General features: G+C 31.3%; 7 protein-coding genes across 7 annotated transcripts; 5 read left to right on the forward strand and 2 right to left on the reverse strand.

Annotated features, from left to right (window-relative positions):
* Positions 1-41,358: 41,358 nt before the first annotated feature.
* On the forward strand, positions 41,359-42,975 carry LOC130902934 (uncharacterized). The gene is made up of 5 exons (XM_057815223.1): positions 41,359-41,633; positions 41,815-41,989; positions 42,045-42,113; positions 42,210-42,516; positions 42,578-42,975. Exons 1-5 carry the CDS (start codon positions 41,557-41,559, stop codon positions 42,973-42,975), a joined length of 1,026 nt encoding a protein of 341 aa, XP_057671206.1. The 5' UTR covers positions 41,359-41,556.
* Positions 42,936-44,487, forward strand: LOC130902990 (uncharacterized). Its single transcript, XM_057815276.1, has 2 exons — positions 42,936-43,404; positions 43,460-44,487. The coding sequence occupies exons 1-2, from the start codon at positions 43,035-43,037 to the stop codon at positions 43,636-43,638; spliced, it is 549 nt and encodes a 182-aa protein (XP_057671259.1). The 5' UTR covers positions 42,936-43,034; the 3' UTR covers positions 43,639-44,487.
* Positions 44,488-56,307: 11,820 nt separating this feature from the next.
* LOC130902935 (craniofacial development protein 2-like) lies at positions 56,308-57,677 on the forward strand. Its single transcript, XM_057815224.1, has 2 exons — positions 56,308-56,341; positions 56,410-57,677. Exons 1-2 carry the CDS (start codon positions 56,308-56,310, stop codon positions 57,675-57,677), a joined length of 1,302 nt encoding a protein of 433 aa, XP_057671207.1.
* A 159-nt stretch (positions 57,678-57,836) lies between these two features.
* Positions 57,837-81,389, reverse strand: LOC130902936 (uncharacterized). The gene is made up of 4 exons (XM_057815225.1): positions 80,401-81,389; positions 80,133-80,334; positions 70,848-71,090; positions 57,837-57,941 (listed from the first exon to the last, which is right to left on the reverse strand). The coding sequence occupies exons 1-4, from the start codon at positions 81,387-81,389 to the stop codon at positions 57,837-57,839; spliced, it is 1,539 nt and encodes a 512-aa protein (XP_057671208.1).
* A 602-nt stretch (positions 81,390-81,991) lies between these two features.
* On the reverse strand, positions 81,992-82,453 carry LOC130902937 (uncharacterized). Its single transcript, XM_057815227.1, has one exon. It carries the CDS (start codon positions 82,451-82,453, stop codon positions 81,992-81,994), a length of 462 nt encoding a protein of 153 aa, XP_057671210.1.
* Positions 82,454-82,771: 318 nt separating this feature from the next.
* Positions 82,772-83,704, forward strand: LOC130902938 (uncharacterized). Its single transcript, XM_057815228.1, has one exon. It carries the CDS (start codon positions 82,772-82,774, stop codon positions 83,702-83,704), a length of 933 nt encoding a protein of 310 aa, XP_057671211.1.
* A 602-nt stretch (positions 83,705-84,306) lies between these two features.
* LOC130902939 (uncharacterized) lies at positions 84,307-111,702 on the forward strand. The gene is made up of 4 exons (XM_057815229.1): positions 84,307-85,295; positions 85,362-85,563; positions 110,445-110,738; positions 111,619-111,702. Exons 1-4 carry the CDS (start codon positions 84,307-84,309, stop codon positions 111,700-111,702), a joined length of 1,569 nt encoding a protein of 522 aa, XP_057671212.1.
* Positions 111,703-144,179: the final 32,477 nt, after the last annotated feature.

Genomic DNA, 144,179 nt, shown 5'->3' on the forward strand with positions numbered 1-144,179 from the left:
TAACGATCGAGAAATCATAATACTGGGAGACCTAAATGCTAGAACTGGCAAAGAAACGAAGCATGAGATAATAGGGCCCTACGGTGAAAATACCAGGAATGATAATGGCTCCAGGTTGATAGATGTCTGTCAACATAACTTACTAAGAATAATGAATGGGTATTTTAAACATAAGGAAATACACACATATACATGGACGCAAATAACTAGAAATCTAAGATCAATAATCGACTATCTTATAATGAAACAAAAAACGAAGATAAAAGTGCACAATGTCAGAGTATATCGATCCGCAGAATGTGGAAGTGACCATCATCTGATAAAAGCTAAGTTAATAATGCCAATAATCAAAGACAACAAACAAAAGAATCAACTGCAAAACAGTAAAGATTTAACAGATATAGATATACCAAACTATAATATAGAAAGCCTTATGAACGAGAGCACAAAATTATTATACCAACAAAGACTGGACCAAAACCTCCCACAGGAGTACGAACAAGAACCAACAGACAATATTACCAAAGTAGTAATTGACAGCATACACAAAGCAGCCAAAGAAGCCTTAGGATATAAAGAAATGAGAAAGAGAACACGAAATTATTGGTGGACTGAACAACTGCAAAATTTAAAAGAACAAAAACAACGATTGTATCATACCTGGCTAAGCACTAAAAAAGCAGAACATAGGGAACAATATAGTGAAGCTGTATCAAAATTTAAAACCGCTGCGATAGAGGCCAAAAACCTCAGCTGGGAAAATAAATGCAAGGAATTGGATACCTATTTAGGAGGACGCCAATCCAGGGAATCGTGGAGATTTATAGATAATGTTAGATCTGGCAGAAAAGAAAATATCCCAATAGGCACCATATCACCAAATAAATGGCAAGACTATTACCGCTCATTACTCAGAGAACAGAGATCTGAATATAGTAACATGCCGGCTGAAGACATACGGATTACAGGTGAACCAATAAAAATCAACGTAGAAAAAACAAAGAAAGCTATAACACTACTTAAAAATGGGCGCGCTCCTGGTCCAGAGGGAATACCTGCAGAATTAATAAAAGCAGGAACAAATAGGCTGTTTAATATCCTAACAGAAATTATCAATAGACATTTAAATGGAGAACCAATACCGCAAACGTGGAAAGAAGGATGGATCACGTCCATATACAAGAAAGGAAATAAGGAAGACTGCAATAATTATAGGGGCATTACAGTGACTAGTACGCTCAGTAGGTTATACGGAAAAATAATAAAGGAGATCATTTGTGAAGAATATCACCCATACGAATCCGAGGAACAAAACGGCTTCAGAGCAGGTCGATCGACGATAGATAGTATTTTCTGTCTATCACAAATAATCGAAAAGAGAACCGTAAGATCACAAGAAGTGCACCTACTATTGGTAGACTTGAAGAAAGCGTATGACACAGTACCTGTCTCAAAATTATGGGAGGTTCTGGAAAGAACGAGCATAAATACCACTCTAATAAAGGCTATAAAAGAACTATACAGAGACACAACAGCAAAAATAAAAATAGGTAACAAGGTGACAGACGGCTTCAAAACAACCAAAGGCTTGCGACAAGGGTGTTGTTTATCCCCAACTCTGTTCAACATATACATAGATGAAGCCCTAAGAGTTTGGAAGAAAAAATGTAAAGGAATGGGACTAACTATTGGGGAGAGCACCTTGTATACACTGCACTATGCCGATGACCAGGTAGTGGTAGCACAGGAAAAAGAAGATCTGGAGTACATGTCTAGAAAACTTATAGAAGAATACCAAAAATGGGGTCTACAGGTTAGCACGGAGAAGACACAATACATATGTATAGGATCAGAAGATTCACCTGGGGATTTAGATCTAGAGGGAAAAATAATTAAAAACTGTAAGGAATGCATATACCTAGGTGTAAAACTAACAACAACAGGACGAAACGAGGAAACAATTAGGGACAGAATAACCAAAGGAAGAAAAGTAATAAGAGCCCTGAACTCAGTGCTGTGGCAAAAGAATATTAGACCAGAAACAAAAAAGAGAATATACAACGCCATTTTACAACCAATAATTACATATAGCTCCGAGGTTTGGCAACTTACAGAAAAGCAAAAAAATAACTTAAATGCAGTGGAAATGGATTTCTGGAGGAGAGCAGCAAGAATATCTAGAACGGAACATATAAGAAACGAGGAAATAAGAAGACAATTGAAAGTAGAAAGAACTTTAGTAGAAGATATAGAAAAGAAACAGTTGATTTGGTACGGACACGTTAAGAGAATGGGAAGAGAACGACTACCAAGAATAATATTAGAATGGACCCCCACAGAAAAAAGAAAGAGGGGAAGACCACCTAGAACATGGCTACAAGGAATCACTAGAGCAATGTCCGAAAGGAACCTAGCAGTCGACGACTGGCAAGATAGACAGGCCTGGAGATTAGGAACCCAAAGGCGTATAACGCTATAAAAGGGGATATATATATATTTGTAAACCATATCTAGAAATAATCTTTTCCTATTGCAGCATATCTCGATGTAGAACGTGGCTGCGTTGTTTGTTGTCTAGCCAGTACGATTTCCCACCATAGGGAACGCGGTAGTAGAATTATTAAGACATTTGACAAAAATTCATAATAACGTTTCTGTAAATAAATATAGTAAAGAATTCTTTAAATGGTTCATATACAAATTTTTAGTTCTATTTCATTAATTTTAATACAATATTTCTTTTTTGATTTTTTTATTTTGATATTCTTGATGTAGGTGATCTATTGATCAATATAATTATGCAAATTGGCGGAAGTAACATGTTATTACAAACAAAAATAAAAAAAATATCACGAAAGACATATAAGAAGTTGGATGATATAATATATAATATAAATAAAACAATCAATTAATAATTTAAATCTCTTAATTTGAAAATGTAGAAGAATCATTTTTTTCTTGTGCTACTCACACGTGCTTCTTTTCTTTCCATAATTTAAGTTTCCTCTTCCATTAATATTTTTTCATATTTTTTTTACTTCTATCAGTGGCTTGGAGTTTTTGAATCTTTCCCAAAATTGGTACTGAGAACTCTTTTTGTTATCATTATCAAGAATCAACCAGAATAAGAAAAATATTACAATTGTAAATAATAAATGTCACCGATTAAAAATAATAAAAATAATTGTTGAATTGAATAATTGAAATAAAAATTCTATAAATGATCTAATTTATTTGTTGTGCAATTAGGGGTTGATAACTTTTTCTTCTAATATGTATTGAAGTGATCTACTGCTATTTCCAATGCAACAGCTATTTGTTTCTATTTTACTTCAACCCTAAACTTCCAATTATTGAAGTTTTCTTAGGGTAACTCAACCACGTGTTCATAATTTTTAAAATATTGTTGAATTAAAGTTACTGTTCTTTTTTCTTCTTTACAATTGTGAATATTCACTAACAACTTAAACTTCTCATTAGCTGGAATTTGGTGTAGTACAACCTGTATTATGATAGATCGTATATGTGTCCATTTCATATATGTAAAACTCCTATATGGACAATATTCATTTTTACTCTCGTTCGCGACACTTTGTCTACAGTACGCATGCTTAAGAATGCGCAAAATCGAGCTGGAACCCCGGATGATAGAGAAATCGTTGCCATTCTTCTTTATTTAGAACAACTTCCACTTATCGAAACTGTCAATACAGAAATATTACACATATGAGTCATTTATAACTCCAAAAAATTATTTTTCGTTAAGTCATAATCTTTTATGTATAATCTTATGCTAGAAACAAATCTGGACCTGTATCGAAAAAATGTTATACCTAGTAATTTAGTAAAAAGTACAAAATTAGAATAATACATTTCCAGTACTTCATGTTTTTTCTTAGTCAAAAATTTTTTTTAGTTACCTACAATCAGACTTTTTTGTTACGTTGTTTGAATGAAAACATTAAATGTCACAGTAACTTTATTAAGAATTTGTTTATAATAAGAAAAACTAAAAGTATGAATAACATTAATCCAAGTTTAAATGGAACAAAAGCAACAATTTTGTATTTCTACATCATTGATTTTTCGTTCTGTATCTTTGTTATAACTTGTGTCCTTAATCCTTGTATCTTAATTTTGCATAATCGCAAATGTGTTTCATGAGTCTCGCAACCTTCTTAATCGCTTGTAGATTGTCTGGATCTACCTCATCATCTGCGTGATTATATGATTTTCCAGTTTCGTTTTCCATTTGTTCCGTCTTATTAATTTTGTTTTCTTGAGGAATAATTTGTTCATTCGATCTATTTATTTTTTTACCAATCTCTACATTTTGTTGAGAAAATTCAGCTGAAACATTGTAACTGGTGGTATTCATCTTTGTTGAAATGTCAGATTCAACGTTTGGAAGTAACTTTGCTTTTTTTGGCATATGTATACTGTTTATGATTTGTAAATTCATAATAACGTTAGTACAGTAATATTTGGCCGGACGGAGAACTAAAAATTGATATAATAGTGTACGTTCCAACAAGTCAGTGTAATTTGATTATCGAACAAACAATGAATTCAAATATTCAATATTCCAAGAAGCATTTGATCTAATTTCGGATTGTTTTTAGATCCAAATTGATTAATTTCACTATAATTATAAAAATTATCATAGTTTTAATCCCAATTGTAAGTGCAAGGGAAAATGTTGGTGTAGCGTGAGACTATAAAGTGTGTTCATTTTGACAATAGTTTAGTAATTCATCATTTGAGTAAATCAGTAGAAATTTATTTTAAACAGACTTATTAGGTATCCAGTAAATCCAATATGTAAAGTTAAGTTTCAAATATAAGGGATTTGAGATAATATTCAAGTAATATTTTCAAGTTCTAAAACAGTCTCAAACATCGATGTCATAATTCGATGGAAATGCTAAATAGACTACATACACTGCAAAATCCAGCTATGTCGCTATGCGTTTGCGTGCTTTTAAACGTATTTTTAAATTAATGTTAATAATGAGATGTTTTCCTTATCTGTCAGTTGATAAATTAGAAGATAAAAAATATAAGAAAAATCCGTAGATGTGTGACTAACTAAGAAAAACACATTTTTTGCCAAAAATCCATATTATTCAAATATGTAATCTTCTTCAAGAGCAAAACAATAATTCCAACGCTTCTCTAACTTCTTGGTGCCGTTCTTGTAAAAAGCTTTCTCATGCTTAAATGCTCATGCATAATTATAAACATATTGCCTTCTAATATGTTTAAGGCATCGGTTATCTCACGCACTTTCACTTTACGATTAGATAGAACCAACTTTTTTGATGTTTTCTGGAGTAACCATCTCAATTGGACGACCACAACGTTCACCACGATCGGTGTCTGAACGACCAAGTTTAAATTCAGCAAACCAATAACAAATGGCTCTTTTATAGGTATATTTGGAAGAAGACAAAATATAAAAAGAGCAAAGGTTGTGGCGTTTTTTCCGGGAGATCTATGTTCATCAATCAGCATCTGTGGACTGAAGAAACTATGGCAAATTTGTTAGCTTATTTTCCTTTATATATGATTGTTGTTGATTAGTGTCCAAGAAACCCTTTTCAGAGGACAAAGAAACCTTGATAAACAACATTTGTGGTGAGAAGGGTTAATTGCTTTTTATACCTTGAAGCATCGTTAGCTACAAATAATGGTAAATAATGTTCCAATCTTTCAGATTTCTCGAAACTATAACTCGAAGAAGATCACCATCAGTTGATTGAGAATCCTAGCCTACAACGAGATTTAGATCAAAGTTACCGAGCACCCATTCTTAGAATTTTGCAATAAAACTGTTTCTTCCATTTTTTTTCCAGTCAAAGTGAAATTAGAAAAATTTTAGCTATTTTCTATTCAAGTGCGAAGTTGATAAACGAAAAATACATAGAAACTATTTGAAGGATAATTTGTTTAGGAATTTTTGTTTTTTTATTTCTATTAATTTTTCAAAGTTTTGGATTTGTTTTCGTTGCTAACGCCCATAGTTTTTTTTGTTTCATAATTGAAACATGAACATCAAATAAAAACAAATGGAATGTAACAGGAATTATAATTACATTTTGATTACAATAGAAAAAACTAGCAATAGGAATTATTCTGATATAGACTTTTTTAATAAACTCAATATGGAACAATAAAAATAAGTTGAATATTGATATGATATGAGTATTAACAACAACATCATTTAATTTTTATGTTATGTTTATGTGACATCTTGTTGTGAAGTTCATCTTTGCATCTAGCTAGTAAAATTAGCAAAGGTGAGATATGAGTCTTGCAACCTTCTGTATCTCTCGATAATTGTCTTCGAGTAACTAATTCCTTGCGGGATTATCATACGTTTGTCCAATTTTGCCATCCTTCTGGTCGATAATATCTAGTTTTTCTATTTGTTTCGTCATCTCAATTTTTTTTTCGATCCATTTATTTCTTTACCAAACTCTGCCTTTATTGAATTGCTAGATTTAGCGTTTGAACGTGAAATTTCTACTATTTTTGGCATATTGATGTTGACTATGATTTCATGTTCACAATAACGTAAACAGATGTAGTGCTCAAAGTAAAAGACTGTTGCGCTCCCATGCATGCAATCCGATGTATCATAAAGGAACAAAGCATATAGATGTACGACATCATCTTTTGTAAGGAAAACAATATTAAATAAGGTTATAAAGATGAAGTATTTATCAACTGATGTAATGCCATTAGATGTTTTAACGAAGAGTCTATTTTCTGAAAAGCATTTCAGGCTGATAAATTTACTTGAATTTTGTTGATTAGTGAGGATATTAGTATATGTTTATGTTTGGATATCAAACAAAAGTTTGGTATTAATAAATAATGTTTTTATTTTATTAGCTGGTATCACTGTTAAAAAAAATGTGAAGTAATGTCATGTTGTGTTAATAAAAAGTTGTATCAGTCTTTTGATGATTACCTGAAAGGAAAACACGTCGCCTTTTATTCCACTAAAATATTAAATTATTTTAATTAATATAAGAGTAAACTTAATGGAAAAGTGGATTGAGGGTAAACCACCGAAACTAAGTGTATTTGGCTCATAAGCTTATGCCAAAAAATTTAAAAAATACCTCAGAATTTGACTAGAGAAATAAAAAACTTCAGGTGATAGGATACTCGAATAGATATCGGCTCTGGAATAAAATTGAAATACTCCAATAAACATTTTCTGTAACTTATGGTGATTTCTAGTTATATAAATACTATATAAAAGTAATGAAATTATATAAAAAGGTTACGAAGTTTTGTAAGATCACCTTTTAGTAACACAGTTATATTACGGTTTTATAAAATTTCTGTAACTTGTGGGTATATAAAGAAGTGGTATAACTGTTTCCATCACCATTTAATAAAACATGTAGTAACTGTTACCAATGTGTTTATAACAAATTTATATAAGGTTTTCCGTTACCTAGATTATATAACTATATAGGCTCTGAGTTATATAATAGTGTTTCTAAACACAATTTAAAAAATTGGGGATTATTAGTGTTTGTATATCCTATTAAAAAACTTTTGGTAACCAAGTTAGGGACAACAATTTCTTTTATATACATCGGTTACCTTAAGTAAAATAAATTGCCCTTATATATCTATATAAACTTATTACAGATGACTATTGACAAAATGGTTGCCGGTGTCGATTGTCGAATAAGAATATATTATTAAGATACAAAGTTAATACTAACAGTACTAACACCAGCTGTTTGTGAGTAGTGAGCAGCAGCAGTGTAATAAACATTAATTTATTATTGTAAAATATCGCTATGTTACAATATTGGAAAAAAATAAAGCACAGCTCTGCGTTTCGGCGGAAAGTGACAAAAAATTTTAAACGAATCGTAAATTGTGTACCGGTTACTGCTACTGTTAGACAGATAAATAATGAATTTTTTCCGCCACCAGATATTCCTCAAATTACAGAACAAAATTATAGCAGTCCAACGCCAACGACGGCAGAAAATGATCTTACTACTACTACTACATTAAGGCTGCTTCTCAACTATTACTTTTAGATCATTATTATTTTCATTTCTTTGCTGTGTTTGTTGACCAAAAACTGCCTCTGTGGCCTTCTGTAAAAATATTGGTATATATTGAGCCCTAAGTGTAGGTAACTTGTTTTAGTAAACATCTAAGAAATTTAAATATTTGGTAGGTTTAGAAATCCGCACATGCATGTAACCACTTTTAAGTAGGTAATAGATTAAAGCTCTGATGTACACCCTCATACATCTTCATTTTTAACACCGAAAAGCACTGATTGTTTTTAGTATGCAGTGGGATCAGGTTTGGATAAAAACCTGCATAATACATAATACATAAGACATTTGAATGTCTTTTTAAATATTTAAAACTTATACTTAATACAAACGTTTTATTCTTAGTTAAATTAAGGTTATGTTTTATATCAAACATGTGTTAACCATTGTCAAACTTGAAATGTTCTTTAAAACTCAGCTGCTCTCGCGTCAGTTATTGAAAACGCGATGCGCGGGTTGCCTAACTTTAAGTATATAACAACACTTTCAGTAACGTGTGTTACTTTTAATTATATACGAGATCCTTGGAGGCTTTAAGTTTTATTTTAACACTACTAGTAACTCTAAACACTACTATATAACCCACAAAGTTATATATCATTACTATCAGTTATATAAGATCACAAGTGATTTTTAGGTTTCCATTATTTGTAAAATTACTATACAATGATTCCGCCATGATTGTTTATTCAAATTAAAAAGGACGATTCATTATGCCTTCAAAAAACGAAAATTAACTTTATTTGAACCAAAATTAATATCACCCTGTTAAATAGTGGTTATACGAATATCTTTGGCCACATTATTTAGCATCTATGTTGAAAATAAAATAAAAAATAATTTTTTTTATGAAAAAAATTATTTATCGTTGGATATTTGAAAGGCCCGTGCGTTTTTTCAAGGCATCTTGTCCATGTTAGCAGTAAAAACCGTTTCCCTCGTGAAATTTAAGTCACTGCAATGCTAAAAACGCCTATAGGTAACGTGTATATAATATATATTTATCTGCCATCTTATAAATTTTTATTTTGCTGATAATAACCCAATGAGAAAAAGAGCGATGTAATAAAGTTAACAAGTCCAAGTGAGAGAAAACATATATTTCACAGGGAGAACAGTAACAGAAATTGGTAACAGAAATATTATCAAAACCATTGTAGGCAATGTTTATAAAGGTAACAGTAACATATATAAAGCTACATTTGACCACTAAAAGGCTCCGTGGATTTTTAAGTAGTTATATAGTGGTTGCCAAAATGTTTTCGTTACTTTTGGTTAAAACACCTAAGTTTATATAGCGTTACTAACCTAAGTTTTCCGTAACCTTTATATACTTCCCATTTAAGCTCTTTAAGGGGCTTATACGAGTAACAGAAATATCACGGTTATTATCATATATACTGTTATGGTATGAATATATCCAAAATAAATTATTAAATAATAATAAGATATAAATAAAGCAATAAGTTCAGTTCTGTTATTCGGTTACTTAGAGCAGTTTATCACAATAAAATAAATAACATTCTTTATATTAAGTTTTGGCCAACACTATATTCTAAATTATTATTTAATTTTGACAAATCCTGTATAATCAAAGAATTTAATCCATAAATTGACAGATAAAAACAGGAGCACCAACTTCAAAAATTTGTGTGACATACCAACATAAATTTTAAGGTTATAAATGATAAAATATAAAAATTTTGACAACTGCAATGATAAAATTAATAACATAGGAATGAAATAAATACAACAAAGAAATTATAGAATAATATTATTTGAATAAAGTCACAATAATTTAAAAATTTAGAAATGACAATTTAGTAACTATATATATATAGTAAATAAATATCATTGGTTAAAAAAAAAATGAAGAAGAGAATCAACAACGAGAAATTTTTTTTTTGCAAGAGAAAAAAGAGTAAAATAATTTTAATTGAAATTTAAAAAAAATTAAAATCTTGATAAAAAAGGCATAAAATATTCAAAGGATTGATAATTAATAATTGTATAAGTGTAGTAATAAGAAATTAGTGAAAACAATTAAATAAAGTGAAATAAGTGAGAATACTCACAAAGGGACAATTTCCAAGATAAAGAAGTTGTGAAAAGGAAAAGAACAGGAGTGGAACTACAGCGGAGTATCTGTTTATTCTGCAAGGCCGTAACAATTTCCAATTTAAAAAAAAAAAATTAAAAATACAACATAACAAACACTTAAGGTACTGTTCTATTAAGTTTAAGTATTTCTTTTAGTATATAATATTTGAGTTCACATTTCCATATAATTTAGTTTTATGAGTGTAATTATGAGTATGAATGAATGAATGAATGTTTGTAAAATAAAATAATTGTAATAGCTAGTTAAGAAATTGTATATTTTGAATATTTTATTCATTATAAAGAACAGACCCGGTCTTAAAACTATTATAATCTGACCTTATAACCATAACAATTTATCGCAATAAAATTTTTTAATTTGACCTCACAATATAATACCCTGAGAATAAAAAAAATAATAATAACATAATAAAATAAAGAAATTCAAATAATTATTAATGGCGCCCAAATTAAAATCTGATTTTATTTAAAATAAAATTTATAAAAATAAACATTACACACTATAATACCATAACAATACATTTATGTTGAGTTGATATAATATTTACGGCAACTGTTATATAACAAAAAATGTTTATTGGGACATAATATAAAAATAATAACTCGGATATTAAAAGATAATGAAGAAAGCAGAAGTCAAAAACAAGATGAAGATAATATGAAAAAGAGCCACGCTGAGGAAAATGATGTTGAAAACAAAGAACAAGAAACAATAAAGTGAAAAGTGTAAAATAATGTTGAAGACAACAAGGAACAGGAAATAAGGAAATCGAAAACAAAAAAATTCTGACCTATTGTGATTTTCCAACAAAAACAATCTCAACTCATCAAGAAGCTTGAACAATCTTGACTACACTTTACTTCTTCAGAGCCACCGTACTTCACAATGGCGAAAGTCGGGATCGCTTAAGCCGTGACTTAATGAAATTTACAACCTTCACTTGATAGCACGCGCACCCTCAGACGTCAGTCCCATACTAACAAAGGCTAATAGATTAGCTTAGCAAGCAACTTCGGTAATTTCATCAAGTTGATGTGAAAAGTTTTTTTTAAAACTGTAACTGTGAATTTGACCGTATTTTTTTTATTTCCTTTTCAGTGAATAAAAATTCAGATATTATTTGGGCTGATGGTAAAATATAATTCTACCCTACAGAGTGAGTTGTTCCATTTTTAGCTATCAAAAAGAATAGTCGATAAGATGCAATTGAAGCTTATCTATTTTGCTCACCAGAAATTGATGTTTTCATTACTGAGTGTGACTTTAAGAATAAGTTCGAATAAGAGGTGTGAATGCTTATCATTTGAACTGAACTTGAATGTTACAATCATACATAATTTCGAATTGTATAGGTATGAAGAAATGGAAAATGGAACCGAAGATATCTACAATATTAAACTCAAACCTGAATGGATGCAATTATGAAATGAACGTAATATATTACTAATGAATGAATCACCTCTTCCCAAATAGTATTTACAAAGCCGGATCGATAAGTCCATCACTTTTTGAATTTCTCGCCTTCCAACTGAAACGGCAACACTGCACATGTCAATATACAAAGTTGTTATATTACTATATCTATACACCAAAAAATTCCGAACAATAATTTACTCAAATTGCTTAAGTTATGTAAATTATTAGTTTTGGAGCTCAACAAGATTAGAAATTTTTATAAAAAAATCAAGTATATCTTATATGAAAGAATAATCTAAAAACAGATTCATAATGATTTTAATTATATTACGATTTATAAATAAATATTTGTGAAACGTAACATGCGTCCAGATAATAAACATTAATTGTAAAATTTGACAACATTGAGGTTTACTGTCAGACCACAAGTTTACTAAAATCGAGTAAAAATGAGACGGCAACTGAAATAAATGAAGAAAGACCATTTCGATTCCATGCTAACAGTCTAACAACATTCATAGACTATTGTGAAGTAAAGACTATTGTGCAGATTGGCAAATATAACGATAAACTTCAACGAGGAACATCAATCCAATTTAATACCAATCCAATTTTGACATGTGCAGTGTTGCCGTTTCCGTTGGGAGGCGGGAAATTCGAAAAGTGATGGACTTATCGATCTGGCTTTGTAATTACTATTTGGGAAGAGGTGATTCATTCATTAGTATTAGATATTGTCAACCTCTTAAAAGCATTTAGCTTGTGTAAATCATACTCATCAATATGCATATTTATTGCATATGCTGTATTTTACATCAGTCTGAATGAATTATTACACTCATCTGAAACTTTAAGTGCTTTTAAGAGTAAGACTCTCTTATAACCAATAAGAAAAATGTTCTAATAATGTCACTGATATTGAGGTTCCAAGGGACCTATTGGATATATCATTTTGCAAGGACAAGGAAAAATTAATTTACAAAATCACACGTTAAAAACTGAACATTTGATTAAGAAAATTATCGAATTAATATCGCGTTGTTAATAATCATCCGATTTATCGCTTAGTGACTTTTTTTGCCAAACAAGAGATGCGAGATCACCAAAAAAAGCTTTCAAAGACTTTCGAAACTGTAGTTTTGGAATATTTGCTTCAGATAAGCTATAAAAAATTTTGATTAGATTGTCACGAAATAATCGAAAAGTTACTTTACATATCCACACTGTAGTGAATTTTATATTCGAATTTTTGTCATTTTCCAAGGTTTTACACTAATATTTATTCGTTTCCTAAAAATAATTCTTAACGTCAAAGCAAAGTGATTTCGAAATCTAAATTTGTATTTACATTAGTTATCTCGATATCCGGAAAGCCACCATCCGGACTCCGAGAGTCCGTGGAGGATTTCAATATATTTATATGGCCTGTAGACTTTTATTCCATTTTTGGGGGAATCCATTTATTTTTATTAACATTTTTAGACCGCGCAATTCGATTCAAACAGTGTCTAATTGAATCTGACACCGCTCAGACGTATAAAAAAGAAGGATATCTCGAGGTTATAATATGTATGTTGGATACAAATAATCAATTGTAAAAAACGAAATGTTTTTTTGAGGTTATGTTAGTTAAATTTGACATTAACGTCATTCGTTTGTCAAATATTGATATAAATTGAAAACCGATATGTCTAGGTTGAGAAAAGAGAAGCGTTGCTTTTGCGATGCAATTAAACCGGGTCCTTTGAGTTATAAAAGCAAAATTATGGAAAATTTGAGAAATAAGACACCCGCTACGGATAGTAATACCGATTGTAGTAGCGTCCTAACGAGTTCGAGCGCTCGAGATAATTCCAAACCAACACCCGAAGCTACCAAAGAAGAAAACTTTGAACAACGAAGAATGAAGAAATTTAAAATGCAATCTGACGGTGTTATTACATCTATTAATTGCGATACGTCCGAAGATGATTGAATTTTCTTATAAAAAAGACAATGTTACGGATAAAACTAAGAATAGCGAAAGAGTTTTGTTAATTGAAGCACAAAATGTAGATATTCAGAATCATTATTATACAATTTCTTAAACTATTACGATTATTTGTATTTACTACCAACTCCTGGAGTTTCTTTTCAAGCCCTTTTCAAGGTAAGTTCATCCTCAAACTTAAGCTTATTTACCAATACCTTCCATTTGTACCTATCCTTAGTTATTAGCCCCTAGTTTCTCATCCCTTTTCTTTCCGAATCCATCTTCACATCATCTAATATCTTTAGATCATTATTGTCGATCATCCAACTTTTATTTTCATTCTTTTTTTTTTGATTGTTTACAGCCCATCAAAAAAAAATTCACATCAGTTAAATTTGATGACATAACCTATTTCGTATTTTCCAAAATTTGAAAAAAACTCGAGGGGGTACATGATAGATTTTTGTTAAAAATGGTTGAAATATTGCTAATATCTTTTTGTTAAGAAATGTTTAAACAATGCGCTGGCTTGAACTACAACTTTTCTTGTACAGATTTACATCTTGTACTATAATCATTTAATTCCACTTAGAAAATCGATTACTTAAGTAGAACGCTACTCACGTGTATTTTCTAGTTGTAAGGTATGGCGCGATGCAGATTGAAAAAGTATATGTCATTGCAACTAGTGTATATCGTCTTTTGCTGACTGAAAAGGCGGTTCGAAAACGTGATAAAACTCTATGTTTATATATCAACGTCCTTGAATTTCTTTTCTAAACTTTAGAAGAAAATATTCTTAAATATAACATCCTAAGAATTGAATTACAACGTTAGATAGTCAACCAGAACGTTCATAGACGGATTTAGCAAAAAAAAATTACCAAACCTGAAATATAACTTTAAGGAAACCATTAATGTATCAAATACCCTGGAAATCTGGGCAAAACATCAAGCATTTCTCAATCAAGCAGCGATTAGAGCTCTAATATCTAAACTACTACCCTGCGATGGATTATTATTATTATTATTATTATTATTATTATTATTATTATTATTATTATTATTATTCCCTATTAGAGGGTAACGAAATAGCTAACAGGATATATATATATATATATATATATATATATATATATATATATATATATATACTTATATATACATACATATACACAGGTAGTAGTAGAAGCTAACATCGCTATTCAAAGAATAGCTGAATAGATGCATTTGAAAAAACTTGATCTTGCACCTGAAAAAACAGAGGCGGTACTTTTGGGTGATCGAAAGGAAGCAAGAAGACTCACCATCGAAGTCTTGAATAACGAAATCACTACAAAACCGCAAATTAAATATTTGGGTGTAACCCTAGACACAGGTGCTACAATGAAAAAACATATCGAAATCGTCTGCAAGAAAGCAGAAGCATCTGCTTTGTCTCTAAGTAGAATAATGCCGCAAAAAAATGGGCCTACAGCAAGTAAAAGAAAAATGTTATGTGCAGTAACTCACTCTATTTTGTTATATGCGTCTCCCGTATGGTATGAAACGCTGAAATATGCCAAATACAGGGATATTTGCCAAAAAGTGCAAAGAAAGTTAGCTTTGAGAGTATGTAGTGCTTTCCGCACAGTCTCCACAAACGCGCTGTTAGTGATTTCAGAAATAATACCTATAGAACTGCAGGCTGAGGAACGATACAAAACAAAAGGCAAACAAAGAAATGAGAAGATAGAGATACGTACTGAAATATTAAATCGGTGGCAGGACAAATGGGAACAAGCAGTAACTGGACAATGGACTAGAAGACTGATTCCAAATATTAGAACGTGGGTAAACAGAAAACATGGAGAGGTGAAATACTATCTTAGTCAAATGTTAACAGGACATGGCTGTTTTGAAGCATACTTCCACAGGTTTAAAATCAGTAATACAACGGAATGCACGTACTATAGCCAAATGGATGACGCGGAACACACATTTTTCGTATGTGCAAAATGGAACCCACAGCGAATTGAAGTTGAACAATGTGTAGGAGAAACACTTACTCCAGATAATATTTTACACCATATGTTACAGGATGAAAAAAAATGGAACATAGTATCGGTTATGATCCAGAAAATAATAGAGACAAAAGAAGAAGATAGAAGTAAGCACAGATTAAAATAAGTGTAAAGCAACGCTCGGAATGCTGAAGTAATACTTAACGGTAGTTCCAGCACTCTTCTCAGCAGGTGAATCCACGTATGAGTGGGAAGAGTTTAGTCGGTCGGCAGTAAAACAGCCAATAGCCAACCCGACACTATCTAGGCACAATATTGATCAGCCTAGATGTCTGAGAGCAGATTCGTAATCCCCTCCTTTAAAATATATATATATATATATATATATATATATATATATATATATATATATATATATATATATATATATTATTGGGATGAATTTTACATTTTACGAATAGCATTTGTCAAATCGTTAAGTAAACAAAGCGGCATTTCAATTCGCTAAAGCTGACTATATATATATATATATATATATATATATATATATATATATATATATATATATATATATATATATCCATACGGGGTATAATATTGATTTGCATATAACATTCGGAGCTGAAACGAAACACGAAAATTTTAAAACAATCACCATGTTATTCAAAAATTCGTTCGTACCTTCGTAATATTTGGAAAATGAACGTAAACCACTGAAGAGTCACGCAAAGCGACTCAATTAGTTATTTCTCTTATCAAAAAGTGAAAAGCAATCTACTCACCAATTGGTTTCAAAGAAGAATCTATCAAAATTGTTACAAAACCAAAGGAAAACCACCTCTACATCGATGGAATGAAAGTCTTAACTTCAAAACAGAACCATGTTTTAAATAAAACTGTTTACTAAATTGCGAGAAGAAAAGATGAACCCTTTTTGATCTTGAAGTTCTGTTCGGGAAAGGCGTGCCTTGGTAGCTGATTCCTCGGAATTGCACTTCTCCATTAATAGTAATATACCTGTCGAATAAGTCTTGGAACATCTGCTCTAGGTAGGGATTTTGTTGAATAAAGTTGTTCGAATCTGGACCTCGTAGAATCAATATGGATTTTTGATCTTGAAGAAGACTTTGTAAAGCTTCCTCAGCTAAATCGACAACATTCACAAATACACTGATTGATTCGCGTTTCTATAACCATGTTGTCTTCAAAAACTGCATGTAAACATTTCAGTGGATTATCATTATAACAATCGTCGTTTTATATAAATTCCTTTCATACAATATATTTATTTTCGTAATCACATCGTCAATTGTTTTTTTGGTAACATATTCTGCGAGTCCAGATTGAAAGGGTTAAAAAAAAGTTATTTTCTGACGTATATTCCATATATCTTACGATAAAACGGAAATGGTCTGGAAGGTGATACGAGACTTCGTTGTAATGCGGCCATTTTACGGGTTTCCGATGACGATGATCCCCTTAAACGGCCGTGGCGACGGGAATAACTCCTAACCTACGTAATCTTCTGGTAGAACTGGGACAGTGTTTAGTTGAAATTGCAATGAAAAAATATACACATGACCCATTTCGTTGAACTACAAACTGAAAACGCGCGAGAAAGACTCTTTAAGTAAATAAAAAAGAAATAAAAAACTTTAAACCAAAGAAAAAAAATTACGAAAGTATGGTCAAATCGTTTGACATAGATAAATCAACAACAACCAAAGAAAATAAAACATTTTGGATGGGCTATACCCCCCACTAAAATCCTCCAATCATATTAGAATAAAACACTACATTATGTTATGCGTAGTGAATAACTCTCAAAACAAACTTTATTAAAAACGTCAGCCCAACTTTATTGGGATACATAAATGATAATTATACGTTAGCCCAACTTTCTGGGGATACATAAATGATAGTTATACTTTAGCCCAACTTTATTGGGATACATAAATGATAGTTTTACTTTAGCCCAACTTTATTGGGATACTTAAATGATAGTTATACTTTAGCCCAACTATATTGGGATACATAAATGATAGTTATACGTTAGCCCAACTTTCTGGGGATACATAAATGATAGTTATACTTTAGCCCAACTTTATTGGGATACATAAATGATAGTTATACTTTAGCCCAACTTTATTGGGATACATAAATGATAGTTATACGTTAGCCCAACTAGGTTTGAATCACAGTCCCACAAAGTTTAGGACACTTGGTCCAAGTCTGGGCCTATACTGGACCCATCTTAAAATCCCAGATGGGAAACAATAAGATGCTTTGAATATGGAGCTCCTCGAGGAAGTCTTGAAATTAAAATTTGTTATAATACACGTATATAGAAACGAAATTTTATAATAAAACTGAATTTGCTTTACAAACAATTTCGTATTGAAACACGAGAGAATTCTCTTACGAATTTATCCTTGGAGAAACGGGAAACTACACACAAACTCGATATTCCTTGGGGATAAACAAAATTTTCGCAAGTTATTATGAAATGTTAAATTTCTGTTACAAAGCTTTAGCGAATGCCACTTTGTTTGCTTAACGATTTGACAAGTGCTATTCGTAAAATAAATGTAAAATTCATTCCATTAATATATATATATATATATATATATATATATATATATATATATATATATATATATATATATATATATATATATATATATATATATATATATATATATATATATATATATATATATATATATATATATATATATATATATATATATATATATATATATTTTCGTTTACCATACTTTAGAATAATCAACTGATTCTGAGAATTAAATATTTCGATGTTTACCTGGACAAGTTGTTTACTATTTAGTTCGAAGTGAAGCGTTAAATATCTTTTGAGATTTTCGTTATTGCACGAACAGTTTTATAAATTCAAAACCCAGTTTGTTTTTTCTTAATTCTTTTTCGCACGATTTATAAGTTATTTTATCACAATTCTGTATCTCATTCTAACCAATGATAAGTATTTTCCCCATAAAATCCTCAGATTTCGTTAAAACTACGCGTCGATGAACCACAAATACACAATCTGATGATGAATTGTTCCTAACATCCATTATACATCTATCAGCATTGATTATTTCGTCAATAATCTCAAATTTATATATTCTCAACCGGATTTATTTCAAAAAAGAATGTCCACTTCGGATAAGATCTCAGAAAAAATATAAAAGCTCCTTAATAATATTTTTTATCGTGAAACAAGTTAATTAAAGATCAAACAACTTGAGGTAGACAATCCAATCAACAAGTTTTTTACCCGTTTATTGTATTTATTTTTGTAAAAAACTCACATGCGCAGATATTCATTTATTCATTCCCCTTTTCTAATTATGGTAAACGAAGCTGTGTTTAAGAAAACTTTCTGAAAGGATGAGATCTGATATCATTCTCTCTAATTAATTAAAAGTCCAATTTCAAGCATTAATTCGAGATAAATTGTACAGTCCAATAGCTCAACTGTCCTCATTATCAAAAATAAAGATTAATAACGTCATAAGCCCGAATTCAGTATCAAAACGGATCGTGTTGAACAACGCGGGGTGATTTAATTATTGAGTTAACCTCAAATCAAAAGTTCGTAGGTTTAGATAAGTCCCGCAGATTTTTTTACAAATAGAGTTTATTCTACCAAACATCCCAAACATCCGTACGAAAAATATTTTTTTAATCTGTATATATATATATATATATATATATATATATATATATATCCTGTTAGCTATTTCGTTACCCTCTAATAGGGAATAATAATAATAATAATAATAATAATAATCCATCGCAGGGTAGTAGTTTAGATATTAGAGCTCTAATCGCTGCTTGATTGAGAAATGCTTGATGTTTTGCCCAGATTTCCATAGTATTTGATACATTAATGGTTTCCTTAAAGTTATATTTCAGGTTTGGTAATTTTTTTTTGCTAAATCCGTCTATGAACGTTCTGGTTGACTATCTAACGTTGTAATTCAATTCTTAGGATGTTGTATTTAAGAATATTTTCTTCAAAAGTTTAGTAAAGAAATTCAAGACGTTGATATATAAACATAGAGTTTTATCACGTTTTCGAACCGCCTTTTCAGTCAGCAAAAGACGATATACACTAGTTGCAATGACATATACTTTTTCAATCTGCATCGCGCCATACCTTACAACTAGAAAATACACGTGAGTAGCGTTCAACTTAAGTAATCGATTTTCTAAGTGGAATTAAATGATTATAGTACAAGATGTAAATCTGTACAAGAAAAGTTGTAGTTCAAGCCAGCGCATTGTTTAAACATTTCTTAACAAAAAGATATTAGCAATATTTCAACCATTTTTCATACTTATTTGATGCAGTTTAAGCAAAATTTTTGATGTCGATTCCCACTTAGTCCACTACTAAACTTCTAATACGAAAAAATAATCAAGACAGTGGGCTTTAAACAACAGAAATGCCCAAGAAGGCGGTTTAGTTAGCTGGAAAAGTGATAAAATAAATCATTAAAAATTAGAAGAAATTCAGCTGTAGCACCTGCATTATGAAAATATGTATTAATATCTGTTCTCGATAAATGAAGATCTGTTGTACTTAAAATTTGGGTTGTCAATTTAACTTCCATAGCTATTATGGTTGAGCGAGATTGAAAAAAAAATTAGCTGCTCAGTAACCATCACCTTTGCATTGATAAATTTCGCAAATCATGCAACTTGGAATTTCGTCGAAATGGTCCAATTACAACTCTGGTTAGCAGAAAGATATCGAAACAAATTATATATCGTTAGCTCTAGCGATGTTTATAAAAAAACAAAAGCTTCCTATCACCTTTACTTTTTTTTAACGCATGAATTGTTGTAATAATTTGAATATTTAAGATACATTACATACTGTAAAAGTTATCAAGTTATAACTTCTTGCATAAGTTAAAATAGGAAGAGACATGAAAATCAGGAAAATTGAAGAAAATAAAGTGAATTATTGAAGAAATATGTTAAGGAATCAATCCAATGAGTTTCAAACACAAAAAAAAAGGATAATGAAGTGATAAACTCCATTCTAGTAATGAAAATAATGAATTTTGATCTTATTCTCTCTGCATTAAAAAATAATCTATAAAAAATACATCGAGGGAAAAAGAAGACATGTACAAACAAAATTAAAAGGAGTAACAGAAAGAGGCATATTCAAAATTATACTTATCTACTATTATTGTATATATTTCATAACAGTAAAGGGTGACACAGAGTTGAAAAGCTAAGAACAAATGTGCGAAAACATTTAGAAATAAGGTCCCCTCAAAATTTTTTATACATATAATCAATATCAAATAGATACCTTCCATACAACAGCTGTAAGCCTACACTTCGATGTTTAGGACTTTTTTGAAAAGAATACTGTTCCCTTTGATTTGATAACAATATACTTTCAACTGGTTATTGAGAAGCTAAAAAAATAAAACAAAAGTGTGTGGATATTTGTCAGTAGAAACGGCATTACCTCACCCAATTCAAACAAACATGTTTCTTGAATATTCAACAACTCTAAAATACCTTTGACATGGAGTACAATAAACCATTAAGTTGCATTACAATGTATTCGCTAAGCTAAATTTACACTCAACCAAGTCATATGCATACAGGACTTTCCAGGAAAATTCTTCATTACTCATTCAGTTTCATTGGCAGTTATAGTGTTGTTTGTACAAAGTGATGAAATGGCAAGTGACTTAAAAGTTCTTATTCAAAAACTGGTTAGACAATAATTTGAAATAATGATGGAAACATGACATTACTAAAGTTATTTTTTTCAGACTAGTTTGAGATTTTCAAAGGAAGTCACCTAAAATACTTGGGAAACTATATGATTTAATATCAAATATTAATAATTAATATCAAATTATTAATATTTAGAGAATTAACAACTAATTGGCAACATTTTTCATCAATTCATTGTAAACTACAAGTTACTTATACTTCACAATTGGGGTAGAGTTTCTTTAAAGAATTTAACCAAACAAAAATTACTCAATATTTTATTTTCTTGCCTCAGAAATATGAATAAAACAAGTAAGATGGGTCAGAACAATACGAGGATCTTTTCTATCTCATATTTATTGTGCAGAAATACCACAGTTCATTTGAATGAATTTTATCTTGCAATTCCATAAGGTAGGTTCTCCAAAGCTACCAAAGGTCCCAATGTGAATCCATCCAAACGGTCCTATTATATCAATCATTATATATAGGTAAATATTTAAAAAAAGTGTTGTTGGGGATTGTTTTATCAAATTTCCAAAAATATTACCTAAATGATAGAATCACTGCAAAAATCTTCAAAGCCGTGTGGATGCGATTCTCTTGTTGCTACTTCAGTAATCTAATTCTTTTTTTGTAACTGGACATTCACAGACATTACAATAAAAACTTCCAGGCCCAGTTCAGATCAAGCTACCATAGTGAAATTGGTGAATATGTGAATTCACGCTCCTTTACCTAAAAATAAATTATTTGTAAAGTACTTCCAGTATTGGTGTAGTGCCTATACTTGTTTTTAAAAAAGATATTCAAATACTTGCCAACATCTTAAAAGTATTTAGCTTGTTTAAATCATATTCATCACCATAAAACATTGTGGTGTGTACGTGAGCATTTTCAAATACACAAGTAAGTATAGGTATATTAAGTTCAAAACTCTGACATCAATAAGATGATGATTATGAAGGCAAAATCAGATGAAAGAATACGACATGCAATATCAAATTACTTAGTTAAAGGTGTAGAAAATGTGAGAAATAATTGTACATACCTACTACAAAAATCAAAATTTAAAAAATATATACCTTTTCATTCAAAATTTACTTCATTACTTAAACTGTATTCACCTAATCTTCAAGTATAAAACTTAAACATAAGTTTTCCAACTAGATACCAATTCCGTTCCTATCATTATAATGAATTCCGAAGTTCCTTTGTTTGAAACTTTGGTTTACTTTGACCTTGGACGAATGAAAATGGTAAACCCAGCTGGCATGTTTGAATATAATTGAACCCAACTTACAGAAAACCTCAATGTTGTCAAATTTTACAATTTATTTCTTCATCATCTGGATGCATGTTACGTTCCAAAAATATTTATTTATACATCGTAATATTATTAAAAATCATTAAGAATCTGGCTCTAGTTCTCACTAAATTTAGTTAATTGATAATATTTTCCACATTTGATCTAAACAAAGATCAAGAAAATAATTTTGGCGAGAATGTTTATGAAAAAATATAAGCTATCCAAATAATAATTTTTTATAGCCGTTTATTGTATTTATTTTTGGAAAAAACTCACATGGGCAGATATTCATTCATTCATTCCCCTTTTCTAATTATGGTAAACGAAGCTGTATTTGAGATAGCTTTCTGAAAGGATGAGATTTGATATCAGCTCTTTTGGATTCTCTCTAATTAATTAAAAGATCAATTTCAAGCATTATTTCGAGATAAATTGTACAGTCCAAAACCTCAACTGTCCTCATTATAAAAAATAAAGATTAATAACGTCATAAGCTCGAGTTCAGTATCAAAATGGATCGTGTTGAACAACGCGCGGTGATTTAATTATTGAGTTAACCTCAAACCCCTTGGTAATGGTAATGGTAATGACTGCGCGTCGTCATTTTATATCCCAATGGCTTTTGGGGTGCTATTAAGTTTAAACGAATGCCAATTTAAAACTCAAAATTTAACTTATGGATAGGTACAAATGGAAGGTATTGGTAAATAAGCTTAAGTTTGAAGATGAACTTACCTTGGAAAGGGCTTGAAAAGAAACTACCGGAGTTGGTAGTAAATACAAATAATCGTAGTGGTTTAAGAAATTGTATAATAATGATTATGAATATCTACATTTTGTGCTTCAATTAACAAAACTCTTTCGCTATTCTTAGTTTTATCCGTAACATTGTCTTTTTTATAAGAAAATTCATTATCTTCGGACGTATCGCAATTAATAGATGTAATACCACCGTCAGATTGCATTTTAAATCTCTTCATTCTTCGTTGTTTGAAGTTTTCTTCTTTGGTAGCTTCGGGTGTTGGTTTGGAATTATCTCGAGCGCTCGAACTCGTTAGGACGCTACTACAATCGGTATTACTATCCGTAGCGGGTGTCTTATTTCTCAAATTTTCCATAATTTTGCTTTTATAACTCAAAGGACCCGGTTTAATTGCATCGCAAAAGCAACGCTTCTCTTTTCTCAACCTAGACATATCGGTTTTCAATTTATATCAATATTTGACAAACGAACGACGTTAATGTCAAATTTAACTAACATAACCTCAAGAAAACATTTTGTTATTTACAATTGATTATTTGTATCCAACATACTTATTATAACGTCAGATTCAATTAGACATTGTTTGAATTGGATTCCGCGGTCTAAAAATGTTAATAAAAATAAATGGATTCCCCCAAAAATGGAATAAAAGTCTACAGGCCATATAAATATATTGAAATCCTCCACGGACTCCCGGAGTCCGGATGGTGGCTTTCCGGATATCGAGATAACTAATGTAAATACAAATTTAGATTTCGAAATCACTTTGCTTTAACGTTAAGAATTATTTTTAGGAAACGAATAAATATTAGTGTAAAACCTTGGAAAATGACAAAAATTCGAATATAAAATTCACTACAGTGTGGATATGTAAAGTAACTTTTCGATTATTTCGTGACAATCTAATCAAAATTTTTTATAGCTTATCTGAAGCAAATATTCCAAAACTACAGTTTCGAAAGTCTTCGAAAGCTTTTTTTGGTGATCTCGCATCTCTCGTTTGGCAAAAAAAGTCACTAAGCGATGATTATTAACAACGCGATATTAATTCGATAATTTTCTTATTCAAATGTCCAGTTTTTAACGTGTGATCTATTGAGCCCCTCTTCAACGGTTTCTCTATTGTTCTGTAGCTGATACCACAGACGGATTCAGGTTCTATAAAGGGTATGCCTGCCACTATTTTAGATATTCTGTCATCTATATCGTTACCCTCTAATACAGTGTGTCCCGGAATCTATTGCAGGGTAGTAGTAGATATTAGAGCTCTAGTCGCTGCTTGATTGAAAAATGCTTGATGTTTTGCCCAGATTTCCAGAGTATTTGATACATTAATAGTTTCCTAAAAGTCATATTTCAGGTTTGTTTATTTTTTTTGCTAAATCCGTCTCTGAACTTTCTGGTTGACTATCTAACGTTGTAATTCAATCCTTATGATGTTTTATTTAAGAATATTTTCTTCTAAAGTTTAGTAAAGAAATTCAAGGGCGTTGATATATAAACATAAAGTTTTATAACGTTTTCGAACCGCCTTTTCAGTGAGCAAAAGACGATGTAGACTAGCTTCAATTTTACATCATGACATATACTTTTACAATTTGCATCGTGCTATACCATACTACTACTACTACTTCTAGAAAATACACGTGAGTAGCGTTCAACTTAGATAATCGATTTTCTAAATGGAATTGAATGATTATAGTACAAGGTTTAAATCTGTACAAGAAAAGTTGTAGTTCAAGCAAGAGCATTGTTTGAACATTTCTCAACAAAAATATATTAGTAATATTTCAACCATTTTTCATACTTATTTGATGCAGTTTAAGCAAAATTTTTATGTCGATTCGCACTTAGTCAATTACTAAACTTCTAATATGAAAAAATAATCAAGACAGTGGGTTTTAAACAACAGAAATGCTCAAGAAGGCGGTTTACCAATCACCTTATTAATCAGATTTAGCCTTCGGCGACATAAACTATATTAAAATTTGGATCTAAAACGACGTATTAGTTGATAAACAAATAATAAATGATTGTGTTGTTTGTTGTTGGAGACGTTGATGGATTTTGATAGGAAAATAATAATTAGAGTAGAGGATAGAAGTTTTAGTATGATTTGAAGTAAAGCAGATGTTTATAGAAAAACGTCCGTGGAACTGATCAAATTAAATACGTATATGTTTTAATCATCAGTTGTAGTAATTACAGAAAAATAAAAACTATAAGAGCCTCTGCATTGATTTAGAGATGTAATGTTTGTAAATTTATTAAAATATTACAAATTATTTTCAAAAAAAAATTGAAACAACTTAAACGATATTGAAGAAAAATGAAAATAAAAAAGTTGAGAGTGTTTTTATGTGAAAAACTAATTTGATTTACATACATATATGAAAAAGTCTAAACAAACATGTTTTTTTGATATTGAAATTACATAAATACTTCTATAAATTAATTGTTTCTCATTGTAATTAAATTAAATTAAATTAAAAATCCCTTTTTCAGATGAGAAAAATACTGAAACCATCTGTTCAAATTTCACTTGTAAAATATTTGTTTGTAGTGACTTTGATTCAACAATTTTACCAAGTCTTTACGATCCCAAAACGAAATAGAATTTATTCAGGGTCTTATTCGGCAAGTGGTAGCTTTTATACTTTAGATTCCTCCGCCAGGATCTCAGCACTTCTTTTTTTCTATTTGTATATTTACATTTACCATATTCGAGTTTATTTGTTCAGCTGCGAAATTGAGATGTACTTGTACAGAATATAATTTTTTTTCCTTTACAGAACGGTAAAAAAATGAAAAGATATAACTAAATAACGAACATTTTAGACTATGATATGAAGTTGGAAACAAGTTTATAATTGCCCTGAAAACATACTTCGTTCCTTAAACTTAATTTTAGGTCTAACTATTTACCTATGTTTTACCCCAAACGTCTCTTAACCACGTCAATTAGTAAGTTTTCACACCAAATAGTTTCCAAAAAAACCAACAAAACTAGTTGAGTTCCAACTAAAAATTCCAAGTTCATCTACGATTTTTTTCTTAGGATTCTGGTCTGAATAATTACATCAAAAAAAATTTAAGATAATTCTTATAAACTCTTTGTATAGATACATGTTTGAATGAGTGACTTTTGAAGTATATTTTAAAAATTTTCGAACCCCAACAAATCAATTTTTACCTCACATTATTAATTATTGGAAAACAAATTTCAAACACCTGTTCCCTGTAAAATTAGCCGTCTAGATGTGAAATAAAAATGTACGGCCGGATTCATTGTATTTGTGAATGTGTATGAGCAATTCTAAAACATTGCGGTGGCCTTTGAATTTTTTTTTTATTTCAAGGGTACTTCTGAATAGAAGAGAGCAAATTTAATGCATAAATTTACCGTATTTGCACAATGCAAATGTAAAAAAGGGGTATTATCATGTCCATTATATTAACATACGCGATTCCAGGTAATTGAAAGTCAAAAAAAAATACAAATTTGAATCGAAATCCACACATGAACGTCGAATCTAACTTCAATATTATAATTACATTAAAATCCTCGATCATTTCTTTCAACAACTTCGGGTTTTTCGTTTTTTCCCGCTAGTTTATAACTCCTACTTTCCTAAAGACTTCTTGCTTAATCATTTCTTCCAAGAACTGCAGTTTCAGTTTCTCTGATTGCATCATATCGTACTGTATATTGTATAAGGACACAGAAATACGCATTTGAAATTTTAGATGGAGAAATCAAGATCAAATGGTTCGAAAAGTATTTGTCAATGTTTGCAAACATAAATCTAAATCTCCACGTCTGAATAGGATTCATGGAATGTTATTTGTGGTCAGTACTGCTGTAGAAAGTGGAAATTTGGATCTGGATTGCTCAAACGATCAAAAAATTTGAGACGCGGCTCTATAGACGCATCTTGAAGACACCTTGGACTGACTAGATCACCAACGACGAAGTGCTAAGACGCATTAGTCGCAACAGAAAGCTGTTGACAATTATTAAGATTGCGTACGCCATTGAAACAACTGTCATACATAAAAAAGAAGAAGAAGATTGCAGAAAAATAAAGAAATAGAAGAAAAACTGGGAGGAGGAAATGTGAGGTATGCAAAAGACTAAAATAGGCAGGACACATAACGAGAATTTGTAAGTAGGATAATGGATACCTCTATGGACAAGAAACATAGGCAGATGAGGAAATACCTAGAGAAATCGAATTGAGGGAGAAGACAGGACCAAAAAAAACTGTAGCAAAAGCCACAAGGGGAGTAAACCACCCCAATAAAAAGATAGATAAGTATTGTTCCTTTTATAGACAAGGAGTTTGTGGACGTTGTTAGGATTTGACGAGATTGGTTTATAGCTTGGAAACCTCATACATGTCCTAACCTAACATTTTCTTTACTTATTTTTTGATGAAAGAAATTCAAAATTTTTTATCTCCAAGTAGTAATAGTTTTAGAAAAATTCGTTAAAGAAATTTTACGTAATCTAATAGATCATCTTGTATCGTAAAAAACAACCAAAAAAAAATAATTCATCTATTCCGAAATGGAAAATTTATGTCCAAGCTCAAAATACGGAAAAATAGGCAAAATGATGACAAAAAGAAAAAGTATAAAAAACGGCCGACGGTCGTTGTTAAATATAGAAAAGCAGTTGTAGACTCGAGCTGGGTATTTCTGACCGGAATGGACATATATTACGAGACCTTAGTTTATTCTACAGAATTAAGCTTCCAAGTGCTTTTTACTAGTCGCACAATAAAATAAGAAAATTGTAAAATAATTCAATCTCCGAGTTTAATGTTTAACCTCCGATTCTCCAAATATCTTTGAGAACTTTTGTAAGAAACGGGCGGCGTCGAGGACGTCATTAGACTATGCGAATGTCTTTTAATCTCAAATTCGGCATGACACCATTTTTAATTAATAACGACTGCTTTATTCGATATTATTCCAAAGAGCAGACGGATGTAAAAGCAGACATAATTTATTAGATGTATATGCAGCAAATGTCGCTATTAGTTTTCTTTGTTTATCACATGAAAACAACTCAAATTTTAAAACTACTCGGACCACCAAACGTCTTTTTTCGTAAATACAAACATTAGCTATTATAGAATAGATTTCATTAATATTTGGCTTTTGAAAGACCTTCAATAATATTGATAATGATTATCCATTGAGGAAAAGTCTTCTCGCCATACTAAGAAAGCAAGAAGACTTAAACATTATCCTAATTGATACTATTAACTCCCAGGATACTTCCCAGGAGCTTGCCTGTATTTTATAGACACTGGATTATAGCTCTAAACGAATTATCCTTTTTTGAACGAAAACAGATTTGTTTTATTCGATGATTTTTCCAAAAACGTCTCTCCATACTAAAGAGGAACAGTCTTTTTTGGGTACATATAGCATTTGGTAGGACAAACAAGATTGTTCTTCATAAACAGACACTAAGAACACAAGACGACTTAAATATTGTCTATTTTTAGGTGAATATATGAAAATAAGTGTTCGGAATATCTATTTTTAAGAAGGAAATGTCTTGGTTGCGAAATATCAAACAACGGACATACCTACACGATATAAAGTTTTTAATACAGACGAAATAATTGAAAAATATCATCGCAAACATCCCTTAATGGATAGTATTACAAAAATAATGATCCAAATCGCTAAAACCTGCTGGAACCGATGTAAGACACCATCAAATATACCCAGGATACTTCTCAGAAGCTTGGCTATAGAACACAGACACCAGATTTTAGATCTAAACTAATTATCTCTTTTTAGATGAAACCAGATTTGTTTTATTCGATGATAGTAGTTTGAAGTGGTCTAAGGCATTCAGAAAGACTAGATTTTTTTAGTTCCATACTAAAGAGGAACAGTCTTTTTTGGGTACATATAGGATTTGGTGAGACAAACAAGTTTGTTTTCCATAAACAGACACTAAGAACACAAGAAGATTTAAATACTATCCTAATTGATACAATTAACTATCTGGTGTTCCAGATCGACCATTTTTGTCCATATTAAAAAGGAACAGACTTAAACATTATCCTAATTGATACCGTTCACTACTCGTTGATCCAGATCATCCATTTCTACAATTTTTTTGTCGCTGAAATTCGCTGTCGCGAGAAATTTCTCGAAAACAATTTAAGGTAATAGACGAATATTTATCAGTTATCGTACTTTATACAAAATGATTTTTTCTAAACATATAACCGAGCTAGAAGTTTCACCACAACAAAGTACAATCAGTATATTTACCTTATAACGACTACAACAACAAGTTAATAAAGATTAAGACGAAGGAAGGCACCTTCATGTTGCACGCTGCTGTAAACGCAGAAAGCAATACGTCCCTCTATTCATACAAATTCATTCGTCTGTGATATCAACAATGCAAATGGCAGAGTGGTTCTCCGTCAACCGGAAAATACACAACACGTGAATGAGAAATGAAAAAATTATTGATAATAAAACTTCGTATACGAAAAAAATCTACATATGATATCAATTGTATTAAAATATTTCGATTGAGTATTGAAATTCTGGTAATACTTGAAGAAATTAACACTAAAGACTTTAATTAGGTGCTAATATAAAGGATGTACATCGCATTTTATAATTTTAACCCAAAGTTCGTTACGACAAGTCCTTTAAGACATTTGTCTTTGGATTTAGATACAAGAAACTGTCGCACTGTATTTCTGGATTGTCAATTACTAATTTAGAAACCTCATCTATCATTAATATTTTTTCAAGTTCATTTCTTCATTTTGTTAAGTATAGTATCAATTAATTCATCATAATTTTTATTTTAATCTTAATTTGCGTCCTATATTTCCTTTACTGGCTTTGTTAATTTCTTAATTTGTAAATACTTACTTATTTATATATATTTATACTCTTTTAGCTATAGTTCTATAATTATTATCTGTTTTACTTTTTATCAGCAGTAATTTATATAACAAAATATACTTATTCTAGCAGAATATAAACTAAATGCAGTCTTCTTAAATATTAAACAACAAAACAGAACATTTTTAAAGTTTAGACCTACATCAATGTAAGTTACATTAATAAAATTTTAAATCAAAATAATCAATCCAATACTTATTTTCATCAACTTAAAGTTTTGATCAACAACCTACTCAATGAAAACAATCATAACTTCAACTACAAAAATAAAAAGCAATTATTGCACTCACAACACGATTTGTCTATCTAGCTATTAAAGCGTTTTCCTCAGCCTCTTGCCTTTTTACTTATCAGTTTTTTTGTATTTATCATTTTTTCCGATAGCTTTTAGAATATCTTCCCTTTTTAAAAGTAATTTATAAAAATCAGTGCAACTGTATTCTTGGAAATTGAATTTAATTTTAATTATTGAAGAAACTTGTTTGTACGCTTAGTAAATTTCTTTCTTTAGTCCATTGTAGTGTAATTAATGAGAATACCCTCTCCACGTTGGCATTATGCGCCGGAATGCAAAAAAAATATTGCGAAATTTCCAGCAATTCCGAATATAAATTCGCATTTGGCGTTTTAAAAAATTTTACCCAAAGTTGATTGGATTTTAAAAGCTTATCTTGTTCAGTTAAGTTTTTGCAAAAATCCTTTAAATCCACCCATTCATCAATTAATTTTGCGTCGTCAATGTCTATATTTTTATCTTTTAAATAGAGGACAGTGTCTTCAATAAGAGTCCACTCTGTGTTGTTATTAATTTTCGGCAAAACATCCAATCAAATTTCTCAAATTGTTTTAAAGGTTTCATCCATTCTTCAATATATCTTTTAATTTCATTGTAGAAGTCATGTGTGCATTTTTTAAACTCTTGTTTCCTGTTTTCATCTTCTTTATAATATTTATAATACTCTGAACGTTCAGCGGCACAAAATTTTCCTTAACTCGGTCTTCTAAACTTTTTGTTATGGAAGAAAGTATGCTTTTTGTTTCAAGAATTGAATTATCGCCTTTTTCTCTAATGTTTAATTAAAACAGGTGGCCTTTCTATGCTTTCAAAATAATTAAGTAAAGGACGGTAGAGCTTCAGAATTCGCTCGATAGCTGGAAACAGGAAACGCGTTTTGGAATGATACAGAAGCTGTTTATATTCGACCTCAGCGGTTTCGCATAATTCTTTAAGAGCTTCGGTTCGTACTGTGTAAATGGAAAAAAAATTATAAATTTTTAAGACGATGGATTCAATGTCTACTGCCAGTAAATCACATCCGTGGTACACTGCGTTGTTAATGACATGTCCAGAGCAACCCACACCAACCAAGTTTGGGTTTAGATTTTCCTTCAGCTTGTGGAAAACATTATTTGTTCCAAATCTATCTATCCCACCGAAGTTTGTATTGCAATTATCTCCACCAAAAGCAATACATTTAGACAAGAGATCATGCCGGCGAAGCTGTGTTATTATCAGTTCGGTAATAGTGTCAGATGTCTCGTTTTTAGTGTTTTCAATTTCAAGCACCTTAGTAGTGATTCCATTTTTTTTACATCAAAATATTGAATAACCAGCGGGAATAATTTTGTGCTTCCGTGATTACTAGCATCAGTAGCCACACTTATGAATGGTACATCTTGTAAATCAGTCTTAAATTGTTTAACCGACAAAGGGCTCAGCCCTCCGGTGGCAATCGCAGTTGCTTTTGTTCGATTGCACGTAACTTTTTTTGCAGTATCTGACGTCGAAAATAATTCGCGGTTGAGAGCACAAGTGCAGTCCAATGAATTAAAAGACATATGATGACATATGATTACTTACTGATAGACGAGAGCGCCTTCCGCTGCTGAAATAAGGAGGTCTTCCGATGTCGATCTCACAAAATATGTTGCAATATTTTTAAATTTTTAAATTTGTTTTGTGTTTCAGCGTACTTAAATGCTCATTTAGGGCTGTAACGCCTTTGTTTGCGATTGAAATACTCGTAGAACAAACGACACAAAACGCTTCCAAGTCATATCTTCCTTTTTTAAACATCGGGAACTTACTTTCCAAATCACTGTTAAATAGGCATTTACGCTTAGGCATTTTGATGTACCACATGTACCTACGTAAGTTCACCCGCTTAACTGGAACGACGCGATATCTGCATTCGTCAAACCGTTGTTGCGGAGTGCGGGACGCGCGTCGTGAATTCGAACGAACGAACGGTGGACCGCGGCTACCACGACGGGAGGGGTGGGGGAACGGTGAATACACATGGTTCGTCGGTTGATCGTGGTGTGCGAGCATAGATAGTGCGTAACTCGCGGGCGACACAATTTTCTTTAAATTTTCTTATTTAAAAACCCGGTCTACAAATGAAACCTTCCCCGGACGGTCCCCGGATGCCCTCTAAACTAGGACAAATCCGGGGAAACCCGGACGGATGGCAACCCTGGGCCAACATATAGGTTTTTAATGAGGATATGCTTATTTATTATAATTAATAGTCAATTTATGTCAAAAACAAGAAGAATGAAATATGAAAAAGAGCCATGATGAGGAACATTATGCTGAAAACAAAAAACGTGAAACAGAAAAGTCAAAAGTGTAAAATGAAGAAAGAAAGAACAAGAAATAAGGAAATCAAAAAGATAAAATTATGCCCCATCGCGTCATTTTACAACAAAAACAATAATAATTCATTAACAAGCTCAAAAAATTCATTTCATTTTATCAATATCAATACGTTAGATTTGTGGTATCAACACATCAAAAAATACAGAATGATTTCCAAATGATGGGCCCTCTTGGACCTGGGGCCCGAGGCTATTGCCCCCCCAAGCCCCTGGCTTAATCCGGTACTGGTCCAATCCTTTTTGTCCGTTTTATTTCGTTATCTGTAATTAAATCTTCGAGATATTTAAAAGTCTTTTCTCCTGTTGGTTTAGACGATAAAGACTTGCAACAAAGCAGTTCTTTTATGCTTTCATTGGGATCGAACCTAACAAAGGCTAATAGATTAGCCTGGCCAGCAACTTCAGTACTTTCATCAAGTTGATGTGAAAAGTTTCTTTTAAAACTGTAACCGTGAGTTTGACCGATTTTTTTGTTTCCTTTTCAGCGAATGAATCGTCAGATTCTACCCTACAGGGTGTTTTGTTCCTTTTTTAGCTATCAATAAGGATAGGCGATATGATGCAATTGTAGTTTGTCTATTTTTCTCACCAGAAATTGATGTTTTCATTATTGAGTTTGACTTTAAGAAATCTTTTCCTTCATACTGAAAAAAATACATATGTTTTTTTTGTGATTATCTTTGCAGTTTTTAAGGTTTCATACTCTCATCAGCAAATACTTCGAAACATAAAACACACTAAAGTAGCAGGTCGTCATCTGTGTCAGTAACCACAAAAACCATATTTCAAATAATCAGCAATGTACTTACGGGACTTACTTCTTAAGGATTTCTTTTAAAAAATTCTAAAATAGGCTAATAAAAATAAGTTAGGCATTGAGATGTTTATTATTATAAATTATTAATAAATGAATTTTGACTTATCACCTGGTTTGAAATAAGAACTTTCAAGGCACTTACCATTTAACCAATCAAATCATCTATTTGTTTTTCAACTAGAAATATTCAGGCAATTTAAAACAAAATTTGCTCCAGTCTCAACAACTAGGCCCCGTAAGGGTTCGTATTTCTATATCAAAATGTCCGTCGATGATGGACAATGCCATATTAGTCACACAGAGTGACTAATTCCATAGATCGAAATATATTACGAAAAAAAGTCGATTAATCACCCTGTATATGGCCATCAAAATTTACAAACTTAATATAAAAAATAATCAAACCTGTATATGAGTTTACAAATTTCCCACTCTCCACATTCAATTGATAAAAAAATCGCACTCTTTTTAAGGTAACTTGAAATTTATTTCGATTTTCACTCCAAATGAAATATTGGAATAAGTAAAATCATCCTGTATGTAAGGTAACTTAATAATTTCGATATTAAAACAAAATCATCTTGTACGTGACATGAACTAAAAAAATGGTATGGTACAACACTAATCTAATGAAAGTGACCAAGAGAAATATTAGACTTACCGGTACTAAGGAATCTTTCAAGCAAAAATAATTCTCGATATCAGGATCATCTTCCACCATAGCCGGCCACCATGGATAACCTTCGATTTTCGCCCAGACGATGCTACCCGCGTTATATTTATTAAATATCATCAGCTCCTTTTCTTTATCGTCGATCGATTCTTCTTTGATTTAGCATCTATTATACCTCCCATCTGGATTCATCCAACAATACCATTTGTCAGATAGATCCAGGGGATCTCTCACGTCGGGCAGGTATCTATACTTGTCGCAAGAGTCGCAATACACATAGAGACCGACGTTTCTGAATTCTTGAAGTGATCTCATTTTCTCGTAGAAGCATTCGTTCGAAAAGTTCATATGTTCCTCCTCTTTCACATCTTTTCTGTTTAGAACTTCCTTGGAATTGGCGTCGCTACAGTTCATTGGTGGTGACGAATCGAACTTATTTGCAGGAGTCACTATGATCTTCTCACCGTTAGCATATTTTTCCTCCTTTGGAGCTTGGAACGATGCCGTTGAGTTTTGGTCTTGATAAGTTTGTTTTTTCTTCTCCTTAACCAACTTCAACCAGTTATTGAATTTTGTCACTACCAAATTTTTGTAATACAAATTGTTTTCTTTACTCAAAGACGACGGCATTTTAAAACTTCTATAATTTTAATATACATATAACACTTATTAACCGTCTTACTTTCATTCACTTAAAAAAATATTTCTGACAATTGTTGCTATAGATACGATGATTTAACTATCTGAAACAAATAAAATGAAAATATGTAGACATATATGTAATACCAACTGTCCATATAGGAGTCTTACTTATATGAGTAATAATAGTATTACCATTCTATAAAGAATATTCTTTATACAATGGTATTACAGTATATGTTAGACAATGTATTATAACCAAAATAATATTATACAACGTTGACTACAATATTTTTTGTATTGAAAGGGAAAACGACAACATACTAGTACGTTGTGAAGTGGATTAGACAGTTTAGGTTATTGCGTATCTGTCATTATATTAAGTTATAACAATAAAAAGGATATTTTTATTCTAATAATACTAAAAACAACAAGTTATGGGTCCGAGACTTTTCACTGTATAAATAAATAATTCGAATTACGAAACTAAAAACGAAAATTCATTAGAACAAAAAACTCTTTTCTGGAAACTGTAAAATAAGTGGAATAACTTTAAAAGCATATAGAATTATGGACTTGGTTATAAATCGCATACCGAGTATTATTTATGATTATGATATAAACATACATTTGTCAACACATATAAGCTGTACTGGTAAATGATACGGAAATATTTGAAAAATTGTCTAAGCTGTATGAAGGAGATACAGAACAATTAAAAGGTAAGGTCACTCAAAAATTTTTCAGCTATACCTATAAGAGAAATGACAATCAATATATCTGTATTTATGATAATAACCACAATGAGAGGCGATGAGTATACATATTTAAAAAACTAGAAGATCAAAGCATGATGAAATCTGCAAAACCTGACATAAGCGTAAAAGGTATTGGAAACACACATTTTGAAGAATGCTTTCTTCAGAATGTTATAATATTTTCACTGGAACACAAAAGTTAAGTGTCAGACTGGATAATAGAATACATAAAAATGTTTGAAACTAAATTTGATAAAATGTAAACGAGTTTTGTTATTACATTTTTAATTATTCAAAATTACGATGACCAATTTGCAAAAAATGCATTCCTCTCGCTATAAAAAGATGGATACATAAACACGAATCAATCAAATCTACAAAAATCAATACTAAAAAAATATTTAATGACAGAAAAAAACATACAAAGCAAATTGATGTGAATCGGAGCGTGACTATTTAACCGATAAACGTGTTTGGTTTTCTATATTTTTCTAAAAATTTGTTCTCTCTATTATGAGCAATTGTTTTTGATTCTTTTATCGTTTTTAACATATACAGGGTGATGAATGTTAGGTTGGAACTCAACAACAACGAAACTACCATTTTTTAAAATAAATTTTACACTGTTAAATATTTTTCTTTCACTTTGTTTAATGAAAGACTCACACGTTACTTTTATTTTTGTTTTTGTATATTTTTGTACGTTTTTAGACGTTCTTTTATTAAATTTTTACTACTAACTACATATTTAGTATCATTTTTGTCTATTTTTCGACATTATTTCATTGAATTTTCTTCTTCTTCTTGATTCTAGGCCTATTCCGGTTTTTTCCGTAATTTTTGAAATACAATAAATTTTGACTTTTTTTAAAACGAAAGACTCCAAAAATCAAGAAAATTTAGAAGTAAAAACATATTAAAAGGTCTAAAAAATTAGAAATTAAATAAACATATACAAAAGTCAGACAAAGCTTTCGAAAAATCAGATATCTATGCGAAAGGTTTCGAGGGCCTAAATGCTCTTAGAATAAACAGCTTATTACTTGGTTATCGAAACGCGCGTCAACTATATCGGCGTGAACAATGTATTCAGTCTGTTTGGTTATATAGCCACTGCTTTTTATAAATAAATCCCAAGCAGTACGCTGCATCACAAAATAAACTTCTACATTTCGTATAAATAGTATGTAATGAATTAAAAACCGAAATTGCAGGATATGTTGTGATGTCTACTAGTCGAAATCGGATATTTTAAATTTCAAAAAGTCATAAAAAAAACATCACGAACCCCTGTTAGAATATATGGAACGCAACCAATTTTTAGTTAACTGTCAAATGTTGCTAATGTAAGTTGACGTCTGTCAATTGATCTTATCAATCTTGCTCTTTTATGTGTAAGACTAAAATTACAATAAATTGTTTGTACTGAAAATCATATCAGTTATTATTTTCAAACCACGTAACTTTCCTTTATGGTAGCAGAGCGTGGTTCCGTGGAAATAACAGAAGACTGAAGAAAGTGATTATACAAGTGTTAAAATTAAGTTTAGTAATATGGAGGTTATAATTACAACGTACTTCTCGTCAAACTTCATCTTCAAAATGGGTTCAAATTTGTTTGATTTGGAAAAACTAGTCGGAAGAGAAAATTTTACCACTTGGAAAACATTTACAGCATGAGGATTTGTGGTGTTGTATCGAACCGTCTGATAACAAACCAATTAAAGCAAGTAAGGTTGTAAATGCCAAAGCCAAGTTGATTTTACTTCTGGACCCTCAAAATTATGTTCATGTTCAAGATTGTTCAACTGCAAAAGAGGTATGGGAATGTTTACAACAAGCTTTTGATGATAAAGGGTTCACGCGAAGAGTTGGCTTACTAAAAGACTTAATAAATATTAAATTGGAATCTAGTAATAGTGTTGAAGAATATGTGAGCAAGATCATCAATACTGCTCATAACCTGCGTAACATTGATTTTGACGTAAACAATGAATGGCTTGGTACTTTGATGCTGACAGGCTTACCAGATGAATACAAGCCCATGATTATGTTGCTTGAGAGCTCAGGCAGCAAGTTAAAAACAGAGGACCAAGATGCTATAATTGCAATAAATAAGGTCATTTTGCTAAACTATGTAAACAACCAAAGAAGTTAGCGAATAAAGGAGAAGGTTTCCCAGTAACTGTTAAACAAAATGTGAGTGATAAATAGCTAATAGACTCAGGAGCATCTTTGCACATGACTTGCAAGATGACTGGTTGTATAATGTCACTGAGCCAACTGTGAAAAGTGTTACTGTGGCAAACAGAGAGCCATTAACTGTAAAAGGAGTTGGATGTGTGGACATTCAAATAAATCAGAAAGATAAAATACAAGTTAAAAATGTACTGTTTGTTCCTGGTTTAGCTGCCAATCTCCTTTCAGTCAGCACAATCGTGAAGAATGGGCATAATGTTATATTTTATGACAAGGGATGTGACATTCAGAATGCTAAAGGAGAGGTTATCTGTAATGCAGTATTGAAAAATAACCTATATGTTATGAACATAAGTGGAGAAGAGGTTCATCTGACTTCAAGTGCTGTGAATTCTAATGACACTTATATGTGGCATCTGCGAATGGGACACTTGAATTTTTCAGACATTAAGAAAGTGCCAAATTGTGTTGAAGGTTTGTCTTTGACTTTAGACAAAGGTAATGTGATCACATGTATTCATTGTTGCTCGGTTGCCATTTAAAAATGTAGGTTTAAGAGTAGTAAGACCACTTGAACTAATACATTCTGATTTATGTGACCCTATGAAAAATATTTCATATGCAGGTAAGAAATATTTTATAACTTTCATTGATGACTACACATGAATGGTACATGTGTACTTTCTTAAAGATAAAATGAGTGTACTTGATACGTTCAAAGATTTCAAGTCAAAAGTAGAGAATGAATTGAATTGTAAAATTAAAAAGTTACGCACAGATAATGGTAAAGAGTACTGTAATAACAATTTTGAGAAATTTTTAACTAATCATGGTATAATTCATCAGACATCTACTCCGAACACTCCAGAGCACAATGGCTTGGCAGAACGAATGAACAGAACACTAGTAGAGAGAGCAAGGTGTATGTTGTTTTATGCCAACCTGGAGAAGAAACTATGGGCTGAAGCTTTGGCAACTGCTACGTATATTGTAAATAGATCTCCTACAAAGGCTTTGGAAGGTAAAACACCGAATGAACTGTGGAAAGGTAAAAAACCCAATTTATCTCATTTAAAGATTTTTGGCTCTGTTGCTATGGTACATGTACCAAAAGAAAAACGTCAAAAATGGGATAGACAGGTCTATGATAGTAATGTAACTGTTCGATCACTCCATACACGTGACAAACAGCACAGTGATAATAATGAAAATCATATGTGTTTCTCTACTGAACTGACCGACCCACAGACAGTTGAGGAAGCTTTGACTTCACTACTGGCTAACAAATGGAAAAAGGCTATGGATGAGGAATATACTTCTCTGATGAAAAACAATACGTGGAATTTAACAGATCTTTGTCCAGGAAAAAAGGGCTTTACCTAGCAAATGGATATTTAAAACAAAAACAAACCAGAGTGGAAATGTTGTACGTTACAAAGCAAGACTTGTTATAAAAGGCTATGAACAGAAAAAGGGCATTGACTACGAAGAAACATACTCACCAGTTGTCAGGTACACAACAATTCGTTTTATATTTGCCTTAGCAGCTAAATATCAGCTACAGATTGATCAGATGGATGAAGTGTCAGCCTTTCTTCAAGGAGAATTGAAGGCGCTTTTTGATATGAAAGATATTGGTCCAGCAAGTCAATGTGTGGGTTTACACATTAAGAGAGAAAAAGAAAAAGTAATTATTGATCAAGAAAAATATATAACTGAAATTTTGACTCATTTCAGAATGTCAGACTGCAAACCTGTGAAAACTCCATTTGAAATTGGTATGAAATTCATGAATTTTGGTTTCTAATTGCAAAAGAGAGTCTCTTGTGATAATATTTTTTTTTTGTTTTCGAAAAAAAAGTCTATAGTAAATTTGTATTCAAATAAAACTAGTATTTGATATTATTTCATTCAAACATTCTATGTTAGATAAATCAAAAGCAAAAACGAATACAGTTACATAGCAATGTTGCCTAGCTTATATTTTTTCATTAACATTCTCGCCAAAATTATATTCTTCATCTTTGTTTAGATCAATTGTGGAGAATATTGTCAATTAACCAAATTGAGTGAGAACTAGAGCCAGATTCTCATTTGTTTTTAATAATATTACGATATATAAATAAATATTTTTGAAACGTAACATGCATCCAGATAATAAACAAATAAATTGTAAAATTTGACAACATTAAGGTTTACTATAAGTTGGCTTCAATTATATTCAAACATGTCATCTGGGTTCATCTTATTTATTCGTCCAAGGTCAAAGTAAACCAAAGTTCCAAACAAAAGAAATTCGGAATTCATTATAATGACAGGAACGGAATTTGTATCTAGTTGTAAAACTTACTTATGTTTAAGTTTTATACGTGAAGATTATGTGAATACAGTTTAAGTAATGAAGTAAATATTGATTGAAAATGTATATATTTTTTAAATTTGGATTCTTATAGTAGGTATGTACAATTATTTCTCACATTTTCTACACCTTTAACTAAGTAATTTGATATTGCATGTCGTATTCTTCCATCTGATTTTGCCATCATAATCATCATCTTATTGATGTCAGAGTTTTGAACTTAATATACCTATACTTACTTGTGTATTTGAAAATGCTCACGTACACACCACAATGTTTTATGTTGATGAATATGACTTAAACAAGCTAAATGCTTTTAAGATGTTTGCAAGTATTTGAATATCTTTTTTATTAAGAAGTATATGCACTACACCAATATTGGAAGTAGTTTACTAATAATTTATTTTTAGGTAAAGGAGCGTGATTTCTAATTTACAAAAATGGCCTCTAATAAAAAAGAATTGTACATACTCTTAACATATTCACCAATTCCACTATGGTAGCTTGATCTGAACTGGGCCTGGAAGTTTGTATTGTAATGTCTGTTAATGTCCAGTTACAACAAAAGAATTAGATTATTGAAGTAGCAACTAGAGAACCGCATCCACCCGGTTTTGAAGATTTTTGCAGTGATTTTATCATTTAGGTAAAATTTTTTGAAATTTGATAAAACAATCCCCAACAACACTTTTTTTTTAAATATTTACCTATATATAATGATTGATTTAATAGAAGCGTTTGGATGGATTCACATGGGGACCTTTAGTAGCTTTGGAGTACTTAACTTATGGAATTGCAAGATAAAGATCATTCAAATCACAGACCACACCAGGCGGGAAAGTAGATCCAAAAAGAAGGCAGTTTTTTTCATCATTGTTCAGTACATTACAAATCGTAGTTATCTGTCTTTATCACACTTACTACAAAACGTTTGTAGAGGCCCTTTTGTATTTACAGAAATCTTTCGAAAGTTACATGCACTTGGATTCTATTTGTGGGTTTGTGTGGTTTCAATAATCATCATTCACCGGAAAATGAGATTTTGTATTGTGTGCGGTAATTCTGAAGACGACGTAAAGCATTTATTTTGCTTTCCCCGTAGCACAGACAGGTAAACAGAAAATTTATTATCTTGTTGTGTAAGTACCCATACGTTTATGCATGTTAGATGAATGTTTGGTTTTTTATTACTGAGGTTTCCTTACTGCAAAGATTAAAATCGAGCTGTACCAGATGAAACTAAAAAACAGGTTGCTATTTTACAATGTACAATAATTACATGTGTGTTACAGGTCGCAAATATGGCAGGAAGCTATGGGAATGAAATATAGACCACTATGTGGCCATGTTAGAATCTGCAATGAGCATTTCACAAAAGATAGATTTGTGCCGTGTACCTCAGTTTTACGTTTGAAAGCTGATGCAGTGCCCACAATTCTGGAAGTCCAGAAGGACCATGTTATGAAGGTTGTATTTTAATATTAATTAGGTTTGTATTTTACAATGAAAATAATAATTTTAGGGACTCGACCAGATAGCAAATAAAAAAGTAAACATTATATCCCAATATATAATAAAGCCAGAACCACAGGTACTGAATTATACATATTATTCTAGATGATTTGCTTTTATCTTGCTTTATGCAATAAAACATAACTTAGGTGTTAATTGAAATTCAATTTCTTAGACTCTTTTGGATACCAAATCATTAAGTAATGCAAACAGTGAAGTTACTGAACATGAGAAAACAAATTCCTCGCAGTCACCATCCCAACGGACTGTCACACCAATTTCAAGTACAGTTAGATGTAGAAGGACTCTTTTTAAGGACGTTGAAGGCTTGTGTTCAACACAGATAACACCAAGAAAGCAAAAGTTGATGGTTATTGTGAAGAGGAAGCAGGGTCGCATAAGAAAATTACAAAAAGTTTGCAAACAAAAAGGGAAAAGGATTAAAACTTTGGAAAATATAGCAATGAATAATTGTTTCAAAGGTAAACAACAAGTAATTATAATTTGTATTTACTTCTAAACTAATAATTTTTTTCCTTGCAGGCATGCCATCTACCATATCTAACTTTATGATGTCTCGGATTCGTTGTGCCAAGCGCTCGCCACATGGAAGACGGTGGACACTGGATGACAAAATAATGTCTTTAGCGATTTATAAACGAAGCCCAAAATGCTATGCTTTATTAGAACGTCTCTTAGTACTTCCATCAAGAAGAACACTTTTTTCATTACTGCAGAGCATTCCTTTCGATGTGGGAATTAATGAACGCCTTTTCCTTCATCTAGGGCACTGCCTTCAACGATTTGATGAAAAGGATCGTTTTTGCACGCTGGCCTTTGATGAGATGGCAATAAGGGAATTTGCCGAGCATGGAAACAACCTCTTGCCTATTACTTTACAGCCAACGGCGTTTCTGCACAGAAATTGCAGTGTGTACTGAGAGAGGTGTTAGATGCTGCGAGTAAGGCTCACATTCCCATAGTGGCCACCATTTGTGACATGGGCACTGCTAACGTGAGAGCTATAAAAGACATGGGATCAGACATTAATAATCCTTACTTTGTGCACAATGAATTGAAAATATTTACCATATTTGATGTGCCACATCTATTGAAATGTTTTCGGAAATATAATATTTTGCTTCCCACTGTAACCTTTGCTACTCAACAACAATTAATGCAAGCCAGGTGGTCAGATATAAAAATTGCTTATGAGCAAGACAAGAAAAATCCACTGATCTTTCGCAGTCTACATAAGTTGAAAGATTTTTATTTATATCCAGTAGGCCAAACAGCTATGAAAGTTAAAGTTGCTGCACAAACCTTGAGCCGAACAGTGTCTGTATATTTATATAATTTAGTGCAACAAAGTAAGTGGCTCTTTCATAATTATTAATAACTAATTAATTATTTTTATTGTTTTAGACATTTTGCCACCACGATCATTAGCTACTGCAACCTTTATTCAAGAAATGGATGAGTTATTTGACAGCCTAAATGCTTCAGCTAGAGTTGCACCTGATGGCAAGCCGTTTAAATGCATCGTTTCCGAAGAATCAGGCCACACTTCGTTTTGGGAAGATGCATTCAGATACATACCTTGAGAGCCACCACTGAACTGTGGAAATTTCTAAAAAGGCAAGGGTTCAAAACTTTGAAAACAAAATGTATAAATCAGGATGGACTTGAAAACCTTTTTGGAAATATTCGTGCAGGCTGTGGTTCTAATGAAAATCCTACTGTGACACAGTTTATCGGGTCTCTGAAAACACAAATTATTAATGGACTCACAAATCAGGATTTGAAGGGAACAAATTGCGAGGAAGATGAATTAACTCTTTTAAGTAATTTACGTTCCTTGTTAGAACCTGCTGCTGGTGTTTCAGAATCCGTTGAAAGTATGAACGAATCAAGTATTGAAATTGCAGGCACTTCACTAAGTAATTACAGCAACTCTAGTGCATTTGCTGTTGACATTGCAAATGCTGTAGAAATTGGTTCTCTTCAGACATTATCGGTTGCTTATGTCCGCGGTTTTATAATTAAAAAACTATTTTCAAACTTTGTTTGCGATAGATGCAGTTACATCTTGAGCTCAGATGACACTGAGCCATGTAATCAATTTATTTCCAGTAAGGAATTCTCAAATTCTAAGAATAAATTGTTTTATCCTTCTAAACAGTTTGTTATTGCGGTTGGTATTGGTATTACAGTTTTAGAGAATAAGCTACCGATTATTTGTGAAAAGAATAACCTACAAGATGTAGCAACAAATTTGCTTAACCAAGAAATTGATTTCTCATTTATTACTTGTGAGGAACATTTTTATTTTTTGAAAGATTTTTTACTTAAAAGTATATGTAGAATCGGAATCCCATGGTACTGTACAAGACTTGTCCGAAATTTAAGATCTGAAGCCAGCCGGCAAATGTCAGCACGCACAAAAAGAAAAATTTTGCATAAATAATAACAATACCATTTAATGTCTACTTCTTGGAAAATTCATACACCTACAGTACCATCAAATTCTGATTCATTGGGTCCACATTTACAAACAACTTTGTCCTCTTGCATAACGTTTTGTTTCAGTTTTCTTGGAATCCCTATGATCTAATGTTACTAGTTCTCATTCAGTCTGTGTTTGTTATGAAAAGATGTGGCATAGCATTATTATTATTATTGTGAATCTTTGTTGTACTTATGCAAATACAATTTGACAAAGCTCAATTTTTGTTTCAATTATTTTTCTACATGTTTAAAAACATTTTAAATTAAATTTTAATTCAAAATTAAAAATCCCGCTATTCGTCGGCCAAGAGCGCCACCTAGGTACGTTTTATATCGCGATGAGAGAGAAGAACAACAACTGTTTCTCTCGTCTGCCACTTCCAGATTATTGAGTTGCGTGTCTGGTGTGGTCTGTGATTCAAATGAACTGTGGTATTTCTGCACAATAAATATGTGATAGAAAAGATCCTCGTATTGTTCTGATCCATCTTACTTGTTTTATTCATATATCTGAGGTAAGAAAATAAAATATTGATTAATTTTTGTTTGGTTAAATTCTTTAAAGAAACTCTACCCCAATTGTGAAGAATAAGTAACTTGTAGTTTACAATGAATTGATGAAATATTTCTCTAAATATCAATACTTTCCGATAAATTTACTCTTACTAAAAATAATTTGTAGTTGCTCAATAATATTAGATATTAAATCATATAATTTGTCAAGTATTTTAGATGACTTCCTTTGAAAATCTCAAACTAGTCTGAAAAAAATAACTAGCAATGTCATGTTTTCATCATTATTTCAAATTATTGTCTTACCAGTTTTTAAATAAAAACTTTCAAGTCACTCACCATTTCATCACTTTAATCACTTTGTACGAATTCAACACTATATCTGCCAATGAAACTGAATGATTAATGAAGAATTTTCTTGAAAAGTCCTGTATGCATATGACATGGTTGAGTGTAAATTTAGCTTAGCGAATATATTGTAATGCAACTTAATGGTTTATTGTACTCCATGTCAAAGGTATTTTAGAGTTGTTGAATATTCAAGAAACATGTTTGTTTGAATTGGGTGAGGTAACGCCGTTTCTACTGACACATACCCACACACTTATGTTTTATTTTTTTAACTCCTCAACAACCAGTTGAAAGTATGTTGTTATCAAATCAATCTAATAGAAGCAAAAACTTTGAGAGAACGATAGGGGAACAGTATTCTATTCCTTAATAACATATATAGCTGTCATAAAAATTCCCGATCTCATTTTTTATATTGCTGACTTGCTATACTATTATGACAAAAACTTTTTGTAAATTACTCACATCCAATCCAATTTTACTTTGAAAATTTTTGAATTGTTAAACAAGATATTTTCTAAAACGACTCATTTCATTAATAATTCACTTTATTTTCTTCCATTTTTCTGATTTTCATGTATCTTTTTATTTTAACTTATGCAAGAAGTTATCACTTCATAACTTTCACAGTATGTAATGTATCTTAAATATTCATATTATTATAACAATTTATGCGTTTAAAAAAAAGTAAAGGTGATAGGAAGCTTTTGTTTTTTTATAAACATCGCTAGAGTGTAGATTTTTTAATGATATATAATTTGTTTCGATATCTTTTTGCATGATTTTGCGAAATTTATCAATGCAAAGGTGTGTGTGTGTGTGTGTGTCAGCTCCGACGCACGACTGGAGTTTACTCCTTAAGTTCGATAGTCTAACCAGACGCAAAAAGAGTTTATTTAACTTAAAAAAGATTGATACTGTATAAAAGGGTAAATTTGTTAATTAATGAAAATAATATACATATATAAATATATATTTATTCAATTTATTCATTTCATATACATTTATTATAACTAATCGACGAAATATTTTACATTAAATTTTTTACAATAGTCAATTTCAGATGTGCATAAATATATCATTAGGAATGTTGATAAATTATGTAATTATTATTATCAGAAACATTGCTCTATCAGAAACAATATCTAAATTCAGTTCAGATTTTAAAAATTTTATTAATGTCAATCCACCATCTTTGTTAAAATCGCCACTCAGTACTGTTGTTAATATTTAAAAATTATTTATAAAATAAATCATAATAACGTGGAAGAATTTATAGACATCGACAAAAAAATTAATTTTTGGTTAGGTTAGAAATTTTCTATTTCATTATCTAATTTTATGTGTTGTTTACAAATATATATTTATATGAACTACATCGATAATTATTAAAATATTTAATAAATACAAATTGCACAAGCTCATACATAAAATACATGAATTATAACGTACCTTGCAACCACGTGTTTGTTAGATGTTCCGGCAATATCATCTACACCTCTTTCTGCCATAGTTATTTGAAAATATTTTCAGTTCACTTTAGCGGAACACAATGATAAAAATTAAAACTTCACAATAACGATATTAATTATTGACATTTATAATAAAAACAGCAATGACACTGACAAATTAGAAAGTTGCGCATCATAGGGTGCGCACCAAAAACGTAACGAGGTCATTCATCGATAGATTTTACTCCTCACATTTTTCTCATACCGGGCCCCTTATATATGCAAATCGATTCTTAAGGAGTAAACTCCAAAAATATGGAATTTGATCCATTTGGTCGAAAGATACAAAAAACTACAGGAAGAGGTGATTCAACTGTTTTTGGTATTTGTAATAACTGCAAATCATCAATGGATTATTTCTTGAAGGAAATACTAGCTATGATTACTCAGACTGACTTAGAATAACTTCCAAATTCAGTGGTAGTCCTCCCAGTAGTGTCAGTCCTCGAAAATATCGATACAGTTTATGACAACAAAACAACAATGAATGGAATGGCGACACTCTGGTTTTCCCAGACCTAAGGAGTTTCGTGTCCAAAAATGTGCAGGAAAAGTTCTTGCTCCAATTTTTTGGGATTGCCATGGAGTAATCATGTTTGATTTTTTTAATAAGGGTAGAACAATAACTGGAGATTACTATTAAACATTACTGACAACTCAACTGAAAAAAAGTTCAATAGGTCGTAAATTTTCTCCCAACGAAGAGGTAATAAAAGGTGTGGAGGTCTAGTTGCGTAATAAAATATTTTGACATTGAAATTTTGTTTGGTTCTATAGTAGGCTAAGAATTTTTCAATACATCCTCGTATCACCACAAAACTGCATAACGCAATAAATAACTAAAGGAATTTCTTGGTTGTCTAGGGTTCTTATCTGCTTAAAACGCCGGTTAGAAAGAAAATACTGTTATTACAGAATTTATGCCTCGCCGTAGGATGGAGTAGAGCAATAATCTCGATCCTACATTGGGCCATCCTTCTCAGAATCCGCCTCGGATTCGTCTCTTTCATAGCTGACCCATGGATTTATATATTCAGCGCATGTTGTCGTTCGATTGGGTCCCTCGTGATCTCCATTTTAACAACGTCATATCTATCATTTTCTTTAACCTTAACAATTTTGTGACGATCTAAAAATTTTCTCTTCAATTTTGGATTAGATATATATACTTCAAAGGGTGTGGTACTTATGCTTCGCTGATAGGTCGTATTCGAGGCAGTCTGTACTTTGTCAACGTATTTGTACCACTTTCCTGGCTCTACCAAACTGAGTTTTGTTAAGACTGGTATAAGGATCCTATTTACCCTTTCCACTTGTCCATTACCTCGTGGGACTCCACAAGTTGTTAACGCATGTTTAATATTTTCTTCTCGGCAATATGATTCGAATTTTTCAGAACGGAACGCGGATCCTCTGTCAGATATTATCCTTGACGGGATTCCAAATATTTTACGCTGACAACATATCACTTCGTTCGTCATGGTTGATTTTAGGATGAAGCATTCCTTCTTTCTTTCGTACAGGACGAGGTGATATATTTTACGCTATTTTTCAAGACAACATGTCACTTCTTTCGTCGTGGTTTATTTTGTTGGGTAAAACCACACAAATTTAGAAAAGTCATCAACTACCACAAAAATGTGCTGATATTTTTTTTTTCACTTCATTGGTCCTAATTGGTCGACATAATACGTCTCTAGCTGACCTTCTAGCTTTTGTATAGGATGAAGCATTCATTCTTTCTTTCCTTCCTTTTTATTCCATAATATACAAGGTATACAGTTATTTTTAATCGTTTCTATTTTGTCTTTTAGTCTTGGTATGTAAAATTCCTTGTTTACTACTCCTTGTGTTTTTTTCTTTCAAAAATTTCCTATCTCGTGGACTTTTATTATTATTTTTTAAGTCTGCATATTCTTTGGAATTGCACTTTTTCTTTTCTATTTCTAGTCCATATTCTGAAGCTGTCTTTAAAACAAGTTTTAGTCTTTCTATCCCCTCCTCTTCGTTCGCACTCAAGATGATAACATGTAGTAGTAGGAGAGCCTACGATTCTAAATGGGGATTTAATCGAGCGTCATAGAGACCTATTAGGTTGCAAAGCTTAGATGAAAAAAAGAAAAAAATGTTATATAATATATACCTTTTTATCGGTGGGGAAAGCGGCTATAGATTTTTAAATATGTAATGCAAAAAAAATTGGCCATTTTGAAATACTCAAGCGCGTCAAATTAAGATATATGTTGTTCATCTTTGCGTTCTAGACGTGCTGTCTCATAATCTGAAGATTATCTAAAGGGATTCGCCTAATCTCATAAAAAAAAAAATTTTTTTCAATTTTTAAAATTTTTCTTTTTCTTGCGGAAATCGTCAGATTATATATTTTTCGTTATCCTTGAATTATTTCCTTCAAAATAAAAAAAAAATTTGGCTACGCTCGAGAATGTCGAGATGACGTTTTTTTTACAACTTTGCTGCCTTCCCCTTTCTTTACGTCACTCTCAAATTGTCAGATTAGTGGAAAATACACTTTTTAGCATGTAATTAACTCACCCTACCTTAATCTGACGCGCTCGAGAATTCCTAATGATCAATTTTTTTTTACTAAACTGATCGCTTACACACACACACATTTTCCCTTGAGACGAGCCCGTCTCTCTAGGCATCCACCCCCGGATAAATCCACGAGTGGGTGCGAAGAAGAACATTCCTACCACCCCCTGTCAATTCCGACAGGTCCTCATCCTCTTTCACGTCGCAGTTTCGCGTGTAGAATCCCTCCTCTCCCCTTAGGTCTATGGGAGATTCTGGGATGTCTTATCTTTTTATTAAAGAGATTAGCCTGTTGGCTATACACTCTTGGCTTCTTGTTCTGGACGTCTTCGTGTGTGTGTGTGTTTCGCGGCCTCGGGTAAACCTTTTCCGACCTACAAACGGTCGGAAAGATCTAATCCGAGTGGTCCTTCGCCTTCTCTATAGCTGTCCCCGATGTATAACTCTACATTTCCTTGTGAAATGCAGAATTACCGTGTCGGGGGGTGTCCTCTTTTGGTTTATTTTTGTTGGGCAATGAGTGTTGCTATGAGTATCTGCATATTTTGCAACATACTCAGTAGATCCGGTGTTTTTTCTTCTGTCTTTGTTGTTTTCTTCGCAACTTGTGCGTAAGTGCGTCCTGTTTGCGTGGTGTTTCTTGCTTGGTTGTTCTCCGTCTTTTTCGGGTGTTTCGGGCACCCCTTGTAGTTTGCGGGGTGTTCTCCTCCGCAGTTCTTGCAATTCGGTTTTTCCGTCTTGCTGAGCGTGCATTCCGCCGCTCTATGCGCTCCCGCGCATCTCACGCAGTGCACGTCCATGTTGCACGTGCTTTGTCCGTGATGGAATCCCTGACACCTGTAACATTGTACAGGTCCGTCGTGCCTTTTTTGTTCTACCACACTTATTTTTGTGTGGCAGAGGTATCTCAACTTCTTATAAGTTGGTTCTTCTTTCGGTTCTATTACTACCATGTATATAGGTAGTAGTTTTCGTGTGTTGTCCTGATTTCTTTGTGTACGGCTTGTCAACTGCCATACTTTCTTCGGTCTAAGTCCATTTTCATCTTGTTAAAGTCGTCCTTAGTCGCCGTCGTTATTTTGCCCGTGTGTATTCCCATTTTATACTGGGCATCGATTTTTCTTTGCACTAGCTGTTTGCGTAGTGCTGTCCACATCAGTGGGGTTTTTAGGATAATCGGAGGTGGTCTTCTCTCCGGTTTTGTCTGTTTCCTTTGTTCATCACGTTTTATTTTTTTCAATTCTTCTTGGACTTGTTTGTCCGTTGATATTTCTTCTTCTTCATCTGAGGATTGTTTATCTGCTTTCTTTCTTTTTTTTTCTTCTTTACTTCCGTGAAGTCTCCTTCCATAGGGCAGTCTTCGATTTGTGTTGATTCTTTTATTTTTTCTTGAGTTTTCAACTCATCTATTTGGGTTAGCTTCTTTCTTAATTCTTCTACCAATGTGTCGTTTTCGTCATCCAGTACTTTATTTTTGATCTCTAAGTACTCAATTTGCCTGTCTTTATCGATTATCGTTTGTTCGTATTTTTTCATTTTCTCCTCGAGGGATTTGACTTGTTGTCCCAGCGCTTCATAATCAGCTTTTTGCTGAATTATGATTTTGGATAATTCAGTTTTCTCCTTATTCTTGGAGTTTTTAGGCTCCATGCCTGTTGCTCTCTGTCCCGGTTTTCCTATTTTGATTTGGTATCTAAAGTTACCTAAAAGAAAAGTTTAAGCCGTACTGATAAGTACGGCTGTTTCGAAAAACGGATAATTCCGCACAATCAAATTTGTGTTGACAAACACAATTCTTTCATGCAGAAATGTTTTTTAGCATTATAAATAAAAGGCTGTGTCAAGGCACCTGCTGAAAAGAAAAAAGGAAAGTTTTATCAGTGTCTCACCTGACTACCTGAGTCCGCTTTCACTTCACTTCACTGTCACACCTGTGTACTCGTCGAAATCTCGGAGTCTACCCCTTACTGTTCTGACTGATCGCTTATCCTTCACGGGCGGCCTTATATATGGGGCTCATATTTGGTGGAGGTACTTAACCGGATACAAGGTATCGCCCTGTATATTAATCTGCCGCGCTTTAGTAAATCCCGAAATCCCCGCTTGGGCTCCCCTACTATAGTATATAACGTACATTCTAGCAGTCAACTCCCTGAAGAAATGAGCGATGAATCGTTGGAAAACTGCTGTACTACTACACATTCCAAATGGACATTTCATAACCTCGTACTGACCAATCGGCGTTACAAAAGAAGTATATTTTGTGCTGCTTGCTTCAACAGGTACATGAAAAAATCCATTTTTCAATTCAAGGGTGCTGAATATCCTTGCTCTCTGTGAGCTGTTTAGGACATCTTCAATAAGGGGAAGTGGAAATCTATCGCGTATTATATTTTTATTTAATTTCCGATAATCGCAACAAATTCTGGTTCGGCCATACTTTTTTCTTACTAGTACAATAGGACTAGCGAAATCCGAACAACTCGGTTTGATTATTCCATCTTTTAACCATTCCTCTATCTGTCTATCTACTTCTTTTTCGGGTGCCGATAGTCTTCTTAGTCGCTCATAAATCGGTTCTTCGCTTTTCAGTACAATTTTCACCACAATATTCGTTGTCTTCACTGGTTTGTAGTTTTCTATTAATTTATTCACTTCCTCCCTCAAAAACCACGTCGAGCCTAACGAGTTCTCCTCGGTTCGCCGTCATAAGAAAAACAAATGTAAAACTTTTATAATTTTGCGTTTTGCATGCGTAATGTTGTGACCAATTCTACCTACAGAACTTAACGTTGTCATGATTAAAATAGAAGATTTATTCTAAGCAAAATATATAAATTTTGAAAAAAAAAATAGAAGAAAATAATTCTTTGTCTTTCGTTTATTAAAACTTAATCCTCTACCTTTCTACTTAGAAGACATATATGCTATATAAAAAAATATCTCGTTTTTACAGCAAAAGAAAAAACAAAATTATCATCTGGACTTTGAATAATAAAAGGAATATGAACAGTGTAGTCTTCTTTAAATTAGCAGGTTTGTCGTAACACTTTATTTTACAATGTTCGGCTATTGCGTACAGCTCTAATGATCAATTTAACAACGGAAAGTCTATTAGAAGAAGAGCAATCACAAAGTGAATGTAGTGGAAAAGCCAGTCCTTCATCAAGTGGTTTTGAGGATAACTTTGCGAATGAAGAGGTAAGATGAAAATACCAATTTTAAATATAGTAATTTCTAAATTTGTCTGTAGGAAAATGTTGCATCTGGTGATCTGATAGAAAAAACCAATCGCAATCAACAGAATATAAGGATACAGAAAAAAATTAAAAAGTAGCAGAATAAATAATAAATAAAATTAGTGATTCTAGAACTACTAAGAATATTGACAATACTCCATCTATTAGTATAACAACCAATAATATGAGTAGTTCAATTGATTCTCCGCCAAATTGGACATTGATCGCTGATTCTTCACAACTGCAACCAGATTTTGTGAAATTAGGATAAAACAATTGGATTATCTATGGAAACTCTAGTTCGAAATACAATTGGATTAGATAATGTTTGCCAAAAGCTCCGGGATTAGAATGTTCCATGACTTTGTTCAATAACCGTCGATCAAATCCGGGTATTTAAATTTCCATAGATAGTGAACATTCATATCATTATATTTGTAATTTGGATTGTAAATAAAGTGAATTCGACTAATATTTTGGATTGATTGATGTCTTATACCTAGTTATTTTCAAACTAAAACTATTTAGATGATGTTTCTGTTTGCTATTGAATACGAGAATTGTTCAGAAAATGGGAAAGTTTTGAAATTAAGAAAAGTTACTTCACATACTGACGCTAAATATCCATAGGCTTCCTCAAGGTTTTTGCCAACAAAAACCGATTCGTAGATTGTACCTCAATTAAGCTTATTCCAATTATTAAATGATGGTTTCATGTTGTGTCCAAAACGTAACATATAGAAGATGAAATTATAGATGCAACTGGGAGTTGTTTCGGCCAAGGAAATTTAACAGTATATCTAGCTTCAGAATTCACGCTGAAGTAAATCGAATCGAAAAGAGTATAGAGTTTTTCACAATAATGGCAGATTAAAATAAATGGATGGAATAATTAAGAAAGTCTAAACCAGAATTTCCAAGATGTAACCTCTTGCAGTATACAGCAACTTTCCATATCTCCGATTGAAGCCGTTTTGACCTTAATGAAACAACTTCCTGCACTCCCCGCTCTTCTAGAAGCTCTTGATAGTTCAACGGAAGATAGAGGAAGTAATGTTTGTGCTTTCCTGCACTCTATTCTGTCGTAAGAGTTCTCATTCGATGTCTTAGTTCTGTCTGAGAAACTTGGAATAACCTTACCTTAAATTCCAAGCAGAGTACATGGATATGCACAAAGCTTCTCAACTCAGATACAGAGAATTCAGGAAAAACGAGTCAACAGTTGTCCACACTTTTATCCGTTAAATCCACAACTTTTCTTGAAATAGGGTGTTCAGTAAAAATTGAAAATCAAGTACTCGTCTGCTCCCGATTTTTCCAGGTTGGTTCTCACATTTTCCCAGTCGAACTTTCGTCAATTTACTATCAATCTTCTATTATGATGAATATTAATTTTAGAAAATACAAGTATATTACAACAACCAAATTTTTATAGTTTAAGTAATTCTTCGCTCACTGCTGTTTTTCTTTTCTATTCTTTTTACGATACGCAACAATATTCTACCCTAATTGTGGCGGAAAAAAATGTTGAGAATCTTATCGGCTTGATAGTTGAATAATGAATTTAGTCATATTTATGAAATTTTTGTGCCAAATGGAATTGGGCATCAAATTGACGGAAATGGGCATAAAAATGATTGGATCTGCGGTCAACGTACTAATCATGGAATTACTCATATTTATGACGCTTTAAGACAATATAATTTAATTTTTTTGGAAATTTATTTAAATTTAAAAAATTGGATTTTTTCAACAAACTTTATTGAGAAAATTAACAAATTTTTATCAAAACTTAGAACGGAAATTTGAATTCCGACAGAAAATTTTTTTAAAAATCACGACACCGCCACTCAAAAGAATCTTTCTGCTATTCTCCTTATACTTAGTCCTCCTTCTATTCTTCTACTTCTTGCTTCTCCTCTTCTTCTTCTTTTTCGTAGTTTTCGTTTGATTGGATTGCACAGTGACAAATTGACATATGTAAAAGAAGCATTAAGAAAACGAATACCAATACTGACAACTCCACATCAGATAATACTTCGAATAGAAATAGAAAACAAAATGGGGAAAGTGAATCGAATAATAAAGATGAATATTTAAATACAATAATTATATGTAAAAACTTTTTGCTATTCTGTGTGATGAAATGGGAAGTGATCACAAAGCATTCCTGCTTCATTGTGAAGTACGGTGGCTATCAAGAGATAAAGTGCTGTCAAGATTGTTCAAGCTTCTAGAGGAATTATTATTGTTTTTGTTGGAAAATCACAATAGGTCAGAAATTTTTCTTTTTGATTTCCTTATTTCCTGTTCCTTGTTGTCCTCAATATTATTTCACACTTCTCACTTTATTGTTTCTTGTTCTTTGTTTTCAACATCATTTTCCTCATCTTGGCTCTACTTCACATTACTTTCATCTTGTTTTGACTTCTGGTTTCTTCATTATCTTTTAATATCCTAGTTATTATTTTTATATCATGTATTTCAATTTTATTCCAGAGCCGATATCCATTCGAGTATGCTATCACCTGAAGTTTTTTATTTTTCTTGTCAAATTTTGAGGTTTTTTTCTAAATGTTTGGCATAAGCATCTGAGCCAAATACACTTAGATTACTTAGTGTCCATGGTTTACCCTCAATCCACTATTCCATTAAGTTATGGAAAGTTTGCTGAAGTATAATCAATAATAGTACCTCATTTTTTCATATATTCTTTCATTAGTTTACTCGTATATTCTCCATCATGTCTGATCTTACTTAAAGAACTTTTGTAGCAAATTTAGTTTCAACCCTTTTTATGTATTCTATTATCCAGTCTGAGACTTAACTTTTGTGTTCCAGTGAAAATATTATAACAATCTGAAGAAAGCATCCATCAAAATGTATGTTTCCAATACCTTTTAAGCTTATGTCACATTTTGCAGATTTCATCATGCTTAGATCTTCTAGATTTATAATTGTGTACTCATCGCCTCTCATTGTGGTTATTATTATCGCTTATGAATACAGATATATTGATTGTCATTTCTCTTATAAGTATAGCTGAAAAATTTTTGAGTGACCTTACCTTATAATTGTTCTGTATGTCCTTCAAACAGCTTAGACAATTTTTCAAATATTTCCGTATTATTTACCAGTACAGCTCATAATATGTGTTGACAAATGTATGTTTTTATATATTCATAATCATGAATACTACTCGGTACCTATACGGTTTATAACAAAGTCCATAATTCTATATGCTTTTAAAGTTATTCCACTTATTTTACAGTTTCCAGAAAAGACTTTTTTGTTCTAACGAATTTTCGTTTTTAGTTTCGTAATCCGAATTATTTATTTATACAGTGAAAAGTTTCGGACCCAAAACTTGTTGTTATATAAATGACAGATACGCAATAATCTGTCTAATCAAACTAGAAGTCAACTTCACAACGTTGCCGTTTTCCCTTTCAATACAAAAAATATTGTAGGCAACGTTGTAAAATATTATTTTGGTTATAATACGTTGCCTAATATATATATATATATATATATATATATATATATATATATATATATATATATATATATATATATATATATATATATATACTATACAATGGTAATAAACTCCGCCCGGATAAAGGAGGAGGGTTAAGGGGTGAGGCCAGCAACCTGCCCCTCGTAAAAAGAAAAAACGCTCACAGAACTGTCACATTAGCCTCGGAAACTGGACGGAGCATTGACGACGACACGGCACGAAAACGGAAAAAACGAGTATGGAAAGAAAACATAGTAAGACTCGGAAGTTGGAACATTACATCATGGAGCAACAAAGACTATGAGGTGGTCTTAGAAATAGAGAAAAACAAAATAGATTTCTGCGCACATTCAGAGACCAAGAAGAAAGGCAAAGGCAGTCAAAGGTACCAAAACTATATACTGTTTTATAGTGGAGTCGACAAGAACTTGCGAGCACGGGGAGGAGTAGGGTTACTAGTGAATAAAAAATTTGAAAAAGATATTAAGGAAGTACAGTATATAAGTCATAGCATCATACAGATAACAGTAGAGCTGGCCAACGAAAGAACACACCTACTAAGTATATATGCACCGGATGTAAGGAAACCGAAAGAAGAAAGGGAAGCTTTTTTTGATGCCTTGCAAGCTACGTTAGACAAAATAACCAGTAAAGACAAAGTGTTTATTATGGGCGACTTTAACTCAAGAATTGGAAACACAGTTATCCCAGGAATCATGCATAGTTTCAACGAAGACGCAGTGAATGATAACGGAGATATATTGATAGATGTATGCGCCCTCAACGAATTACGTATCAACAACACATATTTTGATCAAAAGGAACAACAAAAGTACACCTTCGCTAACACGAGAGGCCAAAAATCAACTATTGACTACATAATTACAAACAGAAAAGTCCACCCCTCCCAGATACTTGACGTACGGGTATTAACATCGGCAAATATCGGCACACAACACGGTTTAGTATTGTGTAAATACCACGTATCCCACATAATAAAGAAAAGAAAAACACCCAACTACGTATCGAAATTTAATATAGAGTCGCTTAAGGATGAAAGCATTAAATACCTCTATCAAAACAGACTCCGCGAAAAAATTGTCCAAAACCCTTTAAAAGAAACCGACAACGTAGAAGCCGCCTGGGAGAAACTAAAGAATAAAATAAAGAACAGCGCAAAGGAATCCCTAGGAAAAAGAACAATAGACACGAATAGAACACACAATAAACCCTGGTTCACTCTAGAAATTAAGGAACTGGCAAATGAAAAAAAGAAAGCGTACATAAAATACATTATCAATAGAACACAGGAAGAATACGAAGTCTATAAAAGAGTGAGAAATAGAACAACCAACACAATAAAAGAACTGAAAAAAACATACTGGGAAAATTTCTCAGTGGAAATGGAACATGATTTGTACGGAGGCCAGAAAAAATATGGAACATGATACGAAAAAGGAAGAAACCAATCAACGAGGAGGTAGTGATAAATTTTATAAATCAGGAAACATGGGCAGCACATTTTGAGATCCTATATGATAACAACGGAAGCAGGGACGAAGAAGAAATCGCAAACCCGCCATCCCCAAACGAACAGGAAGAAACCATCACATAAAAGAAGTACAAACAACCATAAAGAAACTAAAGAATATAAAATCACCAGGTACAGACAATATACCAAATGAACTACTGAAGAACGGGGGCCCAGAAATCTAAAAAGAATTAATAAAACTGTACAATAAAATAGAAAGAACTGGAGTAATACCCGAAGAATGGAGAGCTAGTGTTACTATACCTATATACAAGAAAGGTTTAAAATCAGATCCAAAGAATTACAGAGGCATAACGCTACTTAGTAGTGTGTTAAAGTTATTTACCAAGATACTTGCAAATAAAATAACTGCTAAGGTAGGCATCTCAGAAGAGCAACAAGGCTTCCGCCCAAACAGATCCACTATAGACGCAATATTTATATTACGCTATAGTCATAACTATAGCGGTTTTGTTTCGTTATGTACAACGCGAAAAATCGTTTTTTTTTCTTTTTTTTTATTTCCGATATGTAAAGATATCATCAATTGATGATTTCGATTAGTTAACGAGATAAACATTTGAAAGTGTTTGGATTTCAAAAATCAACAATTGTCAGAAATATTTTTTTAAGTGAATGAAAGTAAGACGGTTAATAAGTGTTATTTGTATATTAAAATAATAGAAGTTTCAAAATGCCGTCGTCTTTGAGTAAAGAAATCAATTTGTATTACAAAAATTTGGTAGTGACAAAGTTCAATAACTGGTTGAAGTTGGTTAAGGAGAAGAAAAAACAAACTTATCAAGTCCAAAACACAACGGTATCGTTCCAAGCTCCAAAGGAGGAAAAAGATGCTAACGGTAAGAAGATCATAGTGACTCCTGCAGATAAGTTCGATTCGTCACCACCAATGAACTGTAGCGACGCCAATTCCAAGGAAGTTCTAAACAGAAAAGATGTGAAAGAGGAAGAACATATGAACTTTTCGAACGAGAGCTTCTACGAGAAAATGAATTCACTTCAAGAATTTAGAAACGTCGGTCTCTATGTCTACTGCGACTCTTGCGACAAGTATAGATACCTGCCCAACGTGAAAGATCCCCTGGATCTATCTGACAAATGGTATTGTTGGATGAATCCAGATGGGAGGTATAATAGATGCGAAATCAAAGAAGAATCGATCGACGATAAAGAAAAGGAGCTGGTGATATTTAATAAATATAACGCGGGTAGCATCGTCTAGGCGAAAATCGAAGGTTATCCATGGTGGCCGGCTATGGTGGAAGATCCTGATATCGAGAATTATTTTTGCTTGAAAGATTCCTTAGAACCGGTAAGTCTAATATTTCTCTTGGTCACTTTCATTAGATTAGTGTTGTACCATACCATTTTTTTAGTTCATGTCACGTACAAGATGATTTTGTTTTAATATCGAAATTATTAAGTTACCTTACATACAGGGTGATTTTTTTACTTATTCCAATATTTCATTTGGAGTGAAAATCGAAATAAATTTCAAGTTACCTTAAATAGAGTGCGATTTTTTTTATGAATTGAAAGTTGAGAGTGGGAAATTTGTAAACTCATATACATCTTTTATTATTTTTTATATTAAGTTTGTAAATTTTGATGGCCATATACAGGGTGATGAATCGATTTTTTTGCGTAATATATTTCGATAAAATTCTTGAAACGACACAAGGTATTCAATCTATGGAATTAGTCACACTGTGTATTGACGGATAACGATTATTTTCAGACGCACTACCATGTGACATTTTTCGATTCCGACGCGATGACTAGATCTTGGGTGAAGGCCGAAAATTTGAAACCGTTCTTTAAAATTCTCGTTCTAATTTTTGATAAAAATTTGTTAATTTTCTCAATAAAGTTTGTTAAAATATCATTTTTTTTTATTAATTTTATGCAAATCATTTTTTATGCCTGATATAAAAAGTTTCATGCCTTTTCCTTAAATTTCTGAAAAAATCAATTAATTTTTTTATTGAAACGTCATAAATAAGAGTAGCTCCATGATTAACGCGTTTTTTCCGCCGAACAAATCATTTTTATGCTCCTTTCTGTCAATTTGATGCCCAATTCCATTTGGAACAAAAACCTAACCTAACCTAACCTAACTTAACCTAACCACCACAGGGGAGCCCAAGTCGATAGTGACAACAATTTCAAGCTGCTTATACAATTAATAAAGGAGTGAACAGTATAAAATAGAACAACATTGAAATTGTATTAAAACATACATATAAAACAAACGAAGTAAAGCTAAATCCTAAAATATACACAGAACTTCTTTGAAATAAACAAATTTAGTTCTGTCTAGAGGTTGAGTAAATACATCAAGATTATTATCTTTGGAATTTACATAATCTATATATAACTTAGTTAATACAGGATGTTTCTATATTCGACCGATAATGCTTTACCACAGAGAGATCTCAATAAATGATTCATTTTGATATAGAAATACGAACCCTTACGGGGCCTAGTTGTTTAGACTGGAGCAAATTTTGTTTTAAATTGCCTGAATATTTCTAGTTGAAAAACTAATAACATTTTGTGGAGCTAAAACGATCTTTTTTTTTCTTTTTTATAATTTCAAAACTTTCCCATTTTCTGAACAATTCTCGTGTTCATTGGCAAACAAAAACATCATATAAATAGTTTTAGTTTGAAAATAACAAGGTATAAGACATCAATCACTATACAAAATAAGTCAAATCCACTTTATTTACAATCCAAATTACAAATATAACGATATGAATATTCACTATCTTGGAAATTTAAATTCCGGGATCTGATCAAAGTTTATTTCGAACTCTAGTTTCCATAGGTCATCCAATTGTTTTATTCTAATTTCACAAAATCTGGTTGTAATTGTGAAGAATCAGCGTTCACGTCCAATTTGGTGGAGTTTCAATTGAACTTTTCATATCATTGGTTGTTATACTAATAGATGGAGTATTTTCAAAATTCACAGTAGTTCAAGATTCACTCATTTCATTTATTATTTATTCTGCCACTTTTTTATTTTATTCTGTATCCTTATATTTTAAAATTTCAGTAACTGTGTGTCCTCAAAAATATATTCTTCCTCTTCTAAGCCTATCCAAAACTTTATACATATCTCCATTTTTTATTCTGCTTGATTGCGATTGGTTTTTTCTATCAGATCACCAGATGCAACATTTTCCTACAGAAAAATTTAGAAATTACTATATTTAAAATTGGTATTTTCATCCTCAAATCTACTTGATGAAGGACTGGCTTTTCCACTACATTCACTTCAGTATTGTTATTTGATTCTGAATTTGGACATAAATCAATAAATTTTCTCACTTTTTCTACACTTCCTGGCTCTTGCATCTTCATAATATCAAGTTATTTATTGAGTTATGCATTTCTATGATGTATAAATCTTAAAAAATTTTCAAAAGCTTTTGTAAATCAAAACCTGACAAATTATCTTTAAATTCAATGGCATCAACAATTCTATAACTATATTTAAAAATCCATGTTGGTCGCTTTGGATGTTTTCACCAGACCGACCTGAAAAGTTTTAAAATTTCTATACAAAATCTGTTACACTGGGACTTCCTAGAAAACCAAAATAACTTCACATTTTTCAATAATTATGTTTGTCCTTACATCAAAATTAGGAGTTAGTTACATATTCATTGAAAAGTTTAATCAAGACAGATAAAGTGTGTTAAGTAAATGGATTACAAAAACATCTGTGTGAAGATCAATTATAGAAACGAACACAATTATACCAAATCAGAAACAATTTTTCTGTATAGAGAAAATCATAATTTTAAATTAACTTCTGTTAATAATGTGATTTTTCATTATAAGAAACTTTTTTATCAAGAAAAATGGCAAGTAACAAAAGCAGTTCTATACGAATCCCATTATATTATTATCGAAAAAATTGTAATAATAATAATTTCAAATTGTTCACAGTATCCAGTACAATATGAGTAATTATTGAACTTACCACTGAGTTTGAAAGTTGTTCTAATTCAGTCAGAGTAATGATAGTCTTTCCTTTAAGAAATAATCCTTTGATAATTTGCAGTTATTACAAATACCAAAAACAGTTGATATCTTATAAATCACCTCTTCCTCTAGTTTTTTGTATCTTTCGACCAAATGGATCAAATTACATATTTTGTTCAATACCTTTAGTGAGTTACTAATTCAATCAAATAACCATCTGATATCAAATTATACGCTGTAATATTTTGTTTGTTTGTTTATAATAATCATCACTTTTCCCCTTTTGTTTTCTATTATCATCTTCATTAGCCATTCGAAGTATTATATGATCTGGAATTGTCAGTATTGGTATTGCCATTCGTTTTTTTAATGCTCATTTGACTATTCTAAATTTGTCACTATGCAATTCAATCAAATGTTTATTCCATAATTGTATCCATTCGGGTTAAAGATCATTATTGGAGGTATCTTCGGCTCCATTTTTCAATATTTCATACTTATACAATTCGAAATTATGTATGATTGTATCAATCAAGTTCAGAAAAAATCATTTTCATTTACGTTTCAAACGATAAGCATTCTCACATCTTATTTGAACGTTTTAGCTAGTCTCCATTATAGTCTATAATATCTCAACCAAGTCACATACAATCAGAACTTTTCAGGACATTTCTCCATTACTCGTTTAGTTCGATTTGCAAATATAATGTTTAATTTGTAAAAAGTGATTAGTTTGGTTAAATGGCAAGTGCCTTGAAAGTTCTTATTTAAAAACAAGTGATAAGACAAAATTCATTTATTAATAATTTATAATAATAAACATCTCAATGCAAAACTTATTTTTATTAGGCTAGTTTAGAATTTTTAAAAGAAATCCCTAAGAAGTAAGTCCCGTAAGTACATTGCTGATTATTTGAAATATGGTTTTTGTGGTTACTGGCACAGATGACGACCTGCTACTTTAGTGTGTTTTATGTTTCGAAGTATTTGCTGATGAGAGTATGAAACCTTAACAACTGTAAAGATATTCACAAAAAAACATATGTATTTCTTTCGGTAAGAAGAAAAAGAATTCTTAAAGTCAAACTCAATAATGAAAACATCAATTTCTGGTGAGAAAAATAAACAAGTTTCAATTGCATCATATCGCCTATCGTTATTGATAGCTAAAAAAGGAACAAAACACTCTGTAAGGTAGAATCTGAAGTTTCATTCACTGAAAAGGAAACAAAAAAAATCGGTCAAATTCACAGTTACAGTTTTAAAACAAACTTTTCACATCAACTTGATGAGAGTACTGAAGTTGCTTGCTAAGCTAATCTATTAGCCTTTGTTAGGTTTCGATCTCAATTAAAGCATAAAAGAAGAACTGCTTTTTTGCAAGTCTTTATCGTCAAAACGAACATGGGAAAAATTTTTTAAATATCTCGAAGATTTAATTACAGATAACGAAATAAAACGGACAAAAAGGATTGGATGGACGACTGATTGTGCTCGTGCTATGAACTATGTAACTTTCATTAAGTCATTAAGTGCCTAAGCAATCCCGACTATTTGCTATTCTGTGTGATGAAATGGGAAGTGATCACAAAGCATTCCTGCTTCATTGTGAAGTACGGTTTTTGATTTCCTTATTTCCTGTTCCGTGTTGTCCTCAATATTATTTTTATTTTATTATTTCTCACTTTATTATTTCTTGTTCTTTGTTTTCAACATCATTTTCCTCATCTTGGCTCTACTTCACATTACTTTCATCTTGTTTTGACTTCTGGTTTCTTCATTATCTTTTAATATCCTAGTTATTATTTTTATATCGTGTATTTCAATTTTATTCCAGAGCCGATATCCATTCGAGTGTGCTATCACCTGAAGTTTTCTTTTTAACATTCTGTGCGATAAAATGAATGAAAGTGCTGTCAAGATTTTTTGAGCTTGTTAATGAATTATGATTGTTTTTGTTGTAAAATGACGCGATGGGGCATAATTTTATCTTTTTCATTTCCTTATTTCTTGTTCTTTCTTTCTTCATTTTACACTTTTGACTTTTCTGTTTCATGTTTTTTGTTTTCAGCATCATTTTCCTCATCTTGGCTCTTCTTCATATAATACATTCATCTTGTTTTTGAAGGCATGAAACGAAGATTTGTTGGTACATGTCTATAGTAAATTTGTATTCAAATAAAACTAGTTTTTGATATTATTTCATTCAAACATTCTATGTTAGATAAATCAAAAGCATAAACGAATACAGTTACATAGCAATGTTGCCTAGCTTATATTTTTTCATAAACATTCTCGCCAAAATTATTTTCTTCTATAATAAACAAATAAATTGTAAAATTTGACAACATTGAGGTTTACTGTAAGTTGGCTTCAATTATATTCAAACATGTCAGCTGGGTTCATCTTTTTTATTCGTCCAAGGTCAAAGTAAACCAAAGTTCCAAACAAAAGAACTTCGGAATTCATTATAATGATATTAACGGAATTTGTATCTAGTTGTAAAACTTACTTATGTTTAAGTTTTATACGTGAAGATTATGTGAATACAGTTTAAGTAATGAAGTAAATTTTGATTGAAAATGTATATATTTTTTAAATTTGGATTCTTATAGTAGGTATGTACAATTATTTCTCATATTTTCTACACCTTTAACTAAGTAATTTGATATTGCATGTCGTATTCTTTCATCTGATTGTGCCATCATAATCATCATCTTATTGATGTCAGAGTTTTGAACTCAATATACCTATATTTACTTGTGTATTTGAAAATGCTCACGTACACACCACAATATTTTATGTTGATGAATATGACTTAAACAAGCTAAATGCTTTTAAGTTGTTGGCAAGTATTTGAATATCTTTTTTATTAACAAGTATATGCACTACACCAATATTGGAAGTAGTTTACTAATAATTTATTTTTAGGTAAAGGAGCGTGATTTCTAATTTACAAAAATGGCCTCTAATAAAAAAGAATTGTACATACTCTTAACATATTCACCAATTCCACTATGGTAGCTTGATCTGAACTGGGCCTGGAAGTTTGTATTGTAATGTCTGTTAATGTCCAGTTGCAACAAAAGAATTAGATTATTGAAGTAGCAACTAGAGAACCACATCCACCCGGTTTTGAAGATTTTTGCAGTGATTTTATCATTTAGGTAAAATTTTTGGAAATATGATAAAACAATCCCCAACAACACTTTTTTTTAAAATATTTACCTATATATAATGATTGATTTAATAGAAGCGTTTGGATGGATTCACATGGGGACCTTTAGTAGCTTTGGAGTACCTACCTTATGGAATTGCAAGATAAAGATCATTCAAATTAACTGTGGTATTTCTGCACAATAAATATGTGATAGAAAAGATCCTCATATTGTTCTGACCCATCTTACTTGTTTTATTGATTGATGAAAAATGTTGCCAGTGAGTTGATATTTCTCTAAATATTCAATACTTTCCCATAAATTTACTCTTATTCAAAATAATTAGTAGTTCCTCAACAATATTTGATATTAAATCATATAATTTGTTAAGTATTTTAGGTGACTTCCTTTGAAAATCTCAAACTAGTCTGAAAAAAATTACTTTATCAATGTCATGTTTTCATCATTATTTCAAATTATTGTCTTACCAGTTTTTAAATAAGAACTTTCATTTCCATTTCATCACTTTAATCACTTTGTACGAATTCAACACTATATCTGCCAATGAAACTGAATGATTAATGAAGAATTTTCTTGAAAAGTCCTGCATGCATATGACATGGTTGAGTGTAAATTTAGCTTAGCGAATATATTGTAATGCAACTTAATGGTTTATTGTACTCCATGTAAAAGGTATTTTAGAGTTGTTGAATATTCAAGAAACATGTTTGTTTGAATTGGGTGAGGTAATGCCGTTTCTACTGACACATACCCACACACTTATGTTTTATTTTTTTAGCTCCTCAACAACCAGTTGAAAGTATGTTGTTATCAAATCAATCTAATAGAAGCAAAAACGTTGAGAGAACGATAGGGGAACAGTATTCTATTCCTTAATAACATATATAGCTGTCATAAAAATTCCCGATCTCATTTTTTATATTGCTGACTTGCTATACTATTATGACAAAAACTTTTTGTAAATTACTCACATCCAATCCAATTTTACTTTGAAAATTTTTGAATTGTTAACAAGATATTTTCTAAAACGACTCATTTCATTAATAATTCACTTTATTTTCTTCCATTTTTCTGATTTTCATGTCTCTTCTTATTTTAACTTATGCAAGAAGTTATAACTTCATAACTTTCACAGTATGTAAAGTATCTTAAATATTCATATTATTATAACAATTTATGCGCTTAAAAAAAAGTAAAGGTGATAGGAAGCTTTTGTTTTTTTGTAAACATCGCTAGAGTGTAGATTTTTTAATGATATATAATTTGTTTCGATATCTTTTTGCATGATTTGCGAAATTTATCAATGCAAAGGTGATTTCAGATGGTTAGTTGATTGAATTAGTAACTCACTAGAGGCATTGAAAAAAAATTGTGTGTGTCAGCTCCGACGCACGACTGGAGTTTACTCCTTAAGTTCGATAGTCTAACCAGACGCAAAAAGAGTTTATTTAACTTAAAAAAGATTGATACTGTATAAAAGGGTAAATTTGTTAATTAATGAAAATAATGTACATATATAAATATATATTTATTCAATTTATTCATTTCATATACATTTATTATAACTAATCGACGAAATATTTTACATTAAACTTTTTACAATAGTCAATTTCAGATGTGCATAAATATATCATTAGGAATGTTGGTAAATTATGTAATTATTATTATCAGAAACATTGCTCTATCAGAAACAATATCTAAATTCAGTTCAGATTTTAAAAATTTTATTGTCAATCCATCATCTTTGTTAAAATCGCCACTCAGTACTGTTGTTAATATTTAAAAATTATTTATAAAATAAATCATAATAACGTGGAAGAATTTATAGACATCGACAAAAAAATTAATTTTTGGTTAGGTTAGAAATTTTCTATTTTATTATCTAATTTTATGTGTTGTTTACAAATATATATTTATATGAACTACATCGATAATTATTAAAATATTTAATAAATACAAATTGCACAAGCTCATACATAAAATACATGAATTATAACGTACCTTGCAACCACGTGTTTGTTAGATGTTCCGGCAATATCATCTACACCTCTTTCTGCCATAGTTATTCGAAAATATTTTCAGTTCACTTTAGCGGAACACAATGATAAAAATTAAAACTTCACAATAACAATATTAATTATTGACATTTATAATAAAAACAGCAATGACACTGACAAATTAGAAAGTTGCGCATCATAGGGTGCGCACAAAAACGTAACGAGGTCATTCATCGATAGATTTTACTCCTCACATTTTTCTCATACCGGGCCCCTTATATATGCAAATCGATTCTTAAGGAGTAAACTCCAAAAATATGGAATTTGATCCATTTGGTCGAAAGATACAAAAAACTACAGGAAGAGGTGATTCAACTGTTTTTGGTATTTGTAATAACTGCAAATCATCAATGGATTATTTCTTGAAGGAAATACTAGCTATGATTACTCAGACTGACTTAGAACAACTTCCAAATTCAGTGGTAAGTTCAATAATTACTCATTTTGTACTGGATATTGTGAACAATTTAAAATTTTTGTATCTCTTAGATAAACCCCAACAAATTGGTATTGTGTGTTACATAACCCTAAAGTGGTGAAAACATTATTTTCGAGTAGGTAACCTCAAATATTTGAGAATCCCAAAGTGGAGGGTAATTGTCGTCCCCGATTTGAACTATACGACATGTATTGATAAGTTGGTAGCCTAGACCAGTTCCATGCATAACCAAAATATTGCGTTACCATAGCATACCGAACGATAACTTATTAAAAGTGTCAGTATTAAGTTTTACGTCAAAGACGTAAACCAGAGTTACGCAATAAATTGAAAGAATAAATAATGCCACCGAAATTGTGAAAATCGAAAAATTGGAGTATTGAGCCATCATCAAGTACCTGTATTTAGAAGTGTTAAGAGGTGAGCAGATTTACAAGGTAAGATGATGTCCGAAGGGAAAGCCAGCCCTGTGTCAGTCCGCGAAAATATCGATACAGTTTATGACAACAAAGCAACAATGGATGGAATAGCGACACTCTCGTTTTCCCAGACCTAAGGAGTTTCGTGTCCAAAAATGTGCTGGAAAAGTTCTTGCTCCAGTTTTTTGGGATTGCCATGGAGTAATTATGATTGATTTTTTTAATAAGGGTAGAACAATAACTGGAGATTACTATTCGACATTACTGACCACTCAACTGAAAAAAAGTTCAATAGGTCGTAAATTTTCTTCCAACGAAGAGGTAATAAAAGGTGTGGAGGTCTGGTTGCGTAATAAAATATTTTGACATTGAAATTTTGTTTGGTTCTATAGTAGGCTAAGAATTTTTCAATACATCCTTGTATCAACACAGAACTGCATAACGCAATAAATAACTAAAGGAATTTCTTGGTTGTCTAGGGTTGTTTTCTGGGATCTCCGATTATAACAACGTCATATCTATCATTTTCTTTAACCTTAACAATTTTGTGACGATCTAAAAATTTTCTCTTCAATTTTGGATTAGATGTATATACTTCAAAGGGTGTGGTACTTATGTTTCGCTGATAGGTCGAATTCGAGGCAGTCTGTACTTTGTCAACGTATTTGTACCACTTTCCTGGCTCTTCCAAACTGAGTTTTGTTAAGACTGGTATAAGGGTCCTATTTACCCTTTCCACTTGTCCATTACCTCGTGGGACTCCACAAGTTGTTAACGCATGTTTTCGAATTTTTCAGAACGGAACGCGGATCCTCTGTCAGATATTATCCTTGACGGGCTTCCAAATATTTTACGCTGACATCATATCACTTCGTTCGTCGTGGTTGATTTTGTTGATTTTAGGATGAAGCATTCCTTCTTTCTTTCGTACAGGACGAGGTGATATATTTTACGCTATTTTTCAATACAACATGTCACTTCTTTCGTCGTGGTTGATTTTGTTGGGTAAAGCCACACAAATTTGGAAAAGTCATCAACTACCACAAAAATGTGCTGATAATTTTTTTTTTCACTTCATTGGTCCTAATTGGTCGACAATACGTATCTAGCTGACCTAGCTTTTGTATAGGATGAAGCATTCATTCTTTCTTTCCTTCCTTTTTATTCCATAATATACAAGGTATACAGTTATTTTTAATCGTTTCTATTTTGTCTTTTAGTCTTGGTATGTAAAATTCCTTGTTTACTACTCCTTGTGTTTTTTTCTTTAAAAAATTTCCTATCTCGTGGACTTTTATTATTATTTTTTAAGTCTGCATATTCTTTGGAATGGCACTTTTTCTGCATATTCTGCAGCTGTCTTTAATACAAGTTTTAGTCTTTCCATCCCCTCCTCTTCGTTCGCACTCAAGATGATAACATGTAGTAGTAGGGGAGCCTACAATTCTAAATGGGGATTTATTCGAGCGTCATAGAGACCTATTAGGTTGCAAAGTTTAGATGATAAAAAGAAAAAATGTTATATAATATATACCTTTTCATCGGTGGGGAAAGCGGCTATAGATTTTTAAATATGTATAAAAATACTGTTGCATGGACATACTCGAGCGCGTCAGATATTGATAGCATCAATGTCCTACGTATTTTTAATACTGTACGTATGTTAATCTGATCATTTGCATGATGTGGGTGATTGTACGTAAGGGTTAAAAATAAAAAAAAAAAAAATTTAATAGATCGCGTCAGGTTTTCTAAGGGGGTGTTGAGTGCACCAAAAAAAAAGCTCTCATTCAATAATCTGACGATTTCGATCTGACGCAAACTCGCGGCCATTATTATAATGTGCAAAAAAAATTGACCATTTCGAAATACTCAAGCGCGTCAGATTAAGATATATGTTGTTCATCTTTGCGTTCTTGACGTGCTGTCTCATAATCTGACGATTATCTAAAGGGAATTGCCTAATCTCATAAAAAAATCTTTTTTTTCAATTTTTTAAATTTTTCTAATGTAAATTTAATTGTTTTTTGTAAAGTTGTTTCACCACAAAATACGCACTTTAAAATAATATCACTCATATTAAATGTTTATAAACTTTAAGTCAAATTACTAATATTAAATTAACAAAATAAATCGAAACGTTGGAAACACGTTGATAAATATCACGCCACGAACGAGTCTCTGTGATCATTTAGGTATCATCCAGCTGAACGCATTAAACTTTATCGACAGCTTTTTATTATTTCGGCTTGCGAAAATCGTCAGATTATATATTTTTCGTTATCCTTGAATTATTTCCTTCAAAATAAAAAAAAAAATTTGGCTACGCTCGAGAATGTCGAGATGACGTTTTTTTTACAACTTTGCAGCCTTCCCCTTTCTTTACGTCACTCTCAAATTGTCAGATTAGTGGAAAATACACTTCTTAGCTTGTAATTAACTCACCCTACCTTAATCTGACGCGCTCAAGAATTTCTAATGATCAATTTTTTTTTACTAATCTGATCGCTTATCCTTCACGGGCGGCCTTATATATGGGGCTCATATTTGGTGGAGGTACTTAACCGGATACAAGGTATCGCCCTGTATATTAATCTGCCGCGCTTTAGTAAATCCCGAAATCCCCGCTTGGGCTCCCCTACTATAGTATATAACGTACATTCTAGCAGTCAACTCCCTGAAGACATGAGCGATGAATCGTTGGAAAACTGCTGGACTACTACACATTCCAAATGGACATTTCATAAACTCGTACTGACTAATCGGCGTTACAAAAGAAGTATATTTTGTGCTGCTTGCTTCAACAGGTACATGAAAAAATCCATTTTTCAATTCAAGTGTGCTGAATATCGTTGCTCTCTGTGAGCTGTCTAGGACATCTTCAATAAGGGGAAGTGGAAATCTATAGCGTATTATATTTTTATTTAATTTCCGATACACGCAACAAATTCTGGTTCGGCCATCCTTTTTTCTCACTAGTACAATAGGACTAGCGAAATCCGAACAACTCGGTTTTCCATCTTTTAACCATTCCTCTATCTGTCTATCTACTTCTTCTTTTTCGGGTGCCGATAGTCTTCTTGGTCGCTCATAAATCGGTTCTTCGCTTTTCAGTACAATTTTCACCACTATATTCGTTGTCTTCACTTTGAGTGGTTTGTAGTTTTCTCTTAATTTCTTCACTTCCTCCCTCAAAAACCACGTAGAACCTAACGAGTTCTCCTCGGTTCGCCGTCATAAGAAAAACAAATGTAAAACTTTTATAATTTTGCGTTTTGCATGCGTATTGTTGTGACCAATTCTACCTACAGAACTTAACGTTGTCATGATTAAAATAAAAGATTTATTCTACCTTTCTACTCAGAAGACAAATATGCTATATAAAAAAATATCTCGTTTTTACAGCAAAAGAAAAAACAAAATTATCATCTGGAATAATAAAAGGAATATGAACAGTGTAGTCTTCTTTAAATTAGCAGGTTTGTCTTAACACTTTATTTTACAATGTTCTGCTATTGCGTACAGCTCTAATGATCAATTTAACAACGGAAAGTCTATTAGAAGAAGAGCAATCACAAAGTGAATGTAGTGGAAAAGCCAGTCCTTCATCAAGTGGTTTTGAGGATAACTTTGCGAATGAAGAGGTAAGATGAAAATACCAATTTTAAATATAGTAATTTCTAAATTTGTCTGTAGGAAAATGTTGCATCTGGTGATCTGATAGAAAAAACCAATCGCAATCAAGCAGAATATAAGGATACAGAAAAAAATTAAAAAGTAGCAGAATAAATAATAAATGAAATTAGTGATTCTAGAACTACTGAGAATATTGACAATACTCCATCTATTAGTATAACAACCAATAATATGAGTAGTTCAATTGATTCCCTGCCAAATTGGACATTGATCGCTGATTCTTCACAATTGCAACCAGATTTTGTGAAATTAGGATAAAACAATTGGATTATCTATGGAAACTCTAGTTCGAAATACACTTGGATTAGATAATGTTCGCCAAAAGCTCCGGGATTAGAATGTTCCATGACTTTGTTCAATAACCGTCGATCAAATCCGGGTATTTAAATTTCCATAGATATATTTGTAATTTGGATTGTAAATAAAGTGAATTCGACTTATATTTTGGATTGATTGATGTCTTATACCTAGTTATTTTCAAACTAAAACTATTTAGATAATGTTTCTGTTTGCCATTGAATACGAGAATTGTTCAGAAAATGGGAAAGTTTTGAAATTAAGAAAAGTTACTTCAAATACTGACGCTAAATATCCATAACAAAAACCGATTCGTAGATTGTACCTCAATTAAGCTTATTCCAATTATTAAATGATGGTTTTATGTTGTGTCCAAAACGTATCATATAGAAGATGAAATTATAGATGCAACTGGGAGTTGTTTCGGCCAAGGAAATTTAACAGTAGATCTAGCTTCAGAATTCACGCTGAAGTAAATCGAATCGAAAAGAATATAGAGTTTTTCACAAAAATGGCAGATGAAAATGAATGGAATAATTAGGAAAGTCCAAACCAGAATTTCCAAGATATAACCTCTTGCAGTATACAGTAACTTTCCATATCTCCGATTGAAGCCGTTTTGACCTTAATGAAACAACTTCCTGCACTCCCCGCTCTTCTAGAAACTCTTGATAGTTCAACGGAAGGTAGAGGAAGTAATGTTTGTGCTTTCCTGCACTCTATTCTGTCGTAAGAGTTCTCATTCGATGTCTTAGTTCTGTCTGAGAAACTTGGAATAACCTTACCTTCAATTCCAAGCAGAGTACATGGATATGCACAAAGCTTCTCAACTCAGATACAGAGAATTCAGGAAAAACGAGTCAACAGTTGTCCACACTTTTATCCGTTAAATCCACAACTTTTCTTGAAATAGGTTGTTCAGTGAAAATTGAAAATCAAGTACTCGTCTGCTTCCGATCTTTCCAGGTTGGTTCTCACATTTTCCGAGTCGAACTTTCGTCAATTTACTATCACTCTTCTATTATGATGAATATTAATTTTAGAAAATACAAGTATGTTACAACAACCAAATTTTTTTAGTTTAAGTAATTCTTCGCCCACTGCTGTTTTTCTTTTCTATTCTTTTTACGATACGCAACAATATTCTACCCTAATTGTAGCGTAAAAAAATGTTGAGAATCTTATATTTGTGCATCGAAATTACGCGAAAAAAATTGCTATTTTCAAGTTGTTTTATATTGAAAAATAGATAAAATTGATTGACTTGGACATAAGAAAAATTATCGGCTTGATAGTTGAATAATGAATTTAGTCATATTTATGAAATTTTTGTGCCAAATGGAATTGGGCATCAAATTGACGGAAACGGGCATAAAAATGATTGGATCTGTGGTCAACGTACTAATCATGGAATTACTCATATTTATGACGCTTTAAGACAATATAATTTAATTTTTTTGGAAATTTATTTAAATTTAAAAAATTGGATTTTTTCAACAAACTTTATTTAGAAAATTAACAAATTTTTATCAAAAATTAGAACAGAAATTTGAATTCCGACAGAATTTTTTTAAAAATCACGACACCGCCACTCAAAAGTATCTTTCTGCTATTCTCCTTATACTTCGTCCAATTTCTCTTCTTCTACTTCTTCGTAGTCTTCGTTTGATTGGATTGCACAGTGACAAATTGACATATGTAAAAGAAGCATTAAGAAAACGAATACCAATACTGACAACTCCACATCAGATAATACTTCGAATAGAAATAATAAAGATGAATATTTAAATACAATAATTATATGTAAAAACTTATGGTATACATGTTGATTGTACAATGAATCGACACTGAGGACATACAGACAGCTGCCGAAAATTTGTTGAATGAACATATTACAAAAGTAGAAATCCTTAAAAGATACTATGAAGATAAGAAGAATATTCACATTGAGAAATCCAAGACATGTAGTACTATTACCACACTCACTGTGATTCGACTGTCTGACACCTGTTTCGATGTTCTCCGTTAGTCTCTATGTGTTTTGTACAAAACAAAAAAATATTACCGAGTATAATTTCATTAAGATCGTCAGTTGATTAAAGTAGTAATCTCACTAAAGGCATTGAACAAAATATGTAATTTGATTAGATATCTATCATTACTCAGATTGAATTAGAACAACTTCCAAATTCAGTGGTAAGTTCAATAATTACTCATTTTGTACTGGATATTGTGAACAATTTAAAATTTTTATATCTCTTAGATAAACCCCAACAAATTGGTATTGTGTGTTACATAACCCTAAAGTGATGAAAACGTTATTTTCGAGTAGATAAACTCAAATATTTCAGATCCCTAAAACCCTTTTCGTAGAAAATATGTATTGTTTTAATTTTTGTTTCCGCTCTAACTCCTTCATTATCTCGAAGTCGAGCAACATTACTAACTAATTGAACCGGGAAATATAAAAAGCTTTTAAATTTTAAAAATCTGTTCCCACTTTCACGAATAAATTCAAGGCATTTTTATTTTGTAAATTAGTTTTTCTTTGTCCTTGCAAAATGAAGTACCCAATAGGTCCCTTGCTTCGGGTAATTCATCAGTATTCATGTTTGTTTCCTGTTTTCATTTTTTATTGGAACCTCAATATCAGTGACATTATTAGAACATTTTCCTTATTGGTTATAAGAGAGTCTCACTCTTGGAAGCACTTAAAATTTCAGATGAGTGTAATAATTCAATTTAGGAAAATATAGATGAAGCGGATCTTTCCGACTGATGTAAAATACAGAATATGCAATAAATATGCATATTGATGAGTATGATTTACACAAGCTAAATGCTTTTAAGAGGTTGACAATATCTAATACTAATGAATGTATCACCTCTTACCAAATAGTAATTACAAAGTTAGATCGATAAAGTCCATTACTTTTTGAAACGGCAACACTGCACATGTCAATAAGCAGTGTTGTTTTATTACTATATCTATACACCAAAAAATTGCTAACAATAATTTATTCAAACTGCTTAAGTTATTTAAACAACTTTTTTTATAAACATTGAATATATTGATTAAATCTGAATTAACTATATGTCAAAAAAAACTCGTGTGAAGAACAGCAAGGGCACGGAGGTAAACGTATCAATAGTTTTGGAGCTCAACAAGATTTGAAATGTTTATAAAAAAATTCATGTATATCTTATATGAAAAAATAATCTAAATAAAACAATTAAAAAACAAAATTAAGATTATTACTTCATCAAAAGGTTATATCAGTCTGAAAGATCCGCTTCATGCAAATTTTTAGAAATTTAATTATTTCACTCACCTGAAACTTTAAGTGTTTCTGAAAGTATGAATAACTCTTGTAACCAACAAGAAAAATGTTCTTATAATGTCATTGATATTAAGGTTCCAATAAAATTAGAAACTTTGCAGGAAATCTCAGCAGTTCTGATTTCGATACACTGATGAAGGCCAAGAAAAAATAGGAGTATTCTGAAAAATAGAGTGGCTGTTTAAAGAAAATATCTCTTCAAATTAAATTCGAAATCTGTGAAAAAATAGGTTTTACGGAAATTATTGGTAAATTTGTCACTCAGAAAGCCAGAAAGATTATTTTATAATTAGGTAATTATAATGATTAGGTACCTAGTCTGTAAACTGTAGAACAACTGATAGATATACTTTTTTGTTGAGTATTGAGTTGGTACTTTTTTTATGCGAAGGTAATAATATTGTTTGTTTTTTATTTTGATAAAGTATTTCGTTGATATTATATAAGCTGGCCAAAAAAATAAAGTTTTCAAATTTTATTTGCATTTTTACTCATGAATCACTTCTTCACAACGATTGTGACGTAGGAATACGATAAAAATTCGTAACTATCTAATCTATTTTTTCCTAAAAACTGAAAAATGACAAAACTGCAGATTAACTATCAAGTTAAAGGCATTTGACCTTGAACAGGAAAAGAATTTAGCCAGCGGCGCTAGATAATACAGTGAAGGTTGTAAATTACATTAAGTCGCAGCCTAAGCAATCCCGACTTTTTGCCATTCTGTGCGATGAAATGAATGAAAGTGCTGTCAAGATTGTTTGGGCTTGTTAATGAATTATGATTGTTTTTGTTGTAAAATGACGAGATGGGGCATAATTGTATCTTTTTGATTTCCTTATTTATTGTTCTTTCTTTCTTCTTTTACACTTTTGACTTTTCTGTTTCTTGTTTTTTTTTGACTACTGCTTTCCTTATAATCTTTCAACATCCGAGTAATGATTTTAACTTTATAATATTCACCGAATTCCACATCTCCTTGTATTTCAATTTTATTCCAGAGTCGATATACAATAAATATAAAAAGGATTTTCTAAAAATTTAAAACTAAGACTAATATGTCACTTGAACAATATCTAAACACTCAAAAATATTTCACTCTAACAAATCTATTCAAAATTTTTTTCTTGAAAATATTTTTATTTAAGAAAATAACGATAAACCTCCAAGGAAAAAATCATGTCTAGTTAAGATGTATCGGTATAATTCCGCAATACCGTCAATCTCCAGTGTCAGTCAGAGCATTGAATGAAAACGTTAGCCCTCCAAAAAGAAGAAAGTAAGATTTGATCTCGAAAATATATCTATATTCACTTACAACAAAACTGCTTTCAAGAAAAAGATTAATCCGATTTAAATCCGTCAGACCTACAGCATCCAGTCAAAATTTTTCACAAACTGATATGAATAGAGAAAGATCATGGCGACTTGATTCCGCAATTTTACCGACATCGAATCGGTATATGACACTGATTGAAATAAATGAAAAAAACCATTTCGATATGGTTCCGCAAGTCTATCGCCATCCAGAGACACTAGTGTACAAATTGCAGAAAAATAACGATATTCTTCCACGAAGAACATCAATCCCGTTTGTCGCGGCAATGCCGTCAACATCTTATGAAAATAAATTAGAAATAGATTTTTGTGACTGCTTGAATTTAACAGTCATGCCATGGTTGCTTTGGAGAACGCTTAAAATGTGGTTCTAAGAAATGTGGACCAGAATCTGAGTTTAATCGACCGTTTTACATTAACAGAATCATTTATTTACATTCTGAAAAGGTTATCACAAACCTTTTGATGAAGTAATAATCTTAATTGTGTTTTTTAATTGTTTTGAAGAAAAATGTTTACATATGTGTTCGAAATTAAAGGTATTTAGATTATTTTTTCATATAAGATACATGAATTTTTTTATAAAAATTTCAAATCTTGTTGAGCTCCCAAACTATTGATACGTTTCTCAACACTGCATATTGACAATATATTCAATGTTTGTAAAAAAAGTTGTTTAAATAACTTAAACAGTTTGAATAAATTATTGTTAGCAATTTTTTGGTGTATAGATATAGTAATAAAACAACACTGCTTATTGACATGTGCAGTGTTGCCGTTTCAGTTGGGAGGCGGAAAATTCAAAAAGTGATGGACTTATCGATCTAGCTTTGTAATTACTATTTGGGAAGAGGTGATTCATTCATTAGTATTAGATATTGCCAACCTCTTAAAAGCATTTAGATTGTGTAAATCATACTCATCAACATGCATATTTATTGCATATTCTGTATTTTATAACGATGTCTGAAAGAGCTGCTTCATCTAAATTTTCCTAAATTGAATTATTACACTCATTGGAAACTTTAAGTGGTTCTAAGAGTAAGACTCTTGTAACCAACAAGAAGAATGTTCTAATGATGTCACTGGTATTGAAGTTCCAATAAAAAAGAAACAGGAAACAAACATGAATACTGATGAATTACCCGAAGCAAGGGACCTATTGGGTACTACATTTTGCAAGGACTTTGTGGTAGCGAAAAACTAATTAATAAAAAAATGCATCAAATTTATTGATGAAAGTGGGGACAGATTTTTCAAATTTAAATTCATCAAAAACATTTTTAACCATTCCGTCAACCAAGAAAAGCCTTTTACATTAGCCTACAGAATGTTGTTATTGAGTAGAGAGTGAGTTTACTAATTCAATCAACTGACGATCTTAAATCAAATTATATTCGGTAATATTTTTTTGTTTTGTACAAAACACATAAATACTAACAGAGAATAGGAGAACATCGAAACAGGCGTCAGTCAGTGTAATAGTGAGTGTGGTAATAGTAGTACATGTCTTGGATTTCTCAATGTGAATATTCTTCTTATCTTCATAGTATCTTTAAGGACTTTTACTTTTGTAATATGTTCATTCAACAAATTTTCGGAAACTGTGTGTATGTTCTCAGTGTCGATTCATTGTACAATCAACCAAACAACATGTATATCATAAGTTTTTACATATATTTATTGTAATTAAATATTTAATTACAATATTAAATGATAAGCATTCTCACCTCTTACTCGAACTTATTCTCAAAGTCACACTCAGTAATGAAAACAGCAATTTCTGGTGAGCAAAATAGACAAGCTACAATTGCATTATATCGCCTATTTGTATTGATAGCTGAAAAAGGAACAAACACTCTGTAGGGTAGAATCTGAAGTTTCATTCACTGAAAAGGAAACAAAAAATATCGGTCAAATTCACAGTTAAAGTTTTAAAACAAACTTTTCACATCAACTTAATGAAAGTACTGAAGTCGCTTGCTAAGCTAATCTATTAGCCTTTGTTAGGTTTCGATCCCAATTAAAGCTTAAAAGAAGAACTGCTTTTTTGCAAGTCTTTATTGTCAAAACCAACAAAGGGAAAATTTTTTTTAAATATCTCGAAGATTTAATTACAGATATCGAAATAAAACGGACAAAAAGGATTGGATGGACGACTGATGGTGCTCGTGCTATGAACTGAAGGTTGTAACTTTCATTAAGTCACGGCCTAAGCAATCCCGACTTTTTGCTATTCTGTGTGATGAAATGGGAAGTGATCACAAAGCATTCCTGCTTTATTGTGAAGTACGGTTTTTGATTTCCTTATTTCCTGTTCCTTGTTGTCCTCAATATTATTTTTATTTTATTATTTCTCACTTTATTGTTTCTTGTTCTTTGTTTTCAACATCATTTTCCTCATCTTGGCTCCATTTTTATATCGTGTATTTCAATTTTATTCCAGAGCCGATATCCATACGAGTATGCTATCACCTGAAGTTTTTTATTTTTCTTGTCAAATTTTGAGGTTTTTTTCTAAATGTTTGGCATAAGCATCTGAGCCAAATACACTTAGATTCCCAATAAACATTTTCTGTAACTTATGGTGATTCCTAGTTATATAAAGACTATATAAAGGTAATGAAATTATATAAAAAGGTTACGAAGTTTCCCAATAAACATTTTCTGTAACTTATGGTGATTCCTAGTTATATAAAGACTATATAAAGGTAATGAAATTATATAAAAACGTTACGAAGTTTTAGTAACTTTAGTAACACAGTTATATTACGGTTTTATAAAATTTCTGTAACTTGTGGGTATATAAAGAAGTGGTATAACTGTTTCCATCACCATTTAATAAAACATGTAGTAACTGTTACTAATGTGTTTTATAACAAATTTATATAAGGTTTTCCGTTACCTAAATTAGATAATTATATAGGCACCGAGTTATATAATAGTGTTTCTAAACACAATTTAAAAAATTGGGGATTATTAGTCCTATATATCCTAGGATATACAAACACTAATAATCCCCAATTTTTAATAGCTAGCCCAGTTTTTAATAGCTATTAAAAACTTTGGGTAACCAAGTTAGGGACAACAATTTCTTTTATATACATCAGTTACCTTAAGTAAAATCAATTGCCCTTATATATATAAACTTATTACAGATGACGATTGAAAAATGGTTGCCGGTGTCGATTGTCGAATAAGAATATATTATTAAGATACAAAGTTAATACTGCTAACAGTACTAACACCAGTTGTTTGTGAGCAGTGAGCAGCAGCAGTGTAATAAACATTAATTTATTATTGTAAAATATCGCTATGTTACGAAATTAGAAAAAAATAAAGCACAGCTCTGCGTTTCGGCGGAAAGTGACAAAAAATTTTAAGCGAATCGTAGATTGTGTACCGAGGTTACTGCTACTGTTAGACAGATAAATACTGAATTTTTTCCGCCACCAGATATTCCTCAAATTACAGAACAAAATGATAGCAGTCCAACGCCAACGACGGCAGAAAATGATCTTACTACTACTCGTCTGGAGACAAATCGTTTTAAAGCCAACAGAAAAGCATCCGTACTAAGATCACTCACCAACTCTGTATGTACTGCTTTCGTAACGCAACAAACAAAGAGGCATATGTAAGCTTTGGATACCTTGTATCCTCTTCCGGATTTATTTTTGATCGACATAGGTCCGGCATAATCAACGCCGACAAATTCAAACGGATGTCTCGATTTCAAACGCATTTCTGGTAAAGGCGCCATTATGGGTTGAGTTTGAGTGGGTTTATACCTAAAACATGGAATGCATTTTCGCACAACGTTTTTAACTAATGCGCGTCCGCCTACAATCCAGAACCTTTCACGAAGCGTAACCAACGTGTGCTGCGGTCCAGCGTGCATCAATCGTAAATGCGTGTTCCTTACTAGTAACTCGGCTAAATGACTTTTAGACGATAAAATTGCCGGGTGTTTTTTCTCAAAAGCAAATTTGGCATTGGTTAACCGTCCGCCAACTCGTAAAATGCCATCGCGGTCCAAAAACAGATTAAGACTAATAATTTTGCAGTCAGCGGCAGGTTTATTCTTGTTCAATTTGTTAATATCACGATGAAAGAATTCGCCTTGCGATAATTTTGTCAAACAGTTTAATGCACCGTCTAATTCAGAAACTTCCAATGGTCCACTATTACTTAGTTCAGGATTTCCCTTGGCCTTACAGTTTAAATAGAAACATCTTATATATGCGGTGATTCGCTTGAGTTTATTTACGTCCGAAAAATGTTTAATAAAATCATTTTCTGAACACGAGATAAGTAAATTAACCTTTTGTTTGCGAATATCGGGCAAATTTTCGTTTTTGTTAGGACATTCAGGCCAGCTCTCCTTTCTTTCTTTTAGAAATGGAGGCCCCTCCCACCACAGCGAGTTATTCAATAAATTTCTGGGTTTTACACCTCTCGATACGAGGTCTGCGGGATTGCTTTTAGTCGGTACGTGACGCCAGCTATCAGCTGCCGACAAGTCTTGGATTTCGGCGACACGATTAGCAACGAAGGGCTTCAATTGATTGGGTGGATACTTCAGCCATCCCAAAACTACCGTTGAATCTGACCAGTAAACGCACTGATCAATTTTTATACGTAATGACCTTTTGACTTCATTCGACAATCTGACTAAGGTTACGGCTGCCATTAACTCGAGTCGCGGCAGCGTAACGGTCTTTAACGGTGCGGCCTTGGACTTTGCGCATAGAAGACTTGTAAACACTTCACCATTCGCGTCGATAGATCTCAGGTATATACAAGATCCGAATGCATCTTCGGACGCATCCGAAAATCCGTGCATTTCGATCCTAACAGCACCTTGGCATATAGCGCGTCTCGCGATGCTCAAGGAGTTTAGTATCGGCAAATCGGCCTTAAATTCACTCCAAAACCTTTCGATTTTTATTGGGACTACCTCGTCCCACGATAGCCTCTCCAGCCACAACTTTTGCAGCTATATTTTCATTAGAATGACACTTGGCGATAGGAGGCCCAAGGGGTCCCAAATTTGTGAGACGTTAGAAAGTATGCTTCGTTTAGAAACCTTGGTTTCAGATATGTCAGATATACTAAACACTAATTTATCGCCAGAAGGCTGCCACATAATGCCTAATGTTTTTGCATTTTCATACTCTCCAAAATTAATTACATGATGATTTTCAGTATTATCACCCACATATTTCAACACGTCTGGATTGTTCGAATAAAATTTTCGCAGTTGAAAACCACCTTGTTTTAATACGTTACTTATATCGAGACACATTTGAGCTGTTTCCTCTAAATCATCCCCTCCGCTTAGGAGATCGTCAACATAAAAATCTGTTTTAATAATTTCTGCTGCTTTTGGATATCTACATTCGTTTCCGTTCGCCAGCTCAAATAAGCACCGTATTGCCAAATTACTTATGATGCCGCTGTTGTACCGTACGTTACGGTTTTTAATTCGTATGTAGTTAACGTATCACTCGGCTTTTGTCTCCATAAAATCCGCTGAAACCGGTGTTGCTCGGGCTCTATTAGAATCTGGCGATACATCTTTGTAATGTCCGCGCTTACTACCAATTCATGTTGCCTAAATCTTAACAAAATAGAAAAAAGAGTTTGTTGAAGGGTGGGACCGACATATTGTAAGTTATTAAGCGATAATCCGGAAGAAGTTGGCGACGACGCGTCAAAAACGACTCTAAGCTTCATTGTCAAGCTATCATTTTTTATAACTCCATGGTGAGGCATATAGTAGGAACTTTTGTCAGTTTCGGTATCCTGTATCCTACTCATATGGTTTAAATCCTCGTATTCGCGCATAAAATCGTCATATAATTTTTTCAAGCGTGCGTCCCCTTCTAATTTGCGTTCTAAAGACATGAATCGCTTTATTGCTATTTGACGAAATATTATTCAAGCCTTTAACCGTGATATTTGCTTTATGAGTTTTTAACTTTAATCGCTTGCATAAATCTTTAGTCATGAAACTTGACTGCGCGCCACTGTCTAACAACGCCCGCGCAATATGAAAGTTACCGTCGTTATCTGAAACCTGGACGTGACTTTCTTTCAGGTTTCAAAGGCTTGAATAATATTTCGTCAAATGTTAAATTCAAATGTGAAGTGGGATTGAAATCCCTATATAACGATTATTGTTGTGCTAAGTGGTTTTTTGTTATCGATAAAATATCCGAAAATATGCCAGCAGTAAATGTTGCTGTTTCAAAGCTAAAGGTGCCTGACCACATAAATTTAGCAGACCCAACCTTTTTCAAATCAAGCAAAATCGAAATTTTGATAGGAGCAGACATATTCTGGGAGGTCATCTGTGCTGGGCAGATACCTTTAGGCCGAAACAACCCCATACTGCAAAAAACTCAATTCGGTTCGATAGTATCCGGTCCAATCGGCGTAAAATCTAGTTCGGTCGCATGCAACTTTATACAAAATGACAATGTCGATACGGATATTCAAAAATGTTTGACTAAGTTTTGGGAAGTGAAAGAAACACCCTTAAAGTTACCAAGGTCGAATGAGGAAAATGCGTGTGAAGAACATTTTAAGCGATACACTAAACAAGATAAAGACGGGCGTTTTGTAGTAACGTTACCGTTTAAGGAGAATCCTGAAAAACTAGGAAGCTCACGGGAAATAGCAATAAAGCGATTCATGTCTTTAGAACGCAAATTAGAAGGGGACGCACGCTTGAAAAAATTATATGACGATTTTATGCGCGAATACGAGGATTTAAACCATATGAGTAGGATACAGGATACCGAAACTGACAAAAGTTCCTACTATATGCCTCACCATGGAGTTATAAAAAATGATAGCTTGACAATGAAGCTTAGAGTCGTTTTTGACGCGTCGTCGCCAACTTCTTCCGGATTATCGCTTAATAACTTACAATATGTCGGTCCCACCCTTCAACAAACTCTTTTTTCTATTTTGTTAAGATTTAGGCAACATGAATTGGTAGTAAGCGCGGACATTACAAAGATGTATCGCCAGATTCTAATAGAGCCCGAGCAACACCGGTTTCAGCGGATTTTATGGAGACAAAAGCCGAGTGATACGTTAACTACATACGAATTAAAAACCGTAACGTACGGTACAACAGCGGCATCATAAGTAATTTGGCAATACGGTGCTTATTTGAGCTGGCGAACGGAAACGAATGTAGATATCCAAAAGCAGCAGAAATTATTAAAACAGATTTTTATGTTGACGATCTCCTAAGCGGAGGGGATGATTTAGAGGAAACAGCTCAAATGTGTCTCGATATAAGTAACGTATTAAAACAAGGTGGTTTTCAACTGCGAAAATTTTATTCGAACAATCCAGACGTGTTGAAATATGTGGGTGATAATACTGAAAATCATCATGTAATTAATTTTGGAGAGTATGAAAATGCAAAAACATTAGGCATTATGTGGCAGCCTTCTGGCGATAAATTAGTGTTTAGTATATCTGACATATCTGAAACCAAGGTTTCTAAACGAAGCATACTTTCTAACGTCTCACAAATTTGGGACCCCTTGGGCCTCCTATCGCCAAGTGTCATTCTAATGAAAATATAGCTGCAAAAGTTGTGGCTGGAGAGGCTATCGTGGGACGAGGTAGTCCCAATAAAAATCGAAAGGTTTTGGAGTGAATTTAAGGCCGATTTGCCGATACTAAACTCCTTGAGCATCGCGAGACGCGCTATATGCCAAGGTGCTGTTAGGATCGAAATGCACGGATTTTCGGATGCGTCCGAAGATGCATTCGGATCTTGTATATACCTGAGATCTATCGACGCGAATGGTGAAGTGTTTACAAGTCTTCTATACGCAAAGTCCAAGGCCGCACCGTTAAAGACCGTTACGCTGCCGCGACTCGAGTTAATGGCAGCCGTAACCTTAGTCAGATTGTCGAATGAAGTCAAAAGGTCATTACGTATAAAAATTGATCAGTGCGTTTACTGGTCAGATTCAACGGTAGTTTTGGGATGGCTGAAGTATCCACCCAATCAATTGAAGCCCTTCGTTGCTAATCGTGTCGCCGAAATCCAAGACTTGTCGGCAGCTGATAGCTGGCGTCACGTACCGACTAAAAGCAATCCCGCAGACCTCGTATCGAGAGGTGTAAAACCCAGAAATTTATTGAATAACTCGCTGTGGTGGGAGGGGCCTCCATTTCTAAAAGAAAGAAAGGAGAGCTGGCCTGAATGTCCTAACAAAAACGAAAATTTGCCCGATATTCGCAAACAAAAGGTTAATTTACTTATCTCGTGTTCAGAAAATGATTTTATTAAACATTTTTCGGACGTAAATAAACTCAAGCGAATCACCGCATATATAAGATGTTTCTATTTAAACTGTAAGGCCAAGGGAAATCCTGAACTAAGTAATAGTGGACCATTGGAAGTTTCTGAATTAGACGGTGCATTAAACTGTTTGACAAAATTATCGCAAGGCGAATTCTTTCATCGTGATATTAACAAATTGAACAAGAATAAACCTGCCGCTGACTGCAAAATTATTAGTCTTAATCTGTTTTTGGACCGCGATGGCATTTTACGAGTTGGCGGACGGTTAACCAATGCCAAATTTGCTTTTGAGAAAAAACACCCGGCAATTTTATCGTCTAAAAGTCATTTAGCCGAGTTACTAGTAAGGAACACGCATTTACGATTGATGCACGCTGGACCGCAGCACACGTTGGTTACGCTTCGTGAAAGGTTCTGGATTGTAGGCGGACGCGCATTAGTTAAAAACGTTGTGCGAAAATGCATTCCATGTTTTAGGTATAAACCCACTCAAACTCAACCCATAATGGCGCCTTTACCAGAAATGCGTTTGAAATCGAGACATCCGTTTGAATTTGTCGGCGTTGATTATGCCGGACCTATGTCGATCAAAAATAAATCCGGAAGAGGATACAAGGTATCCAAAGCTTACATATGCCTCTTTGTTTGTTGCGTTACGAAAGCAGTACATACAGAGTTGGTGAGTGATCTTAGTACGGATGCTTTTCTGTTGGCTTTAAAACGATTTGTCTCCAGACGAGTAGTAGTAAGATCATTTTCTGCCGTCGTTGGCGTTGGACTGCTATCATTTTGTTCTGTAATTTGAGGAATATCTGGTGGCGGAAAAAATTCAGTATTTATCTGTCTAACAGTAGCAGTAACCTCGGTACACAATCTACGATTCGCTTAAAATTTTTTGTCACTTTCCGCCGAAACGCAGAGCTGTGCTTTATTTTTTTCTAATTTCGTAACATAGCGATATTTTACAATAATAAATTAATGTTTATTACACTGCTGCTGCTCACTGCTCACAAACAACTGGTGTTAGTACTGTTAGCAGTATTAACTTTGTATCTTAATAATATATTCTTATTCGACAATCGACACTGGCAACCATTTTTCAATCGTCATCTGTAATAAGTTTATATATATAAGGGCAATTGATTTTACTTAAGGTAACTGATGTATATAAAAGAAATTGTTGTCCCTAACTTGGTTACCCAAAGTTTTTAATAGCTATTAAAAACTGGGCTAGCTATTAAAAATTGGGGATTATTAGTGTTTGTATATCCTAGGATATATAGGACTAATAATCCCCAATTTTTTAAATTGTGTTTAGAAACACTATTATATAACTCGGTGCCTATATAATTATCTAATTTAGGTAACGGAAAACCTTATATAAATTTGTTATAAAACACATTAGTAACAGTTACTACATGTTTTATTAAATGGTGATGGAAACAGTTATACCACTTCTTTATATACCCACAAGTTACAGAAATTTTATAAAACCGTAATATAACTGTGTTACTAAAGTTACTAAAACTTCGTAACGTTTTTATATAATTTCATTACCTTTATATAGTCTTTATATAACTAGGAATCACCATAAGTTACAGAAAATGTTTATTGGGAAACTTCGTAACCTTTTTATATAATTTCATTACCTTTATATAGTCTTTATATAACTAGGAATCACCATAAGTTACAGAAAATGTTTATTGGGAATCTAAGTGTATTTGGCTCAGATGCTTATGCCAAACATTTAGAAAAAAACCTCAAAATTTGACAAGAAAAATAAAAAACTTCAGGTGATAGCATACTCGTATGGATATCGGCTCTGGAATAAAATTGAAATACACGATATAAAAATGGAGCCAAGATGAGGAAAATGATGTTGAAAACAAAGAACAAGAAACAATAAAGTGAGAAATAATAAAATAAAAATAATATTGAGGACAACAAGGAACAGGAAATAAGGAAATCAAAAACCGTACTTCACAATAAAGCAGGAATGCTTTGTGATCACTTCCCATTTCATCACACAGAATAGCAAAAAGTCGGGATTGCTTAGGCCGTGACTTAATGAAAGTTACAACCTTCAGTTCATAGCACGAGCACCATCAGTCGTCCATCCAATCCTTTTTGTCCGTTTTATTTCGATATCTGTAATTAAATCTTCGAGATATTTAAAAAAAATTTTCCCTTTGTTGGTTTTGACAATAAAGACTTGCAAAAAAGCAGTTCTTCTTTTAAGCTTTAATTGGGATCGAAACCTAACAAAGGCTAATAGATTAGCTTAGCAAGCGACTTCAGTACTTTCATTAAGTTGATGTGAAAAGTTTGTTTTAAAACTTTAACTGTGAATTTGACCGATATTTTTTGTTTCCTTTTCAGTGAATGAAACTTCAGATTCTACCCTACAGAGTGTTTGTTCCTTTTTCAGCTATCAATACAAATAGGCGATATAATGCAATTGTAGCTTGTCTATTTTGCTCACCAGAAATTGCTGTTTTCATTACTGAGTGTGACTTTGAGAATAAGTTCGAGTAAGAGGTGAGAATGCTTATCATTTAATATTGTAATTAAATATTTAATTACAATAAATATATGTAAAAACTTATGATATACATGTTGTTTGGTTGATTGTACAATGAATCGACACTGAGAACATACACACAGTTTCCGAAAATTTGTTGAATGAACATATTACAAAAGTAAAAGTCCTTAAAGATACTATGAAGATAAGAAGAATATTCACATTGAGAAATCCAAGACATGTACTACTATTACCACACTCACTATTACACTGACTGACGCCTGTTTCGATGTTCTCCTATTCTCTGTTAGTATTTATGTGTTTTGTACAAAACAAAAAAATATTACCGAATATAATTTGATTTAAGATCGTCAGTTGATTGAATTAGTAAACTCACTCTCTACTCAATAACAACATTCTGTAGGCTAATGTAAAAGGCTTTTCTTGGTTGACGGGATGGTTAAAAATGTTTTTGATGAATTTAAATTTGAAAAATCTGTCCCCACTTTCATCAATAAATTTGATGCATTTTTTTATTAATTAGTTTTTCGCTACCACAAAGTCCTTGCAAAATGTAGTACCCAATAGGTCCCTTGCTTCGGGTAATTCATCAGTATTCATGTTTGTTTCCTGTTTCTTTTTTATTGGAACTTCAATACCAGTGACATCATTAGAACATTCTTCTTGTTGGTTACAAGAGTCTTACTCTTAGAACCACTTAAAGTTTCCAATGAGTGTAATAATTCAATTTAGGAAAATTTAGATGAAGCAGCTCTTTCAGACATCGTTATAAAATACAGAATATGCAATAAATATGCATGTTGATGAGTATGATTTACACAATCTAAATGCTTTTAAGAGGTTGGCAATATCTAATACTAATGAATGAATCACCTCTTCCCAAATAGTAATTACAAAGCTAGATCGATAAGTCCATCACTTTTTGAATTTTCCGCCTCCCAACTGAAACGGCAACACTGCACATGTCAATAAGCAGTGTTGTTTTATTACTATATCTATACACCAAAAAATTGCTAACAATAATTTATTCAAACTGTTTAAGTTATTTAAACAACTTTTTTTACAAACATTGAATATATTGTCAATATGCAGTGTTGAGAAACGTATCAATAGTTTGGGAGCTCAACAAGATTTGAAATTTTTATAAAAAAATTCATGTATCTTATATGAAAAAATAATCTAAATACCTTTAATTTCGAACACATATGTAAACATTTTTCTTCAAAACAATTAAAAAACACAATTAAGATTATTACTTCATCAAAAGGTTTGTGATAACCTTTTCAGAATGTAAATAAATGATTCTGTTAATGTAAAACGGTCGATTAAACTCAGATTCTGGTCCACATTTCTTAGAACCACATTTTAAGCGTTCTCCAAAGCAACCATGGCATGACTGTTAAATTCAAGCAGTCACAAAAATCTATTTCTAATTTATTTTCATAAGATGTTGACGGCATTGCCGCGACAAACGGGATTGATGTTCTTCGTGGAAGAATATCGTTATTTTTCTGCAATTTGTACACTAGTGTCTCTGGATGGCGATAGACTTGCGGAACCATATCGAAATGGTTTTTTTCATTTATTTCAATCAGTGTCATATACCGATTCGATGTCGGTAAAATTGCGGAATCAAGTCGCCATGATCTTTCTCTATTCATATCAGTTTGTGAAAAATTTTGACTGGATGCTGTAGGTCTGACGGATTTAAATCGGATTAATCTTTTTCTTGAAAGCAGTTTTGTTGTAAGTGAATATAGATATATTTTCGAGATCAAATCTTACTTTCTTCTTTTTGGAGGGCTAACGTTTTCATTCAATGCTCTGACTGACACTGGAGATTGACGGTATTGCGGAATTATACCGATACATCTTAACTAGACATGATTTTTTCCTTGGAGGTTTATCGTTATTTTCTTAAATAAAAATATTTTCAAGAAAAAAATTTTGAATAGATTTGTTAGAGTGAAATATTTTTGAGTGTTTAGATATTGTTCAAGTGACATATTAGTCTTAGTTTTAAATTTTTAGAAAATCCTTTTTATATTTATTGTATATCGACTCTGGAATAAAATTGAAATACAAGGAGATGTGGAATTCGGTGAATATTATAAAGTTAAAATCATTACTCGGATGTTGAAAGATTATAAGGAAAGCAGTAGTCAAAAAAAAACAAGAAACAGAAAAGTCAAAAGTGTAAAAGAAGAAAGAAAGAACAATAAATAAGGAAATCAAAAAGATACAATTATGCCCCATCTCGTCATTTTACAACAAAAACAATCATAATTCATTAACAAGCCCAAACAATCTTGACAGCACTTTCATTCATTTCATCGCACAGAATGGCAAAAAGTCGGGATTGCTTAGGCTGCGACTTAATGTAATTTACAACCTTCACTGTATTATCTAGCGCCGCTGGCTAAATTCTTTTCCTGTTCAAGGTCAAATGCCTTTAACTTGATAGTTAATCTGCAGTTTTGTCATTTTTCAGTTTTTAGGAAAAAATAGATTAGATAGTTACGAATTTTTATCGTATTCCTACGTCACAATCGTTGTGAAGAAGTGATTCATGAGTAAAAATGCAAATAAAATTTGAAAACTTTATTTTTTTGGCCAGCTTATATAATATCAACGAAATACTTTATCAAAATAAAAAACAAACAATATTATTACCTTCGCATAAAAAAAGTACCAACTCAATACTCAACAAAAAAGTATATCTATCAGTTGTTCTACAGTTTACAGACTAGGTACCTAATCATTATAATTACCTAATTATAAAATAATCTTTCTGGCTTTCTGAGTGACAAATTTACCAATAATTTCCGTAAAACCTATTTTTTCACAGATTTCGAATTTAATTTGAAGAGATATTTTCTTTAAACAGCCACTCTATTTTTCAGAATACTCCTATTTTTTCTTGGCCTTCATCAGTGTATCGAAATCAGAACTGCTGAGATTTCCTGCAAAGTTTCTAATTTTATTGGAACCTTAATATCAATGACATTATAAGAACATTTTTCTTGTTGGTTACAAGAGTTATTCATACTTTCAGAAACACTTAAAGTTTCAGGTGAGTGAAATAATTAAATTTCTAAAAATTTGCATGAAGCGGATCTTTCAGACTGATATAACCTTTTGATGAAGTAATAATCTTAATTTTGTTTTTTAATTGTTTTGATGAAAAATGTTTACATATGTGTTTGAAATTGAAGGTATTTAGATTATTTTTTCATATAAGATATACATGAATTTTTTTATAAACATTTCAAATCTTGTTGAGCTCCAAAACTATTGATACGTTTACCTCCGTGCCCTTGCTGTTCTTCACACGAGTTTTTTTTGACATATAGTTAATTCAGATTTAATCAATATATTCAATGTTTATAAAAAAAGTTGTTTAAATAACTTAAGCAGTTTGAATAAATTATTGTTAGCAATTTTTTGGTGTATAGATATAGTAATAAAACAACACTGCTTATTGACATGTGCAGTGTTGCCGTTTCAAAAAGTAATGGACTTTATCGATCTAACTTTGTAATTACTATTTGGTAAGAGGTGATACATTCATTAGTATTAGATATTGTCAACCTCTTAAAAGCATTTAGCTTGTGTAAATCATACTCATCAATATGCATATTTATTGCATATTCTGTATTTTACATCAGTCGGAAAGATCCGCTTCATCTATATTTTCCTAAATTGAATTATTACACTCATCTGAAATTTTAAGTGCTTCCAAGAGTGAGACTCTCTTATAACCAATAAGGAAAATGTTCTAATAATGTCACTGATATTGAGGTTCCAATAAAAAATGAAAACAGGAAACAAACATGAATACTGATGAGTTACCCGAAGCAAGGGACCTTTGACAGTTAACTAAAAATTGGTTACGTTCCATATATTCTAACAGAGGTTCGTGATGTTTTTTTTATGACTTTTTGAAATTTAAAATATCCGTTTTCGACTAGCAGACATCACAACATATCCTGCAATTTCGGTTTTTAATTCATTACATACTATTTATACGAAATGTAGAAGTTTATTTTGTGATGCAGCGTACTGCTTGGGATTTATTTATAAAAAGCAGTGGCTATATAACCAAACAGACTGAATACATTGTTCACGCCGATATAGTTGACGCGCGTTTCGATAACCAAGTAATAAGCTGTTTATTCTAAGAGCATTTAGGCCCTCGAAACCTTTCTCATAGATATCTGATTTTTCGAAAGCTTTGTCTGACTTTTGTATATGTTTATTTAATTTCTAATTTTTTAGACCTTTTAATATGTTTTTACTCCTAAATTTTCTTGATTTTTGGAGTCTTTCGTTTTAAAAAAAGTCAAATTTTTATTGTATTTCAAAAATTACGGAAAAAACCGGAATAGGCCTAGAATCAAGAAGAAGAAGAAAATTCAATGAAATAATGTCGAAAAATAGACAAAAATGATACTAAATATGTAGTTAGTAGTAAAAATTTAATAAAAGAACGTCTAAAAACGTACAAAAATATACAAAAACAAAAATAAAAGTAACGTGTGCGTCTTTCATTAAACAAAGTGAAAGAAAAATATTTAACAGTGTAAAATTTATTTTAAAAAATGGTAGTTTCGTTGTTGTTGAGTTCCAACCTAACATTCATCACCCTATATATGTTAAAAACGATAAAAGAATCAAAAACAATTGCTCATAATGAAGAGAACAAATTTTTAGAAAAATATAGAAAACCAAACACGTTTATCGGTTAAATAGTCACGCCCCGATTCACATCAATTTGCTTTGTATGTTTTTTTTGTCATTAAATATTTTTTTAGTGTTGATTTTTGTAGATTTGATTGATTCGTGTTTATGTATCCATCTTTTTATAGCGAGAGGAATGCATTTTTTGCAAATTGGTCATCGTAATTTTGAATAATTAAAAATGTAATAACAAAACTCGTTTACATTTTATCAAATTTAGTTTCAAACATTTTTATGTATTCTATTATCCAGTATGACACTTAACTTTTGTGTTCCAGTGAAAATATTATAACATTCTGAAGAAAGCATTCTTCAAAATGTGTGTTTCCAATACCTTTTACGCTTATGTCAGGTTTTGCAGATTTCATCATGCTTTGATCTTCTAGTTTTTTAAATGTGTATACTCATCGCCTCTCATTGTGGTTATTATCATGAATACAGATATATTGATTGTCATTTCTCTTATAGGTATAGCTGAAAAATTTTTGAGAGACCTTACCTTTTAATTGTTCTGTATCTCCTTCATACAGCTTAGACAATTTTTCAAATATTTCCGTATCATTTACCAGTACAGCTTATATGTGTTGACAAATGTATGTTTATATCATAAACATAAATAATACTCGGTATGCGATTTATAACCAAGTCCATAATTCTATATGCTTTTAAAGTTATTCCACTTATTTTACAGTTTCCAGAAAAGAGTTTTTTGTTCTAATGAATTTTCGTTTTTAGTTTCGTAATTCGAATTATTTATTTATACAGTGAAAAGTCTCGGACCCATAACTTGTTGTTTTTAGTATTATTAGAATAAAAATATCCTTTTTATTGTTATAACTTAATATAATGACAGATACGCAATAACCTAAACTGTCTAATCCACTTCACAACGTACTAGTATGTTGTCGTTTTCCCTTTCAATACAAAAAATATTGTAGTCAACGTTGTATAATATTATTTTGGTTATAATACATTGTCTAACATATACTGTAATACCATTGTATAAAGAATATTCTTTATAGAATGGTAATACTATTATTACTCATATAAGTAAGACTCCTATATGGACAGTTGGTATTACATATATGTCTACATATTTTCATTTTATTTGTTTCAGATAGTTAAATCATCGTATCTATAGCAACAATTGTCAGAAATATTTTTTTAAGTGAATGAAAGTAAGACGGTTAATAAGTGTTATATGTATATTAAAATTATAGAAGTTTTAAAATGCCGTCGTCTTTGAGTAAAGAAAACAATTTGTATTACAAAAATTTGGTAGTGACAAAATTCAATAACTGGTTGAAGTTGGTTAAGGAGAAGAAAAAACAAACTTATAAAGACCAAAACTCAACGGTATCGTTCCAAGCTCCAAAGGAGGAAAAATATGCTAACGGTGAGAAGATCATAGTGACTCCTGCAGATAAGTTCGATTCGTCACCACCAATGAACTGTAGCGACGCCAATTCCAAGGAAGTTCTAAACAGAAAAGATGTGAAAGAGGAGGAACATATGAACTTTTCGAACGAATGCTTCTACGAGAAAATGAGATCACTTCAAGAATTCAGAAACGTCGGTCTCTATGTGTATTGCGACTCTTGCGACAAGTATAGATACCTGCCCGACGTGAAAGATCCCCTGGATCTATCTGACAAATGGTATTGCTGGATGAATCCAGATGGGAGGTATAATAGATGCGAAATCAAAGAAGAATCGATCGACGATAAAGAAAAGGAGCTGATGATATTTAATAAATATAACGCGGGTAGCATCGTCTGGACGAAAATCGAAGGTTATCCATGGTGGCCGGCTATGGTGGAAGATGATCCTGATATCGAGAATTATTTTTGCTTGAAAGATTCCTTAGAACCGGTAAGTCTAATATTTCTCTTGGTCACTTTCATTAGGTTAGTGTTGTCCCATTTTTTTAGTTCATGTCATGTACAGGATGATTTTGTTTTAATATCGAAATTATTAAGTTACCTTACATACAGGATGATTTTACTTATTCCAATATTTCATTTGGAGTGAAAATCGAAATAAATTTCAAGTTACCTTAAAAAGAGTGCGATTTTTTTATCAATTGAATGTGGAGAGTGGGAAATTTGTAAACTCATATACAGGTTTGATTATTTTTTATATTAAGTTTGTAAATTTTGATGGCCATATACAGGGTGATTAATCGACTTTTTTTCGTAATATATTTCGATCTATGGAATTAGTCACTCTGTGTGACTAATATGGCATTGTCCATCATCGACGGACATTTTGATATAGAAATACGAACCCTTACGGGGCCTAGTTGTTGAGAATGGAGCAAATTTTGTTTTAAATTGCCTGAATATTTCTAGTTGAAAAACAAATAGATGATTTGATTGGTTAAATGGTAAGTGCCTTGAAAGTTCTTATTTCAAACCAAGTAATAAGACAAAATTCATTTATTAATAATTTATAATAATAAACATCTCAATGCATAACTTATTTTTATTAGCCTATTTTAGAATTTTTAAAAGAAATCCTTAAGAAGTAAGTCCCGTAAGTACATTGCTGATTATTTGAAATATGGTTTTTGTGGTTACTGGCACAGATGACGACCTGCTACTTTAGTGTGTTTTATGTTTCGAAGTATTTGCTGATGAGAGTATGAAACCTTAAAAACTGCAAAGATAATCACAAAAAAAACATATGTATTTTTTTCAGTATGAAGGAAAAGAATTCTTATAGTCAAACTCAATAATGAAAACATCAATTTCTGGTGAGAAAAATAGACAAACTACAATTGCATCATATCGCCTATCCTTATTGATAGCTAAAAAAGGAACAAAACACCCTGTATGGTAGAATCTGACGTTTCATTCACTGAAAAGGAAACAAAAAAATCGGTCAAATTCACAGTTACAGTTTTAAAAGAAACTTTTCACATCAACTTGATGAAAATACTGAAGTTGCTGACCAGGCTAATCTATTAGCCTTTGTTAGGTTCGATCCCAATGAAAGCATAAAAGAACTGCTTTGTTGCAAGTCTTTATTGTCTAAACCAACAGGAGAGAAGACTTTTAAATATCTCGATGATTTAATTACAGATAATGAAATAAAACGGACAAAAAGGATTGGACCAGTACCGGATTAAGCCAGGGGCTTGGGGGGGGCTATAGCCTCGGGCCCCAAGTCCAAGAGGGCCCATCATTTGGAAATCATTCTGTATTTTTTGATGTGTTGATACCAAAAATCTAACGTATTGATATTATTTTGTGAATTTTTCCGGGTTTCCGAATTCCTTAAGGGGACCCCGTCATTACTTCAGCCCCGGGCCTTATAAATCTTAATCCGGCCCTGAATTGGACGGACGACTGATGGTGCTCGTGCTATGAACTGAAGGTTGTAACTTTCATTAAGTCGCGACCGAAGCAATCCCGACTTTTTAACTTTCTGTGCGATAAAATGAATGAAAGTGCTGCCAAAATTTTTTGAGCTTGTTAATGAATTATTATTGTTTTTGTTGTAAAATGACGCGATGGGGCATAGTTTTATCTTTTTGATTTCCTTATTTCTTGTTCTTTCTTTCTTCATTTTACACTTTTGACTTTTCTGTTTCACGTTTTTTGTTTTCAGCATAATGTTCCTCATCATGGCTCTTCTTCATATTTCATTCATCTTGTTTTTGACATAAATTGACTATTAATTATAATAAATAAGCATATCCTCATTAAAAACCTATATGTTGGCCCAGGGTTGCCATCCGTCCGGGTTTCCCCGGATTTGTCCTAGTTTAGAGGGCATCCGGGGACCGTCCGGGGAAGGTTTCATTTGTAGACCGGGTTTTTAAATAAGAAAATTTAAAGAAAATTGTGTCGCCCGCGAGTTACGCACTATCTATGCTCGCACACCACGATCAACCGACGAACCATGTGTATTCACCGTTCCCCCACCCCTCCCGTCGTGGTAGCCGCGGTCCGCCGTTCGTTCGTTCGAATTCACGACGCGCGTCCCGCACTCCGCAACAACGGTTTGACGAATGCAGATATCGCGTCGTTCCAGTTAAGCGGGTGAACTTACGTAGGTACATGTGGTAAGCAAAGAATATTTTTCTTAAATATCGTAGTTTAATTTTTACAGGTAGTGCGACACTGCTCTTCTGAATGCTATCCACATTTCGATTATACATATGAAAATAAGTCTATCTATTTTTGTAACCTTTTTACACGAACAGATTAGGCTGAAATTGCATAAATTATGTATGATTATATCCCCAGTAAGTAGGTACTTAGCTACTTTTTATCCAAAAATATAATAATATTAAGTCAAGATGCTCATTTTGCTTTTTGAAATTTTAATTTTTATTTGCTTAGAATTTTGTATTCTATAGTTCTAATTTTATCCCTTTGTTTATTTATTGAAATTCTCTATTGACTATATTTTTAGGTACTTATTTTATTCTTTTCAGATTAGATATCAAAATGCCTAAACGTAAATGCCTATTTAACAGTGATTTGGAAAGTAAGTTCCCGATGTTTAAAAAAGGAAGATATGACTTGGAAGCGTTTTGTGTCGTTTGTTCTACGAGTATTTCAATCGCAAACAAAGGCGTTACAGCCCTAAATGAGCATTTAAGTACGCTGAAACACAAAACAAATTTAAAAATTTAAAAATATTGCAACATATTTTGTGAGATCGACATCGGAAGACCTCCTTATTTCAGCAGCGGAAGGCGTTCTCGTCTATCAGTAAGTAATCATATGTCATCATATGTCTTTTAATTCATTGGACTGCACTTGTGCTCTCAACCGCGAATTATTTTCGACGTCAGATACTGCAAAAAAAGTTACGTGCAATCGAACAAAAGCAACTGCGATCGCCACCGGAGGGCTGAGCCCTTTGTCGGTTGAACAATTTAAGACTGATTTACAAGATGTACCATTCATAAGTGTGGCTACTGATGCTAGTAATCACGGAAGCACAAAATTATTCCCGCTGGTTATTCAATATTTTGATGTAAAAAAAATGGACTCACTACTAAGGTGCTTGAAATTGAAAACACTAAAAACGAGACATCTGACACTATTACCGAACTGATAATAACACAGCTTCGCCGGCATGATCTCTTGTCTAAATGTATTGCTTTTGGTGGAGATAATTGCAATACAAACTTCGGTGGGATAGATAGATTTGGAACAAATAATGTTTTCCACAAGCTGAAGGAAAATCTAAACCCAAACTTGGTTGGTGTGGGTTGCTCTGGACATGTCATTAATAACGCAGTGTACCACGGATGTGATTTACTGGCAGTAGACATTGAATCCATCGTTTTAAAAATTTATAATTTTTTTTCCATTTACACAGTACGAACCGAAGCTCTTAAAGAATTATGCGAAACCGCTGATGTCGAATATAAACAGCTTCTGTATCATTCCAAAACGCGTTTCCTGTTTCCAGCTATCGAGCGAATTCTGAAGCTCTACCGTCCTTTACTTAATTATTTTGAAAGCATAGAAAGGCCACCTGTTTTAATTAAACAGTTTTTCAAAAATCCTCTATCGGAAGCATACCTGTTCCTTATACACTCAATTATGCACACCATTCACACAAAAATACAGACATTAGAGAAAAAGGCGATAATTCAATTCTTGAAACAAAAAGCATACTTTCTTCCATAACAAAAAGTTTAGAAGACCGAATTAAGGAAAATTTTGTGCCGCTGAACGTTCAGAGTATTATAAATAAAGAAGATGAAAACAGGAAACAAGAACAGGGAAAAATGCACACATGACTTCTACAATGAAATTAAAAGATATATTGAAGAATGGATGAAACCTTTAAAACAATTTGAGAAATTTGATTGGATGTTTTTGCCGAAAATTAATAACAACACAGAGTGGACTCTTATTGAAGACACTGTCCTCTATTTAAAAGATAAAAATATAGACATTGACGACGCAAAATTAATTGATGAATGGGTGGATTTAAAGGATTTTTGCAAAAACTTAACTGAACAAGATAAGCTTTTAAAATTCAATCAACTTTGGGTACAATTTTTTAAAACGCCAAATGCGAATTTATATTCGGAATTCCTGAAAATTGCGCAATATTTTTTTGGCATTCCGGCGCATAATGCCAACGTGGAGAGGGTATTCTCATTAATTACACAACAATGGACTAAAGAAAGAAATTTACTAAGCGTAGAAACAAGTTTCTTCAATAATTAAAATTAAATTCAATTTCCAAGAATACAGTTGCACTGATTTTTATAAATTACTTTTAAAAAGGGAAGATATTCTAAAAGCTATCGGAAAAAATGATAAATACAAAAAAACTGATAAGTAAAAAGGCAAGAGGCTGAGGAAAACGCTTCAATAGCTAGATAGACAAATCGTGTTGTGAGTGCAATAATTGCTTTTTATTTTTGTAGTTAAAGTTATGATTGTTTTCATTGAGTAGGTTGTTGATCAAAACTTTAAGTTGATGAAAATAAGTATAGGATTGATTATTTTGATTTAAAATTTTATTAATGTAACTTACATTGATGTAGGTCTAAACTTTAAAAATGTTCTGTTTTGTTGTTTAATATTTAAGAAGACTGCATTTAGTTTATATTCTGCTAGAATAAGTATATTTTGTTATATAAATGACTGCTGATAAAAAGTAAAACAGATAATAATTATAGAACTATAGCTAAAAGAGTTACCTCAAAAATTGTAAGACTGAATACTAGAATGGTCTAAGTAGGTACTTTTAAGATTTTAATTCATTAAATATATGTTTTTGTTTAATATTTTAATAAGGTTTTGTTTTCTTATTTCAAGAATTAAAAAAGCTAATTTATATTAACAATTTGTCAATTTGTAATATGATTCTGTTTTGTTAAAATAATGAATGAGTAAAAAAGGTGATTTATAACATTTTTAACTGTTTTTTTTTTACATTGAATATGTTTAAAAGTTCTTGTTGACATGTCCGGCTTTCGGACTCTAAAATCCGGGGTTTTCACGCGTTTTGTCCTGTTTTCCAAAATTTAGAGATGGCAACCCTAAATATACCTATACGTACATGTGTATTTGAAAATGCTCACGTACACATCACAATATTTTATGTTGATGAATATGATTTAAACAAGCTAAATGCTTCTAAGATGTTGGCAAGTATTTGATTATCTTTTTTAATAACAAGTATAGGCACTACACCAATACTGGAAGTAATTTACAAATAATTTATTTTTATTAAGTGAAGACTCACATAGTGAAGTAAAAAAGTAAATTGGTGAAGTGAAAGTAATATTTGGTGAAAAATAGTAATATTTTAGCTTAATAAGTCAGTTATAGTAAATATTTTAAGGTTAATAAAGTCGTTATTAATTAATTAATTAATTAATTTCTATGGCCTTTTCTGTTCTGAATGGTAACCAACAAACTAATGTACCCATAAGAGAAAATACTAAACATCCCAAATCCGTAAGTCACGAAATGATGTTTCGAATTCCGAATCGAATACCACGGAAAATATTCAAATTAACATAGTGGATACTTTCTTTTTCCTTCATTTTTATATTTATACACGAGATGTCGTAATTCGAAAGGGAAAAAATTAAAAAAACTGAACTATCTATCTAACCTCGTATAATTTTCACGATTAACAATAGAATAAGTAAGTATTTACAAATAAAGAAATTAACAAAGCCAGTAAAGGAAATATAGGACGCAAATTAAGATTAAAATAAAAATTATGATGAAGTAATTGATACTATACTTAACAAAATGAAGAAATGATCTTGAAAAAATATTAATGATAGATGAGGTTTCTAAATTAGTAATTGACAATCCAGAAATACAGTGCGACAGTTTCTTGTATCTAAATCCAAAGACAAATGTCTTAAAGGACTTGTCGTAACGAACTTTGGGTTAAAATTATAAAATGCGATGTACATCCTTTATATTAGCACCTAATTAAAGTCTTTAGTGTTAATTTCTTCAAGTATTACCAGAATTTCAATACTCAATCGAAATATTTTAATACAATTGATATCATATGTAGATTTTTTTCGTATACGAAGTTTTATTATCAATAATTTTATCATTATTGTTTGTAATTTTATTAATTGATTTTCAAAACTATAAAATGACAATGACGTTTTACAGTTTACCATTTGAGGGATCCTTCGTTTTCTTGTCTCCTTTTGAATATACGAATAGGTCCTGTTTAGTGCATTTCTCATTCACGTGTTGTGTATTTTCCGGTTGACGAAGAACCACTCTGCCATTTGCATTGTTGATATTACAGACGAACGAATTTGTATGAATAGAGGGACGTATTGCTTTCTGCGTTTACAGCAGCGTGCAACATGAAGGTGCCTTCCTTCGTCTTAATCTTTATTAACTTGTTGTTGTAGTCGTTATAAGGTAAATATACTGATTGTACTTTGTTGTGGTGAAACTTCTAGCTCGGTTATATGTTTAGAAAAAATCATTTTGTATAAAGTACGATAACTGATAAATATTCGTCTATTACCTTAAATTGTTTTCGAGAAATTTCGCGCGACAGCGAATTTCAGCGACAAAAAAATTGCAGAAATGGATGATCTGGATCAACGAGTAGTGAACGGTATCAATTAGGATAATGTTTAAGTCTGTTCCTTTTTAATATGGAGAAAAATGGTCGATCTGGAACACCAGATAGTTAATTGTATCAATTAGGATAATATTTAAATCTTCTTGTGTTCTTAGTGTCTGTTTATGGAAAACAAACTTGTTTGTCTCACCAAATCCTATATGTACCCAAAAAAGACTGTTCCTCTTTAGTATGGAACTAAAAAAATCTAGTCTTTCTGAATGCCTTAGACCACTTCAAACTACTATCATCGAATAAAACAAATCTGGTTTCATCTAAAAAGAGATAATTAGTTTAGATCTAAAATCTGGTGTCCGTGTTCTATAGCCAAGCTTCTGAGAAGTATCCTGGGTATATTTGATGGTGTCTTACATCGGTTCCAGCAGGTTTTAGCGATTTGGATCATTATTTTTGTAATACTATCCATTAAGGGATGTTTGCGATGATATTTTTCTATTATTTCGTCTGTATTAAAAACTTTATATCGTGTAGGTATGTCCATTGTTTGATATTTCGCAGCCAAGACATTTCCTTTTTAAAAATAGATATTCCGAACACTTATTTTCATATATTCACCTAAAAATAGACAATATTTAAGTCGTCTTGTATTCTTAGTGTCTGTTTATGGAGAACAATCTTGTTTGTCCTACCAAATGCTATATGTACCCAAAAAAAGACTGTTCCTCTTTAGTATGGAGAGACGTTTTTGGAAAAATCATCGAATAAAACAAATCTGTTTTCGTTCAAAAAAGGATAATTCGTTTAGAGCTATAATCCAGTGTCTATAAAATACAGGCAAGCTCCTGGGAAGTATCCTGGGAGTTAATGGTATCAATTAGGATAATGTTTAAGTCTTCTTGCTTTCTTAGTATGGTGAGAAGGCTTTTCCTCAATGGATAATCATTATCAATATTATTGAAGGTCTTTCAAAAGCCAAACATTAATGAAATCTATTCTATAATAGCTAATGTTTGTATTTACGAAAAAAGACGTTTGGTGGTCCGAGTAGTTTTAAAATTTGAGTTGTTTTCATGTGATAAACAAAGAAAACTAATAGCGACATTTGCTGCATATACATCTAATAAATTATGTCTGCTTTTACATCCGTCTGCTCTTTGGAATAATATCGAATAAAGCAGTCGTTATTAATTAAAAATGGTGTCATGCCGAATTTGAGATTAAAAGATATTTGGAGAATCGGAGGTTAAACATTAAACTCGGAGATTGAATTATTTCCTCATCTGCCTTTGTTTCTTGTCCATAGAGGTATCCATTATCCTACTTACAAATTCTCGTTATGTGTCCTGCCTATTTTAGTCTTTTGTATACCTCACATTTCCTCCTCCCAGTTTTTCTTCTATTTCTTTATTTTTCTGCAATCTTCTTCTTCTTTTTTATGTATGACAGTTGTTTCAATGGCGTACGCAATCTTAATAATTGTCAACAGCTTTCTGTTGCGACTAATGCGTCTTAGCACTTCGTCGTTGGTGATCTAGTCAGTCCAAGGTGTCTTCAAGATGCGTCTATAGAGCCGCGTCTCAAATTTTTTGATCGTTTGAGCAATCCAGATCTAAATTTCCACTTTCTACAGCAGTACTGACCACAAATAACATTCCATGAATCCTATTCAGACGTGGAGTTGTTGAAGGAAATGATCGAGGATTTTAATGTAATTATAATATTGAAGTTAGATTCGACGTTCATGTGTGGATTTCGATTCAAATTTGTATTTTAAAAAAAAATTCCACCGCAATGTTTTAGAATTGCTCACACACATTCACAAATACAATGGATCCGGCCGTACATTTTTATTTCACATCTAGACGGCTAATTTTACAGGGAACAGGTGTTTGAAATTTGTTTTCCAATAATTAATAACGTGAGGTAAAAATTGATTTGTTGGGGTTCGAAAATTTTTAAAATATACTTCAAAAGTCACTCATTTAAACATGTATCTATACAGAGTTTATAAGAATTATCTTAAATTTTTTTTGATGTAATTATTCAGACCAGAATCCTAAGAAAAAAATCGTAGATGAACTTGGAATTTTTAGTTGGAACTCAACTAGTTTTGTTGGTTTTTTTTGGAAACTATTTGGTGTGAAAACTTCCTAATTGACGTGGTTAAGAGACGTTTGGGGTAAAACATAGGTAAATAGTTAGACCTAAAATTAAGTTTAAGGAACGAAGTATGTTTTCAGGGCAATTACAAACTTGTTTCCAACTTCATATCATAGTCTAAAATTTTCGTTATTTAGTTATATCTTTTCATTTTTTTACCGTTCTGTAAAGGAAAAAAAATTATATTCTGTACAAGTACATCTCAATTTCGCTGCTGAACAAATAAACTCGAATTTGGTAAATGTAAATATACAAATAGAAAAAAAGAAGTGCTGAGATCCTGGCGGAGGAATCTAAAGTATAAAAGCTACCACTTGCCGAATAAGACCCTGAATAAATTCTACTTCGTTTTGGGATCGTAAAGACTTGGTAAAATTGTTGAATCAAAGTCACTACAAACAAATATTTTACAAGTGAAATTTGAACAGATGGTTTCAGTATTTTTCTCATCTGAAAAAGGGATTTTTAATTTAATTTAATTACAATGAGAAACAATTAATTTATAGAAGTATTTATGTAATTTCAATATCAAAAAAACATGTTTGTTTAGACTTTTTCATATATGTATGTAAATCAAATTAGTTTTTCACATAAAAACACTCTCAACTTTTTTATTTTCATTTTTCTTCAATATCGTTTAAGTTGTTTCAATTTTTTTTTGAAAATAATTTGTAATATTTTAATAAATTTACAAACATTACATCTCTAAATCAATGCAGAGGCTCTTATAGTTTTTATTTTTCTGTAATTACTACAACTGATGATTAAAACATATACGTATTTAATTTGATCAGTTCCACGGACGTTTTTCTATAAACATCTGCTTTACTTCAAATCATACTAAAACTTCTATCCTCTACTCTAATTATTATTTTCCTATCAAAATCCATCAACGTCTCCAACAACAAACAACACAATCATTTATTATTTGTTTATCAACTAATACGTCGTTTTAGATCCAAATTTTAATATAGTTAATGTCGCCGAAGGCTAAATCTGATTAATAAGGTGATTGGTAAACCGCCTTCTTGAGCATTTCTGTTGTTTAAAACCCACTGTCTTGATTATTTTTTCATATTAGAAGTTTAGTAATGGACTAAGTGCGAATCGACATAAAAATTTTGCTTAAACTGCATCAAATAAGTATGAAAAATGGTTGAAATATTACTAATATATTTTTGTTGAGAAATGTTCAAACAATGCGCTTGCTTGAACTACAACTTTTCTTGTACAGATTTAAACCTTGTACTATAATCATTCAATTCCATTTAGAAAATCGATTATCTAAGTTGAACGCTACTCACGTGTATTTTCTAGTAGTATGGTATAGCACGATGCAAATTGTAAAAGTATATGTCATGATGTAAAATTGAAGCTAGTCTACATCGTCTTTTGCTCACTGAAAAGGCGGTTCGAAAACGTTATAAAACTTTATGTTTATATATCAACGCCCTTGAATTTCTTTACTAAACTTTAGAAGAAAATATTCTTAAATAAAACATCCTAAGGATTGAATTACAACGTTAGATAGTCAACCAGAAAGTTCAGAGACGGATTTAGCAAAAAAAATAAACAAACCTGAAATATGACTTTTAGGAAACTATTAATGTATCAAATACTCTGGAAATCTGGGCAAAACATCAAGCATTTTTCAATCAAGCAGCGATTAGAGCTCTAATATCTACTACTACCCTGCAATAGATTCCGGGACACACTGTATTAGAGGGTAACGATATAGATGACAGAATATCTAAAATAGTGGCAGGCATACCCTTTATAGAACCTGAATCCGTCTGTGGTATCAGCTACAGAACAATAGAGAAACCGTTGAAGATGGGGGGCTTAATAGATCACACGTTAAAAACTGGACATTTGAATAAGAAAATTATCGAATTAATATCGCGTTGTTAATAATCATCCGATTCATCGCTTAGTGACTTTTTTTGCCAAACGAGAGATGCGAGATCACCAAAAAAAGCTATCGAAGACTTTCGAAACCGTAGTTTTGGAATATTTGCTTCAGATAAGCTATAAAAAATTTTGATAAGATTGTCACGAAATAATCGAAAAGTTACTTTACATATCCACCCTGTAGTGAATTTTATATTTTATATTCGAATTTTTGTCATTTTCCAAGGTTTTACACTAATATTTAATCGTTTCCTAAAAATAATTCTTAACGTTAAAGCAAAGTGATTTCGAAATCTAAATTTGTATTTACATTAGTTATCTCGATATCCGGAAAGCCACCATCCGGACTCCGGGAATCCGTGGAGGATTTCAATATATTTATATGGCCTGTAGACTTTTATTCCATTTTTGGGGGAATCCATTTATTTTTATTAACATTTTTAGACCGAGGAATCCGATTCAAACAGTGTCTAATTGAATCTGACGTTATAATAAGTATGTTGGATACAAATAATCAATTGTAAATAACAAAATGTTTTCTTGAGGTTATGTTAGTTAAATTTGACATTAACGTCGTTCGTTTGTCAAATATTGATATAAATTGAAAACCGATATGTCTAGGTTGAGAAAAGAGAAGCGTTGCTTTTGCGATGCAATTAAACCGGGTCCTTTGAGTTATAAAAGCAAAATTATGGAAAATTTGAGAAATAAGACACCCGCTACGGATAGTAATACCGATTGTAGTAGCGTCCTAACGAGTTCGAGCGCTCGAGATAATTCCAAACCAACACCCGAAGCTACCAAAGAAGAAAACTTCAAACAACGAAGAATGAAGAGATTTAAAATGCAATCTGACGGTGGTATTACATCTATTAATTGCGATAATGAATTTTGTTATAAAAAAGACAATGTTACGGATAAAACTAAGAATAGCGAAAGAGTTTTGTTAATTGAAGCACAAAATGTAGATATTCATAATCATTATTATACAATTTCTTAAACCACTACGATTATTTGTATTTACTACCAACTCCGGTAGTTTCTTTTCAAGCCCTTTCCAAGGTAAGTTCATCTTCAAACTTAAGCTTATTTACCAATACCTTCCATTTGTACCTATCCATAAGTTAAATTTTGAGTTTTAAATTGGCATTCGTTTAAACTTAATAGCACCCCAAAAGCCATTGGGATATAAAATGACGACGCGCAGTCATTACCATTACCATTACCAAGGGGTTTGAGGTTAACTCAATAATTAAATCACCGCGCGTTGTTCAACACGATCCATTTTGATACTGAACTCGAGCTTATGACGTTATTAATCTTTATTTTTTATAATGAGGACAGTTGAGGTTTTGGACTGTACAATTTATCTCGAAATAATGCTTGAAATTGATCTTTTAATTAATTAGAGAGAATCCAAAAGAGCTGATATCAAATCTCATCCTTTCAGAAAGCTATCTCAAATACAGCTTCGTTTACCATAATTAGAAAAGGGGAATGAATGAATGAATATCTGCCCATGTGAGTTTTTTCCAAAAATAAATACAATAAACGGCTATAAAAAATTATTATTTGGATAGCTTATATTTTTTCATAAACATTCTCGCCAAAATTATTTTCTTGATCTTTGTTTAGATCAAATGTGGAAAATATTATCAATTAACTAAATTTAGTGAGAACTAGAGCCAGATTCTTAATGATTTTTAATAATATTACGATGTATAAATAAATATTTTTGGAACGTAACATGCATCCAGATGATGAAGAAATAAATTGTAAAATTTGACAACATTGAGGTTTTCTGTAAGTTGGGTTCAATTATATTCAAACATGCCAGCTGGGTTTACCATTTTCATTCGTCCAAGGTCAAAGTAAACCAAAGTTTCAAACAAAGGAACTTCGGAATTCATTATAATGATAGGAACGGAATTGGTATCTAGTTGGAAAACTTATGTTTAAGTTTTATACTTGAAGATTAGGTGAATACAGTTTAAGTAATGAAGTAAATTTTGAATGAAAAGGTATATATTTTTTAAATTTTGATTTTTGTAGTAGGTATGTACAATTATTTCTCACATTTTCTACACCTTTAACTAAGTAATTTGATATTGCATGTCGTATTCTTTCATCTGATTTTGCCTTCATAATCATCATCTTATTGATGTCAGAGTTTTGAACTTAATATACCTATACTTACTTGTGTATTTGAAAATGCTCACGTACACACCACAATGTTTTATGGTGATGAATATGATTTAAACAAGCTAAATACTTTTAAGATGTTGGCAAGTATTTGAATATCTTTTTTAAAAACAAGTATAGGCACTACACCAATACTGGAAGTACTTTACAAATAATTTATTTTTAGGTAAAGGAGCGTGAATTCACATATTCACCAATTTCACTATGGTAGCTTGATCTGAACTGGGCCTGGAAGTTTTTATTGTAATGTCTGTGAATGTCCAGTTACAAAAAAAGAATTAGATTACTGAAGTAGCAACAAGAGAATCGCATCCACACGGCTTTGAAGATTTTTGCAGTGATTCTATCATTTAGGTAATATTTTTGGAAATTTGATAAAACAATCCCCAACAACACTTTTTTTAAATATTTACCTATATATAATGATTGATATAATAGGACCGTTTGGATGGATTCACATTGGGACCTTTGGTAGCTTTGGAGAACCTACCTTATGGAATTGCAAGATAAAATTCATTCAAATGAACTGTGGTATTTCTGCACAATAAATATGAGATAGAAAAGATCCTCGTATTGTTCTGACCCATCTTACTTGTTTTATTCATATTTCTGAGGCAAGAAAATAAAATATTGAGTAATTTTTGTTTGGTTAAATTCTTTAAAGAAACTCTACCCCAATTGTGAAGTATAAGTAACTTGTAGTTTACAATGAATTGATGAAAAATGTTGCCAATTAGTTGTTAATTCTCTAAATATTAATAATTTGATATTAATTATTAATATTTGATATTAAATCATATAGTTTCCCAAGTATTTTAGGTGACTTCCTTTGAAAATCTCAAACTAGTCTGAAAAAAATAACTTTAGCAATGTCATGTTTCCATCATTATTTCAAATTATTGTCTAACCAGTTTTTGAATAAGAACTTTTAAGTCACTTGCCATTTCATCACTTTGTACAAACAACACTATATCTGCCAATGAAACTGAATGAGTAATGAAGAATTTTCCTGGAAAGTCCTGTATGCATATGACTTGGTTGAGTGTAAATTTAGCTTAGCGAATACATTGTAATGCAACTTAATGGTTTATTGTACTCCATGTCAAAGGTATTTTAGAGTTGTTGAATATTCAAGAAACATGTTTGTTTGAATTGGGTGAGGTAATGCCGTTTCTACTGACAAATACCCACACACTTTTGTTTTATTTTTTTAGCTTCTCAATAACCAGTTGAAAGTATATTGTTATCAAATCAAAGGGAACAGTATTCTTTTCAAAAAAGTCCTAAACATCAAAGTGTAGGCTTACAGCTGTTGTATGGAAGGTATCTATTTGATATTGATTATATTTATAAAAAATTTTGAGGGGACCTTATTTCTAAATGTTTTCGCACATTTGTTCTTAGCTTTTCACCTCTGTGTCACCCTTTACTGTTATGAAATATATACAATAATAGTAGATAAGTATAATTTTGAATATGCCTCTTTCTGTTACTCCTTTTAATTTTGTTTGTACATGTCTTCTTTTTCCCTCGATGTATTTTTTATAGATTATTTTTTAATGCAGAGAGAATAAGATCAAAATTCATTATTTTCATTACTAGAATGGAGTTTATCACTTCATTATCCTTTTTTTTGTGTTTGAAACTCATTGGATTGATTCCTTAACATATTTCTTCAATAATTCACTTTATTTTCTTCAATTTTCCTGATTTTCATGTCTCTTCCTATTTTAACTTATGCAAGAAGTTATAACTTGATAACTTTCACAGTATGTAATGTATCTTAAATATTCAAATTATTACAACAATTCATGCGTTAAAAAAAAGTAAAGGTGATAGGAAGCTTTTGTTTTTTTATAAACATCGCTAGAGCTAACGATATATAATTTGTTTCGATATCTTTCTGCTAACCAGAGTTGTAATTGGACCATTTCGACGAAATTCCAAGTTGCATGATTTGCGAAATTTATCAATGCAAAGGTGATGGTTACTGAGCAGCTAATTTTTTTTTCATTCTCGCTCAACCATAATAGCTATGGAAGTTAAATTGACAACCCAAATTTTAAGTACAACAGATATTCATTTATCGAGAACAGATATTAATACATATTTTCATAATGCAGGTGCTACAGCTGAATTTCTTCTAATTTTTAATGATTTATTTTATCACTTTTCCAGCTAATTAAACCGCCTTCTTGGGCATTTCTGTTGTTTAAAGCCCACTGTCTTGATTATTTTTTCGTATTAGAAGTTTAGTAGTGGACTAAGTGGGAATCGACATCAAAAATTTTGCTTAAACTGCATCAAATAAGTATGAAAAATGGTTGAAATATTGCTAATATCTTTTTGTTAAGAAATGTTTAAACAATGCGCTGGCTTGAACTACAACTTTTCTTGTACAGATTTACATCTTGTACTATAATCATCTAATTCCACTTAGAAAATCGATTACTTAAGTTGAACGCTGTTAAAAATAATACTTTTCTGGTTTGTGTTTAATAATATAGGTATTAGTTTTTTTACTTTCTGGCCTACTGTTAAGATATATGAAAATAAAAAAAAAAAAAGAAGAAGTCAGTTAGTGAGAATCATAGAGAATTATCGAGAATTATTCATTATTAAGGTTAAGATGATATATTAATAAGATTTGTATTGTACATGGAGTTGATAAATAAAAAGTGTATAAGAAGAAAGAGTATAAGTTAATTATTTAAAAAAACAACAGGTTATGGGCCCAGGTGATTCTGTGGATAATTAAAATATAAAGAAAATGGCTAATTCACAAATAAAAAATATTTATAACATAGAACTATTGAATGGTGAAAATTATTACTCATGGAAATTTAGAGTGAAAATATTACTAGAAGAAAAAGATGTGGCAGAATGGATAGAAAAAGAATTTGTGGAATCAGATTATACAGTGGAAAAAGACAAAAAGGAAGCTATGAAAAAAGATAAGTTATGTAAGTCATTGATAATACAATGTTTGGATGATAAGCAATTAGAATTTGTAACGGAGAAAAATACAGCCTATGGTATGTGGCAAGCTTTAGGAGATATTTATGAAAAAAAAAGGATTACCCGGGCAAATGATGCTAAGAAGAAGGTTAATGTCATTAAAATTAAAAGAGAATGAAGATTTGGAAGGTTATTTGACAGAATTTGATGATCTTGTTAGGAAGATAAGAGCTACAGGAGCTGTTATGAGTGATGAGGACATTGTATGTATGTTAATGATGGGGATGCCTCCAAGTTTTGAAACAGTTATAACAATATTAGAGAATATGGATCCTAAAGTGTTAACAATAGATTTCGTCAAAAGAAAATTTAGAAGTGAAGTAGAAAGAAGAAAAGCATTAAAATCTGAACAATCAACTTATGAACAAAAATCAGCAGTATTTAATACTACAAATACTAGAAAAATAGTGTGTTTCCGGTGTCATAAGGAAGGACATATGCAAAAAGACTGTAAAGAAAGTGTACCAGGGCAATCAAATTCAAGAGTTGTGCAAGGTGGTTTTACAAGAGGTAGTTTCAGAGGAAATTATAGAGGTGGTTATAGTAGAGGAGGTTTTCGAGGATATGCAACTCCAAGTAGAGGTTTCACTCGAGGTAGAAGTTATCATACAAACTACAGAAATCAGGGAAATCATGTAGAGGTGAACAAGAAACAAAGTTCCGAAGATCAGGAAGAGCAAGATGGAATATGTTTTTTGATGAATGGTAATGAAAGTAAGATTGTAAGTAACGATAATATCTCATTCTATATAGATTCAGGCTGTACAGATCATTTAGTAAATAATAACAAATATTTTTATGAATATTTAGAATTAAAAACACCAATTAACATAGCAGTAGCAAAGAATAATGAATATTTGAGGGCAATAGGTATTGGAAATATTAAAGTTTTGAGTAAAATAAATGGAAAGATCATTGAATGCATAATAAAAAATGTTTTTTACGTTCCAAATTTAAGGAAGAATTTATTATCAGTAAAAAGATTAGAAATGTCTAATGTATCTGTAGTTTTTGAGGGTGGTCAGGTTAGTTTATATAATGAAAATAAATTGATAGGAGTAGGATTTAGAAACAGGCTTTATGAGATTATTTTTGAGTATAAGATAGAAAATCGATGTTTTATGATTGAAAATGATGACAATGAATCAATGATGTGGCATAAAAGATTAGGGCATATGTGTAATGCAAATTTAAAGTTATTAGTTGATAAAAGAATGGTAAAAGGTTTGGAAAATGTAAATGTAAATAAAATTGATTTTTGTGAAGCCTGTGTAAAAGGTAAAATGACAAAACTTAGATTTGAAACAAGATCACATGCAAAAAGATTATTAGAGATTGTTCATACTGATGTTGTTGGACCAATAACGCCACTAAGTCACGATGGGGGTAAATATTTTGTTACATTTGTGGATGATTTTTCTAATTTTTGTACAGTGTATATCATAAAAGGTAAAGATGAGGTGTTTAAGTGTTTTGAAGAATATGTAAATATGGTACAATCAAAATTTAACATAAAATTGGCAGTGCTAAGATGTGACAATGGAGGGGAGTATATTTCCAAAGATATAAAAGATTTATGTAAATCAAATGGAACTGTTTTAGATTATACAATACCATATACGCCACAGCAGAATGGTAAGGCTGAGAGGTTTAATAGAAGTTTGTTGGAAAAGGCAAGAACAATGATAGAAGAAGCCAACCTGCCAAAAACATTTTGGAATGAGAGCATTAGAGTAGCTGCTTATATTTTAAATCGTAGCCCTAGCAAACATTTAGAAAATGTTACACCAGCAGAATTGTGGTATGGTAAAAAACCTGATATAAAAAATATTAAGATATTTGGATGTACAGCATATGCTCATATACAAAAACAATTTAGAGAAAAGTTTGATCCAGTTTCTGAAAAAATGATTTTTATAGGATATACAAATACAGGTTACAGATTGTGGAGTATAAAAGAAAAAAAGGTGATAGTAGCACGAGATGTTATATTTAATGAAACTGATTTTATATATAAAATAAAAAAAGCAAGTATTGAAATAAATAATAGAGAACAAAACAGTTTAGAAGAAGAACAAATAGATAAAGAAGAAGAAAACGTTGAAATAGAATCCGAAGAAGATGAGAGTAATGATGAAGCTCATAAAAGAAAAAATTTTGAAAGAATAAAAAGGAAAGTCAAAATTCCAGAAAAATATAATGATTATGAATTATATATGGCATTTGATGCAGTATCATTTGTAGAAAAAGTACCAGAGACAGTGGAGGAAATAGATAATAGAAGTGACAAAAATATGTGGATACAGGCTATGAAAAGGGAAATTGATTCAATTGAGAAAAATGAGACATGGAATGAAGTAGAGAAACCGGAAAAAGCAGAAATTTTGACAGCTAAATGGGTATTTGCTAAGAAACCATTAGAAACAATAATGGAAGACAGATACAAAGCGAGATTAGTTGTACGAGGATGTGGACAGAGAAATACTTATGATTATGATGATATATATTCACCTGTGGCAAAAATGACAACAATAAGGACTCTTCTAACAGTGAGCAATCAATATGGATATTATATAAAACAACTTGATGTGAAAACGGCATTTCTAAATGGAGATTTAAAAGAAGAAATATATGTTTATGCGCCAGAGAGGGTAAATTATAAACCAGGATGTGTTTTAAAATTGAATAAAGCTCTTTATGGCTTAAAACAAGCTGCAAAATGCTGGAATATAAAAATAAATACATATTTATTAAATTTAGGTTTTACAAGATCAGAAACTGATTATTGTTTATATACAAAAGTTGATGAAGATAAACAAATTATGTATTTATTACTCTATGTGGATGATATCATATTAGCAGGGCAAAAATTAAATAAAATTGAAATTTGTAAAAATGATTTAATGAGATGTTTTGATATAAAAGATAAAGGAGATTTAAAGAATTTTCTAGGACTTGAAGTAAATTATATTAAAGAAGAAGGAATCTTGGAATTAAGTCAAAGAAGATATTTACTTGGAATATTAGAAAGATTTAATTTTGATAATTGCAATCCCACAGCAACACCTATAGATCCAAAGTTTAATATTTTTGAAAATAAAGATGATGAATGCACACTACCAGTAAGACAATTAATTGGATGTTTAATGTATCTGATGCTTGGAACAAGACCAGATATCAGTTACTCAGTAAATTATTTAAGTAGATTTCAAGACAAAAATAATAGTTTGGTGTGGACAGGATTAAAAAGAATTTTAAGATATTTAAAAGGAACAGTTGATATGCATTTAAAATTTGAAAGAAAAAATAATGAAAGTCTGTTTGAGTGTTATGTGGATTCTGATTGGGGAAGTGAAGTGGTAGATAAAAAATCAGTGTCAGGATATTTAATTAAATTATTTGGTAATATAGTGATGTGGGTAACAAGAAAACAAAATTGTGTGACTCTTTCAAGCTCAGAAGCTGAGTTAGTGGCATTATGTTCCGTAGTACAAGATTGCTTATGGTTTAAGAAATTATTGTTTGATATGAAAGTCAATATTCAAAATTTTAAAATATATGAGGACAATCAAGGATGTATAGCTTTGATAAAAAATCCCGAAAATAACAAACGTGTAAAACATATAGATATAAAATACAACTTTGTGTGTGACATTTTAAATACAAAGAAAATGGAATTAACTTTTATTGGAACTAAAAATCAAGTAGCAGACATTTTAACAAAGGGGCTCCACAAAAGACAGTTTTATAAGAATAGAGATTATTTAAATTTATGTTAAGATATTTTGTTTATTATTAATGTTAATAAAAAGAAAAATCAAAATATAATATTTGAAATTTCATAGAAAAGTATTAAGAGAGGGTGTTAAAAATAATACTTTTCTGGTTTGTGTTTAATAATATAGGTATTAGTTTTTTTACTTTCTGGCCTACTGTTAAGATATATGAAAATAAAAAAAAAAGAAGAAGTCAGTTAGTGAGAATCATAGAGAATTATCGAGAATTATTCATTATTAAGGTTAAGATGATATATTAATAAGATTTGTATTGTACATGGAGTTGATAAATAAAAAGTGTATAAGAAGAAAGAGTATAAGTTAATTATTTAAAAAAACAACAAACGCTACTCACGTGTATTTTCTAGTTGTAAGGTATGGCGCGATGCAGATTGAAAAAGTATATGTCATTGCAACTAGTGTATATCGTCTTTTGCTGACTGAAAAGGCGGTTCGAAAACGTGATAAAACTCTATGTTTATATATCAACGTCCTTGAATTTCTTTTCTAAACTTTAGAAGAAAATATTCTTAAATAAAACATCCTAAGAATTGAATTACAACGTTAGATAGTCAACCAGAACGTTCATAGACGGATTTAGCAAAAAAAATTACCAAACCTGAAATATAACTTCAAGGAAACCATTAATGTATCAAATACTCTGGAAATCTGGGCAAAACATCAAGCATTTCTCAATCAAGCAGCGATTAGAGCTCTAATATCTAAACTACTACCCTGCGATGGATTCGTTACCCTCTAATAGGGTAAGCTAACAGTATATAACAGTAAAAATATACGAAACTGTGGCCAAAATGACCCATAATAGTGAAAATTCATAAACTATTAATGAAATAAAAGTTTATTTAAAAAAATAAATATAAGAACTGACAAGTGTTTGAAAAGTGAAGGACATTGTGAGGAGACAAGAGCAAAAGTCTAGTCAGTCATATTATATGGTTGCTATTGAAAAAAAAAGAGCATCAGGGATTTTGAAAAGAGTATCAGCAGAAAAGAGGAGGGGGAGTGCAAAGTTATAAAAAATAGAAGTTAAAATTGAATCAAAATACAAAATAATTGCAAATTATTAAAGATGAATGGAAGATAAATATCTGGACTGAAGAAAATCCAATGAGTTGAAGATTTGTTACTAATCCAATGAGTTGAAGATTTGTTTCTGACAATTCACAGAAGTAAATGCAAGTTTTAGATCTGATATTGCAAGATATTATCATCTCAGGTCAGTTCCTACACATATTATTGGCCAATAATAATAATAGTAATAATATAAAATAATTTATAAAAAAAAAGGAATATTACCTATACTTACGTTGATAATGGATAAAATTCCTTATTTGTGAGGTTAAGATTCCTTTTCCGTAGAAATAATATGAATTGTGTAGTATAATTAAATTTTGTTCAATGTATCATATGTAATCCTTCCACAGAAATAGAACTTCTTGATTATATCATATAAAATTGACATAATTTTCTAGTATTTTCCTTATATTGTACATCTAAATAATAGAATATTCATCTGAGTCGATTTATAACAGATAACTGTGTAGAATTATCAAATTAGAGGAACGGCTAACTTCAGGTTAGACTCATAGGCGTACTCAACTACATTTTATTAAACTTTATTTGAATTAAAAATAATACAATTAACTTTTAACATAAAACTTTTATTGATTTGTTAAAAGGAAAACATCCATAAGTTATTTATTTATGCCAGAACTCAAAGAGAGAATGAGTTTCATGCCCGGCAAATAACGTGCTAGCGACAACAATATAAAAAAACAATAGAAAAATAAAAACAATAATAGAGGTAGAAATAAATAAATATAATTACAATATATATATATATATATTTTTTTTTAAAAGAGGGGATTAGGAATCTGCTCTCAGACATCTAGGCTGATCAATATTGTGCCTAGATAGTGTCGGGTTGGCTATTGGCTGTTGTACTGCCGACCGACTAAACCCTTCCCACTCATACGTGGATTCACCTGCTGAGAAGAGTGCTGGAACTACCGTTAAGTATTACTTCAGCATTCCGAGCGTTGCTTTACACTTATTTTAATCTGTTCTTACTTCTATCTTCTTCTTTTGTCTCTATTATTTTCTGGATCATAACCGATACTATGTTCCATTTTTTTTCATCCTGTAACATATGGTGTAAAATATTATCTGGAGTAAGTGTTTCTCCTACACATTGTTCAACTTCAATTCGCTGTGGGTTCCATTTTGCACATACGAAAAATGTGTGTTCCGCGTCATCCATTTGGCTACAGTACGTGCATTCCGTTGTATTACTGATTTTAAACCTGTGGAAGTATGCTTCAAAACAGCCATGTCCTGTTAACAATTGACTAAGATAGTATTTCACCTCTCCATGTTTTCTGTTTACCCACGTTCTAATATTTGGAATCAGTCTTCTAGTCCATTGTCCAGTTACTGTTTGTTCCCATTTGTCCTGCCACCGATTTAATGTTTCAGTACGTATCTCTATCGTCTCATTTCTTTGTTTGCCTTTTGTTTTGTATCGTTCCTCAGCCTGCAGTTCTATAGGTATTATTTCTGAAATCACTAACAGCGCGTTGGTGGAGACTGTGCGGAAAGCACTACATACTCTCAAAGCTAACTTTTTTTGCACTTTTTGGCAAATATCCCTGTATTTGGCATATTTCAACGTTTCATACCATAAGGGAGACGCATATAACAAAATCGAGTGAGTTACTGCACATAACATTTTTCGTTTACTTGCTGTAGGCCCTTTTTTTTGCGGCATTATTCTACTGTGAGACAAAGCAGATGCTTCTGCTTTCTTGCAGACGATTTCGATATGTTTTTTCATTGTAGCACCTGTGTCTAGGGTTACACCCAAATATTTAATTTGCGGTTTTGTAGTGATTTCGTTATTCAAGACTTCGATGGTGAGTCTTCTTGCTTCCTTTCGATCACCCAAAAGTACCGCCTCTGTTTTTTCAGGTGCAAGATCAAGTTTTTTCAAATGCATCTATTCAGCTATTCTTTGAATAGCGATGTTAGCTTCTACTACTACCTGTGTATATGTATGTATATATATGTATATATATATATATATATATATATATATATATATATATATATATATATATATATATATATATCCTGTTAGCTATTTCGTTACCCTCTAATAGGGAATAATAATAATAATAATAATAATAATAATAATAATAATAATAATAATAATAATAATAATAATAATAATAATAATAATAATAATAATAATAATCCATCGCAGGGTAGTAGTTTAGATATTAGAGCTCTAATCGCTGCTTGATTGAGAAATGCTTGATGTTTTGCCCAGATTTCCAGGGTATTTGATACATTAATGGTTTCCTTAAAGTTATATTTCAGGTTTGGTAATTTTTTTTTGCTAAATCCGTCTATGAACGTTCTGGTTGACTATCTAACGTTGTAATTCAATTCTTAGGATGTTATATTTAAGAATATTTTCTTCTAAAGTTTAGAAAAGAAATTCAAGGACGTTGATATATAAACATAGAGTTTTATCACGTTTTCGAACCGCCTTTTCAGTCAGCAAAAGACGATATACACTAGTTGCAATGACATATACTTTTTCAATCTGCATCGCGCCATACCTTACAACTAGAAAATACACGTGAGTAGCGTTCAACTTAAGTAATCGATTTTCTAAGTGGAATTAAATGATTATAGTACAAGATGTAAATCTGTACAAGAAAAGTTGTAGTTCATGCCAGCGCATTGTTTAAACATTTCTTAACAAAAAGATATTAGCAATATTTCAACCATTTTTAACAAAAATCTATCATGTACCCCCTCGAGTTTTTTTCAAATTTTGGAAAATACGAAATAGGTTATAAGTCATCAAATTTAACTGATGCGAATTTTTTTTTGATGGGCTGTAAACAATCAAAAAAAAAAGAATGAAAATAAAAGTTGGATGATCGACAAAAATGATCTAAAGATATTAGATGATGTGAAGATTGATTTGGAAAGAAAAGGGATGAGAAACTAGGGGCTAATAACTGAGGATAGGTACAAATGGAAGGTATTGGTAAATAAGCTTAAGTTTGAGGATGAACTTACCTTGAAAAGGGCTTGAAAAGAAACTCCAGGAGTTGGTAGTAAATACAAATAATCGTAATAGTTTAAGAAATTGTATAATAATGATTCTGAATATCTACATTTTGTGCTTCAATTAACAAAACTCTTTCGCTATTCTTAGTTTTATCCGTAACATTGTCTTTTTTATAAGAAAATTCAATCATCTTCGGACGTATCGCAATTAATAGATGTAATAATACCGTCAGATTGCATTTTAAATCTCTTCATTCTTCGTTGTTTAAAGTTTTCTTCTTTGGTAGCTTCGGGTGTTGGTTTGGAATTATCTCGAGCGCTCGAACTCGTTAGGACGCTACTACAATCGGTATTACTATCCGTAGCGGGTGTCTTATTTCTCAAATTTTCCATAATTTTGTTTTTATAACTCAAAGGACCCGGTTTAATTGCATCGTAAAAGCAACGCTTCTCTTTTCTCAACCTAGACATATCGGTTTTCAATTTATATCAATATTTGACAAACGAATGACGTTAATGTCAAATTTAACTAACAACCTCAAAAAAACATTTCGTTTTTTACAATTGATTATTTGTATCCAACATACATATTATAACCTCGAGATATCCTTCTTTTTTATACGTCTGAGCGGTGTCAGATTCAATTAGACACTGTTTGAATCGAATTGCGCGGTCTAAAAATGTTAATAAAAATAAATGGATTCCCCCAAAAATGGAATAAAAGTCTACAGGCCATATAAATATATTGAAATCCTCCACGGACTCTCGGAGTCCGGATGGTGGCTTTCCGGATATCGAGATAACTAATGTAAATACAAATTTAGATTTCGAAATCACTTTGCTTTGACGTTAAGAATTATTTTTAGGAAACGAATAAATATTAGTGTAAAACCTTGGAAAATGACAAAAATTCGAATATAAAATTCACTACAGTGTGGATATGTAAAGTAACTTTTCGATTATTTCGTGACAATCTAATCAAAATTTTTTATAGCTTATCTGAAGCAAATATTCCAAAACTACAGTTTCGAAAGTCTTTGAAAGCTTTTTTTGGTGATCTCGCATCTCTTGTTTGGCAAAAAAAGTCACTAAGCGATAAATCGGATGATTATTAACAACGCGATATTAATTCGATAATTTTCTTAATCAAATGTTCAGTTTTTAACGTGTGATTTTGTAAATTAATTTTTCCTTGTCCTTGCAAAATGATATATCCAATAGGTCCCTTGGAACCTCAATATCAGTGACATTATTAGAACATTTTTCTTATTGGTTATAAGAGAGTCTTACTCTTAAAAGCACTTAAAGTTTCAGATGAGTGTAATAATTCAAATTTAGAAAAATTTAGATGAAGCGGCTCATTCAGACTGATGTAAAATACAGCATATGCAATAAATATGCATATTGATGAGTATGATTTACACAAGCTAAATGCTTTTAAGAGGTTGACAATATCTAATACTAATGAATGAATCACCTCTTCCCAAATAGTAATTACAAAGCCAGATCGATAAGTCCATCACTTTTCGAATTTCCCGCCTCCCAACGGAAACGGCAACACTGCACATGTCAAAATTGGATTGGTATTAAATTGGATTGATGTTCCTCGTTGAAGTTTATCGTTATATTTGCCAATCTGCACAATAGTCTTTACTTCACAATAGTCTATGAATGTTGTTAGACTGTTAGCATGGAATCGAAATGGTCTTTCTTCATTTATTTCAGTTGCCGTCTCATTTTTACTCGATTTTAGTAAACTTGTGGTCTGACAGTAAACCTCAATGTTGTCAAATTTTACAATTAATGTTTATTATCTGGACGCATGTTACGTTTCACAAATATTTATTTATAAATCGTAATATAATTAAAATCATTATGAATCTGTTTTTAGATTATTCTTTCATATAAGATATACTTGATTTTTTTATAAAAATTTCTAATCTTGTTGAGCTCCAAAACTAATAATTTACATAACTTAAGCAATTTGAGTAAATTATTGTTCGGAATTTTTTGGTGTATAGATATAGTAATATAACAACTTTGTATATTGACATGTGCAGTGTTGCCGTTTCAGTTGGAAGGCGAGAAATTCAAAAAGTGATGGACTTATCGATCCGGCTTTGTAAATACTATTTGGGAAGAGGTGATTCATTCATTAGTAATATATTACGTTCATTTCATAATTGCATCCATTCAGGTTTGAGTTTAATATTGTAGATATCTTCGGTTCCATTTTCCATTTCTTCATACCTATACAATTCGAAATTATGTATGATTGTAACATTCAAGTTCAGTTCAAATGATAAGCATTCACACCTCTTATTCGAACTTATTCTTAAAGTCACACTCAGTAATGAAAACATCAATTTCTGGTGAGCAAAATAGATAAGCTACAATTGCATCTTATCGACTATTCTTTTTGATAGCTAAAAATGGAACAACTCACTCTGTAGGGTAGAATTATATTTTACCATCAGCCCAAATAATATCTGAATTTTTATTCACCGAAAAGGAAATAAAAAAAATACGGTCAAATTCACCGTTACAGTTTTAAAACAAACTTTTCACTTCAACTTGATGAAATTACCGAAGTTGCTTGCTAAGCTAATCTATTAGCCTTTGTTAGTATGGGACTGACGTCTGAGGGTGCGCGTGCTATCAAGTGAAGGTTGTAAATTTCATTAAGTCACGGCTTAAGCGATCCCGACTTTCGCCATTCTGTGCGATGAAATGTGAAGTGAGCACATGCTTCATTGTGAAGTACGGTGGCTCTGAAGAAGTAAAGTGTAGTCAAGATTGTTCAAGCTTCTTGATGAGTTGAGATTGTTTTTGTTGGAAAATCACAATAGGTCAGAATTTTTTTGTTTTCGATTTCCTTATTTCCTGTTCCTTGTTGTCTTCAACATTATTTTACACTTTTCACTTTATTGTTTCTTGTTCTTTGTTTTCAACATCATTTTCCTCAGCGTGGCTCTTTTTCATATTATCTTCATCTTGTTTTTGACTTCTGCTTTCTTCATTATCTTTTAATATCCGAGTTATTATTTTTATATTATGTCCCAATAAACATTTTTTGTTATATAACAGTTGCCGTAAATATTATATCACCTCATTAAATAACATAAATGTATTGTTATGGTATTATAGTGTGTAATGTTTATTTTTATAAATTTTATTTTAAATATAATCAGATTTTAATTTGGGCGCCATTAATAATTATTTGAATTTCTTTATTTTATTATGTTATTATTATTTTTTTTATTCTCAGGGTATTATATTGTGAGGTCAAATTAAAAAATTTTATTGCGATAAATTGTTATGGTTATAAGGTCAGATTATAATAGTTTTAAGACCGGGTCTGTTCTTTATAATGAATAAAATATTCAAAATATACAATTTCTTAACTAGCTATTACAATTATTTTATTTTACAAACATTCAGTCATTCATTCATACTCATAATTACACTCATAAAACTAAATTATATGGAAATGTGAACTCAAATATTATATACTAAAAGAAATACTTAAACTTAATAGAACAGTACCTTAAGTGTTTGTTATGTATTTTTAATTTTTTTTTTTAAATTGGAAATTGTTACGGCCTTGCAGAATAAACAGATACTCCGCTGTAGTTCCACTCCTGTTCTTTTCCTTTTCACAACTTCTTTATCTTGGAAATTGTCCCTTTGTGAGTATTCTCACTTATTTCACTTTATTTAATTGTTTTCACTAATTTCTTATTACTACACTTATACAATTATTAATTATCAATCCTTTGAATATTTTATGCCTTTTTTATCAAGATTTTAATTTTTTCTAAATTTCAATTAAAATTATTTTACTCTTTTTTCTCTTGCAAAAAAAAATTTCTCGTTGTTGATTCTCTTCTTCATTGTTTTTTTTTTAACCAATGATATTTATTTACTATATATATATAGTTACTAAATTGTCATTTCTAAATTTTTAAATTATTGTGACTTTATTCAAATAATATTATTCTATAATTTCTTTGTTGTATTTATTTCATTCCTATGTTATTAATTTTATCATTGCAGTTGTCAAAATTTTTATATTTTATCATTTATAACCTTAAAATTTATGTTGGTATGTCACACAAATTTTTGAAGTTGGTGCTCCTGTTTTTATCTGTCAATTTATGGATTAAATTCTTTGATTATACAGGATTTGTCAAAATTAAATAATAATTTAGAATATAGTGTTGGCCAAAACTTAATATAAAGAATGTTATTTATTTTATTGTGATAAACTGCTCTAAGTAACCGAATTACAGAACTGAACTTATTGCTTTATTTATATCTTATTATTATTTAATAATTTATTTTGGATATATTCATACCATAACAGTATATATGATAGTAACCGTGATATTTCTGTTACTCGTATAAGCCCCTTAAAGAGCTTAAATGAGGAGTATATAAAGGTTACGGAAAACTTAGGTTAGTAACGCTATATAAACTTAGGTGTTTTAACCAAAAGTAACGAAAACATTTTGGCAACCACTATATAACTACTTAAAAATCCACGGAGCCTTTTAGTGGTCAAATGTAGCTTTATATATGTTACTGTTACCTTTATAAACATTGCCTACAATGGTTTTGATAATATTTCTGTTACCAATTTCTGTTACTGTTCTCCCTGTGAAATATATGTTTTCTCTCACTTGGACTTGTTAACTTTATTACATCGCCCTTTTTCTTATTGGGTTATTATCAGCAAAATAAAAATTTATAAGATGGCAGATAAATATATATTATATACACGTTACCTATAGGCGTTTTTAGCATTGCAGTGACTTAAATTTCACGAGGGAAACGGTTTTTACTGCTAACATGGACAAGATGCCTTGAAAAAATGCACGGGCCTTTCAAATATCCAACAATAAATAATTTTTTTCATAAAAAAAATTATTTTTTATTTTATTTTTAACATAGATGCTAAATAATGTGGCCAAAGATATTCGTATAACCACTATTTAACAGGGTGATATTAATTTTGGTTCAAATAAAGTTAATTTTCGTTTTTTGAAGGCATAATGAATCGTCCTTTTTAATTTGAATAAACAATCATGGCGGAATCATTGTATAGTAATTTTACAAATAATGGAAACCTAAAAATCACTTGTGATCTTATATAACTGATAGTAATGATATATAACTTTGTGGGTTATATAGTAGTGTTTAGAGTTACTAGTAGTGTTAAAATAAAACTTAAAGCCTCCAATAATCTCGTATATAATTAAAAGTAACATACGTTACTGAAAGTGTTGTTATATACTTAAAGTTAGGCAACCCGCGCATCGCGTTTTCAATAACTGACGTGAGAGCAGCTGAGTTTTAAAGAACATTTCAAGTTTGACAATGGTTAACACATGTTTGATATAAAACATAACCTTAATTTAACTAAGAATAAAACGTTTGTATTAAGTATAAGTTTTAAATATTTAAAAAGACATTCAAATGTCTTATGTATTATGTATTATGCAGGTTTTTATCCAAACCTGATCCCACTGCATACTAAAAACAATCAGTGCTTTTCGGTGTTAAAAATGAAGATGTATGAGGGTGTACATCAGAGCTTTAATCTATTACCTACCTAAAAGTGGTTACATGCATGTGCGGATTTCTAAACCTACCAAATATTTAAATTTCTTAGATGTTTACTAAAACAAGTTACCTACACTTAGGGCTCAATATATACCAATAATTTTACAGAAGGCCACAGAGGCAGTTTTTGGTCAACAAACACAGCAAAGAAATGAAAATAATAATGATCTAAAAGTAATAGTTGAGAAGCAGCCTTAATGTAGTAGTAGTAATAAGATCATTTTCTGCCGTCGTTGGCGTTGGACTGCTATAATATCGTAACATAGCGATATTTTACAATAATAAATTAATGTTTATTACACTGCTGCTGCTCACTACTCACAAACAGCTGGTGTTAGTACTGTTAGTATTAACTTTGTATCTTAATAATATATTCTTATTCGACAATCGACACCGGCAACCATTTTGTCAATAGTCATCTGTAATAAGTTTATATAGATATATAAGGGCAATTTATTTTACTTAAGGTAACCGATGTATATAAAAGAAATTGTTGTCCCTAACTTGGTTACCAAAAGTTTTTTAATAGGATATACAAACACTAATAATCCCCAATTTTTTAAATTGTGTTTAGAAACACTATTATATAACTCAGAGCCTATATAGTTATATAATCTAGGTAACGGAAAACCTTATATAAATTTGTTATAAACACATTGGTAACAGTTACTACATGTTTTATTAAATGGTGATGGAAACAGTTATACCACTTCTTTATATACCCACAAGTTACAGAAATTTTATAAAACCGTAATATAACTGTGTTACTAAAAGGTGATCTTACAAAACTTCGTAACCTTTTTATATAATTTCATTACTTTTATATAGTATCTATATAACTAGAAATCACCATAAGTTACAGAAAATGTTTATTGGAGTATTTCAATTTTATTCCAGAGCCGATATCTATTCGAGTATCCTATCACCTGAAGTTTTTTATTTCTCTAGTCAAATTCTGAGGTATTTTTTAAATTTTTTGGCATAAGCTTATGAGCCAAATACACTTAGTTTCGGTGGTTTACCCTCAATCCACTTTTCCATTAAGTTTACTCTTATATTAATTAAAATAATTTAATATTTTAGTGGAATAAAAGGCGACGTGTTTTCCTTTCAGGTAATCATCAAAAGACTGATACAACTTTTTATTAACACAACATGACATTACTTCACATTTTTTTTAACAGTGATACCAGCTAATAAAATAAAAACATTATTTATTAATACCAAACTTTTGTTTGATATCCAAACATAAACATATACTAATATCCCCACTTATCAACAAAATTCAAGTAAATTTATCAGCCTGAAATGCTTTTCAGAAAATAGACTCTTCGTTAAAACATCTAATGGCATTACATCAGTTGATAAATACTTCATCTTTATAACCTTATTTAATATTGTTTTCCTTACAAAAGATGATGTCGTACATCTATATGCTTTGTTCCTTTATGATACATCGAATTGCATGCATGGGAGCGCAACAGTCTTTTACTTTGAGCACTACATCTGTTTACGTTATTGTGAACATGAAATCATAGTCAACATCAATATGCCAAAAATAGTAGAAATTTCACGTTCAAACGCTAAATCTAGCAATTCAATAAAGGCAGAGTTTGGTAAAGAAATAAATGGATCGAAAAAAAAAATTGAGATGACGAAACAAATAGAAAAACTATATATTATCGACCAGAAGGATGGCAAAATTGGACAAACGTATGATAATCCCGCAAGGAATAAGTTACTCGAAGACAATTATCGAGAGATACAGAAGGTTGCAAGACTCATATCTCACCTTTGCTAATTTTACTAGCTAGATGCAAAGATGAACTTCACAACAAGATGTCACATAAACATAAAAGAAAAACTAAATGATGTTGTTGTTAATACTCATATCATATCAATATTCAACTTATTTTTATTGTTCCATATTGAGTTTATTAAAAAAGTCTATATCAGAATAATTCCTATTGCTAGTTTTTTCTATTGTAATCAAAATGTAATTATAATTCCTGTTACATTCCATTTGTTTTTATTTGATGTTCATGTTTCAATTATGAAACAAAAAAAACTATGGGCGTTAGCAACGAAAACAAATCCAAAACTTAATCTTAAGTATCAGAAAGAACTAACTACTTACAATTATTGAATATTCTAGTTCTGTATGTTATATTCTATTGCAACATATTTTGATATGGTACGTGGCTGTGCTGCTTGTGACCTACCCGGTAGGGTGAAGTAATACTCAACGTAGGAAACGTGGTAGTAAAATTATTAAGACAGTTGAAAGATTTCAAGAATAAGATGCACTAGCGTAGGTCTAAATAACGTTTATGTTTTATTTTATTTTTACCATTCGACACATGTTTCTTTTTTTAACGATACATATTGGAAGAGGACAGAGTATTGCCAACATCTTAAAGTAGCCACTTTGTATAAATGTGAAATATGTTAATCATACAATTATCACTGCTTGTTTTTACAAAATATTTAGCATACCCTAATTATAAAATCACATTTTTCAACGCCAATGTGTGAATATCGAGTTGCTTCTGGGAAACGGTAATAAACTACTGTGGATAGGTATATCATATTTGACTTTGAAAAAAGTTCAAAGAAGAACGAAAAGTAAAACCTGGAATCTGTAGGCTGAATTCAATATATGAAAAGATTTTTGAATTATACTTTGATTATAGAAATTTGAAGTAGAAATATATCGAATGGAGCACATTGACATTGTGCTTTTTGCATATTTAATCATTTCATCGATGTTATAAAATCCTCCTCAGTGGAAATATCAGAAATTCAGATTGAATATATCATCGAGATATTCTTTCGATTTCTTAGTATCCAAGTAAAATTCAAAAACGTTTTAGAGTAAAATACATGATCATCAGTATGCATACAGGTGTTGTAATAAAATTCCGAAAGTGTTTTTAGGGTTTCCTCGAGGTCTACACACGGTGCATTCCACTAAGCGTTCACTCGTCCAATACAAGAGTTTGTTTAGAAATTTGATGTGGTGGACTGTTATTCCTTATCTCCCATACAGTTCGGATTTAGCCTACAGTGATTTTCACCTCTTCTTAAATTAAAAGAACACTTAGGTGGCAACCGCTTCAAACTAATCAAGGATTAAGGCTAAGTAGAGTTCGCACGGTTCGTCAACGGATTGGCGGAAGACTGCTTCGACTTAGAAATACAAGAGCATCGTCTTCAGGAGTGTGTTGAAAAAAAAAATGAAGAATATGTTGAGAAAGAGAAAAAAGTTTGAACTTTTCAGAGATATATAAATAAAGGCGAATATAGTATATTAGTAAATTATTAACCAAAGCTGGCGATTGGGCAATCATACGTAATAAAATTCTTTGTTGCCTGTTAATAAGAACAATAAAGAAATAATGAAAATTTTATTAGCCAGATCCTGTAGGGAATGGGAAAAGTCTATAATTGATTGGTACAGGAATCAAAAAGATTTGGCTTTAAGAAAAATGGCGAAAATAATAAATATATGGAAGTGCAACGGCAATTGACGATTGAGTTCTTCGACTATCTAGAGATTTGTTCTTGATAGTTGCACTGGCAGTTATATACTCATGAACTGGCCTGCACTGGTCCAGCTCCAGTGCAGCTACCAAGAACAAACCTTATACACTCACGAACAGGCCTTCACTGCTTCAGTTCCAGTGCTGCTACCAAGAACAAACTTTAGGTGTGCTTATAACGAATACGGATGATGGGACTAAATCGATAGAAAATCGAGTAGCAAAATAATGGGGTTCTCAAATAATATTTATAAAGCAAAAACAGCAACCTCCAAAGAAACAAAGTTTGCCGAGTGCTGAAAAAATAGAAGTATTTGTTAAGATAAGTAAGGAAAGTTCTCCGGAAAATAGTGGAAAGTTTGAAAATGAAAGAGCCAGGTAGTTGGAGCATGTGTGCAGAAAGGAAGCAAATAGCATTGTGCAAATGAAGGACGGTATTAGAATAAGAAGGATATGACGGATATGATTGGTAACATTGGTTTTAAATAGAGTGGAAATAACTGAAGAGAAAGAACAGACGACTGCAAAGGATATTTATATATTTGAAATTGATTATATTGGAATGAAGGATTGTAAAACAAATCGAAAATTTGATAGATTGATACATTTTATTATCGATTGAAAATATATAAAGCTTGATAATGAAGAAAAAAAATCCTCGGATCATTCTTCTGGGGTTAACTAATATGATATAGATATGCTGGCGGATTGTCCTTTTAAGCCGGTGGCATCATTGATGATCATAATTCCAGCAATATGATAATAATCTAATTCAAAAACGTTATTCACATTCGCTGAATCCACATTAGATCAACAGGATACTGTATGACAATCTGCAAACAAAAATTCAAACATATCTAATGCATTACATCCCCATATTGTCAATTTTTTCAAATAAGCTCCTTTGAAATCTATCGGAATTGTTTCGGAAGATGCCTCTCCTAAATTTATCGAATCACCATTTTCGTAGTGGATAACCATCCCTTGAAATTTCGGAATAATTCTAGATGATCTGAAAATAGCTACTGTGATTCCTATCATTTTATTTCTTCTACCGTTGATTAATTTCGGTTGCAATGGACTACCTACTTCAATAGGTATCATCTCTCTAGCTAAAAGCGGCGTTGGCCGAGAAAAGTGTGTGGAGTACGATATTGCATTGTTGGGTTTTTTTGTAGTAAATGGATCTTTTAAAATTGATCGCCAATAATTAATATATTCAAAAGCGTTAAGCGCGCAATACTAACGTACAACTGCCATAGAATTGAACACAGCATCAGGAAAACAGGTCTCATATTCTAAATAGTATTGGTCAACAAAAACAAAAAACATCTTTAACATGTTAATATCGTCATTAGTTAATTCCAATTTCGCTTGATTAACTATTCCAAATTAATAAAATAGTATCTTCATGTTAACTACGGCCGAATACATAGTTAAGAGAAAGTAATTGATATTTGCATAATCAGAATCTTCTTTTTTAAAGGTGAATTTCTTCACAAATCCAATTAAAGTTTGTGCGATTGTAAAATAATGTTCTCCCGTGTTGGGTAAATTGAGCTCCAGCTCATGAGCAACGTCTGAATCTGAGTTTTTAGCGACCTTAAAAATAAGGTTAGTATGATTAAAAAGTTTTAATTAACAAGTGTTACTCTCAACCTAACATAAAAAGAAAGGTCTGACATCTCCCTTTACGTTTCACAAAATATCTGTCCCCTAAATTAATACTGTTCAGACTGCTTGTATCTATAAAACGTCAACAACAATATTCATATTTATCAAATCGAAATTATTGTCAATTCTTTAGAAATAATCGTTACGACTAATATTTTAAAGGTCCGCCTTTTATGAATTGAAAATTAAAAACAAATTTAACTTTATCAATTGTTTGTATTACATGTATGATATCCGAGCGCTTTTAAATAAAACTAAATTGATCTTATTACATCACGTGTATTTATTCAACATGCTCACAAAACTGCCAGGTTATGCTCCTCATCTCTTATTATACACTTGCCTCAACCTCTCAAGCCTGTTGAGCCAATTTATTGTAACATGAATTGCTAATTGTCTCGGCTGGAGTAACACTTTATTATTAATTTTTTTATATCTATCTAAAGTGAAGAGTGCGAAATGCACTTCCCAACAAGTTTTACACACTATTTTTCCCACGACCACGTAAAAAATTCTTAAAAAACGTATTTTTTAAATAAGAAAGTCAATTAAATAATATCACACATATGTTGAAAAGTATATACACACGTGTGCTGAAAAGTTGAAAAATTCTAAAAAATATTTTTTATTTTGTAATAGTAGACATGACAAAAACGAAAAGAATGATTATGAAATATTTTATAACTAAAGAACAGAAAAAGGATAAATAGAACAATGAATTTTTTGTAACTATATTAGATACCTAACAAGAAATAAATAATTATTGATGATTTTGTTTTCATTTTTTTTTGAGACGTTATAAAATTTAAATGTAAAGTTGTTATTATAACAATTACTAAATTGCAGTGGATTTTGTAATGTTGCATTATTGCTGGTATCCCTAACATGTGTTCATTGCCTCTTGTTGCTGTAAACAAACTTGCATTGTTTTTGGGTTATGCAGTGTCAGTATGTTGTTCAGCATTTTGTTAAACACTATGTTCAATGTTTCTATTTGCAGCTTCTTTGTTGAATGTGCTACTTGTTACCAATAGCATTCATTATTTTATTAACAGTCATCAATCTATTAGATTGCAGAGTTATCTATGTATGTATATAATTTTTAAACTTTTAACTTACTTGTAAAATCAAAAAATGTTTTCCTTTATTATGGAGAATATATATTCATTCAACTACTTTATACATTATCCGGTAATAGTAATAACACTTAATTTTAACGCTTAATTACCTAGCAGAGACTAGTATGTGTTTGAACACAAATTACAACACACTTTCCATTTTCATTATAACCTTAAAAAATCATATTGTCTATTTCTTCAGTCTTTTTAAATTTTGCCTTTTGCTTTTCGGCACCCAGCCAGATTCATATTGTATCGCGTATTCCCTCTATCGTTCGAGACCATATATAACTTAAGAGAAAGAAGCATTTGAATACATGTATGTTTTATTTTTTAGTACATGTGTGAAATAAGCTACTCCCTCAGGTAAAAATGGGTATGCAATCTATCATTTTCATAAGTGGTCGTAGGAAAATATATTTTACTATATTGTATATATACTATCACCATTTTTTCTATAATTTCGGAGAAAGCATGCTCATTGACTAGCAATATTTGTTAGTACTATTGATTAAGTATTATTACTTCATGAAATTAAAATTAAAAAAAAGACAAGACTTAAAACTGAATTTGAATGATTAACCTAATAAAACTATGAGTTATTGAAAAAAATGATCATATTGTGTAAATTTGAATATATATATATATATATATATATATATATATATATATATATATATATATATATATATATAAATCTGCGCAAATTAATCATATTAATGAGAGAATACGTTTCTTTCATATGAATATCTGTGATATTCTGCACATCCTCATAAATCCATCGATTTTACGATTATTGCCATAAACAATTTCACGTACTTGCTTACATGAAAACTTTTCTCTAATTTGCTACCTTTCGCAATGATCTTTTTACGAAAATTTCGTATCAAAATCAAGAGCTTGAAATTAGAATTATAATAATAAGTTGTATTATGATTTTCAATTTCATAGATATAACACTCCAAATCAACGGTTCTATTTTACACGAAAATTTAATAAAACATCTACGAGATAATGGAAGACTACAAAAAGAGCGAGAAAGCAATAGCATTCGCAAAACACTTACAAAATGTTTCTCAAACAAAATATGCTTTAACAGATGAATATGGAATCAATATAAATCGATATATAACTTTTCCTTACTAAATGGAACTTCCACTTCAACAATAACAACAAAATGAGTCCAAGCCGCCATAAATCTCCTAGTAATAAAAAAGTCCCCGGACCATAGTTTAATTACTATCAAACTTCTTCAACAACGACCTTAAAAATCCATTAAAATGGTAACATAAATTTATAAGGCAATATTCAGAATTGGTTATTCTCCAATTCAGTGTAAGTGGAAACCTGTCGTAGACAATGAAGCCAATGAAATTACAGTCTTGAGATACTTCGGAGCGTATCCTGAAAATTCATTAACCGATGCGGAGAGAATTTGTGAAATCAGAGATAAGTATTCACAGTATTCTTAAAAAAAAACAAGAAATATTAGATTATTTACACTGAATCTGAATTGGAATCAGCTATTGTATGAGCATGACGAAGCCGCACCACACGGTAGTGCGCTTGTAAATAACTTTTTACAGAATCATTTTGAGGACCGATGGATAGCACACGATGGACCGCATTAATGGCCTCCTCGTTCTCCGGATATCACCCCATTAGATTTTTTCTTTGGGGTCGTATAAAAGATATCGTGTATGCTTCGCCGCTAACTACAAAAGAAGACTGTCACGAAAAAGTTCGGAATGCATTTTGCATTTCGGGTTTTTAAGAGGAATCCATAAATGTTTGGAAGTTGAGGGCAACCATTCCGAACATTTACTTAAGTTTAATTTTTAGTTTTATTCTTCTCTTTTTAGTGTAATGGTTTTAAATATTTTAATTTTAGTAACGTTAACTTTTGATTTTCGTTGTTCGCCATCGGCAGATGATATTTAAAAACCATGAAAATTTCAGTTATTTGAAAACGGGACACTTTGGCAACGCTCACGAGTCAAGCTGTTTTCATTGCTTGTTTGTTGATATGTTAGCTTTTATATTGCTCGCTCCAGAGAACCAGCAATTAAAAACCATGCAAACTACATTTTTTTCAAATTTCCACAAAAACCGTTAATTTGACATATACGAATTTAATAACGAAGTCCCCTTAATTTAAAGCGAAGAATCCAATGGTACAGAGAAAAATGAGGGTTGACATTTGAAAAAAGTTTTCGAAATTTTTAGATACCGATTTTAAAAGCTGTAAGTATTTGTTCAAATACCAAAATTATTAGATCTGACTCACTTAAACTATGTATGTCCAAAAATTTCGAAAATGTGAAATAATTAAAAAATGGTGGACTTTAGGCATACTATGCCTCATAAATTAAATTGAAATTTCGCATAGATTCCAAAAATTAAATAGAAACCATTCCTCTTAAAATAACGAAGTTGGAATTCACTTCCGGTATAACCGAAGTTCCAGATAACTGAAATTATTTTAGCTGAAACGAGCATTTCGGAATACTCATACAAGCAAAAAGGGAATAAAAATAGATCCAACAGTTCCATATTCACCACAGTTAAATGGAACATCTGAAAGCCTAAATCGAACTTTGCTAGAAAAAGCGAGATCAGTTATATTTGATGCTAAAATGGATAAAATGTTTTGAGGAGAAGTAACAAGAGTAGCAGCATATCTTTTTTATATATTTTATCAGCATATTCTACAAGAACATTCCAAAATAAAACCCCGTATGAAATGTAGACAAATAAAAAAACAGATTTACTAATTCCACAAATATTTGGGGGCGATACTCATCCAAAAATATTAGGATATCTGAAGGAATTGAATGAAAGAAGTGAAACGTTTAAAATGGGGAGTTACTTTAAAACGGATACAGACTATGGGATGAAAAATACATATACAAAGAGATGTTATGTTTAGGGAACTTGAAAATGACTATAAAAAATTATAGGTACTCATAAAAGAAAATTATTAAAATTACATCAAAGAATCCATGATTGATGACCTAGAAATTGAGAAAGAAATAAAAGTTCATGAAAGGGAAATTTTAAAAGAAGATGCCACTTCTACACAAAATCTTGTGCAGAGTTTTAATGAATCGGAAAAGGAGAACAATAATATGGCCAGGAAACTGAAATAGGCAACAGCCAAGAAGAAAATGAAAATGAGTATATTTATGAGTTATCAATTAATGACGGCGAAGCAGAGATGTTAGATTTGGGACAAGGAAGCTCATAACGCTGAAACAGAAAAAGAAGATCAATAAAGGTACCGAAAAGGTATAAACATTATAAATTACTTACCTATGAAGTGGCCCTAAAAAGTGATGAAAAATGAAGTGATGAATCATTACAGAAAAATAATGCATAGGATATAGTTGAACTGAAAGAGGCACAGAATAAAAAGATCTTAACCAACAGATGGGTGTTTGGAAAAGAGAAAAAGATGACGGAACTTATAAAGCAAGATTAGTAGTGCGGAGATGTCGACAAGAAAAAGGTATAGATATTCAAGAGATATTTATTGCAGATATTTTACATGGATATTTAAATGAAGAAGTATTCATGGAGATTCCTCAAGAATATGAAAAGAAAAGCAATCAAATATGAAGAATGAGAAAGTCATTATGTGGATTTCCACTTATATGGAATATAAGTATATGGAAATATGGATTGCACTCAATAAGTAACAAGAAGCAAGGATTTTATCAAGCTCAAGATCAAGAAAATTATATAGAAGAAATACTTGAGAGATTCTACATGAATGATACAAAACCCACGGAAGGTCCCATGGTATATGATGAAAATTTTGATAATAGGAAAACGGGGAAAATAAGTTTTCCATACACAGAAACTGTCAACAGTCTATTATACATATCGAGTAAAACTCGATACAGTTTATTCAGTTGGATTTTGTAGTAGGAAAATAGAAAATCCAACAAAAAATCTGTTGATTAAACGCATTAAACATATAGATGTGTGATACTATTTCATTGATGAATATTCTATATTACAGAAGCACGTTTTTAAGTTAAGAAGTAATATGTACCATATTTCAATTTTCCATTTATTTGTTAATAGATTTACTCATTAAAATTAGTTCCTGTATACTGTTGGTTTCAAGATTCCAGAAATATAACAATCAAACAAAATCTCAACATAGGAGCTAATACCCAAGTTACCAATTTAGAAGGGTAGGTAAAATATATTCAACTGGCTTCCGCGTATTTGTCATCACCATACAGAACCTTGGAGTATTTTAGTTTCCTCACTGATGCTGCCCGGAACAAGTGGAGCATACCACGATAAAAACTGGCGCCTCCGGCAATCTGATACCTGAGCAAAGCTTTGGCGATAAAGCGTTACGTAGCGACGCAAGAGCACGTGACAACTTTTTCCCAACATTTTTATAGTTAAATACCTACCATTATTATCAAATTCCATTAACGAACTTTCTTTCTGGCCCAGTTCGAATTCGTTTGAAACGAAAACAAATATTAACACTTCTACCATGGTTTTCAATTCTTCAAAATACTTCATCACTTCATTTTTTGTCTTTAATAAATAAATAAAGCACATTCTACTATAATCATCCTCTAATTATAAAAAATATCGTGATCTACCTATGGATGTAACCTCCATGGGTCCACAAATGTCTCAATGCACTACCTCCAATAACTTGTTGGCCCTTGTACCAATATGATGGCAAAATGATGGTCAACTTTATTTCCCTTCACAACAGACAATGCAGTTTCCTTTTTCTCTCTTGCCTTCACAAATTAGTCCATCAGCTATGCCGCAATTCATTTTCTATAAATCTGCAAAATTGATATGCCCTTTTCTAACACAAACAGCATTTTTTATAACAATATCATGCAGTTGTTCACCAATTGTTTTTTGAATATTTACATTTGCAATATATGTCACTGGTACTTTGTTATTGTTTGCCACAATTATTTCTCCCATCGCATTTTCAAGCCTTGTATTATGTGCCCTTCTCCCGTAATCGACACACCTGTCTTCTTTACTAATCTGTACATCGAATGCACTGCCGGTCTTGACTTCTGAGCCCTTGTCCAAAAGAATCGTCTTAATGGCGTTGGTGGTTATGGAGATTCTATAATGCAAGCAAAAGAGATCCAATACACTCCTCATTTATCTGAATGCCTCTTCCTTTTATCCTTTGAGCTGTTGATTGAACAAGTTGATTCACATAACAAACCATTGAGTCACAGTTTTCCAAGCCCAATGATATTAGACTTCGTAACAAACTTATGCGTCTCGTGAATCCAGAATCATCGAACAACTTTTTGAGTTTGTCCCACAGGTCTTTGGCTGTTTTAATATCCCGATTGTGTATATATAACTTCAACTGGGAGAATCAACCTGAAAAAACCGGGTGAAAGACGGTTACTTGAGTTTCTTCTATATTACGACAGAATAGAGTGCAAGAAATGCACGTTTATTATTTCCTCTACCTTCCGTTGAACTAGCAATAGCTTCTAGAAGAGCGGGAGTGTTTCATGAAGGTCAACACGGTTTCGTGCATTTCTATGCACCTTGTTTTACACAGTCTCTTTAAACTATGTTTACCTGACTTTAGCTCATGAAAAATTCAGACTCTTTTTCTGTACTTAAAATTTTGTCAGTGATAACTTCCTGACACTATTCGATTTACTTCAGTGCCAATTCTGAAGTAAAGTTATACTCTGATATTTCGTTGGCCGAAACAACTCCCAGTTGCATCTACAAATTCACCGTCTTTGTGATACAATTTGGACTCCACATAAAACCGCCGTTTTAATAATTGGAATAAGATTAATTGAGGTGCAATACCTATAGATATTCAGCTTGAGTGTACGAGATAATTTTTCTTAATTTCAAAACTCTCCCATTTTCTGAACAATTCTTGTGTTCATTGGCAAACAGAAACAACGTCTGAAGGGTTTTAGTTTGAAAATAACAAGATTTACAAAAATATAAGTTAACTTCACTTCATTCACAATCCAAAATTCCAATATAATAATATGGATGCCTTTGTGTACTATATTGAGAAAGCAATTTAAACAGATTTGTTCAAGAGAAATGTTTTAGAGTGTTTAGATATTTTTCAAGTAACATATTAGCCTTAGTTTTTTTCATTCCATAGGTGAGTATAAGTGGCGTAACGCAAACTTATTTGTTAATAAATCGATTAACTTTTTACAATATAAAATTGTAGATTTCGTACGTAGATGGAGCAAAGACATAACGAGCTGCATTGAAAATACAGCAAAAAGATTTACCGGAAGCAGTTTATATTTGTTGCTCTCATTTCAAAGGAGACGATTTTCAATGGAAGAATATTTTTGAAAAAGAATGTGTAATTGATAAGAGAATTATCTCAATTATCTTATTTACAGAGAATATTGTTTTCAGGAAAAAAGTTATGTTAAATTTGGAGCTATTAAACCGGATATTTCTTGGCAGTGTTTAGACTCAACATCTGAAAGGTATTTATTGTCTCTTCGAAAAATGTTGTTAATGCATACTTATTGCATATTTTGTAGTTTACATTAGTCTGAAAGAGTCTGAAAGTCCGCTTCATCCAAATTTTCAGAAATTGAATTATTTTACTCATCTGAAACTTTAACTTCTGAAAGTGAGAATAACTCTTTTAAATAAACAAGGAGAATGATCTTATAATGTCATTGGTATTGAGCTTCCAAAAAAAAACAGGAATTTGCAGGAAATCTCAGCAGTTCTGATTTCGATATACCGAAGAGGCCAAAAAAAATATGAGTAATCTGAAAAATACAGTGGCTCTCCAAAGAAAAAATATTAAGCGACTCTATCAACCTGATCAAAGACTAGAGTCTAAAGTAAATTCATCAAAATCTCTGGTATCTGTTCTAAGATATTTAATTATGAAAATGCCGAAAAAATTTTGTTGGTAAGTAACAATTTTCTCATAAATAATAGATTTTCTATAAACAGGTTATCAATAAATTTATTTTATTAACTATTTTGCTTCATTTTAATCAAATACACTTATTTGGTGTTTGATGAACTTCCAGGTAGCACTAATGAAATTTTGAAAAGAATGCTGGAAGCAAGAAGTAAAGGATTCTTCAGAGTTAAGGTCGTTTACTGTGACATTAAGTTACTATTCATTGCTGGAGCAAAGAAGCTTTAAGTGCTCTAAAACCAAAATCAAAAGAATTTTGTGACAGGGAAATTGTATGCAATTGGTTTTGGGATGAAATTGCAAAAATAAGACGAATTGAATGGAGAGGAAAAAAATTTACAGTATATGTCGACATTGGAACAAATGTGAGAACTGATGAATTAACAGAAGCAAGGGACCTTTTGGGTACTTTTTTTACAAAGACATTGTGGTAGCGAAAAAGCTAATCTAGTAAAAAAGTGCGATGAATTTATGCATGAAAGTGGGGTAAATGTTTTATCAATGATATTTGATGGTGCGTTGGTCAATTGGCAAAAGGTTAAGTCTTTAGCGGCAGATTTTTCAAATTTAAATTCTTTAAAAACATTTTTTAACTATCCCATCATCCAAGAAAAGCTTTTTATATTTCCCTATGCTTGTCATATGGTTAAATTATTTCGTAATTATTGATTGAGCTACTTACAAAACTCTACACAATAGTGTCATTGCGTGAAGATATTTAGAGGAGTTTGTAAGGCTTCAAGATAATGAAGGACTTAGGCTAGGGACAAAAATTAAAACAAGACAAATTTTTTATGAAAAGGAAAAAATGAAAGTTAAATTGTCAACCCAAATTTTAAGTAAAACTACACCAGATGCCCTTCTTTATTTATCGAGAACAGATATTAATACATATTTCCATAATGCAGGTGCTACAGCTGAATTTGTTTTAATTTTTAATGATTTATTGGATATTTTCAACTCTTGTAATAGATTGGCAAAATACATATTTTAAAAACCACTTAGTCCAACAACAAAATATATTATTGAATCAATTTATTATTTTTAAAACTACTTCAATACACATATATCAAAATATTTAATTTTCTTTGAAACTAGCTATAATGGAATCATATGTTTCTATCAATTTTTTAAAACTCAATTTTTACCTTTTTCATTATAACTTCTATGTTCGAATAATGTCTTGTTTGCTTTCGACTGTGGGAAAACAATAACAAACTGTCGTTAAGTTTGCTTCATCGTTCAGTGTAATGTGTTTTATGATCCATCTTTTTTTATTCCAAAAATCTTCAAAAACCCTCAAAAATAGACAAGATAAATATGAAATTTCAGATGATAGGAAGTATATCGGCTCTGCAATAAAATAGGAATACATAGAGAAGTGCAATTTGATGAAGAATATATAGGTAAAATAATTAACCGGAGTTTGAAAGATTATGAAAATCAAGATTATGAAGGAAGCAGAAGTGAAAAACAAGATGAAAGTAATGTGAAGAAGAGTCATGATGAGGAAAATGATGGTGAAAATATGTGAGAATGCTGCTTATCGTTTGAAACGTAAATGATCATGATTTTTTTCTGAACTGAATACATAATTTCGAATTGTATAAGTATGAATAATTAGAAAATGGAGTCGAAAGATACCTCCAATAATAATCTTTAACCTGAATGGATACAAATATGGAATAAACATTTGATTGGATTGCACATTGACGAATTGAGATGTGTCAAAGAAACATAAAGAAAACGAATGGCAATAATGACAATTCCAGATCAGATAATACTTCGAATGGCGAATGAAGATGATAATAGAAAACATAAGGGGGAAAGCGATGAGGATAATTTGTGTGGTGTGTTTACTACTACTACTACTTTTGTACAAAACAAAAAATAGTACCGCGTATAATTTAATTTCAAATGGTTAGTTGATTGAATTGGTAACTCACTAAAGGCATCGAACAAAATATGTAATTTGATCCGTTTGGTCGAAAGATACAAAAATTTACAGAGAGAGATGATTCATAAGATATCAACTGTTTTTGGTATTTGTAATAACTGCAAATCATCAATGGATTATTTCTTGAAGGAAAGACTATCATTACTCAGACTGAATTAGAACAACTTCCAATTCATTGGTAAGTTCGATAATTACTCATCTTGTACTGGATACTGTGATCAATTTAAAATTTTTGTATCTCTTAGATAAACCCCAACAAATAGGTATTGTGTGTTATATCATACATAAACATAGTGATGAAAACGTTATTTCCGAGTAGATAACCCCAAATATTTGAGAATCCCAAAGTGGAAGGCCATTGTCGCCCCTGATTTGAACTATTCGACTTCTTGTGTTATTTTCTAGTTTATGCTCTTTAAAAAATAGCAAATTTTTCCATAATATTATGGGATTCGTATAGAACTGCTTTTGTTACTTGCCATTTTTCTGGATTAAAAAGTTTCTTATAATGAAAAATCACATTATTAATAGAAGTTAATTTAAAATTAGAAATTTCTCTATAAAGAAAAATTGTTTCTTATTTGGTATAATAGTGTTCGTTTCTATTAATAATCTTCATGCAGGTGTTTTTGTAATCCATTTACTTAACTTAACCCACTTTATCTGTCTTGATTAAACTTTTCAATGATTATGTAGGTAACTCCTAATTTCAATGTACGGACAAAAATACGGACAAAAATTTTACAATTTTTCAGGTCGACTTGGTGAAAGTATCCAAAGCGACCAACATGTATTTTTAAATATAGTTATAGAATTGTTGATGTCATTGAATGAGAATATAAGGATAAGCTTTAAGGAAAATTTGTCAGGTTTTGATTTACAAAAGCTTTTAAAAACAGAACTGCATTACTCATAATAAATAACTTAATATTAATGAAGATTCAAGAGTCGAAAAGGGGAGAAAATTTGTTGATTCAAGTCCAAATTCAGAATCAAATAACAAGACTGAAGAGGAATCACAAAGTGAATGTAGTGGAAAAGCAAGTCCTTCATCAAGTGGATTTTAGGATAACTTTGCGAATGAAGGAAAAGGAGAAAATACCTATTTTAAATATAGTAATTTCTTAATTTGTCTGTAAGAAAATGTTGCATCTGGTGATCTGATAGAAAAAACCAATCGCAATCAAGCAGAATCAGAAAATGGAGATATAAAGTTTTGGATAGGTTTAAAAGAGGAAGAATATACTTTTGAAGACATCATTAAAACAGTTACTGAAATTTTAAAATATAAGGATGCAGAAAAAAATAAAAATGTAGCAGAATAAATAATAAATGGAATTCGTGATTCTAGAACTACTGAGAATATATACTGACAATACTCCATCTATTGGTATAACAACCAATAATTTCTTTAATTTCTTAGACCTTTTGATATATTAATTCATCTAAATATATTTGATTTCAGGTCTCTTCTGTCTTAAAATTAGTTTCTTTTGATAATTTAAAAATAAAGATGAATTTTGACGTTTGGACCTTTCTTTAGGCCTTCATCAAAATATGATACTGACAATTTGCTTATTTATATTGATTTATAGATGAAATCAACTTAGAACTTTGTGCTAATAAGAACAATTAATTTTTCCTTATTATATATATATATATATATATATATATATATATATATATATATATATATATATATATATATATATTGTTATGGTATTATAGTGTGTAATGTTTATTTTTATAAATTTTATTTTAAATAAAATCAGATTTTAATTTGGGCGCCATTAATAATTATTTGAATTTCTTTATTTTATTATGTTATTATTATTTTTTTTATTCTCAGGGTATTATATTGTGAGGTCAAATTAAAAAATTTTATTGCGATAAATTGTTATGGTTATAAGGTCAGATTATAATAGTTTTAAGACCGGGTCTGTTCTTTATAATGAATAAAATATTCAAAATATACAATTTCTTAACTAGCTATTACAATTATTTTATTTTACACATTCATTCATTCATTCATACTCATAATTACACTCATAAAACTAAATTATATGGAAATGTGAACTCAAATATTATATACTAAAAGAAATACTTAAACTTAATAGAACAGTACCTTAAGTGTTTGTTATGTATTTTTAATTTTTTTTTTTTTTAAATTGGAAATTGTTACGGCCTTGCAGAATAAACAGATACTCCGCTGTAGTTCCACTCCTGTTCTTTTCCTTTTCACAACTTCTTTATCTTGGAAATTGTCCCTTTGTGAGTATTCTCACTTATTTCACTTTATTTAATTGTTTTCACTAATTTCTTATTACTACACTTATACAATTATTAATTATCAATCCTTTGAATATTTTATGCCTTTTTTATCAAGATTTTAATTTTTTTTTTAAATTTCAATTAAAATTATTTTACTCTTTTTTCTCTTGTCAAAAAAAATTTTTTTCTCGTTGTTGATTCTCTTCTTCATTGTTTTTTTTTTCAAACAAACTTTTTTTTTTTCGTTTAACCAATGATATTTATTTTAAAAGTTAGTTACTAAATTGTCATTTCTAAATTTTTAAATTATTGTGACTTTATTCAAATAATATTATTCTATAATTTCTTTGTTGTATTTATTTCATTCCTATGTTATTAATTTTATCATTGCAGTTGTCAAAATTTTTATATTTTATCATTTATAACCTTAAAATTTATGTTGGTATGTCACACAAATTTTTGAAGTTGGTGCTCCTGTTTTTATCTGTCAATTTATGGATTAAATTCTTTGATTATACAGGATTTGTCAAAATTAAATAATAATTTAGAATATAGTGTTGGCCAAAACTTAATATAAAGAATGTTATTTATTTTATTGTGATAAACTGCTCTAAGTAACCGAATTACAGAACTGAACTTATTGCTTTATTTATATCTTATTATTATTTAATAATTTATTTTGGATATATTCATACCATAACAATATATATAAATATATATGAATATATATATATATATATATATATATATATATATATATATATAGGGCAAAAATCTCAGTATTTAGAAAATAGACTAAGAGGTCATCAATACGATAAAAAAATAGAACTGCATTAACGAATCATGAAATATGTAATCGGAGACATTAATCATTTTTGTGGTATGAACAATAAAACCATAGGTCTAGAGGTCGACGCCCCTGAAGTTGCTTGATTTTTACCTTTGCTTCAATGACTGAAAAAAATTGGTCGACACCTTTTATTTGCCCGGATCTAACTGTCGACTTAGTTTGAAGAATTAAAGAGTGTATGCTTATACATTTCATCTCTATGTATGTTTAATTATTTAATTATCTGTATATCTTTTTCAAATACATTAATAATTTTTTTTAATTAATTCTGTAACTCTGTACTTTCATCAAGTTGAAGTGAAAAGTACTCACTTTGTTTTAAAACTGTAGCCACTGAATGTTTTACAGCATCTGACATTTCATCTATTCTTTATCTTACAGTTGTATTAGAAAGAGGAATTTGACCGATATTTTGTTTCCTTTGAGTAAATCTCAAACTAGTCTGATAACAATAACTTTTGTGATATTTATTATTTTTATTATAATTTAATGATGAATGATGTTTGTATTACCACTTGCTACATTGCTATAAATCTGTATTCGTTTGTGATAAAATGGCTGCCTTTGTTTACTAAATATTGAGAAAGCAATTTAAATAGATTTGTTCAAGTGAAATATTTTTGAGTATTTAGATGTTTTTCAAATGACATATTAGTCTTAGTTTTTTTTCATTCCATAGGGGAGTATCAGTGGCGTAAAGCAAATTTATTTTTTTATAGGTCAATTAACTTTTTACAATATATATATTTCACAACTCTGCCTGTGATATCGCTGGGTGGACTTAGTAGCTTAGTGGTTTCATAGCCGGTCCCAAGCCCGGGTATAAGAGGAGGGTTCCAAGTGAGGCTAGCGACCTGCTTGGGTAAAAAAACAAAGTGCTCAGAGATCCAACGGATTAGCCTCGGATTTGACTGGATTAATTAATGACAACCTGGCGAGAAAAAGGTTTATGCGTAAAAAGAAAACGACTTTACTTAGAATTGGATGCTGGAATGTAACATTATTTAATAATAAAGACCAAGAAACTTCACTCGAAATAAAAAGACACAAATTAGATATATGCGCCCTTTCAGAGACTAAAAAGAAGGGCAAAGGCAACAGCAAATATGGAAACTACATTCTAATATACAGCGGCAAGGATAAAAATGAAAGAGCAACTTCAGAAGTTATCTTACTGCTACACGAAAGCTACGAGAACCAAATCAGCAATATAATATACGTTAACGACAGAATACTTCAGGCAACGATCAATCTACAAAAATCAAGACCAACGCATATAATAAGTATCTACGCACCCGACAGCAGCAAAACACAGGCGGATATAGATATATTCTATCAGACATTACAAACAGTCTTATACGGTATACCCAATCATAATGAAATAATAATCTTTCAATGCAAGAATTGGCGATGAACTTATTCCCGGTATCAAAAATCGATTTAACGAAGAAACAATCAATGAGAGTGGTGAAAAAATTAATAACACCTTCTACCCACATAAACCACAACATAAATATACATTCGAAAATACACGAGGACAGAAAACAACTATACATTACGTAATTACAATTTGATTCTTATTTGTACAAACAAAGTAAAAAGCTATATAAATATTTCTCAGTCTGTAGCTTATTCCAAAAAACAAATTCCATACATTAAAATATTTGGCGGAGGCTATTATATGGACAGAATAAGAATTTAAAATCAATGGTGTTAAGTAGGTGATTGTAATTAATTAGGGCGGTTTACCTTAGACTTTTTGGGAATGGGTTGAGTTTGTTGTTGAATCAAAACTAGAGTTATTTATTTTCTTCCAATTTATTGTTCCCACTGTAGATAAAACTTATAGTTTGCATTTAATTATTTAGTGATATTTGTAACTTTGGCTACACATGGAAAGTCTGTTGAGTTAAAAACTTTGTTTGTCTGTTGGACCACCTAGTCTGTTTGAGGGTCCAGCCTGCTCATCAGCTTTATCTTTATCATACCAAAAGTACTTTTGGGAAGAACTTATCTGTCTCAATACATTTTTGTTTTTCAAAAGCATCTCGTAAAACTGGTCACAAGTGTATTTAAAATTTACTCGAACCATCAACATTGAACTCATTGTCATAACATCAAGACGTGATTTTTCAGATGTCCATAAATTGTTCATAATAGAAAAAACTCGTTCTACGGGAGCACGGGTTCCTGGCAAACACATTGCAAATTCAACTACTGTCAAAATAGCATCATATGCGATGTCCTCACTATTAAGCTTTGAAAATATTTGCTTCCATCTCTCGTCAACA

Source organism: Diorhabda carinulata, chromosome Y (assembly GCF_026250575.1).
Source record: "Diorhabda carinulata isolate Delta chromosome Y, icDioCari1.1, whole genome shotgun sequence".
NCBI lineage: Eukaryota > Metazoa > Arthropoda > Insecta > Coleoptera > Chrysomelidae > Diorhabda > Diorhabda carinulata.

What these genes read in the sequence shown, in the direction of transcription:
- LOC130902934 (XM_057815223.1), top strand. Translation starts at nt 41,557, where the DNA reads ATGAGATTTTGTATTGTGTGCGGTAATTCTGAAGACGACGTAAAGCAT. An exon ending in AGAAGGACCATGTTATGAAG is followed by an intron (nt 41,990 to 42,044) that starts GTTGTATTTTAA and finishes TAATAATTTTAG; the next exon opens with GGACTCGACCAGATAGCAAA. An exon ending in AATGAATAATTGTTTCAAAG is followed by an intron (nt 42,517 to 42,577) that starts GTAAACAACAAG and finishes TTTTCCTTGCAG; the next exon opens with GCATGCCATCTACCATATCT.
- LOC130902939 (XM_057815229.1), top strand. Translation starts at nt 84,307, where the DNA reads ATGCACGGATTTTCGGATGCGTCCGAAGATGCATTCGGATCTTGTATA. An exon ending in AAGCAGTACATACAGAGTTG is followed by an intron (nt 85,564 to 110,444) that starts GTGAGTGATCTT and finishes CGGTGTCATAAG; the next exon opens with GAAGGACATATGCAAAAAGA. An exon ending in ATGGTAATGAAAGTAAGATT is followed by an intron (nt 110,739 to 111,618) that starts GTAAGTAACGAT and finishes GAACTGTTTTAG; the next exon opens with ATTATACAATACCATATACG.
- LOC130902938 (XM_057815228.1), top strand. Translation starts at nt 82,772, where the DNA reads ATGCCAGCAGTAAATGTTGCTGTTTCAAAGCTAAAGGTGCCTGACCAC.
- LOC130902936 (XM_057815225.1), bottom strand. Translation starts at nt 81,389, where the DNA reads ATGCACGGATTTTCGGATGCGTCCGAAGATGCATTCGGATCTTGTATA. An exon ending in TTGGTTACGCTTCGTGAAAG is followed by an intron (nt 80,335 to 80,400) that starts GTTCTGGATTGT and finishes TCCATGTTTTAG; the next exon opens with GTATAAACCCACTCAAACTC. An exon ending in TCGCTAGTCCTATTGTACTA is followed by an intron (nt 57,942 to 70,847) that starts GTGAGAAAAAAG and finishes AATTCTTTTTAG; the next exon opens with ATTTCTGGGCCCCCGTTCTT.
- LOC130902935 (XM_057815224.1), top strand. Translation starts at nt 56,308, where the DNA reads ATGGTAATAAACTCCGCCCGGATAAAGGAGGAGG. An exon ending in CGCCCGGATAAAGGAGGAGG is followed by an intron (nt 56,342 to 56,409) that starts GTTAAGGGGTGA and finishes CTGTCACATTAG; the next exon opens with CCTCGGAAACTGGACGGAGC.
- LOC130902990 (XM_057815276.1), top strand. Translation starts at nt 43,035, where the DNA reads ATGGGCACTGCTAACGTGAGAGCTATAAAAGACATGGGATCAGACATT. An exon ending in ATATAATTTAGTGCAACAAA is followed by an intron (nt 43,405 to 43,459) that starts GTAAGTGGCTCT and finishes TTATTGTTTTAG; the next exon opens with ACATTTTGCCACCACGATCA.
- LOC130902937 (XM_057815227.1), bottom strand. Translation starts at nt 82,453, where the DNA reads ATGTCTTTAGAACGCAAATTAGAAGGGGACGCACGCTTGAAAAAATTA.